The sequence below is a fragment of the Dermacentor andersoni genome, chromosome 4 (assembly GCF_023375885.2).
Source record: "Dermacentor andersoni chromosome 4, qqDerAnde1_hic_scaffold, whole genome shotgun sequence".
Taxonomy (NCBI): Eukaryota; Metazoa; Arthropoda; class Arachnida; order Ixodida; family Ixodidae; genus Dermacentor; species Dermacentor andersoni.
Genome location: NC_092817.1, coordinates 31,467,335 through 31,611,513, shown reverse-complemented (window position 1 = coordinate 31,611,513; position 144,179 = coordinate 31,467,335). Strand labels below are relative to the sequence as shown.

At 45.2% G+C, this 144,179-nt stretch overlaps 1 long non-coding RNA gene across 1 annotated transcript; it reads left to right on the top strand.

Moving 5' to 3' along the window:
* Window positions 1-45,245: 45,245 nt before the first annotated feature.
* LOC129386158 (uncharacterized) lies at window positions 45,246-117,966 on the top strand. The gene is made up of 5 exons (XR_008613618.1): window positions 45,246-45,476; window positions 85,661-85,759; window positions 108,384-108,524; window positions 110,540-110,686; window positions 117,719-117,966. It is a non-coding gene; the product is annotated as an uncharacterized lncRNA (long non-coding RNA).
* Window positions 117,967-144,179: the final 26,213 nt, after the last annotated feature.

Here is a 144,179-nt window from a genome sequence, read left to right as displayed (position 1 = left end):
GCACTAACCATTTGCTTTCCACGTGCCTCAATCGCCTTGTTGCCCCAGAGAGTATGGTGTGCGTTAAAGTCCCCACATATAATCCTCGGAGCTGGGCAGCGGCTGCAGAGGTCTCTTATAATTTCTCCCACCGAGACCTTCAGGCGAGAGCTCACATACATGGAGGCCACGCTGAGGCTTCGGTTTCCCTGCTGCACTTGTACAGCAGTGACTTCCAAAGCGCTGCTGCAAAAGCCTTGAACTGGTAGAACGCAATGTGGTATTTCACGTCTGACATATAGCATGGCGCTTCCGTTCGGAAATGTCGGAATACTTTGGTTTCCATGTGCAACATAACCAGCAATTTGCGCGTCACAAAACTGCTCTTTGTTATGACATTGGATTACAGCGCTCCTGCTCCCGTTCGTCCATCGACACGCCGGTACCCTTGAGAGAGCACTCTAAGGGCGCCTTTTGAGTGCTCCTGTTCACTCGCTGAAATGCGCCATTAGTGAAATCGACACTTTCCGTAAGGATAGTAGCGCTTGTGTAGAGTGTCACGAGAGAGACTCGGTCTGTTAAAGGGGGCACCCATATTTGTAACGCGAACGCGGCTCTACTTTTTTTGCCGGTTTTCGTTTTTCACCGGAATATCGCTGCTATCAACTTATCATACCACGCCAGACGTGCCTAAGCTATCTGAAATTTATTGAATGATGTAGTCCACCCTTATAGCAAAACGTTCGCGTCTAATCAGATTAAGCGCGCGGCGACAATGTATTTTCGAATGTACTCGAGTACGAGTCACGCATTAGTCTCGAGTGTAAGGGGATACGTGCACAAATATCCGACGGACTTCACCTCAGAGTTTAAATTCGACAACCGGCGACTGTGTTCACCACTGTACGGTCGCTAAGCGTACGCTATTGTACTTGGAATTATACAGCGAAATTACACAGCACAAAAGACTGAGAGGAAGAGAAACATGCAGGCTCAATTTTTGGTAACCTCGACCATATAAAGTCAAGACGCAATGGAGCCCAGGAACGCATAGGTGTAATTATCTGTCGTTTAAGTTCAAATGTTTAATGTTTCAAATTTATTCATGTGCTTTTAATAAAAATTCACCGTTGATATTTCAGCGCTTTGTACGCATTGTCTCCTTTTTCGTTATGTGAAATTTCGCCCTGTAGCTTCGTGTATAGATTACCAAAACGCCTAGCATACGGTTTTTCTAAAGCTAATGTAGTTTACAGTGCACTCCGGATAAACGAAACCCGCTTAAACGAAAATGCCCGATGAACGGAACAATGGCAGCTGCTTTGGTTGGCCGACCATCAGCACAGTTTTAACAAAGTTTGGTTAAAGGAACCCATCTTTGTGTGAATTCCGGCTAAACAGAACTTCAATTGAAACCACAACCTAGCTCATTGTCCTATGTAACAAGAAGGCCAACGAACATGTCAGATGGTGATGCTATAATTTTATATAAATAATGCTAAGGAAAAAAAATCCATTAGACAGTTGCGAGAAAGTTGATCCAAATCACAAATGTCGAGTTTGCAACTGTGTTAAAGTCAGGCTACCACTACTGCTTCGTTCGCATCGCCAGGAATAAGAGACCTCAGATGATGCCCTTATTACCTGCCCTGAGGAGACGATTGAAAATATTGTTACGGGGATGTTGGGAGGATAGAAGATTGTATTTACAATATATATACAGAATGAGTCAGAGTAGTTAAGATGGCTGACCGCCAACAACACGCAGCAAACAGCGTCCCGCGATCTTCTTGGAGCGCCGTATCGGCGCATGGTAGGCGAAGAATTGCCAGCGAAGTATGGCTTCAGCCGCGAAATGTGGACGACGTCAACAGGTGTCCGACTTGAGGATACATCAAACTGTAGCGTCGCAATCTCGTAATTTACGTCGTTAACTTGACGTAGGACTTCATAAGGCCCAGCTTCATAAGCTGAGAAGGTCGGGCATGTGCTTAAGGGCATTGCTGACGATGCGTTTAATCTACTCATGTGCAAAAGCTGCTCTACATTTGATGAAATCATTGAAGAGTGCCGACAATTCGAGCAGGCCAAAAGCCGACGCGTCTTGCAACCATTCGCCAGACTTCCCAATACTGCCGCAACGTCGACGTGTGAAGATCAACCCGCACAGCAGCCAGCGTCCCGCGAGCTTCTTCTTCCTCTCTTCTTTCATCTTTCCGTAACAATATAATCTATGAAGTTCGCGGTGAAGACCATGGTTCTTCAGATGAAGACATCGCTTTTACTGTTCCAGTGTGCGGTACTGCTTAGCACCTGATGGCAAGAGATGCAGTTCAAAGACCGTAGCGTTATTTTGAACGCCAGGACTGGGCATAATCAGAGAAATCTATGGCATGGGAACAGAACTTTGCGCAAAAGAAGCTACAATATCAGAAAACGAAAACAGTGATGCATGGCTTGGCACGGCTTGCGCCGAGTGCTTCATTCACTAAATATAGGAAGAACTAACGGTCCCATTTGTGCCTATCAGGGTTCCTATGTAGAACACCTTCTTCTACGCATATGTTATCATCTGTTTAGAGCGCAGCTCTTTAGAAGCCCCTTCCTGCAGCAAGCGTAGGCGTCGGCGTAATCGAGGGAACGAGCACAGCAAAAGATAAAAGAGCGAACGTGAAAGGCAGCGGGGGATGAAAGACGCGAGGTGGAAATCGGAGGAGGAGGGTGCAGCAGAACAATGTGGCGGAAAGTGGAGGAGAAGGGTATGGCGAAAGGGTGAGAGGGAAAAAAAGCGCAGTAAAGCGACGATAGCTACGAGATGGCGCCTGACTAGCGAACTTCTTCTGGGAGGTCTGTCGGCGGCGGCCGCTGTGAATCGCGGCCAGGCGTGACCCCCCGCGCGCTGGCCCTCGCGATCTTCAGATTACCGAGGCGTTCGCGCCGCCTTTCGTTCCATTTGCGACGTGCCGCACGAGACAGATTGCCCTCGCTAGCCACTATAACGCGAAATGAAAACACGTATAGAGCTGTGCCCAAATTTCGCATTGGGGAGTATCGTAATCATCGGTTATTATTGTTTTTTTGCCGAACTCACAAATGGAATGCGTTTCCGCAGTAGCCGCCTAGAAAAAGGGGTCGTCTGGTTAATGACTGCTAGTACATTACAACATGTTCGGCTACAGCACGCACGGTTTTCAAGCCTGTCAGAACGATAGCTCAATTGTATGCCGCTCTCATTTGCAGACTGATCGGGATACGCCCTCGTGGCAGCCTAATACCGAAAACGAGAACAAAAAAGAAAAGATTAAACCACGTTTCAGTTTACGCTTCGACTGGCATGGATGAAAAAAAAGAAGAAAAGAATGGAGCATGAAGATCGTGTTGCTACGGCTTCCTTCCATATCAATCAGCGCGGTCACGGTTAGCGCATTTGCTGCTCGGCACGCGGTTGTGCGTGGCCACCGCGTGCCACTTCAATTGCCGGCCCGGCCTCTCATGCGGAGCAGAAATATTGGAAAGCTAATCGCTGAAAATGAAGGAGGTGGTTTACGTGCACGCAACGGCATAATTTAGCGAAGTAAATATCCCGCTACGCGCAAAAACTCAGCCAAAACGTTGATCAGAGGCGCCCAGAAATTATACAGAAAACTAAAGCCGACAAAGCAGTAGACAAGAAAGGGCAATTTATATAATTCACCTAAAAACACTCCGTCGTGCTCCATACGTGTTTGCTTTGAAGTGTCGAGAAGCGTTCTTTATCCGCTTCTGGTCTTGTTTCGTAATGACTGTCCTTTTATCACTTTGATGGGGACAGAATATGCAATTGTAGACGTGTACCGTGCACCTAAGCAACTGTGGTAAGCCCTCACAATATCTATAGTTATTTGTGCTTTAAATATAGCACAGATTATCAGTTTCGTTTTCAGAGAAACAAAGTGCTCTAACAAGGAAATAGAAGAGGTCCAGTCGTCATGAGAACGGAATTTGTATTTCGTTTGAATTTTCTTTTATTTATTTATTTATTTATTTATTTATTTTTTATTTACCTTTTAGGACAGGCTTGGGTGATGCTTCACAACTTCCGACTTTGAACTCAATAGTAACATCATTTTTTTTTCTGTCTCTAACGCGATTCTTATTACAAGCTAAAAATATCTGCCCGTGCATCACTTACATGCGCTAAGAAAGATTAAATTCTAAAAAAAATTATATGACGTGACGTGCCTAAACCACGATGTTATTATAATGCTCTCTTATAGTGGCGGACTCCGGATTAATTTTGACCGTCTAGCATTTTTAAATTTGCAGACGATCGCAAATTTTTACGGACCGCGGGATCACAGTATCGTTGCATCACAAAAAGACGTTGCATTTCTGAGCCGCCTGTACCATAGCCAGTAAAACCGTACATCGCAATCTTTTTCGCATATATTAGTAAAGTCTGGAAATGCGAATATACCAGGAGACGTTGTTAGGCTCCGGAGATACTTTTAGTTTTTTTTCTCAGCTCCCGTGGGCCGGAATCCTTTTGCGTTCGACTGCACATCTACATCTAAGTATACGAGCGGTTTTGCATTTCGCTTCCATCAAAATGCGACTGCCACGACGGGTATCGAGCCGGCGACCTCGAGTACAACAGCGAAACGCCGCAGGCACTGCTGGGATACCGCTAAGGAAGGAAAAAAAAAATCAAAATTGAGAAAGTACTTAACGCACACGATTCATGAAGTGCTGCGATTTCCTAGTGTTTGGTTGCTTACCCACACGGAATCCAAATGACCGTACAGCCAACGCACTAAAGAGAGAAAGAGAGGGAACGGAAATTACGAAATTGAACGAAGCGCACTTTGCAAATCATATTTTTTCTTTAATTTGGGCTGTTACGTGCCAAAACCAGGATATGGTTATGAGGCATGCCATAATGAGTGATTCCGCAATAACTTTGACCACCGGAGGTTCTCTAACGGGCACCCAATGCACGGTACAGGGGTGTTTTTTTTTTTTTTTTTGACCCGCCGTGGTTGCTCAGTGGCTATGGTGTTGGGCTGCTGAGCACGAGGTCGCGGGATCGAATCCCGGCCACGGCGGCCGCATTTCGATGGGGGCGAAATGCGAAAACACCCGTGTACTTAGATTTAGGTGCACGTTAAAGAACCCCAGGCGGTCGAAATTTCCGGAGTCCTCCACTACGGCGTGCCTCATAATCAGAAAGTGGTTTTGGCACGTAAAACCCCATAATGTAGGGGTGTTTTTTGCATTTCGCCCCCATCGAAACGCGGCTGCTATGGGCGGAATTTCATTCCTCGCCGTAGCGCTTAGCAGCGCTACGCCAAACTACTGTACGCCACTAGGGTGGGTAAGCACAGCTTTATACTTCGTTTCTGATAACCACAAGGCTAACGAAGGTGCACCTTCCTGCTGGAGCTCGAGGTTTAATGATCTCGCAAGAATAACACAAAAAGCGACTCATAAATACATCCCAGCATCTTTTCTTTTTCTTTCACGTATTTGTTATAGGTATTGCCCAAATCCATGCCTTGGATACGGCTTCCTCTGAGTAACGGAATTGGATCTCGAAGAATTTGCTTTTGCTGCCGGAAGGAGCCGGAAACACGTCACGGCCGCCTCGTTAGGGTACCGGCGGAACCAAATCCGCACAGAATAACCGCAAGTATTGCTTACTCATGCTCACACTTTTATTAAAACACCAAGAGCGTATCTGATGACTTTTGTGTGCGTATTCAGAGTTTCAAGCAGGCTAGCCGTGCCTCATCGGCTACTTCTTAGGGTTGGTCGCAATAAGAGGCGAGGGAGAGTTTCGTGGCCAGAAGCCATGGCCCACAAAAACAGCTTCGTCGCTAGCTCGACGGTACCGAGTGCTTCGCCGCACGTCTTTGTACAAGCCGATAAGCTTCTTTCAAAATTTTCCCATTCTCTGCGTTTCTGGCCACGCGTATAATCCCACGCGTGCCTCCTTTTGTTGTCGCTGCAAGGAAGGGATTTGCTGCCCCTGCAGATCGGCCCATATGGTGCGTACAACGCTACTCTCGTCAGCTTTTGGCCTAAGCCATTTTATTTGTTCTCGGAGGTCGAAATGCGTTCCGTTGTTCATAATTTCTGCTCATGACGTTATAGTTTTATCCAACACGGAACAGCAGATTATCGGCGACATAAAGAATTAGTCTTCCTGGTAGTAATAATATACTTGATACAATTGAAACGGAAGTGAGAGTCTGAGATGAAGATTTTATATTTTAAACTCCTTCGTGCTGCTTGTGCGTCGACGGTTTGCGCAATGGATTGCCACTTCGTCTGGGGGACACTGTGTATTTAGACAAGAGTGCCTCTTTAGCCACGCGTGCCGGCACACAGCTAAGTGTCCGCAGAGATGATTTCCCAAAGCAAGCCCCTCTCATGCCTTCGACGTTTCTGGCGAGCTTGCCCGAAAGACTGCACAAGTGGTTGCACAAACACAGCGTAACGGTTGCAGGCGAGGGAATGTTAGACCTTGCGCCACAAAACATCCCATTCGTCATCACGGAAGTGTTAGAAGCTGGCGCGTCCGTACGCACCTGTCCAGCCTTAAACGTATATGACAGTAATGTGGATCAAAAGTGGCCGGAAAAGGGGGCCGAGTTTGTCCGAAGGAAATAAAATAAGCTGAGCGTGACTCAGGCTTCTCTGGCTCGCCAGGAATGCAGCGGGCTGCTTTCTACGGCGCAGCTGGGTAATGTGCGGACGAAGGAGGCTAAATTCAATTTTCCTTTTGGCCCGCGGCCACCGGACAGCTCGCTCTCTCACCTCGCTCAGTGAGAACACCCGTCCCTCCGTTGGCACTGGAAGATAAATTGAAGAGGTCCCACCACCACGGCCTCCCTACAGATGCGTCCAAATGTGTTCAACGTTTCTCATCCGGAATGTTTTCCCTACGTTGGGCGTCACGGACTGCTTTATATACTGGCGTTGCTCAGAGCTATCTCCCTGTTTATATTCGTCTCGCATCCGTGCCTGCACGTATGCCCGAAACAGCGTACCGAATTGCGGTTTCGCAGGCCTGTTCACTAGCATGCACTGAGGCAGCTCCATCAGGCCTTGAGGCCTTGAGGCAGCTCCATCACTGTAATACATGCCTATTGCTTTTTGTTACCTCGAGTTCGTGTTTATTAATGCGAAAGCACTACATGCCCCATTACTTGAAAATACGGCGTCGGCAGCGTCGTGATCGAGGGATGGTACCAGAAATGGTCGCGGGCGTGAAGAGCTAAAAAAAAAAAAGAACACCTCAAAAATGCTCGGATTGGCGTCGAATTTCTCAAGGAGGTTTTGTTTTCAAGAACCTCCCTGAGCGAGCGAGACGAGCACGCTTCCCCGGCGCCAAGGTGGCTCCAGGGTTCTGGCTGACTAAAGGTGGGCCTAGTGCGTGCGTTATTGGGCACGTGACGGCGCAGCCAACAGGGACGTGGAGGCGCCACGTTATGAGAGTACAAAATGAGCGCGCTGCTTCCCAATCGAACACATGAATCGAAAACACTTCACTAAAGGGACTATAATGATTTCGTATTCCCACATAAAAACTCTCATAAGTGTCCCTGTTTGTTTTTGTTTTTTTCCATCTGCGCCCACTACTGCGCGCCAGAATCAATGATAACAGAATAAGCGGTCATGTTACTCGCACTCCGAAGGACAACGATAGTCACTTATATCTTTCTTTTCGCGCTCGTTAAAAGAAGTATCGGTTGATCAGAATTGTTCCGTCGCCCTTCGCTACGCGGTCTTCGTTGTAAGTGAAATAAAAGCTCCGGAGCACAAGTCACCACAAATGTCTTTCTTGATCATTCAGCGAAGACAGTGAGGGCGACCGAGGGGCTCGCAGTTATTGCCAATTACAAACATTCAAGCCTACTGATTACGAAGCCAAGGAAAGCATGAGGGATGTTTACTCAGTTATTCGTTAAAATGTAGAAACAACAAGGAGAAGGTACGTGAAAGTGTACGAAAAAAAAAAAAACAGCCTTCCAGCTTGAGAATTTTGCGCATTACGTGCGCGGTGCTCTACCAATTCAGCCACGGTGGTGACTGTCCTTCTGCGATGTTCTTTATTTATTTTGTAATTGTTTATGCGTAGTAAACTAGCCAGCGCCAATCGTGGCCATTGATGTTGCTTCTACAAAGCACGCTTTTCCAATTCACGAGAAACAGCAGACACTGTGCAACTATACTGTCACAACGACGTACCGAAACGCATGCGTGTCCCAGCATCTGTACCTTTAACTCACCACAGCGGCAGTCGGTTGCAATTTGGCTGTGTCTGCGTTTTGCTTTATCGTTAGCAACTTCCATTCGTTCTTTCTTTTCTTTTTCTCTCTCTCTTTTCTTGTTTCTATTTTTCTGTTTAAGGTTTGACAGCTTCATGCATCGACCACAAACTGCTGAGCGCCAGTGCACGTGCCACGCGCATAACCGTAGAGCGTACTTGCGGCGCGTAATTGAGAAACGTGAAGGATACCACTGCGTAAGAGCGCAATTTTTCATTGTTTCGAAAAAGCAGCGCACCGCCTCTCCGTCTGTTGTAGTTTTTCAGGCGCCACTGCAACCGTCCGTGAGATCAATCGGGAGAATGATTTTATCGAATCCTCCAAGAATGTGGTTGCTTTCCTGTCCGCCGATAAGAAAAAAAGAAAAAAAAAAGCAATAAATTCCCAAAACGGCCTGTGCGCAAAAAATAAATACATAAAACGCTGAGAGAATTGTATTCTATATTTGGATTGCATGGAGGCGGCTGGCTTATAGATAACAGCTTTCGATTTTCCAAATAGATTATGTCGGTGTTCTGCGCGCTTTATATGTGCTGTATCTGCTGACATTTTCTGTTTTCGTTCTCTTCTTTATTGCTTTCCGTTGCTGGGAGGGCGTATGGCCATTCCGATAAAATGAATTGACTGCATTTTTGTAAGAAGTGATAAACGCGAATCAGCGGACATCGGGCATAATTAAGGAAGACTGCTTAATAACTTGACCGCAACGAAGCATAGTAGATATTTTATCAAAACAAATTGTTTGCGGTGGGAGACTTCAGTATGTGTGTTTTATTCGCTAATGTAAATATGAATATTTAATCGCTAAAGTACCTTCAGTAAGAAGCCTAAGTAGGTCCGGTGCAATTGAGGAAATACGGCCCTTGCCGTGCATTCTCCAAAATTCGTTAAATTGAAAACATTTTATTATTTTTTTTGTTATCTAGTCTATTCATTATTACTCATATACAGACTGAGGCCCATCGCCGGAAACAATTTGTTGTAGATTACGTCATCTGTGTCCCGTAACGCCTTTATAATTATTTATGCTTGATTAATATAAACGTTTTATTACTTATTAAATAGAAAATTCTGATAGCTTTTACATTCAACTGCAATGACGGAGTCCGCGTAAAAATGTAGCAAAAAAATAGAAATCACTTCACCTTGACTGTGCAGTGCTTTATTATCACTTACATTATTGTATTTCTTCCCTGTACCTTTTTCTATGAATTCTGGGCAGTCTTTTTATTCACAGTGATGAACGCCGTTGCTCTCGTAATATTAGCCGCATCTTTTTCAGCAGGAAAAGCGAACAATTTTTAGATGCTAGCGCCAACACGCGACCAGGCAAACACTGTAACTCCACCTTTGCTTTGCTTCTGCTTTGTACGCGCCTTGGTGTACCGTAACCATTATTGTCATTTATTCTTCGCACTTTCCCTTCTACCACCTACATCTTATTTTTGATGCATCCTTTATGACGGTTGTAATTTACTTGCCGGGCGTCTGTCTGATGATTTAAGGTCATGGCTGACCCTGCTTAGCAATCTGCATGCCCGTTACAACAATGAAGATTTTTCTTTCACTTGCCGTCCCTTATGTATGCCTCCGCTCAGCTTTATGTTGTCTTGCACCAAGCAATGGAGGGTATTCCAACTTCCACTCCTTTCCTTTTATTACATCCACGGGATGCACAGCCATAATTCCTATATAGACTTTGAAGTGTCCCCGGAATACTTACGATGTTATTTAGGTGAATTTAAGGCAGCATCTGTAATTTATTGCATATTGACGCGTGTACTTGTCTTTATCGGGCGAGATGTTTCACCATCTAACAAATGTTATCGCACAGGGCAGGACGCGAATGGTGTAGAACTTTGTGGAAGGCACGCGGGTCCCAACGATTAGTCTGGAACATTCGATGACTGCTGTATAAAAGCCGACGCGCTGGACCCGCTGATCAGATTTTCGGCGATCACCGACTGTGTTCGCCGCTCTCGCTGTGCTTTAAGTGTAGCCTATTTTGTGGGCACAGGTTCGCCCAATAAAAGCTAGTTTTGCCTTTCACAGTATTGCTACTGTGTTCTTTGACGTCACGACCACGTGACAATATCAGGCGCTTATCCTGTACATCCATGGCAAATACGAAAGAGCGCCAATCGGCCAACCGCAATATGTCGCCATTACCTGATTGTGTAATTTCCTTGCATTAAGGTAAATTCATGGAAGAAAATGAAATAAATCAATGAGCGGAAATACAGCGAAGAAATACAGTAATGTTGGCTACACTATAAATGTGATGACCTTGCGCATACATAGCCACATTAACAAGCCAACTCTGGCTAGCCGTTAAACTGCTAAACCGGACACTTCTAGGCTCGGAAACTAGTAGCTATATAGTGACAGAGCATACTTCTGTAATACAGAAGTTAAATCTACAAAATGTCCCAGGATCCCGCTTTTAGATTCCGGGTAGCACTGAGCAGCAGCGTTTGCGAAGTAACCACCCCACGTGGTGTCAGCGATTGGCTACAGTGCGCACTTCAAGCAACGCGCATCTGGTCGCGAGATTCTGGGCGGCACTGCGCAAGACCACCCCGCAAGTTTCAACCAAATACGCCCTTGAAGTTTGAAAAGCCTCCGTGGTGCGCACGAGCCGCCGCTGTAGGGGATCCATGCTTCAGCATCGTTTTTCATCGTTTCCACAGCGTTCTCGACTCGAAACGTACAAGCTACGCGCACCTGACCTATTTGATTTACAGAGCAGATAGGACACTCGACGCTTGGCTGCCGCATTCTATGCTACGCATGCATCTTCGGTCGTAAAAAAAAATTGGGAAGGAATGGTTTATGAACAAAACTGTGGCGCGGAGCTTGCACATTCGTATGGCAAATAAGAAAGATTTCAGATTCCATCGGTAGGTAAATTTTGCCTTTTCGTACTTTACAGATATTATAAAAAATCAAAATACACATAAGTTACTCAGTATTCGCGACGTGCCAAGTTAGAGTGAAGTTTTTTTTTTTATTGCTATTAGAATGCCATGGGAACTTCACGCACGCTTCAGTATGTCCGCAGATGTCCACCCTCTAACCTGCCAACTTAGGGTACTGGGTATGTACCACTGGGTATGTGCCCACGCAGACAAATTAGGCCCATGGGTATGTGAAACTGTTGCATGTGATGCAGGTATGTGATGCTACGTATGGGAACATTTTTGGCCAATAATTAATATGCGCCACTGGGTATGCAGGCAAGCATAACAGGAGGTCAACAGTGAAGAAGTTGGCATAAAAGCAACCGAATGTGGATAAAGATGGGAAATGAACAGAATGGGACCAAAGCGCGCACTGGATGAGTTTGGTATATTTTTTAAACGAAATGGCTTGCACACTTGCGCGGATATCCCTTGATGGACCAGTTATGTCCATTATGACTACTGTGACTAAGTCGAGGACATTTTCTGTATTTCTAAATTATACATAGTGAACGGAGAAATGAAGAAGATAGCGGCAACGACAAATTCACTAAATTCTTCACTTTTATCTGACTTCGTTCTATTTAGCTATTCAGAATTTATCAATATTGCTTCTTTTTATGCTCGTATAACCTTTTTATTATATCACGCGATTCTTGGCCAATCCCCCATAGCGTGCATGAACCGCTGTCGGAGGCGAAGAAAAGAAAGAAAGAAAGATAGAAAGAAAACAAGAAAGGAAGAAACAAACAAACAAACAAACAAACAAACAAACAAACAATGAATCAATCAATCAATCAATCAATCAAACAAGCAAACAAACAGATTGACATGGTTAGACAGAAGTAAATAATTTGGCAATTTTGCTTCAATGCTAATCGCGTTAACATCGACATAGATTGTGAGATGAATTCTGACAGAATTTTTTTGGAAGCTATTATATTATGAGTGTGTTATGACGCTAGGGCTAACGTACATTCAGAATGTACGATACCAGGCGCGACCGCATGGTATCTGGTAAGGTATCTGCCTCCTTCGCCATAATATTGGTGACCACATTCAAGAAATTTCGGATACTGTAGGTACGCCTTACTTGTAGCCAGAAGTTGATAACACTTGACAATCCGTGAAACGAACACCAGCATAAAAAGCAAAACAACCGCGCCTGACAATACTTCAAGATAACGCTGAACTGACAAGTACATATATTTGTCTCACTTTCGCAACAAAAAACATGTTCTCTCATCTTGAACGAATACTTCTCTTGTATGAACTGCACGACGGTACAATATGGCCGATCGGTAGAAAATTGCGAACGTTATAAGCGAAAGCTATGGACTCCATGTCACTTGAATATCAACCCCGTGATTATGATCTTGAAACACAATCCTTGCAGCGCGATCATCATGGACTTTGCGTCGCGGTAATCCTGCTGCTTGAAACAAGCGTCCCAGTCTGCTTCAGATGTAGCAACTGTATCCAGACGAATCCTGTTTTTCTGTATTTCGTGTTTGTCATTCCTTTATCCTGTGAGAAGGAAAACTACACCTGATGCGCCGTAAGCATTTAGGGAAGGGATCTTTTTCCAAATTTCTTCATTTTATATTTCGCTTAAAGAAGATCATGCAAGTGCCACGCTCTGTGGGAATCGTTGCATGCTAAGCTTCTTTGATGTACTATGCACACCTGTGTTAAGGCTTAATGGGTTCCCTTTATGTGATTAAGGGCCACTAAGCAAGCGCTTCGTGTTCAAATCCCTCCACGCTAACTCCACAGATATTCTTCGTATTTTATCTGCTCAGCTCTGCGAGATATCGCCCGCTAAGTCTACACGGCGAGATACCGAAGTGAAACGCGACGAAAGAAGCAAAGAAGCAAGGTCCAATAGCTACACTCTCGAGACTCTGATGGGATATTATATGTATCTTCCCACACACTTCTTTGATTTCACAGACATCAGGATCGACCAGTGTTAAAGAAACAGATTCAAACTCTCACGAGCACACATTTAATGCCCTGATGTCAGGATTGACCCACCAAGTCACGGCGTATGATTACAGGGTCTCCGGAATTAACCCAATTTACGAAACGACGAGACGCACAGCAAGGGCGGCGAGAGCAATCTGGGCAATCTCAAGATGTCTGTGACACCTTTTCGCCTAAGGACCTCCGTCTTGAGGCCGGAAATAAGCATTGACTTTACTGGACTGGACCACATGTGTGCGTGTGTGTTCATCGCCTTATCTTCACGGCTGTCTGTCATGTTATATTTCCGCGATATTCAGCAAGGGCGGCTCGACCAGTAAGCCTAAGCATGGGCGCTCGAGGTCTCCAATGAGGAGGCTCGAGCCGAAGTGGAAGTTTCGGTGGCGATGTCTGAGCTAGTTTTCCCAATTACAGTAGCACCTTGCGAGATTCCAAATTAGATTCTCTGTACAACGCTAAACTAACACATCAAAGTTACAGTCATATTCGGGGTAGGAGTTTTCATAGCGTCCTTCTCATATCAGGCAGGGCCACGTTTCTAAGTACTGAAGATACAGTAACGTGAACACTCCGTGTTATTCACGCTAAAATATAAACACCGAACGCAGAAAGGCGAGGTAGTTCTTGTAGCGCATTTTACACGATGCCGACATCGTCATTTGTTCTCGTGATTATGCCATCGCCACTTTGAACGAGCCGCCCCTGTTATCTGTTGGGACTTAATTTAACGCGGCGAGCTCTATGCGACACTGCTTCCACTTGTGCAATGTTGTTTCGTCAATGCCGCAACGACGCGAAGCAAAAGAAAGTAGATCAACGTCCCACACAGCAGAAACGAGGAAAGCTAACCTTTGTGTACGACTAGGGAATGCAGGGTGCAAACCACGCCAAAGTGGGGTGTGCATGAAAGGAACCTAATTAACGGGCGTAATTGTTCTCGTTGTACGCGAGACGTTATCACTGTGAGCAGTTGGGAAGTTGTGTACAGTTAAAGCTAGATAATGGGACCGCAGCTGTTAGGTGTGCGCTTGTAGCTCCTGTATTCGTATGTTACTTGGATGCCTTAATATCAACTAAACCACGAAATATTAATCAAATTCAACTTTACTTATGTTACCAACGAAAGCCGCCCAGGAAATATTATTAGATCACGTGCAGAGGCTGTCTCCGCGTCTCTTACGAAATGAAATGAGTAAATATGCAATACCCTTATCCTTAAGTCTTTATCGTACGTGGATAACAACTTTAGTAGCTTTTTTGAAGTGAGGTCCGCATCTTTCAGAGCTTACTCGAGATCAGCACCTAATATCTATACTTTTAGTCCAAATACTTGCTCTTCGTATTCCTAAGCAGTGTATATTATATAGTGTGAGCGCCAAGTGGGGACTCTTCACAAATGTAGATCATCATCATCATTATGATCGCCTTTCATCTTCGTCTTCACGTTTTCAAAATAAAGAATTCGTTCTACCTCCGTCTCCCAATAGCTGTAATTCGTCACGCTAGCATCCTGATCCAGTGTTAACATGATATTTGTTGATTAGACGAGCACGTTATATATTACCGTTAACATATCGTGATGTACTGGGGCATACAATATAAAAGGGAACACCGGATTTGAGTTCAAAGCCAGTAATTTTTCTCGTGTGCGCTTGTAATGAGGTAAAGTACCACGAGCACGATTCTTCAACAGGAGAGAGAGAGAGATAGCAAAGAGAGGAAAGGCAGGGAGGTCAACCAGACGAGCGTCCGGTTTGCTACCCTACACTGGGGGAAGGGAAAGGGGGAACAGAAAGAGGAAAGCGGGATAGAGGGAACACTGTCTGTGCACGCAGCAAAGTGCTTGGAAATCAGTCAAGTAAAAGCAAGTGCTCCGTCGATACGTTCATAGCTGGTGATGCACGTTGAAGGTACCAGTCAAGACCAAGGATCCGGTGGGCGTCCGCAGTACGTTGCAGTGCGTGACAGTATATTTTTAAGCTAAACCCCAGCCGTTCTGACTTCAGTGCGAATATAATGATGCGGGTGAGCCATGATGCTTACTCAAGAGTTGCAAGTACTGAATTGAGAGCATCTAGCACTTGCATTGCACTTCGCGCTGACGGAGTGTGCAGGTTATTTAAGAGTATTCGAAGGGTATTCATCACAGACCGGAGCATCATAACGACTTCAACAGGAGAATATAACAAATAGCAGTGAGCTAGGTTCTGACTCGCACATTTGTAGGAACAGCGGTTCGACTAGAGATAAGGCGTTCCCTTTTGTATTGGACGAGGGCGTACTTACCATACTATATGTCTAGCGTCAGACACCCACCGTCACAGCTTTGTTAAAGTGTCAGTTGTCAAACTTTCTCTCCAGGTTATTCCATCCGGCTATTACAGGCGCACCACATTTTCGATCAACAGCGCCAGTGAAAAGAGCAACGCTGGAACTTTGGCGCGCCAGAAAAGGCTGTGGCGCAGGCCCGTGCTTCCTGCTTTCTGGAAAAACGGTAGATGCAGCTTGCAGGCAGTTGGAAACCTGCTTATCAGCTGACGCTGCTTTCTGTGCACGCCTGGTGTGTCTGGCATTCTCATTGTCATGGTTATTCACTTATTTCAGAGTGCTTTCTTTTCTATATTGAGGGGATCGGAACCACTGTGTCTTTCGGAGGCGGCCTCGAGATCCTGTCATTGGCCCAACGAACGCTAGAGCCGACTCGCACAGGGTTGGTGCTTCCGTTTTCTGGATGGGTCTGCTACGTGAATAAAAGTTACCGTGTGCCTCCACCAGCTTCGTCTTGGGAACAAAGGGCGGTGTTTATTACGAGAAGCTTGCTCAGTGTTTCCGACAGGGTAGGTCGGATCCTGGGATTCGAGTAGGAGCGTCCCAACTTTTCTCTCGTTTTCCTCTTTGACTCTCTCTTTTTTGCCCAGAAGTTCGAAACTGTTTCTACGTCATTTAAAACTGTCATAGAATGAAGTCAATTTTGAGAGGCGCAAAACATCGGCAACAACGTAATCTGTAATGCATAGTGTCTATTTCCTATTTCTTTGACAACAATATTCATGCAACGCAACAACTATTCTAGAGCACCGCGTTTGAACAAACCGCCAAAATATGTCGCCACCTGGCAACGGTGCTGCCGCCGTCTGCGTCTCCGATATATTTTGGTATTTCGTAAACAGCTATACGCGTACGGAGAAGTTAGACCTTTTTTAATGTTTGTCTGTCAGCGAAAGAAATCTGCGGACCGCACAATTGGTACTTCACACAGCACGGTAGCTGGGTCGTTGTGTCTGTGGCGGAATCCCTGTGGCGAAAAACCAAGCAAGCCATGTTCGGGAAGGAGACCGTGCGGGAGAAGAACCCGGTTAAACCTGTTGTGGTTTCATATTTTCACAAGGTGGCCCACCACGTGAAGAAAGTGGCGAACCGACATGGCGTGCCTGTGGTGTTCCCGGCTCCAAAGAAGCGCGCCCAGCTGTGCTCACGGGTTTCGCGCGATGGAAATCCGAGCGGATGCAGGAAAAGTCATGCCAAGCAGTTTGTTAACTGCTGTACGGGGGTCGTGTACGAGATACCGGTGACCTGTGTAATGGCTTACATAAGCCAGACTGGACGCTGCATTAATAACCGGGCAGGGGATCATTGAGGGCTATTAGGGGAGGCGGGACAAATTTGGCTAATCATTGCGCCAACTGCACAGCGTGTAAACCGCTACTGAGTGATATAAGAATCCTAGGCAAAGATCGCGATAAGACTGCGCGTGAATTATTGGAACCCTTTTATATCAGGAAAAGGGAGATAAATGTGTGAGCGATACGTCTGTGAAGCTCTTCAGGGCAGAAATCGAGTTTCTTGAACGTCATTGTAGGTTTACTGATTTGGGTTGCCTTGTGACCACGTTTTTTCCATTGTTGTTATGCACTGCGCATGTCATCCTATCCGCATATATTTGCCGGCGTGGCTGCAAATAAAATAGATGTGAGTTAGCGCCTGTCCTGTTTCTTTCTTGGCTGCTGAGTGTGCCTTCCAGTGCGCTTATTTTCCGTCGAGGTGGGAACAATCAGTGTACAAGATGCAGTGAAGCGGGTTTGGTTCAATTTACTTAAAGTGAAATTTACCTTGCCCCCCGCGTAATGCAATAACTAAAAGAACAAAATACGCCTGTTTAATATACCATAGGAGTATAGAGAAAACTTTAGGAAACGCATTTTTACCCAAATGTTACCAGCCCCTATATACAACTTCCACTTTTTTGTAATCAAGCACCGAGACAACTAAATTTCGTTTTCCATTTGAAGGCTGCGTTAAAGCATCTTAAACGGTTCTTTCATGCAATATTCTGTGCCTTTACAAAATGATTTCTATCGAGAAATTCAAGTAGAAAATAACTTGGCTTCTTCATCTTTTTTGTGTTTTACAGCAACAGCTTTTATAAGCTCCAATCTGAGAGAAGGAAAAAAATAGAAAGATGAGAATAACTAATCGAGGATGTGTTAAGGTTCTAAGGCGCTTCGTGATTCACGGCACGATTACTGTAGCGTACTCTCCGAGCGTGTCGACGGAGATTCAATTTCGCTTGCTTTCACGTGGCCGTGCGGTACAACTACGAAACAAGCTCGAATCAAGCTTGGTAGCCGTCTGGCTAGAGTATTTTTCTGTTTGCTTTGAATGGATTCTGTCGCATTACCAGGGGAAATTTCGATTCGGGCATAATTGATTTTTTGCCCTTGCTTTTCCATACTAAGTGGTCAAAGCTCGGAGTCGAGCGAAAATTATACATACCGACTTAGACAATGAAGTTCGGGCACTGCGGGCATGTTCATGAGTCGTGGCTGCTCGGCGGCGAAGTGAGCAAGACGTGGATTTCACGCATACAGTGAGCGAGCGAGAGAGATAAAAAGAAGGCAGGGATATGTTAACCAGTCGAGAGTCTGGCTGCCTACTCTACGCTGGGGGAAGCGATAATGAGAATAGAATGGAGAGAGAAAAAGAGAGAGAGAGAGGAATGCGGGAAATGTGAGCGCATACGCGGGCAGCACTACGCAGTCAAAGGTGCTCCCACAATCCAGTCATTCTCAGGAAGTACGAGAGGGCCTTCACTGCTTTCGGTGTTAGTGATCGGTGGGTTCCAGCATTGTCTCTTTCGCCCAGAGGCCGATCACCTAGTCTTTTCAATGCGTTAGACATAGATTGTCCTTGCGTTTCAATTCGATGGCAGTGGCACAATAGGTAGTCAGTGTTCTCCTCGTAGTCACAGGCATCACACGTGAGACTGTCAGCCATTCCAATCAGTTTTACGCATGCAGTAATTCAGCATAAAACTGCTTCTTAAAGGCGGCGAATTGCTACTTGTGCTGCTCCCCAAGCGATAAGCAAGACTCATAACCCTGGAAGGAAAATTACGAAGTTCGGCAAAGAAAATAAAAGATCTGAAGTTGACAGATGTTATAATTTACACTCTCAAATGTAAAAAAAGAAAACAAAAAAAACGAGTGTAAATGCGTATATAACTCACACCCATACACATTTTTTTTTTGTGTGTAAGCGTATGAGTCATAGACAAATTCGCACTTTTTTCCCCTTTAAGTGTGTGAGTCACCTTTCAGTACGGGCGAAAGAAACGGCGGCCCGGCCGCTACCAGGCATCTCACAATGCTGTCCTGACGAGGAGCACTACCTTGCAGGCGTTCGAACGGCTATACTTGTCAGCTTGTTCAGTGAACTTTAACGTACCAGTGTCTGTCGGCATAAATAACTGAAGCGCCGAAATCTCTGGCGCCCTTCAAAATTCTATAGTATGCCGTGTAGGACCTCTAATAGCATCGCTCCAGCGTCACCGCGCTGCCCGTAAAGAGCATCGGCGCCGGCGCCAGCAAAATTACATGCCTTTCAGATTGGGATCCCTAATATTATGTTGCAATTTTTAATTGTCTTAGTTAGAACACGTGACACTCACTAGTGACGCACACGTGACACACCCACAAACACGTCACACACGCACACACACAAAATGCAACGACTGCTATCATACCGAGTAATAACAAACGAAAGGCGCTTGTGCTCTCTTATGAGAGCTGTGTTCATGATCGCGTTACTTGAAGTAAATCGTAGAGTATCTTCGCGTGACACGAACCTTCCCGAGAATGTCCACTAAGCCTCGGAACGCCCTATTTGTTCCAATGTGTTCTATTTTGACGTTTGCATGAAAGCGATCATACGTTATCCGAGTTATGTCAACGGCGGCAAGCGTGCGGGAACGTTGAAAATTAAATTAGCACTTATAGTTGTATAAAAAACTAAGCACAATGTGAGTTCAGGCACACCAGAGAATGCCCGGTCACAAGTTCGGGTTGTACCACGCACGACAGCTCTGATTTCGGAGAGCCTGTCTGCTCGTAGCAAACATTTGACACTGCACTCTACTACAACCAAATCGGAGAAAAAGGGCGCGGGAGCGCGCGGAGTTTAGCATGTCACGGCTCCTTTAAGCCCGTATTTTGCGTAATGTTCCGGCTTGACAACAAGGGAGCACACACTTTTTGATTTCGTAAAGCTGAAGTAGACATTATTGGCGTAATTTCTGAACAAAGACAACGAAAAGAGGAATCGTGGTCAAATTGGAAGCGCCCGTCTCCGCTTACCACCAGACGCATGTAAACATATGCCAGATCGCCTGCAGCGTTGCCGCAATGTTGGTGGGTCCACCGTGGAGGCAAAGGTGCGGGAGTGTGAAAACGAGCGCTGAAAAGAAGAGGGACGGCGGATGTTGTGCTATTTATATTAATTGAGGGGTTTTGCACGGCAACAGGGACGACTACGCCGCATAAAGTTCGCCTGCGGGTCTATATAGTTGCTATCACAATGAAAGCATCTTTGAAAGGAATACTTATACCTGCTGCTGCACACCCTGCTGAAATGTTCTCCGTGAAAGTTGACTTTTTCACTAACGGAGTCTGCTGTGAGAAGCCTGCTTCACACACTCGCGCACGTTTACGAATGATATTCCGTTTCTTTACTATATTTCTGCATCCGCTTAACAGAAAGCAGTGTCAAGATAACAATTAGCAATTATCTAACTCATTAAAAGTTGCCACTTTGAGAGGAATGTGTGTTTGAGAGAGAGAGAGAGAGAGCCCGCGTCCTCGCTTGGTCTCTGGTTCATGCACTATATTCTGAACACGTCAGTCATGCATGACAGCAGTCGATCATTGCTCAGTGGGAGCAGACGAGGAAAGGAAACTTCGTTTTAAAACTGTCACGCTGTTGAACTAAGCCCATCAGTCAACCATCAGCCTCATTAGCCAATGAGGATAGTTCAAGATCTGACCCGTAATTACCAGCGCGCAAGAGCGAAGCCAGTAGCTGCAAAGTGGTTAGAAAAGGGGAAAAATGGTTCGCTTTAATATTTCCATGTGCTGAAATATCTAAAGTGCTCGGTCTTTATGGTGTTATGGCGTAGCTTTCCTTCCAATGCGGCGACAACTCGCCGTGATTGTTGACGCGCTGTGGCATTCTTCTGCTGAACAAATAGTCGCAGTATCGATCCCATGCATTGGCGGTCGCATTTTCGATGAAGGCGCAATGCAAGAGCGCCCGTGTGATTATGGTACAGTCGTATCCTAATGAAGTCTAGGGCCTGCATTACGTAACGGTCCTATAAAGCTTCAATAAGGCTTCAGTTCCACACTAACCCAATTTCTAATCCTGATTCTTTGCTAATCATATTTTTTAATTCTAGACTAAAATTTCTCTCACAGCGTTCCTTCCCTGGTCTGAACGGCGCTCCGCCTGCATTTCCAGCTGTATTCGCCGGTCATGGGCGGGTTTATGATCAGGGGAAAGGGAAGGAATCGAGCTAAACAATTCCATCAAATCGGCCCAGGTAGACAAAGCTAACTCACAACACTGAATATAAATTTTGCCACAATCCAGATGTCCCTTTGTGAAATTCAAATAAATAAATAAATAAATAAATAATCACAGATGTCTACCACTTTTGAAAAGAGCCGCAGCATAGGCCGTTTTGTTAAAATAACAACTTAGGTGTCTTTACCAATGCCAAAATGAATTAAAACATTAGGAACAGCTACGCTCCACTCTAGGAAACAAGCGAGAAATTGCCTATAAGAATTCCGGTAGGCTCAACGCCACACCGAAAATTTGTCGTTATAGATAGCGAAACACTTGTTTCTAATGCCCGAAAAAAGAAAGCCTGCGTTAGCGAACGCCCAATCTCACTAGTATACATGAAAACCCTAAAGCAACTAACCGGGCCTGGTTTGTGTGTACACGGCTTCCGGTACATAAACGAGAAGAGCGAAGACGCAAACCTCCTGAGGGCAGCCACCAAGCGTGTTGTACATCTCGTCCACAGTGTTTTCCTGTACCGCTGAGTGTTACAACAGCTTCGCAGTCGGCCGACCTGGAGAAACCCGAACCTCTACAGAGTACTACTACTCTTTTCTTTCTATCCACACAGTTACCTTGGCGCAGGCTGTGGGCCGGTGCCGCCGTGCCTCGAATTTTTCTCCCGAAGCCCACGGGGCATTCCGTCCGTTGGCCGCCCGGAGGTTTGATGGTTCGGGAAGTATTTGATGTTCGCTTTTGGCTGCCATAGCGTTCCTTCCCCTCCTTCTGTTTGCTTTTGTGTCTTGTGTAACTCTCAGCCGTCCTTTCCTGACTTCTACGTTGCAGTCCCAGCCGCCTCGTGCGCTTTATGTGTTGTTGCCTTTGGGGGAGTCCTCGTTTGTGCTAGTCTTAGCCCATAGTCGAAAGCCGCTGAGGAAAACAATAACCGGGCAATCTTCAGGAGTGGGTTGGCAGAAAAGCCAGCGCAGGGGAAGGAGGTCGAAACGCTTTCTCGGTGTAGCTCTGGACCGAGGGGTCATTTGTTGCCTTCGTCTGTGGATGGTTGCTACCACCGACCGCCTGTCCTGTGGATATGTCTCTTCCTCCATTCCTTGGCGCTTGGCTCCTGCCCATTGTAGCAAAAGAAATTTACTTCCTTGCTTTCTTTTTTTTCTGTTCTGTTCGTAATCCTTTGCAGTCCTTTTTGTTGACTCAACGTTATTACGCTTGGCTACTCATGCTTCGCAGTTATTCTGCTCTGTCATCACCCGTATTTTGTCATCGTTTTCGCGTTATTCTTCCGCACTACTTTACAAGTCATCTGTTGACTTTTTGCAGGTGCCATCTTGTCCATGCGATTTATTGGGTTGGAGCACTGGCTCTCTTTTCCCGCTTTGATCCCCTACTTTTCTGCTTTCAACGATACAGCATTTTTATGTCTCATCGTTTTGATCGTTTTCTGTATAAAATGAAGGACGAATGAAGCAACTAACAATAGTTCTTTTGTTTACTCAGTACTCACACAAATGTTAAAGTACGTCAGTGGTAGTCCTCTCGTGACGTTCCTGGTCTCAGCGTTCACGTAAGATTAATTGTCGTCAGGATTTATTCGTTATTTGTATTCTAATTTCGCCTTGCAACTTATATTCGACTTCCACAAAATCAATTTAATTTTTGCCTGCCTCACAAAATGCTACTCGCATTACGCAACTGCCATCCGTGATCTGCCAATGCCTTAATGATGGCTTCATTGTAGCATGCAACGCTGACCACACTTCTGAGTGGCGGGCACCCGAACGCCAGCCAATGAGACAACGCTTTTACACGAAAGAACGGTTCTTTAGTGTGAGTCCTGATGTTCTTCGCTGACTCTAATGCCACCGATCGTCAATCGGAAAGGAAAGCTGAAACGTGCGCTGATCGTGCCCGGGCGCCTTATCTTTACCGTAGTGTCAGCTTTGTGCCTCGATGAAATCCAACTCTTCCTAAAGACAGCGTTGCCTATGATTTGGGCATTAAACGAAGCGTCGCTCATCTATGGATCGACCAACAGTGAATCCCCTTCAGTATGTAAATAAAATGCCAAAGCGTTAGCGACGACTTCTCGTGTCGAAGCCGTCAGAGGGAGAGGTCCCGCCAGAAGTGCGACCAGTTTTAGACCTGAGCTTGACATCAGATGTCAAGTCACAAGCCGCTACACGAGCTCCCTTGGGTTTCGACATGACGTCAAGTAAAGGCCCATCACTGAATCTCTCTCCTCTACCGTGCGTGTTGGTTCTGTCCAATGCGTTAGCATTAGGAGTGTCAAATTGGAAAAACGTGTATGTGTGCGAAGTGCGGCAAGCCAGTCACGTGGTATAGGTGTGTCTACATATATATATATATATATATATATATATATATATATATATATATATAGAACTTGAGTGGTGCTACAAGGTAAACAGAACAAGTATTTAATTTCGACAGTTTCGATCGGTGGACCGATCTTCATCAGGGTTTACAAAAAAATGGCAGTTCGGCCCTGGTAGTGAAGACACCAGACCGGGTGCCCGGTCGTTCTTACATACATCAAACCGAGAGGAACAGTTGTGACAGTGATTGATTTTCGGCGCCTTGGCAGATTTACAGCGGCCTTTGGCAGCTATGCAGGGCAAGAGGAAGGCGGAGTCACATGTATGTAGAGCAAGGAGGTCAGTGAGGAAAAAAAGGGAAAAAGAAAGAAAAAGGAAAAAAAAAAGCACACAGGAGGAGGGAGACGTGAGTCGGAGAGTGAGGGGGGCGGGAAGTAGCGGCAGCTAGGTTCCCGTGCACCCGAGGCAAGGAGGGAGAAAACGGTCGCTCCGCAGCACCAGTGCGTGGGCTGCCGTTGTAGCGGGAGAGAGGGCAAGTTGAATCGGGTGGCGGGGGGCACAATAGAGAAGGGGCCCAGAAGGAAGACAGAAGAGCGGCAACTTGTGGAAAGAAACACAGTGTCACAGTACACATATACAAGGCACGGCCCGTTCCGGCAACTCTGTGGTCCAGCTACGGGGCGAAAAAAAATATATAGTTCCAAAAAAGTATATATGCATGGGATTCGCAAAGCAAGTGCGCCCATGGGCTTAGATTTAGGGAGCCGAGTTAAATAGCCTCCTTGTGGTCCAATATTTGAACGTTTAACAGACAACTGCCATCAAGTCAGCACGTGCGTATTTCAAGAAGGGCAATAGGTCACTCAGAATGACCACTTCAGTGGCAGGGTCCAGGAAACTGAATTTATTGGTTTTACGCTCGCGCCCTTGAGGCGCATGCGGAGGGGTGAGCAAGCAGTAAATAGACAGCGTCTCAATTTTTAAGTACAGAACATGTATTCGCGTTTCCCATGCACTTTCACGGCATATCCCGGAGGCACGTCAGCCGCCCCGGACTCTCATTAATTCCTTTAGTGTACGTTCCAAATTTATGGATGAAAAAAGATTCTCTCTGCTCGCGTGCACGGGTGTGTTGGAAACCAGATTGCAAGAGCACAACGCTCACGCGTTCAAAGGAGTGATCTGGCAGCCGAACGTGCCTGGAGAAGGGTAAATTGGGGAGACTTTTCACATGCGCGCGGTGATTGTTAAACCGCAGGCGAAAAGGGGTCTCTGTTTGGCCGATATATTCCTGCCTACACACCTCGCATCGAATTTTGTACACGACGTTACTGGAATCACAGTCAAGATTTTCGGTAATTTTATATACGAAGGGCGAGTTCGATGCTTCAGCCGTGTCTGCTGTTGTCATGTGACGGCATACCTTGCAACGAGGTTATATATATATATATATATATATATAGTGTAACGGGCGACCAACCATCGTCATTTGCACTTTGGTTTTCGAAGAGGCAAGACCTGTGACGAGTGAGCTCCTGAACACTTCGCAATGTGTTGAACATGGTCTAAATCATGGACTCGGGACCTGATAGAGGAGCGACGTAATGCTAACGCATCTCTCTCGCATTTGCCGCTAAATCGTTGCTGAACATTTCTATTTATTATTTTTTTTTACTACGCTGAGTTATGAGTATAGGGGTACTTTTACAGGGCATCGGTGTTACTTGCAACATCATGTACGAACCCTCGGAAGCGAAAATAAAGCAAGAAAGAAAGTTCTCGTGGTTACGTGGGTTCGATCCAAGCATCTCACGGCTCTGAAGCTGCATGGGCTCAACCACTACATCTCAACCACATCCTTTTCTTTTTATTGCATCAAAATACTGTCACAAATATAGGGTGCGGGTTACATGCGCTACATTACATACCCCACAGAAGACGCACATTGTGCTGAAGAGCTCAAAGAAAAATGTTTTGACTATGCAATTTCTGAACTAAACTGTGGCTACCGCAGAAGCTTCGGCTGCTGAGTGCCTTAGAAGCAACGACACTGTGACAACATCGAAACCTTCAGACGCACAAAGCTATCTAGAGACGGCACGGGGATCGGGTTCATTCCAGTAAGAAAACGGGAGAAACAACCAAAGAAATATGTTCGCTTGAAAACGGCAAATAGGGCCAAAAATGAACTTAGTTTATTATAAGAAGGAGGTGTTCGAAGGTACACATTCCTTGCAGAGAGGATATTTAGGTAGAGTTTTGTTGTTTCGTCGCGTAATTCCGCGGAGAACGGAGCCCGACCACTGGCACCTTTGTAGCGTGCAGTATACAGATGACTATACGCACATGCCAACACGATACAATATGTGCTTTCTTGTGTGTTAGACCACTGAGTCATGTCCAGCGATGGCGTTATTAACGCCAAACAGAGGTCCACGGGCGAACTCGTGAAAAACCGCTTCAACGTAATAATCAAAGCATGGGCAAACAAACAAAAATTAAATTATGGGGTTTTACGTGCCAAAACTAGTTTCTGATTATGAGGCATGCCATAGGGGAGGACTCCGGAGATTTCGACCACATGGGACTCTTTAACATGCACCTAAATACAAGTACATGGGTGTTTTCGCATTTCGTCCCCATGGAAATGCGGTCGCTGTGGCCGGGATTCGATCCCGCGACCTCGTGCTCAGCAGCCCAAAAGGCAAACAAACACAAGCGTCCAGAAGCGGGAGGGACTAAGGGAACGGGATGAAAAGTACTAATCAGGCCATGCACTTGAGCACCTTTTCGGAAGAAAGACCTTGTCGAGTGACGTGACTCGCATTTGAAGAGATATATACTGCCTTATGGACTTGCTCACCAAGTTCGAAAAATGGTTAAAATGCGTCACATTAAGGGCAGCACTCGAAAATACAAAATTACCTTTGGTGGCTGAAATGAAGCCATGAAAGCAACAAATTATGATGATGATGACGACGACGACGATGATTCCTATTTATGACACGTACCCACCAATAGGGGATGGGCCAAGAAACCGATCAGGGCCAACAAGAGAAAGCAACACTCCTTATCGTTGTGTTCTCTCACCTAGCGATTAAAAAAATGATTTAGAACAAGTGTGTGCTTTCTACTATTATTTACATGTGTCACATCAAAAGAGGTGTAATATATAATTTTTTTTTGTTTATTTGATTTTACACGCTAATAGTACGCAGCTGCAGATTAAACTATGGATATCGTGGCGCATCATCTATCTTCTCTCATTTAGTTATCTCTAGATTATTTCGCGTGGCTGCCAGATCAGTGAGGCAGATTAATGTGCACCACAAATGTAGTAGACTGCTTCTCCCAATTGCTGAGCGTATTGGAAATAATTTATTACCTCTAACATTTTCTTAACAATGCTCAAGATTGTGTGAAACACCAGTGTCCCCCTAGAGTTACTTAAAATGTTGCCTAAAGAGATAACTGGCGTTGAGCCGCTTTTCTATGCGCGAGTATGCAGGGATGTGATGGCTTCGGATCGGCATCGTTCTCGGAGAGTCAGGATGCCTTGAAATCGCGCCGGGCTAGCACTCTTCCGTTGGAAGGGTTCCTTCTCTGCTAGAACTGCGTGTGAAATGCTGTTTTTTTTTCGTCATAATATTACACACCATGTTTTATTCAATCATGAGCACTTGCGCTGGGACGTATATTTATATCAAACGTAACATGTACCAGCGGGCCTCTCAACTCTGACGACTGATGGCAGTGTTAGCGCTCATTGTGCGACAGTTTGTCCTCTGTTTGACAACGTTTGACAACGTAAGCTGTTATGGGCTCAATCCCATAGCTGTTTTACTTGACGAAGTTGTCCTCCGTCGCCGCGGGTGTCCGTCGTAGCTGTCGCCAGAAATGAAAAAAAAAAGAACAGTTCCCGCCAGGATCGAACACAGTTCCTCTACACGGGCCCTCTGTCAATGCGCCACGCCAACGCTTGCTAGCTGCTGTGGAAACATGCCCTATAGAGGCGTCCTAGCGCGCGAGGAATCGCGCGATGTGAAATGCGCGGCCCGTAGCATCGAAACGTGCACACTTTTCATTGCAGTAGCATTTTATTGCACTAGGTGGCACGCCATGTAGAAATTTCATCCTATTGTGCCCCTTGTCACGCGATGTGAGGTGCGCACCGCGTAGCATCGATGCGTGTAAATGTTGCATCGTAGTTGCGTTGTATTCCAGCAGGTGTCGCGACATATACGAGTTGCATCGTATCGTGCCAAGTGTCAATGGGTGTGACATGTGCACAGCGTAATCGCGATACCTGTGTTTGCTCCTCGATGCATGTTATGGAGCCTCCTCGCAATGTAAGAACCGCTGCTGAAGAAGTGAATCGTTGAGCTACGCGCGTGGCTGCAGCCAAGTAATGTTGGGCTCAACAGCCCCGCTGCATGTTCTTCGCGATTTACTTTTCGAATCATAAAGCACACCTGAGTGTGTTTCAATAAATGTGTGGAAATTAAAACACTACTATTAGTATACTCAGTACTTGCAGTCACCGTCTTCAAACAGTTTACGACGGTTTCCTATGGAGCCGCTCCTCCAGCTTCCGCTGTGACTGTGCTGCATGAGCCGGGCAGACCAGTGATTTTTTTCGCTTTTCCTTGCTTTCTTATGCACTGCAGGTGAGTAAACTTTATTCAAATATTTGTATCTGCTAAATGAAAGCTTTTTGTGAAGATTTTATTTTAGGAAGCCTTTATCTGTGCCGCTATGATCGTGTCTAAGGCTAAGCCACGTTCGAGATAGAGCCTTGCCAATCCACATCACCTTATTCCCGTAGTGGCACAGTGCCTGAAAGAAACTGACATCGACGGTTGCGCCAAATTTTTCTTTAGTTTATTTTGTGAGAAAATCTGGGGTCTCCTCGATGCTCGCCTCTGAGTTCCTGCATACCTAAATCATACACACCCGTTCAAGCCGAAGTGCCCGCAAAAACTCTGCGGCCGTCACAATCCTTCTTGTATGTTTCGTCGTTGAGGTGTACATCTGCGTAGGAGTTGTCCCTGACTCAAGCATCTGACGGACCAGATAACTGCTAACTTCATAATTAAAACACCATCTGGAATGAATTTGCCCACTTACAGGGGCACAAAGAGAGAACAATAATTTAACAGCACAGAGTGGCGTTCAAGGGGAACCAATATTAAACATTACTTACGTAAACCTTCGTTCGGTGGTGTCACTGGGGGTTTTCTTGGTCATCAGATTGTGTAAGTTGAAGCGCAGCTGAAAAATTGACATTGAATTCCGGGTTTTAAGTGCCAAAAACATTATATGGCTATGATGCGCGCCGTAGTGGGGGACACCGGATTAATTTCGACCACCTAGGGTATTGTAACGCGTAGCCAATACACGACCCACGCGAATTTCCCCCGCCCCCCTAAAAAGAAAAATAAGAACACCCGTGCACCTGATTGACGTCGTCGTTGAGCTGCGGAGTCTGTTCTTTTCCTCTTTAAAACACTTTTGTGTCGCATGGAGCACGTAACAAAACTCGGCCTGTTCATGTAGGCTTCATGAAGGTGCGAACATTGCTTGAACAATAAATCACAATGTCCGGGTAACTAATCAGCAACATTTAGTAATTACAATATTTGAATTGATAATTTTATACCAGGAACTGAAATGGGGAAATTGAAACAATAGTAGTAAAGCCATGTATGCTTAGCAGAAATCTGAAGACCAGTACCGCTTTCGAGGTTGTCGTTTAGAACGTACGAAACATATATGCGTTGCAGATTACAGTTTTCTAGGAAACTTCTTGTTTTCCGAGGCAATCTTAATGGAACGCCAATGTATTTATTACCACATTTTGGGGATTAATATTTCGAAAAAGGCGCTCTACTCATATTATTTCTGCTACTCAAGAACGGCTTTCCTAATGGTCGACTTTAATTTCACTACAGTAACATGCGCCATAAGTGCACAATTGAAAAGGATAAGTAGTGCAACTTTTTGTCTAGCTACCTGGTCATTTAAATTTCTCATGCAGCTAATTCGGCCTTTCACAGAAACCCAACTGAAAAGGCGGAACAGCGCTATCTGTCAAGTGCAATTTAAAAGGCATCATCATCATCATAAGCAATAGCAGCAGCAGCAGCAGCCTTTTTTATGTCCACTGCGGGACGAAGGTCTCTCCCTTCAATCTCTAATTACCCCTGTCCTGCGCCAACCGATTCCAGCTGACGCCTGCGAATTTCATAATTTCATCGCCCCACCTAGTATTCTGCCGTCCTCGACTGCGCTTCCCTTCTCTGGCACCCATTCTGTAGCCCTAATGGTCAACCGGTTATCTAACCTACTAATTACATAACCTTCCCAGCTCCATTTTTTTCTCCTAATGTCAATTAGAATATCAGCTATCCCTGTTTACTCTCTGATCCACACCGCCCTCTTTCTGTCACTTAACGTTATGCCTAACATTCTTCGTTCCATCGCTCTTTGCGCGGTCCTTAACTTATTTTCGAGCTCCTTTGTCAGTCTCGAAGTTTCTGCCCCATATGCCATCACCGGTAGAATGCAATGGTTGTACACCTTTCTTTTAAATGATAATGGTAAGCTTCCAGTCAGGATCTCACAATGTCTGCCGAATTTGCTCCAACCCAGTTTTACTCTTCTGTAATTTTTTTTCTCGTTATCACGGTCCCCTGCGAGTAATTGACTTAGGTAAACGAACTCCTTCACACGCTCTAGAGACAGACTGCCGATCCTGAACTCTTGTTCCCTTGCCCAGCTATTGATCATTGTCTTTGTCTTGTGCATATTAATCTTCAAGCCCATTCTTATACTCTCTTTGTTAAGGTCCACAGTCATTTCTTGTAACTCTTCCCCAGCGTTACTGAACACGACAATGTCATCTACAAATCGAAGGTTGCTGAAATACTCGGCGTTGATCCTTACTCCTAAGCCTCCCCAGTTTAACAGCTTGAATATTTCTTCCACACAGTGAATAGCATTGCAGAGATTATGTCTCCTTCTCTAACCTCTGTCTTTATAGGTGTCTTCCTACTTTTTTTGTGGAGAATTAAGGTAGCTGTGGAATCTTTGTAGATACTTTCGAATATATTTACGTAAGCGTCCTGTACTCCTTGATTACGTAATGCCTCTGTGACTGCTGGTATCTCGATTGAATCAAATGCATTTTCGTAATCTGTGAAAGCCATACAGAAATGCTTACTGTACTCTGCGGATTTCTCGATTACCCGATTAATGACATGAATGTGATCCATTGTAGGGTATCCCTTCCTGAAGCCAGCCTGTTCCCTTGGTTGACTAAAGTCCCGTGTGGCGCTTATTCGGTTGGAGATTATTTTGGTGAATATTTTATGTAATACTGGGAGTAGGCTAATGGGCTTATACTTTTTCAATTCTTTAACGTCTCCCTTTTTGTAGATTAGTATAATATTTGCATTCTTCCAGCTTTCTGGGACACTTACAGTCGATAGATACTTCGTATATAGAGCCGCCAGTTTTCGAAGCATTATGTCTCCTCCATCTTTGATTAAATCGACTGTTATTCCATCTTCTCCTGCCGCTCTTCCTCCTTTCATGTCTTGCAAGGCCCTTTTGACCTCATCACTAGTTATAGGAGGAGTTTCTGTATCCTGTTCCTTACTGTTTCTAATGGAGGTATCGTGGCTGCTTTGAGTACTGTAAAGGTCAGTATAAAATTCTTCCGCTGCTTTTACTATATCTTTTAGATTGCTGATGATATTACCCTGCCTATCTTTCAGTGTATACATCTTGGTTTATCCGATGCCTAGTTTCCTTCTCTGTTTTCAGGCTGCGTCCATTTTTTACTGCTTCCACATTCTTTCTCACGTTATAATTTGGAATATCCCTTATTTTCTCCTTGTTGATTAGTTGTGACAGTTCCGCGAATTCTATCTGATCACTTGAAACATTGGTGGGACTAAATAAAAAAAAAGAAAAAAAGAAATCGCAGATGACGTATATGTCAGCCACATTTTAGGACACTGTGAGCATCTAGAAAGACCACCTCGCAAAGTTTCAGTCAATTTTCGCTTCCGGTTTTCCCGCAGCAAACGTTCACAAATTTCCGAAATATTTCGGAGATGACCAACCAACGTGCAATGTGACATCTTATTTCAGTAAGTACAAGTGTTTTTTGTAGTTTAAGGAAAATACTTTTCATTCTTCCACCAGCATCTACGCAAACTGCTCTCAGGTTCATAAGGTTTCTCCCCGACACTTTGCTTGTTTCTCAGGTGGCAAGCATTTGAACATGGAGCATTTCGATACAAGACGGGCACGCCGGAGACAGAGTGCCCGAATGAATCCTAAGGTGGATCGCAATCTATAAGAAAACCGCAAAGAGCAACACAGCAAGAATATTTCAATTAATACATGTAATAGTAGCGTAATTCAACATCACTATTACCATTGTTCTTTCGGAAAAGTTTACTTCATAGAGGAATAGAATCCAGTAAGTGCTAAAAGTGATGTATCTGCAGTGGGACTGTCATTTTGCAAAGTTGCACTTCTAAAGAACGTGATCCTTGTTGGAGGTCACATATTCGAGATAGCGACATTACCGGAGATCGACAAAAATGAGAACACTGGCAATTACCGACGGAAATCGTAAGGAAGTTATTCACCCTGGCACATGTTTTGATTGAGAAAACTCAAAGTTGAGAGCATGGCGTAGCACGACTTGTACAAAAGTGAAAGCCGCTAGAACCTTACCATAAACCCAAGTATTCCTGTCCGTAGGTGAAAGAATAAAAAAGCGTCTCCGCACCCTGGAACAACAATTAGTTTCAGAAGCAGAGCAATGTCTTTTACTTATCCTAATCGTTATTTCTTTCGGTACGTTTTTAATTGCTCATTTAGAGCAAAGCATTTAGAGCATGCTTTACAGCTCATGGCAATGCATACAATTTGGTGATGTCATGTATATGCACAGAAAAGTGCAACACGTATCAAGCAACATTTAGAAGTTCTGTACTTCTGGGGTAACAGTGGTACGAACACCTTCGGGAGAACTGGCGAAGGACGGGAACACCCCAGTAGCATGAATCGATTAACTAAATTAAAGAATGAGAAGTAAACGAGAGAAATCTTGAAATACGCATAACTAACAGTTTCATAATCAGCAGAAACTTGAGTTGGTTTAACATACTTAAAGAAAAAACAGTGGACTAAACGCGGACGAAAAAAAGAACAAGTACGACGGACAGACGCTAACTTCCAAGTTAGCGCCTTTCCGTCGTACATGTTCTTATTTTAGTCCTCGTCTTTGTAACGCTGTTCTTTCTTCAAGTATGTCTTATCAGATTGGTAGGGTTTGAAGATATCTGTCAGCCGGCATTATATCTTAATGGTTTAATTAGAAATCTTATATTGAGGGACATGTCCATTCTGGAGGATTGACCAAGAACACAGTGGCACATGCCCGGCAGCTAAATCAAGGACAATAACGTAATTCAAAGAATGCGGTAAATTTCATTGACCATTCCATTAACATAGAGATGTGATTTAGAGATGCCTGTGAAATGACATTCTATTTTCAGGTTTTATCTCGTACTCTTATTCTTTCACCAGCACCGTGCCCAGTGCTTTCAGTGCAGAGTTTTTTTTTTAACGCAGAGGTTAGCTGAACATACGTGTTCAGGATACAAGGTTGATATTAGCCGCTTCGTAGGCACCTTTTGTGTAAAAATCAAAAAATATGTTCGGGAAAACCATAGCAGCAGCAGCCACGCGGAGGAATATCTGGAAGGATCCGCAAAAAAAGCTTCGATTTAAAAAGAAAAGCTGCGTGTTATCGGGCACCAAATGATGCAAGCGTGATAGCCCACCGGAAACTAGCACAAAGTAGATCTATCACGCGGACAAACTGAATGCAACAAAAGGTAACAAAATGCAAAAGGCAGGAGAAAAAAGCAAGACAGGGGAATCACAACACATGTCAGCCACTACAAACCACACAGCCAACAAAATGAGAAGTAAAAGTGACGGTAGTGAGAAAAAAAACGTGGTACGTGACAATGTGCGTGAAAAGTCAAACGGATGTTAGCTGTCGAGATACAGCATCTTCTGGATGCTGTACGATGCCGAGATAGAAGACTCCGATTTTCACGTAGTACTTCAATCGCTTCAAGATTGATAAAAAGTTTCTTTTGAAGTTGCCATCTGTCTTTTCAACCGTATGATCCTCTTTTTGTGGAGGAAACTTCCTACGCACAGACGGAGAGCTACATGACAACCGCACATAACTTACACAAGCCTTTGTCATCAGCTCCAGTGAGCTAAGCGCGGAGCGGAGTCCAGTTCAGGCTCATTTACTGAGTCGGGCCTGACCGATTCTGAGACGGAAGTCAGCCACAATGCCGACCTTTCCGTGCCTTGATCCGCGCAGATGATGTTGATTGTGATCACTCTTCGTCTTCTGCTTGGCTTCTTCAACTCTTCTAGTTTCGGTCTTCTTCAAGACACACATACAAAGCCATTGGAAAAGCTGTCCGAAACAGGCATGGACGGTAATGCGATGAAGAGGGGTACAAGTTCACGACGAGAAAGTCTTTTCATAAACATAAATGTTATTTTTCACGCGAGTTGAACAAAAGAGCCTTCGAGAATTGATCCACTGTCCGACGCACAGAAGACAGCTCCCAAGCTCGCTTTCTCTTGGTGACTGACAAGACGAAATGGACGTGTAGACGCGCCCTGCGGCTGGTGTTTTTCAGGCACTCTGCCTTGCTTTTTATTTCGTCGGTGCGACACTACGCAGGATTAATTTTTTTTTTATTTCGAACTACTTCAATATCGCTTCTTTATTGTTTTTTTTTTTTTGAGCTTATATCAGCAACCTTTCAGCTGCTTCTCGCAGCGGCGACGTTATTTTCGTTCAGTGAACCGCCGAAAATTATGCTTTATAAGTGCTCTTATTTTCATGGCTTCTTGGAAGAATGCCTAAAAAGACGCGGCAGTTTTTCTCCGCATAAGGCCTAAAAGCGCTTGAGTAAGCTACAAGAGCTGAAGAACCAAATGCGGCCTGGACAAATACCCTGCATAATTAAGCCATGTCTTTGTTCAGAGCACTTCCCTCTCACTTGGAACCTGATTTGCCTCGTTTAGCCAGCAATGTTACCACATGTGTCGATAGAGTGGATTCACATTGTTCTTTTCCTAGTTGTCTCAATTGCATTACGTTCTCCGAAGCAACTCCCACAGCTGCCTGAAATTTAGATGCACCACAAGCACTGTTTGGAGCTATTTTCGCTGTCTTCACAGTAATTAATTAGTAATTAATTAGTAATTGATTAGTAATTAAATAATTAATTAATAATTTCGTTACTCTATCATTCTTTTATTCAACCCATTGCTCAAATTCATGTCTGTCTGTCTGTCTGTCTGTCTGTCTGTCTGTCTGTCTGTCTGTCTGTCTGTCTGTCTGTCTGTCTGTCTGTCTGTCTGTCTGTCTGTCTGTCTGTCTGTCGGCACAGTTAGAACTTCGTTCACCAAAGGACCTCAGCAGAAAAATTAGGCCCTAGTGGTGGGATCTCGAAGAAGTTCACCTCTTGATCCATTGATCCCCATTTTGGGTTGCGGGACAGACTGCGCCTGAACGGCAGCCACATTTCTAGGTAGGATCGCAGAAAAAGGAAGAAGAAAGGAAAAGAGCTTAACTCTATTCTAAGGGGATTCCCTTGAGCTTTCATGCGCGATGATTGGCCTCCCGTCCAGCTCTCTGGGATCAATTGCTGGCGTAAATCCCCGTGACCGAAAGTCTTTTGCGAGATTGGTAGTCATCGAACTAACGTAGGAACTAAGGAGCAAATAAACAATTTGGTTCTCGTTCTGTTCCTGTAAAGGCGCCCCTTCGTTTACTTTTTAAGCTGGGGCTCTTTCGTCAGAGTTCTTTTGAAAGTTCATCGTTGCGATATACCATGTTTCGATAGTAGCTAGCTGTGAAAACACCTAGTAGACAGACGGAACGGTCAGCTGCATAAGGAGATGCAGTTCACATAGAAATATTATTTGTGCCATTGCAGTCACAAATAAAATTAAAAGCCGGAAATAAAATTGAGCAACCTACTTAGCTTTTAATCTATATTTGTTTATTTCGGTATGAGTACGGTTCGACTGCATATGTGAATTCAGCTTCAAGAAACCTGGGCCCGTATCTGCAAAAGAAACCTTACTGAGGAATTGTTCGCGAGAGGGAATTCCGACCTATCATAATACCGGGGTCATTATGAGCGAAAGCTCTCAGTAAAAGGCGACGAGTTCTTAATAACGAAAAGCTTCGTAAATACGCTTCCTGATTCCCAAAAACTTTTACCTCAGTGAGAAGGCCTCACTGCTTCCTGACACGGACAGTTGAAATGCGGCGATGAAAATCCCCTGGTTCTGCCACTTACAGACTATTAAAATTTCCTCTACACTTATTCGTGGCAGTGATTCATTATCGCTGGTAGAGGGCTTTAAGCTCGTCTATGGTTGCCCTCGAGGCTTAATTGCGCCGTGCAGCTGGGGGAGGCGATGCATTTGCTTATCAATCGAGGCCCTACTCCACGTTTTAACCATGAGAACAAAGGCTGCGTTAGCGGGAACGTGCCAAGCCTTCGGTTCTACCGCCTTGGGAAGGAGATCTATATAGAAAACTGAGGTAGGTGTTAAAGTGGGGAACGCTTTTAGGGGCGTCTGGAAGGCTACTTAAGCAGATTATAAGTGTATGCTCGAATAACTACATCACCTGTTCAACGGCGTTCTTCTTGAGCTCGGCTCCGCTTGTTCCTCTCGTCCGCCTGAACGAAAGGTCCCTTATCAAAGTCGTATGAGACGGTGTCTCCGCATGGCTTTGGCCACATTAATGCGAACTCCTAATCCTGTATTGGCGCGGCTTAGTACCTAAACAATGGATATTACCTTGGCATCAGGCACGAGAAGTAGGTGTGTCGAAGAGGGAAGAGTTTGTGTGGATCTGTTTAACAAAAATGCAGAAGTTTCACAGGGAACATCAGCGGGACAGGAGAGGCCAAACACGTGAAACTAAGCGAGTATCTCCATCTTGGAAGACCAAATTTCCAGAAGGAGCATGATTGCAAGTGCTACACAGAGAATTTGCGTAGCACTTGCAATCTAGCTTTGCTTCTGGTTTGAAATTTTGGTTGCAAAACAGGTTTTCTGTTTCTTTCTCGCTCTCTCTCTTTCTGTCTCACGTGTCTTTTATACAGCATTCTTTTCTTTTTTCATGTTGTCGTTTGGCACTTCTCGGCCCCGTCCTACGACTACCATTTCAGCATTCATGAAAACATTAGCTTGCTACCCATGAAGTTGGCAAGCGACACTATTCTCAGGCATTTCTAATAAACAAAGAGCCATCTTAAGGAATAAATGAAAACCAAGTGCGAAAATACCAAACGCATTATTGAAAACGTGAGCCAATTTAGTCTCACAAAGGGTTATAATGAAAACCGGGAGAAAGACGCCGAGCAACGGATGAAACAATTTCTTTTTTATGATGTAGTTGCAGCACAAATTCGAGAGGCTTGTTGACAAATCCACAAGTCTCTTGACAATATACCTGAAACAAAACAGGCATTACATCTCTCTGCCATGTGCCTATATCGCCAGAACCGAACAAATAATTCCACATACGCACTCAGTCATACCGTTTGTAGCACCTTCTCTGTTTACTTCAAATGACAACCCGAGGCATATATATCCCTGTGATATTTGCTACTGGACTTCCTTCTGTCCATTCACCTACAGCAATTCCAGGCTTTCGCCATATTTCAATGCCGCGTTGGTGGTTAGAGAGAAGGATTGCAACGTAAATATAGACAAGGAAGAAAGGAATTCCAGAGAGAAACGGGAAATGGCGTTGAGGCATCAAGACATGTTGGATGCGTCGACGTAAGAAGTATTGATATGAAGCCATTATGCTACCCGATCATTTATTTAAACCACATTTTCTCTGGGGCCGTCCTGCAATGCGAGACTGATACATTCCTAGCCCGGGAGCCGGCTTTCGAGACAATGGGAAACGCAAGATTAAAAACACCGACGACGCTGAAGCCCTGAAATAGCATATCGGCTCGTTGTTGCGACAGGCTGGCTGTTTTGAATACGGGCTGTGGAGGCAATGAAATATTACCTACCTTAGGAAGCTTCTTTTAGCCTCACATGGTTGCGGTTTTATGTATAAAATGTATTGCTGTCATTGAATATGATTTACGTCGGCAGTGTCCTAGAAAATGGTGGAAATATTTCATGTTTACCTTTTAGCTATGCCTGAGAAATCTAATAACAAATTTTATTCATACAATTTTCTGTGCACTTTGTGAGGGCTATGATGTTTTTATAGCGAGGGATAGGCAGTAGCCGCACCCAAAGACACAATTACGGGGGCTATTATTTTAACGTTAACAAGAATGTTAAAAACCGCGTGTCACGTACAGCGCAGATCTGATTATTAATCTGAATCGCCCGAGAATGAAGACATTACTTTGGGCTAAAAATCATCATGCATATTAAGCTAATTAACAAAAAAATCACTGATCAACATTTAGCTGATTGCGTGAGGGCAAATAATGCAATACACGAATTGAAGCCAGTGATTTCAAAAGGTATCTCCACTTGGAATCAATTTTGTAACTAGCACTAGTTTTGAGATAAGTGCAGTAGAATTCGCGGTAAGTAGGCACTGTTGGTTGACTTACCTTTTTAACAAAGCTGCTTTTTAGGCATTGAAGAGCAAAATTTATTGGAACTCCAATGCATTTTGTAGCAAACTTTGGAAAGGCATATCTTGAAACGGCTGCCATTCTCTCAGTTCGTTTCAAATGGACATCACTTACGAAGTCATTTGCTACAATTCATTAATTGCAGTATCTCCTTTAGGTGAAAGGTTAATTAACAAAGAAAGTTTACCTATTGAAATACACATTTTGATTTCTCGTGCAAATCAGGTCGGCCTTTGAGATTAATCTAGCTCAGGAAGGAGAGTGGTGATAGATGCCGTGGGTGATTTTCTAAAGCTTTTTTTAACAAAAGATACAACTCCCGCTATGTTTTCACATGCTGTAAGAAGGTACAGCAATGAAAAAAAAATCAGTTACATGTACTTTGAAATATTATGAGTTTAAATGAGACAGGGGTGTGGTTTAATGAACACTGAACAAAATATAAAAATTAAGGGGTGGGTGAACATACGAAGTTTCGAATACGAATAGGATATTACACTCTGACTATTCGTATTCGAAAAAGAACTATTCGGCGTTTCCTAATATCAAAACTAAGGAAATATTTTGCAGAAGCCAGTTCTTAAAGTATGGTTACTCTTATCCATCTGCTAAACAAAGTATTGCAAATGACACCACACAGCCCGGTGGCATTATCAATGTTATGAAGCTTGATCCAACCGTTATTAACGACAGCGCTGCGGCAACATGAACCACTGCGGACGGCGGTGCTAGTTGAATTAATGACGCAAGCAAACTATAGTAGGTGGCGGCGCCAGGTGCGCTGATGACATTCCGATCATTATAAGCCGTTCTCGCCGTTTAGCGCCGCGTTGATACGCGTCGAACTGTTATCAGCCGTGATCAACTGTACTCCGGTGGTGGCTATATGTCGTGGCCGCGTGGGCCTTATCTTGAAAGCGGTCTGCGATGGGAACGCAGTGCGCCGAGGGCTGATAGCTTCGTATGCGCTGTGTTCTCGCCGCGTAGTTCGCGTTGAAGCGAGAGGCAGCACGAAGGTCAATTCCCTCGCTGCTGCGGGCCCTTCTTGAAAGCGATCGTCTTTCGTGACGGACGGACGGAGGGACGGACAGGTTGGCTCGTTGGGTAGGCATAGAACTGTTTACACATTTAAAATTTTCTAAGCAACGCAGAAAAAAAGTGGGTGTAATGCAAGGTTTATTTTCGGTTTCACGGCATAATCCTATACATGATAACCTGTAATTTTTTATTGTAGAATGTCATTCATTACTAAAGGCGGTCTAGTCATGTAGCAGTTGTATCTTTTACGCTAAGGCCAGGGACTTTTTTTGCAACGAGCCCTATTGCATGTGTCTGCGGCGCACAAGTCTCAGTTGCGTTTTTTTTTTTTGTCATTCTTTCACAAATCCATTTTTTCGGCAACCATTTATTTAGCATTTTTGGAAAGCTATTCACACTGCAGCATGTCATTCTTGGAAACCTTAATGTCGACTAGGCTTTACAGATGTTAACAGGTCATTCTTTTAGTTTCTGTAATGAAGATTGGTAATCTTTTGTTTAAAACAGATTTTCATTCTCCCTGATAGCTGACTTGTTTCACTAGTCAGTACCAGTGTGTTACTTAAGTGTATCAAAATAAATATTCTGCTGTAAAATATGCGTCTGAGTTTCACTATCAAAGTTTAGATTCGATACTTCGTATTCGTATTCAATTCTTATTCGAATAAGTTGATATTCACCCACGTCTAATTAAAATGACTACGACGACGCTCCTAAATAACGCTAAAATGCTGCCAAGATTGATAGAGAACGTACAGAAGTGCCAGAGTATTTCGTTTTTCAAACTTTAGACATGCCTGTTTACGTCCTTCATTAATTATGAATGTATTACAACAGGAACTATGACCAACAAAGAATTACGCACTGCGTGAGTACACGCATCTATATGTAATATTCCTGGCTGCTGGTCACTTGCTACTAGATGTTTCAGCATGAAAACTTGCATCCACGTTATTCACGCAATATTCTAATTTCCATTTGATTCACCACGTAAGCAAATCGTCCATCGTCAGAACAGGGGTGTATTTGATTTTAAGCATTGCGCAGGAGGCTAGCTATTAGTTATATACAGTCGAGATTACGAGCCGTAGTAGCTTCTAAAACAATGTTCTCTATTATGAATATACTAACAGCGCAAGAACGGATGAACACAAGCAAAACACACGAACATATTGTCAAGCAGCACTAATACGTACCCGTGTGTGCATGCATATATTGCTTGCTTTCGTCTGGTTTATTATATTCCTCGCACATTACCAACAAACACTAGTCCTAACGCTTTCAATCTGGTTTCAACTGTGCTACTTAGGAGAATGACTATGCTAATCTTAAGCTTAGAGCAGCTCAGGTTGGGTAGGTGACACTCCAACAGAGGATAAGTACGTAGCGTATGCATGAGTTGCATGCAATTGCTGTTTTAACGTGGCGACAACTGTAAACTCTTGACCACAATTGGCCACCAGATTTGATGGGCCGCCATTTCTGGGGTCAAATCTGGCTAAAAGCCACGGCGCAATTCCTTACTCCCTTTCCTTCTATTTCTTTTTTTCTTTCTTCTTTTCTTTTCCTTGGCGCTAACATGCACCGATATTGGCACGCGATTTGTTAAAACTCTTCAAATTAGTTTTATTTCAATACGCGCAGGAAGCCTGCACACAACTTGAAAGTATATTTGGTGTCTTTTCCAGCATGAAAAATGACGTGAGCACATAAAGTTTTCTTTGACGTGAGCACATAACATTAATTATTTACAATTGCAAGTCGCGCCAGACACACTAAAAAAAAGGAATTCTGGAACAAGGGGACGCGTGCTTGGTAGCGCTATCTCACGTCAAGAATGTGTCATGCACTCAGCCCTGTTCTTGCTCTTCACTTGCACTCAAAATGAGTGGTGTTTTCGGAAGTCTTCGTCAATAACGAATGTGCCTACTAAGCCGCCGAACTGTATCGCAACCATGTCGTGCTTAGCGCTCACATAGACGATATTTCTTTGGTGTTTGAGAGCAACGTATAGCGAAAAAAAAGTGATTACTTGCACTTCATCAACGATCACGGGCTACGGGGCTTGTCTCGCTGGTATGTCATCGTTTTGTATCCTGGTGTCACCCGATTTTCTAGGCAGTTAAAATACACCAATTTAGCTTGAGGCGGCAGATGCATTTATGCCACCTAAAAAAAAAAAAAAACTCAGATAGATCAGATAGCTTTTATTCACAGAAAGCAAAACGCATGGCCAGGACCACGTTAAGAATAGCTTATGTGAAAAGTACATCCCATCTGGGCCCACTCAGCCTCACGGCCCATACACAGGGACCTCCAACCCTGCCCTTGATGAAGATTTCAGCGTGGCAGAGATTCATGCTGCCCTACATAAGCTGAACAGCCGTTCGGCGCCAGGCCCAGATGGGGTTACGAATAAAACACTAAGAAATCTAGATGACCCCTCGGTGCAACAACTCACCGAATACATCAACAACTGCTGGCGCCAGGGATCAATTCCCCCGACATGGAAAACGGCCAAAGTAATTCTCATCCCGAAACCCGGTAAGCCATCTAGCCTCGCCAATCTCCGGCCCATATCGCTAACTTCATGTGTAGGCAAGGTCATGGAGCACGCACTCCTAACCCGTGTAAACACTCACCTCGAAGACACATGTGCTTACCCCCACTCGATAATTGGCTTTAGACAGCATCTTTCCACCCAAGACGCTATGCTCCAACTTCAGCATCAAATCCTAGATGGCAAATCCCGTCACACGAAGGCGATCTTGGGCCTCGACCTCGAGCGCGCCTTCGATAATATAAGGCACTCCACCATCCTCGAGCGCATCTCCTTGCTCAACCTTGGAGAACGCACTTATAACTATGTAAGGGACTTTCTATCCAATCGGAAGGCCTTCCTGTCGGTCGGAGACATTCGATCAGAGGAACTCTCCCTCGGCAGCACGGGCACACCGCAAGGCTCTGTCATTTCCCCAATACTGTTTAATCTGGTTATGCTCGGACTAGCACAAGAACTACAAAAACTCGACGGCATTGAACACACCATATACGCCGATGATATTACAATCTGGGCTGCAAAGGGCAGTGACGGCCAAATCGAAACTGCCCTACAAGACGCCATTGACGTCGTAGAAAATTATCTTGAAGGCACGGGACTCCGCTGTTCCCCCGAAAAGTCGGAGCTTCTCCTATACCGACCCACACTCCGTGGACGCCCCCCGCGGGGCTCCACGACTAAACGCCAATACGAGGAAATAGAGCTCAACCTGAGGGATGGCAGACCTATACCCGTGGTCCCTTGCATCCGCGTTCTTGGTATGACCATAGAAGCCAACGGAGCTAACTCTACGGCTATCTCAAAGATCCTTCGACAGACCGCCAATACATCCAGACTGCTGAAACGAGTGACCAACCGGCGAGGGGGTATGAAGGAAGACAGCCTCATCCGCCTTGTCCAATCTTTTATCGTCTGTCACATTACTTATGTTGCGCCCTTTCTCAACTGGTACAAAGCTGAAAAGACTAAACTGGACATCATCATTAGAGGAGCCTATAAGCAGGCCTTAGGACTACCCAACCACACCAGCACGGATCTTCTACTACAATTAGGTATCCACAACACGCTAGACGAGTTAATCGAGGCCCAACGTCGATCTCAACTAGAGCGGCTTACTCTCACGGAAACGGGCCGCAGCATTCTAAACAAGCTTAATATCACCTACCACCGTCAACATGGAGACAAACACCCAATACCACGCGAAATTCAGCAATGGATACACGCCGACCCTATTCCGAAAAACATGCACCCAGACTACAACAAAGAACGCAGGAAGGCACGAGCTACTTCCCTCATCAAAGCTTACGCCAACACAGCGGGTGTCACCTTCGTCGACGCAGCTGAGTACCAAGATGGACGGCGCTTTGCGGCGGTTACCACAGCAGGCGGCTTGCTCCGACATGCTGCCAGCATCATTACAAAAAATGCCGAGACGGCCGAGGAAGTGGCCATTGCCCTGGCCACTCTTGACCCATCCTGTCACACCATACTGAGCGATTCTCGCGCAGCAGTCAACAACTACATCAAAGGTCGTATTTCTCATCAATCACTCCGTATCTTACGACAAGCCCCGCATTCGTCTGAAAATCAAATCACCCTCGTCTGGATCCCAGCACACGCCGGCGTTGTCCACCCGCACCTCACCAACCTCAACGAGGTTACACACTCCGTAGCACGAGGACTAGTCAACCGTGCCGGAGACGGTGCAGGTGCACCCGCAGGGCGCGACCGCCTTACAAGATACAACGACCTTGTAAAGTCATTTTACCTCGCAAGAAGAACCTTCCCCACCCCTCACCGCAAGTTAAACAGGGCACAGGCAACCACCCTTCGCCTGCTACAGACGAATACATACCCCTCCCTCACACGCTATCACACTATATACCCCGACATCTACCCGAGCCAGACGTGCAAGGTCTGTAAAACTGAATCGGCAACACTCCCCCACATGCTATGGGAGTGCAAAGATCAATACCAAGAGCTTAATCCCGTGACCCTCTCGTCGAGATGGCACGCCGCCCTGCGCAGCTCCCATCTCGACGACCAACTCTGGGCGACCCAGCAGGCCTACGAAGCGGCGAAGAGGCAAGACCTCGACGTCCCATCGTGGGAGGCCTAGGCCCAGCCGACAGAACTGCTGGTGTTCATTAAAGTTTACTCTCTCTCTCTCTCTCAGATAGATCTAAAGGTCCTCCACTTTTAGGAGAGACACCTTATTAGTATTCAAGCCAATATAACTTAAGCCCTTCTTCATGGCCGTGTGTGCCTCATACTAGTTCGGATATATATTAATACCGAAAGATAGGTCTGTTGGTAGCCGTGACAAATTTAGGCTGCTTTGAGTGCCTGTATACTACTGGCCCGCTTCATTGGCCTATACTATACTGGGTGCGGACTCTGGATACAGTGTCATTGAAAAGGGACCAATGCCGGAGACAGTATAATTTGCGGCCACGTGGGTCACGTGGTGTTCTCCGCGTCTTCCCGTCTTCACTGGCAGGCATGTAATCGCTGTGGTGCAAAATTCTGTGCCGAATAAAATCAGTTGCATAGCATTTATTTACAAGCTTCACGATACCTTCGCTTCGCAGTTGGGGGTTGGATCTGCTTATTTCTTTTTTCGCATATTCTTCTTTCCCTCATAAAGAAATGAATAAGGACCAAGTATGTTGCGTTAAACTGTTCCACATTGACACCACATATTTGCGCTTACATATAGGGCGTTACATGTTCAAACCTAAGCAGAGCCATATAGAGGTGGATATTGGCAGTCAGCTATGGAAAACTCACAACTATGCACCGTAAGGGGACGTCTTTGTTGTTATTACTTTTTGATAGCATGTTTTGCCATACGGCGTATTATTTAAACAAATGATTGCAGTCCTTCCTCGTGAAGAAGTTCATTTCGTGTTCTAAGAAGAAACGAAACGCAACATGCGATCGAAATGGTTTCGATATGATGGTGTCATCTGGGCTGCTGAATTACCTCGGGAATCTACTACACAAAGCGTACTTAACAGCGGCTTCTCTTTTTTTATGATTGTTTTATAGCGTTCACGTAAACATCGAGGGGCACTTAGGGGTGGAGCAATTTTGGCGTCACTTTGCATGGTGAATCAAGGATTTCGCACCCAACTCGATGGCGCGCTCGCTCGCTCGCCCACTCACTCACTCACTCACTCACTCACTCACTCACTCACTCACTCACTCACTCACTCACTCACTCACTCACTCACTCACTCACTCATTGATTGGCTATGTATACGCAATTCTGTTGACGCGTACACAACCTCTTTCTTAGCCGCTCAGCACTATCATAAAAGCTACATATATATATATATATATATATATATATATATATATATATATATATATATATATATATATATATATGCCTATGAAGAAGAAACGCGAACGCAGCCCTGTCTGCTTACTCTTTTTCTCCGCAGGCGAGCAAGCAAAAGCGACGGCAGAAAAATACGGCGCGTCGGCATTCTCGCCAGTGTGCGCTGTCAGACTTGCTGCGCCAGCGAGGAACCATGATTGATGGCGGGGCCGCGTCGTCACGTGGACGCACAGGGATGCGCGGCGAGCATTTGTCATCGTGACGTTTATGGGCGCCGTCCCCCGCTATTGTCTTCATAAATCGCCCTCTCCCTTGCTGTGAGTCTCACGTATCCACTGCTTCGGTAAGTGATTTACGGGCAGCGAATATTCGTACGACTCAGCCCGCTCACATGAATGCCAGCTGGTGCATGTTTGCTCGGAGACGCTCTAGTTTTCACTTTGGTAGTGAAACAATTTTTTTGTTGTAAAGTTGCTGTTGGAGGTGTTAAGAGAGAGAGAACGAGAGGTATTTACGCATTTTTGACTAAGCCAATGATGTGCGGTTAGCTTTCCAGCTGAAGGGTAAGCATAGGTGCGTCTTAGAAAAGAAAGTATGGAAGAAATTAAGAAATAAGAGAGAAAAGGCTTGAGGGAGGAAGGAATCTGGCATTATAGTCTGACACAGTCACGTGATAATCACGGAAAATCAGAGCAGGAAGAATTGTGCGGCCGATTGCAGAAAATCCTGGAACATGCATCGAATTTCAGCGCACCTATTATCATTGCATGTTTCGCAGAAAGCGATTCTCAGATGTATCCTGAAGCAGCAAGCCTAAGTGATGCAAGCCTTTGTTTATAGTTGTCTTATCGGCGTACTTGGGGCTCGCCCGCACCCCATGTGGCTGGTCTGATTTAACGTGGCGTTGAGTGTATATATAGTTTTAGAACGCAAGGCGTGGTGTCGTCAGGTTTTCAAACCATGACTCATACGGCCATACCCAGTACGAATGAATAATCAAGAACTGCATAAAGGATGATCGCAGAAATTAAACTTCACTTGCAAACTACAAGCATTATTTAGAAAAGAAAAACTATAGGGTTTTACGTGCCAAAACCACTTTCTCATTATGAGGCACGCCGTAGTGAGGGACTCCGCAAATTTCGACCACCTGGGGTTCTTTAACGTGCACCTAAATCTAAGCACACGGGTGTTTTCTCATTTCGCCCTCATCGAAATCCGGCCGTCGTGGCCGGGATTCGATCCCGCGACCTCGTGCTCAGCAGCCCAACACCATAGCCACTGAGCAACCACGGCGGGTTATTATTTAGAAGCTAACTCGATATTATAATAACTGTTTTTTACATACGTACGCATTTATGTCTTCTTTTTTTTAGATGTAAAACGTTCGCGGTGCTCACTCGAGCCAAATCTTTTATCAAACGCTAAAGTTTTGCAGCGTGCGCTGTAAAACTAGTGGACACGCGCTGCAGTTTTTCGTGATACGCACTAAAATTTGCGTAGCCTACTGCATCTGTAGATCTAGTACGCTAGAAGAACTGCTTTTCCGTGTACTGATTTTCTCGATAACTAGAAATTGACGCGTTCTGCGAAGTATGGCGTTGGATTAGTTGGCTGGAATCGTTGTTAAGGTGTGGCATAAAAAGCAAGAATGGAAAAGAGAAGTTACTCGTGATTATTAAACCCGGAAGCTTAGCAATATCCCACTCACCACAGGTGATGTAATTTCACTGACATTGTAACTTCACTCAATAAAAAGAATGCCGTTGTGGATGGCTCTGGATTATTTTTTTTTTCCACCTGCGGACTCAACGCGCACCTAAAGCAGGATGCAGGCGTCTTTGCCTTCCACGCCGATGCCAATACGGTCATCGCGGCGTGGAATCGAAGCAGCCGACGTCGTGCTCAGCATCGCAACGCCATAGACGTTTGAGACACGTGCAGTGGCGCGCAAAATCTTAATGAATTGTTGACCAGTACTTGTAAACTTTATGCGCGTTGACTGTCACAATTTCTTGTGTTCGAATGATAGAGGGGCATTTGCACCGCCGTCATCGGCGCAGTCGTGCTAGCCTGCTACCCACAGAGCATGGGCGGCCCGCACTTGCATGGAGGGTATGATTGAAGGACTCCAGACATGCTCAGTGTGTATTTTACTGCAAAAAAAAATAAAGCGACGAATTCAAGTGGGTTACGGTCTCCTCAATCGGCTCTGCCGGAGCCAATGCATCGTTCTGGCTTCCGCTGCTGGCTGTGTGCGCACGCGCATCAGCGTTACTGTTGACGAGCTGTGCGCTGTACCACACCGTGATACAAACACTGTCTCGAACGGAACCAACCGTAAACGTGAATTCCAATAAAGTGCAGTTGAAAGTCCAGCGTCTGTCCATGTTTAACGCCTTTTGCTTGTGTGCGCGTCCCTTTGCGTTTCGCTGGTACCCCCTTTTTCAAGTCCAACTGTAAACGCCGAGATAAATCTTTGTCATCGTTTTCGGCGAGTGCTTACCAACACCGATGGTTTCCCGTCGGTCTCATCTCGTGCACCGTCGACGAGCGATGCCTGCAACGTCACTGGCGGCGTTCCTCGTCATAGCGGCGCAGGGTGGCGGTATCGCCTCGCCAGCGTTAAAGCTTTTAAAGCAAAAGCTTTACTGGCCGCGAATTTGCGATTTCGCTGTGGCGGTGCTCCGAGGAGGCACATGACATCACAACGCGCGCCTCACCGCAGATCTTTCTCTCTCTCTCGCTCCCTAGTCGCTACTGCGCATGCGCCACTAGTAGCACTGACACACTGTGGTTCCGCCGCTGCGCAGCGCCGCGCCTTTCTGACCACCGTTTGGTATGACGTCACACCGCGTTCCTCGAAGTTGCGCTCGCATCTGCTCGCTTCGCCAGCTGCGTCGCATGTTTGATAACATGTCGGAGGATTGAAAAGGAGAGCTCGCGTGCGCCGCAACCACAGTTGAGGCGGCGGTATGGACGGCGACAATTCTGATAAGCAGGAGGAGGCCTGGAATCGACATCGGAACGAGATGAAGAGGAAACGAATCGCCCAGGAACAGATGAACAGCGCGCCGAACGACTGGCTAAACTCCGCAACATAGCTAGGCAACCAGACTAACCTGGACTTGAAATCAATATTAACCAAGGCTAACCATGCTATGCCTTAGTTTTCGCTACGTATATCCTGGCATAGCCGAGCTAAGCGACTGCCAATTTTCCCATAGGCTTTCGGGTACAACTGTCAATCTTCTGAATGTCACATCGTCATCGCACTACACGCAAATCAAAATATCTTTTTTTTCCCACGTAGCATGGCGTATGAACCTACGGCATTGAATGTATTGAATTTTATTGCCCCCCCCCCCCAAAAAATTAAAAAAAAGTGTAGTCCTCTCATGGGACGGTTTGTATTTTGATAGATAACCTGCGTGAAAAAAAATGAAATTGAGGAGCAATGATAAATAGTTTATGCGCAATGAGCAGTGTAGAAATAAAGAAAAACAAATAAATAAACTCGCCTTGCTGATTGCCATAAAATCCATATGCACAGACAAGCCCAGGTCAATAGGTAAGTTGTGTAGCTACAGAGTCTATTTTGCTTTGCTGCCTTCTTTTTGCGCATTGACTCTTACCAGGAAACACGTTTAATTTCTCAGTGATAACCCAACGATTACTCGTAACGTTTAGTACACTCACAGTGCACGCTGCTACTTACAAAATAGCAGAACGGCGGTGATTCAGCTGTGACCCAGAGGCAATATTCGTACTTCCGCGTGTTCACCAATGTTTAAAGACAAAGAGCCCTGTCACTGGCAACCCTTTAAAGCACATCGATGCTACTTCTTCCCATCCATGCATCAACATTCAACGCGCAACAACAGTGTATGCTTTGAGCAATCATTCATAAGTAAGTCTGCGAGAACGCAAGAGTAATTTATAATGATTCGCTATTCGGTCATATATAGGGCAGGGACATGAATTGCATGAGCCATTAATGACACCAAAGTACTTCTGATTCGCTCTTTCGTGACATCCTTTTCCTCTGTCACTCTTTTATCCTTACTGCTTATTCTCTCCGTCCAATCAAAGGTAGAGTCATAGTAGAAAATATGACGCCGATAGTCAAACAATTGCAGTAAAAGCAAACGGCAGCTGAATCCAGCTACAACTGAGTCTGCATTGCTTAAGCTTGCCCGGTGAGCGCGCGCTGGCTCGCCACGGGTAAACAAATGTTCTGTGATGTCGTCATGGCAACAATAATTTGCGGTTGGTGGTTTAACGGGGAAATTGTAATTGCCCGCTTGGCATTGAGGCCAGGGCTGTTGCGGAGAGCTCGAAAAGGCACAGAGAACCAAAAGCGCTAAGCTGACATAGGAAAGAGACTTGTCTCTAATTTATTGACGAAAAGCTCTGCAGTTAATCGATGCGTATGCGCCGGCGTATCCCGCCAACTCTGTTTCCGTTTGCGTTGCACGTTGTGAATAAAAAGCCGATTTTCTGCAGGCGTATTGAGTGCGCTGCATTCTCGATTTCTTTTTTTCTTTTTCTCGTTGTTCTGTCTCTCCGGCTAATGGATATTTGAGACCGCGCTGTAATCACACAAACCCCCACACGTACGCGTACCCAAGCGTACACGTACACATACATAAACGCACACACATCCATTCAAAGTAGAGAAAATAGAGCGAAAGAAAGCATAGCTGAAATTAAGTGCTATGGATTATTTTAATCCTAGAAATTGTCAGGTAAAGGGAAACGAAACTAGACGAAAATGTATGTTTTCGCCGGTATAGGGAGCGAGCCTACATCTTCCGCATTACGCGTGCGGTGCGCCATCAATTGTGCTATCGCGGCAACCGTCCTGTCGCCCGCTTTCTTGGTTGTTCGTCTGCAACATGACCCATGGGAGTGTTAGCCAGCGCCGCTCGCGGTGGTGGCCGCAGACCTGGAACGCCCTTTCAACCACACGCATCCCGTAGTGTCTAATCTATGGAATCAGGCAGGTTTTCTCTTGCTGTTACCTTTTTTTTTCTTCACTGGAACATTAGCTCTCGAATTTCCCGGCTTCCCTTCGACTCTTCGTGTTCTTTTCACCACGTGGCCACTTTGACTGTTGCCTTTTACTGCCCGCCAATTTCTTTCTCCGAGATCGCTTGTTTTACCTTCTGCCACTATAAATTCTTCTTTTTTTTTGTTTGTTCACGGGCGATTCCTCCTTCCTCCTTTGCTCGCAAGTAGCACGTGCCAAAAATCAATATCATTTTCTGTCTTGTTTATAACTCCTTTTTTCTTCGTGCTTGTTTGGCTCTCTTTAATTGTACCTGTTTGTTATCTTCTGTCTTCATTTATTTGATTCTTTCAGTGAAATCGTTCACCGCACATACTCAATGGTCAGAACCGGGCGAAGCGGATTCCAATGTCTCGTGAAGAAAGGAAAATTTCCGCAGAGTCTGTAATCTTAGAATGTCTGAGTAAAGAAACGCGATAAAAGTGAATGCTATGGAGTAAACGAAAGAAGGAATAGTAAACGCAACGCGAAGTGATGGGAATGAAATAGGAGCTGGATGAAGCGAGACGGGAAATCACAGGCTTTCCAAATTACAACGCTGCCGAACCACACCTTTATCCCGCCAGACCCCGTCAGATATGTTATTTGAATATGAAGAACCGTCAGCAGGTGACATACTTTTCATGCTTACGCATGGGGGCGGTGTCGATGCGCTGGCTTTACAGGCACCAAGTGGAGCGACGTCTTGTTACGCCACACCATGTTTCTTGCATGTTCATGCGTCAGCTGCTTTCCTTTTATTATGTCAGCTTTTGCTGAAACTTGCACTGAAAGCAGGAATAAGAACATGTAGAAAACACATAAGTAAGTACGTTTTCTGCATGTTCATTATACGCCATAGTGCCTTGAATGATCCAGTTAACGTGCAAGTACAACGAACAGGGTTACGGCTGAGAATTAGGAGGTGCGTAATTTTAAAGTGGCGCTTCCTTTGCTCACCTTCTCGGCTTTGGAGCGGCGACTGCTGCTGCCTGTGGCTGGGTCAATCCGTATCTCGGCATATATGTATATATATATATATATATATATATATATATATATATATATATATATATATATATATATATATATATATATATATCACGATGGCTTAGATCGACCCATATATCTTTAGAAAAACAAAATACTTTGAAGATAACACACTTTATTTACCGTAATCACTTCAGTTCAATTGTAAATGCTTCAAAAAAGAACTAACGAGGTCAGCTTAAAATGTTATGACCTGTTGCGACAATTATGCATGTACAGATATTCGCAACTTAACAGCCGCGTTCGAAAAATTTTGTCGCAGAATTTGAGAAATAAAAGAGGGATCTGCTACGTGAATCTATGCGCTAACTATACACTGTTGCGTTTTTCACGTTTGGCGCAGTCACAGGTAACTGTGCAGCAGACAGCAGGTCGTTTATCAGGCACGTGCACAGGGGATAGACAGAAGAAGAAAAGAAATAAGAACTCCGCAGGCATGGCAAATGGTTCAGGATTGCAAACTTCCTCTAAGCTCAATAAAACTGTCTTTAATGTGCTTAGCATTGTTTCTTCGTTGCTTTGTTTTCATACACTTGCATGGATCAATTCAGGAAATCCGCCTCAGGATTAAAACTTTGTAAAGAAGCCTGTAGAAGGGTCACGAAGATGTTTCAATGCAATTGAGATTAACCTTGCGTAAACTGTCAATGCTTCATTAAAACCTCTCTGCTCGGCCATCGAAATTCTGCTTTATGCGATATCCTTTGTCGAGAATAATGGAATATGCAGATCACTGACACCCACAGCGCAGCACTTCACGTCAGGAAAAAGAAATCTATGGCAAGTTCTTTACTGGGAATAATCTCAAGGCATGAAAGGTTGAAGCCCTCTGGAGTTTCTTTTTCTTTCCCACTTCAAGAGTTAAGCTGAGGCCACTTGCCAAATCCACCAAAGCCTAACATTTCTATTCGGTTATTCAGAGTGTCTCTTATACATCGTAAATAACATTTCGAATTTAAAATTTCAATTTGGCACCGTATACTTAGATAAATATAAGCTGGGAGGTTTTATATTAAAAGCGAACTATGCGACATATATAAAAACACAAACGTCTTACGGCCGCTGTTATGATCATTTAAATATTGTGAGCGCTTATAGCGCGCCTCATCGTTTTCATCTGTATTGGTTAAAACACGTTGGCGGGCTAGTTGGTTAGAATCCATGGTAGTGTGTATAAGCGCGACTGGACGAGGACGAAGAAAGAAACAGATACACAGACACAGTGCTTCTGTGTATCTGTTTCTTTCTTCGTCCTCGTCCAGTTGCGCTTATACACACTACCATGGTTTCATCTGTATGTAATCATCATGAACCCAGACCGTCTTCTTCTCGGCGGGTACTATCTGGGGCATTGCCTAATAAAAGCGTTCGGTCTGCTCCCGTCCTTTAAGGTGGTGGAGGTTTTCCTCGATCCCAGTGCTGTACCAGCTTCCCATCCTCTCTGCAGCTGCGCTCAGGCCGCAGGTTACGCCCGCCTACGAGCGAAATGCTGGACTCCAGCGGCTCTACTTCTATTAAGCCTTAAGTTCCAGCGATTCCAAGCGAGCCACTTTGGAGTGTCAGTAGCGGTCAGCGTGAACCCCAGGTCTTCGTAGGACTCCGTGGTGATGATAATTAGGACTGGATCAACAACAACAGAGTCAGCGACTATAATAAGTGGGACGACCATCAAAACTTAGTAAACGTCGCATTTTACCTCACCCACTTCGCAAAAACACGGTTCCTCAACCACGAACAGGAAATCGTCAATTGGACCGCATTTATATACGCAGAAGATCCGAATATAGCACTAGTGCTAGCAGATCTGATACCGCCAAAAAGAACCTCGCCGGCCGCCTGCGAACAAGCAGGCGGGTCGTACACTTCGTACATTGAAGACGTCTTGGCGCTTTGCAGACGTTCCAGTAGCAAAATGACGGAAGCAGACCGCATTCGACACATTTTAAAGGGAATCAGCGACGTCGCATTAGCCCCTGGTGGTTGAAAATCTCACTTCAGTTAGTGACATCACCACTGCATGCCAGCGATTTGACGGGCTTCTACTCCATTCGGTTACCGCGTCCCTACGACATTGCGCATCTTCCCGCTGGAGCTGATCTACCTGATCTACGGGTTCTGATGCGCACCATCATGCGTGAAGAGCTTCACAGTCAAGATGAGACGTTCCCGCCTGTAGTCTCTCCTTATGAGCTTCTTCAGGACTCCGTCAGATCATCAGGGAAGAAGTAGCGTCACTTTCACGTGCACGAGATACGCTCTGTCCACCAGTATCTTATCCGGTTAACCTCCCTCCCCTTCCCATCCTGTTTATTACATATCTCTCTTGCTCTCTGTCCACCAGCCCGTCCCATCCCCACGTACGTTGATGTCGCCTAAAAATAAAAGTGAGCTGCTTTATGATTTGAGCTTCCTTTAACTTTGCTCAGAAAGTATATCAGAAAGAACAGACGCTGCCTAGAAACGGAAAAACTGTTTTCAAAGAACTGTGTGTAAAAGCGGAAAAACAATTCTCCTAATTTGCCTGCACATTTGCCTTCTCCTGCAGACATCACTATAAAAAGTTGCTATGACCGCCTCTTAAAGCTAGCATGCTTGCGTTATATCGAACTGTGAAGGCAGAAGCGTTGTTGAGTCTATTAAGCCGCTAGCCAGCTGTAAACATTATCGCTGAAGAAACGTCAATTTTGTATTTATTAAAGAAAAGTGCTATCAAAATGAAAGTCGTCACTTCTGCACAAAATCAATCGCATGTTTCTAGACATTCGCCAAAGAATATATGGACTACTTTCGGTTCTCTTAAAAGATTTCAGCCACCCGTGACTATCAAGATTGACCAGGTTCAACGACATCACCAACCATTACAAGATGCAAAGATGCACTTATCCACCACCCCATCCACAACTCACTAGATCGCAAGATTTACAGTGGCGACACCTACAAAGCAAATCTTACAAGAGCCCGATACTAATGCACGCTATTTATCCAGACATATACACAACAGATAGATGCAAAGTGTGTGGCACCAGAGCCACGCTACAACACACGCTATGGGATTGCCAGGCACTAATACAGGACAATGCAAGCGCAGCCTCCATCGACAGCCGCCGCGCGCAATGGCAAGCCGCGCTGCTCAGCTCGGACCTGGAAGACCAACTCTGGGCAGTCCAGCGGGCCAAGGAAGCCGCCGAGAGGCAAGAACTCTTGGCCGTAATCTCGGAGGGTGCCCAAGCCCACTAACTCGCCGTACGCGAATCATTCTGATTCGAAATAAAGTTTTCTCACTCACTCACTCACTCACTCACTCACTCACTCACTCACTCACTCACTCACTCACTCACTCACTCACTCACTCACTCACTCACTCACTCACTCACTCACTCACTCACTCACTCACTCACTCACTCACTCGTGACTATCGACACCTCTGGACTGCATATCTCCGGTTTAGAGAAGGGTCGGTTGCTTTGTGATGCGGAGTCTTGTGGAAACCAGAGATATGGCGCAGTAGCTCATTAGCATCGTCTCGGCTCATCACGTTCGACCTACACTCATTATCACGTCCATACTGCGTCCGTCGTGATTGTGCATTGCCTAGAACACCTAAAGCGGGCACTTACGTCATTTTCTAATACGAGGCATTCAAACTTCTGCGGATAAGCGGTTGCGGTACAGACGATCAAGTTCCCACAGAAAGCAAAGGCTACTGCAACTGTTCACCAGGCGATAAGTTTGACCGCTGTGGCGCAAACTCCAATAGCGTCATGCGAACCTTTGTGCAAACAGTGATGGCGGAGAAGTTCGACCTGATGGCCTGAAGGCTAGGGTTCGTAATAACTCACGAAGATTATCGGAGCTCTGCCAACGCGATTACTCGCCGCAATGGCACGGTGCCGTAATCGGCTTTGCACAGAGAAAGGAACTTCCGATCACGGTTCCCGCTTAGTCTGCTGCCGGCCAGAGCACCTGACGTCTCTGACGTAAGTCGAATGCCCTGTGTTCCGAAGGGTATTATGCGAGAGTCCCTTTAAGGTCAAACGATTACAAGGAAAGCAGGTTCGTTCTTCTATCCTGGTTCTCATTTCGCAGCTACAGTCTTGAGTACTGCGATGCTTACGATAAAAAAATTTAATTATACTATAAAGCTCAGGCTTAACTGCGGCATATTTTTAGAGGTACACAAGACGACTAACTGCGCATGGCTATGAAAGTGCGGAGAGAAACAGGTTGGCTAAAGAACACAGTGCGTGCAATTCGTCATTCTGATGAATAACCATAGGTTTCTCTTTTTAATGTCACCAAGCAATGAACAGCAGCCTTCCAATAATCGTGAAAAGTATATATCAACGTGTTCAGTTGATGTAATAACTTTTTCAGCCTCAATTTGGTGGATTAAAATGAGTTTGAAAGCAGGCTAAGTATCACTTTGTGAGCGGCTGAATGAAATAGAATGGATGTAACTTTGAGAAAAGAACATGCTTGTACGGCATTAGAAGACAAATGCGGTAAGCTGACATCATATAGAAAACCAGCGTTGCCCAGGGGGCGCGCGTGAAGAACAACCCTCAACGTCATCCATGAGAAAGCGCCGTAACATGGAAAGCGCCGTTCAATTTCGTTTTCCTTTCACTTTAATTTTCTCCTCCTGCAAATGCTTCCACCGTGAACTTCTCTCTGCCTGGTAATTTACAACCGATTCTTCCTTCCAGACAGGTACAGATGGATGATCATTGGCTTCCACAGTTGAATAAAATTCTTGTGTACTATCTTCTGTATACACTTTCAATCAGTGCTATGGCCATCTATGGAAGAGCATAACGATTTTATCCTTGTGGTTTAGAAAGCGATAGTAAGTTACATGAAATACTAGCAGCCACATTGTCGTTTCCTTCGTCTTTTACGTCGTTTAACTTGCTGATTTCTGTACTTTTGTCATGCAGATAGAAGTTACGTGTCTTGATTTGCAAACCTCACCAACGATGGTTGCTTTACATATTTTCGCACTGTGTTTTGGTCTCGTGCAAAAGAAGCAGATGTTCTCGAACGTAAGCTTTTGCTTCTCGTCTTCATGTGTTATTGATCGGCGGCAGTCTTCAGTGAAGTGATTGTTTTGATTACAAAAGCAACATCACTTTGCGATGGAGCTCTGAAAAGCAGTAGTCTTGCTCGCGAGGTGTAACCTATCAACCCATTTTCTTTGAGCCGTTTCTTCCCTGTTTTCGAAAGAATGCAGTAATTTTCCGCACCTTAAAGAAATCATATAATGCTGTAAGTGACTCTACACATGACACCCGTTGTTTATTTCTGCGGCAGGTTGTTCAAAGCGACCTGCATGGTATATCTTGCATTCTTTCCTGATAAAATCGGCACTCAGAGAACAGTTCTTGTGGCGTACAAAGTTTTAAATTGGCATCAGCATTGGAGCGTACGAATATACTTCGTACGCTTTCGTGTGAACTTCTACGATCTGGCACAGTTCCGGCAAATCTTTGACGTATCTTATATTTTTGACTGTTTCTGACTTGATCAGTGCATTTATGTTGGTTTCCTTCAAATGCTCTTCATTGCCAAATTCTTCCTTCCAAAGCTTCACAGCTGTCTGGTCATTCTTATCGAAGTTGTAGCGCATCATAAAGTTCAGCTGCATTCCGATCAAGGACGGAGATTAGGTTGTCGGACTTTTGACTGTTTGGTAAATTGTGTCGAAGATAAATTGCGCTTTCAAACTGTGTTCGAATTATTTGCGACATCAGCTAGTTGCCGTCAAGCCTCAAGATCTGCAGTCTTGGCAGCTTCACGTAACTGTCACGATTCAGAGACTGATTTACTGACGAGGCAACAAATCCACACCGCCGTAAAAACAGCTGCTTCACGCAGGCCCCAAGTATGCTAACACACAAGTTGTTCAACGTATCAACTGAAGTAGTGGGCGTATACGTCAACCACACCGTGTGGAAGCAAGACCTGAACTTTCTTGCAAAGTCCTTTCAGATGCACTTTTATACGAAGTTATCTTTATTTGTTGTATTTTTTTTCTTTTCCTTTGAAGGCATATTCATTAGTTTGAATAAGCCTATATCAGTTTGTCTGTCGGGCTAGAATGAACCTTCACGATACACAAATGAGATGAAATCAGTTTATATGCCACCATGTTCAGCAAATACAGATGGAAGTACTGCAGACAAAAGCTACCTGTGCAGCTTGACTAGCCGAAAGAATACTTCAAATACATTTTGTCAGCAAGAAATACAGCACACACAAGCTTTTTCAAACAAGAAGACTCAGTACAAATATAAAATGCCGGCCGACGCTATCATTGTGTAAATCTAATAATCAAGCTATTAGAAAGACTATAATCATCCCATCCCGTCCCCCCCCCCCCTCTTTTTCTCACGCCTTTCTTTTTGTCCACGCTATTCTTTCCGTCTTTACTTCCCCTTTCCCTTCCCCTAGTGCAGGATAGCAAACCGGAGGCTTTAACTCTGGTTAACCTTCCTGCCTTTCTCTCCTTTGCATCTCTCTCTCTCTCTCTATTAATCAAGGTTGATGTGTTTATTTAACGTAAAGTGGTATACTTACAGATCGAAATAGCAAGGTCGGTAATATGTTAAGAAGCAAAAGCAGCGCGATACACAGATATTGTTTACTGAAATTCGTATATTGTGTCTATTCCGGCGTTAGCGTAATTTAGACTGAAACGCGTTGCGCTTGAGATAAAGTCAGTGACGCATTACACTTGCATGTCCAAAATGCCAAGTTTTGGGGCCCTAAAGAACGGCTACTCCCAAGAGATGCGCGAACGCTATAGAATCCGAGTAATCCTACCCACAGTCGAGAAGCACGCTATAGCACTACTCACAGCAGGCTGAACCGGGTTCACTGAGTACTATCTTTTGTAAGCACCCGAAGTCGGAGCAGATAAAGCAAATTTATCCGAAGGACAATAATAGAAAGCCACTTAATGAAAGGAAGTTGCAGATGCTTTAAACGCTGGAAAATAATGTTTATTTCTTGGTTTTGCTTTTTGTGAAACTTCTTGTATGAGTGCTGCCTAAGGTTAGAAGAATCCGAAGTTTAAGTCACCACTGCCAAGTAGACTACTGAGAAGGTGGCAACGGCTTAGAAGTTCTCACGACATTTCAGTAAAAAAAAAATCGCGTGGAACAAAATTAGACATTCGCGGTTATGGTTAGAACAGTGCTTATGAGAACCCCAATCAAGGACGGCTCAGTGTCACCAGGTTGTACGGCGAGTCCTTCACCCCCTGTGGCAGAAGAAAGTTATGCTGAGGGCATGCCTCTGTTTCATTATTGCGCAATGAATTAATGCAATCTGGCTCTTACTGGCAAAGCACAAATGTTAAATGTTATCACATCGTGTGATAGAAGGCTGGTACTAAAGAGGCAGCAGGAAGGAACAGCGAATGATACCCAAGACGAATGTGGGTATATTGAAACAGTCCCACGACTGCTACAACTGCTACTGCGTCCTATGTTGTCAGACACCGTCCTTGAGTCCGGAGAAGATGAGCTCCCTTTTCGGGACGCCGGCCTGGACGGTAGTGAGGAAGCGGATCCTCAATAGGGCCTGATTGAATACAACCGGTCTTCGCGACCTGAGCTGTGCTGGGTGTCAAGCGGGGAGAGGGGGGGGGGGGGAGGAGGAAGCAATGCCAGAATCCAGTGCAACTGCCGATGCCCAAGGAACGGATGACATATAACGCCAGAGAATTTGTTTATCTGTGGTGTCAGTGGGGGGGAAGTGGCCAAAATAGACACAATTTCTCAAAATGTTGGTCGTTAGGGGGCGTGCGTAATACTGTCACGTCGTAGTGATAATGAGGTACGCAGTAACAAAATTGTGAATAATGAAACTAGCTTTTTATTCGTCGAACTTGTGCTACAGGAAAACTAATAACAGTCGAGCCCAACCATAACGGCGAGCACAGTCGGCGTTCGCCGATAAGAGCACAGTCAGCGATCACCGAAAATTTGGTCTGCGAGTCAAGCGCGTAGGCTATTGTACACGACTCGTCGAAAGTTCTGGGGTAATCGCTGGAGCCCGCGTGCTTTCCAGAAATTACTACACAACTGGTGTCGCATATGCAATCGGATTATTCAAGCTTCGGCGATAACGTACACAACAGCTAGAATCAACGATAGCGTTCGAGTAAGTTCCATACCATGCACGCGCGTCTTGCGCTGAGTGATAACTTTATGTTATTAGAGGGTGAAATGCAGCACCCGAGAAGAGTATAAATGAGTACACGTATTAATAGAATTAGCTTTTTTACGGAACCTTACGTTTGTGGGAGAGCGGTCTTAACTGGGATTACACGCTGAAGCTGCTAGCACATGCTAGTGATCAAAACGTTGAAGGCGTTAACCTGGTTGATAGGCTAGTAGGCAGGTGTTTGGTGGGAGCTGAAAGAATGATACCATCGTTCATCGGCATGTTTATTAACTTTTCCAGGCGCTGAACGTGCCAAGTCAACAAACCTGTGAGGGAAGCCTGAGACCAAAATTTGCTTGTGGCTTCTTAGTAGTAACCGTCGTGCCTGCGATATTGCTGGGAGAAAATTACTCTCTCCCTCTCCCCTCGCTTCGCTTGCCATCCATATGTAACTCGTTTAACTGGAAGCATGGACGTCAAAGCAGGAACGCCTATGTCTAGCCTACGATAAGTTGGTCGGTTACAACAAGTCCAGACTAGTATTTCTTTTATTTACTAAGGAATACCTTACAGACCTTTAGGAAGGCATTGGGTATAAACGGTTACATAAACGCAAAACAAGCCTTATTTAAAAAAAAAGCCAAAAAAGGCCATCAACGTAATGAAATCACTATTCGTGCAATGCAATAGCACGCAACGTCAAACACTCATTGCAAGAATTTGATTAAAATGAAAGCTAGAAACAGGAAGAAATACACGCGCAATGATACGTGTTAATATTACAGGAAGCTCATAGCATCACAAGCAAAGCATGCAAACGCGAGCGAAGGCACATCAACTGGTGAATCACCCCAATGTAAATTGAAAAAAAAAAAGAACACGGCAGGCAACAACTGAGTTTGTCATCGACGATAGGCTGCAATTTCACAAATTATGAAAAGTTTGTGAATTCACACCAGGTAGTGCCACCATCGGCGAAGAAGCTACCTACATATACGCATAAAAATTCAATAAATAGTAGCAGTCTGTAAGCCTGCCGAATATTGCAGGTATATCGAGAGTAGATAACGTTTGACCACAAGGAGTCAGAGAAATAAAAATTTCCCCCCCCCCCCCCTCCCTCACTCAACGAATCAAAAAAAGATAAGTCTGATCGGTGATGAAGAAAAAATCCGGCTCCATTCCACTCTGTGAGAGTGGATGTACATCGAAGCTGGTGTGGACGTTAGACGACGTCACATAAGAACCGTCATCACAAGAGGCGTACTTCACGCGCTCACGCATGCGTGCGCAAGGGCAGCATACATCCGCATTCTTCTAGGCTGTCCGCCAAGCGCAAGTGCCTTATCGAACTAAATTAATTTTTAAACGTCAATTGCTTCAGAAAACGCGTAAAGCATGAATTACGCATAAGCTGCAGACATGATAGCTTCGGATTGTTTTTCGAAACAGGAACGTGTTACGCGGGAAGTGAAAGACAAAGCCCTTTACCATCTACCGTTCGAGGTATGTGTGAGTGGCCGCTGCCGCAATGCGGTGGTACCGTTAGCACAGCATACATCCGCGTTCTTGTAGGTCCTCCGCCTAACGCAAGTGCGTTATTGAACTAATTGAACTTATCAAAGAAAATGCGTCAGAAAATTAGCAGGGTACGACTTACACACAACCTGCAAACACAATAGCATCGGATTTAAATTCGAGTTATTAGGAAACATAATTTTGTTACGACGAAACTGAAACGCAAAACCTTCGAGCTTTGTCTACGGGCCCTCCGGCTGGCCCAAGTGCGTTAGTGAACGAAGTGAATTTCTCAAACTAAAATGTGTCAGAGAATTCGTAAAGTACGACACACACACACAACCTACAGACATTATAGCATCTTATTGTAATGCAAATATACGAGAAAACATAATTCTGTTATGCGGAGACTCAAACACAATCCCCTTTTCCAGCTGCTGTTCTTTTTTTTTTTTTTTGGTGAGCGCGCCGCAAGAAATCCCGACCAGCTAGAGGCTAATTAACAGCTTCGCTGTAAAACGGGAACTCCAAATGCGACTGACTGCATCGTAATGACGATTGCAGAGAGAGAACTGCAGGGAACAGGATCGACAAATAGTAGGAGAAACGGGAATCCATAAAAACGTGCCAGATGAATGGCGTCACTTGTGTTATGCGTCCCCAGACGACCGTCAGTCGTGTCATGTTCCCGTCACGAGAGATTCCGGACAGGGAGTCGTATGCGAATGGCGCTTGCATCTCGCACTTTACTGCTGCTTTTGCTTTGTCCGTGTGACCATCGTAGACAACGTCCCGAAAATTCCGGCCGAAAACTGATCGAACTGCTCTCGTGGAAAAGCACGCTTCCAGACTTCCCCCTGTCAGGAGAGGAGGGTCGGCGGCATTGCAGCTTGCGTTTGCGTGCGCTTTCACGCCCCATGATGCCTTATGGAAAGTTGTGACGGCGGATATAAAGTGCGACGTGTGTGTGCGTTTCGATGTGACATTCACGTGGACGTTTTCCTTAGATTTTGCTTTCTTTTTTTAGATGTAGCCGACAGGTACGAGGCGTTTTACTGCGAAAAGAGAATTATGTTCAGGTCGGGCGCAAATCGCGTACCCCTCTCTAGGCACTTTCTGTTGAACCGCTCACCGTCCTAATGGGTGTTGCAGAGACGTAGCAGTACAAGCGAGAATGACGGGCCAAATTATCAAAGTCACGTGCTATGTTAGAGCAGGGGTGGCGAATCGCCCGTAAAGAGGCTTACATGCACGCCATGGATGAAAAGAGTAAAAGAAGAAAAGAAAGAAACAGAGAGGACCACTGACAGGAAAGACATGTGTGCCCCTCACAAGAGCGGTATAGGTAGCCGGACCGAGGAATGGAACAATATATCCTGCCTCGATCGCCAGGCTAAACTCGCCTGCAGCTATAGACGGCACGCCACCACAGTGGAACACGATGACGGCGTAACAATGTCGATAGGCGACGACGGCAAGACGACGACGATGCATGCAGGACAACGTATACACACTGCGTACGCAGGATTGATTCCTGGGGAAAGTTTAATAGTTGCGTTTGCTTTTATGCTTTTTTTCACGTTGGCTTCAGGGACTAAGGAAGGGCGATAATGATGAGAAATATGGTTATTATTATCGTCATGGGCACGAATCTGGTTAACCTCTCTCTCTATCTCTCTCTCTTTCATCCTCATGTTCTATTTAGCTGTCACCGTGTAGCGTTCCGTGCCAAGTGAGGCCGACAGTACGATATACTTATGCGGCAAGCGGAAAGAACACGAGTACCGGGAAGTTAGGCGTGTAAGCGGCGTTGAGCATCTCGGGCACTGCAATACTACAAAGATCTGGACAAGAATAGTAGTTAAAGCGGAAGATAAGTAGTTAAAGCCACAGTGTCACTGGTGAGAAGCGGCTCCTTTTATCTGCAAACATTTCCTCTCGCGTAGAACAAATCGAAGGGGTCGCAGAGAACCGGCCGCTAGTGTCCTTAATTTTCCACACGGAGCGCGACCGGAACGGGCAAGGCGCACCACGCTTGTTCGTCGAAGCGTAAAAGTGTTTCACGCTCGCCAAGGCGCTCTGCGCTACTGGGGAGATTGCAAAGTTTTTAACGGCTTCATCGCTGCTCGGCCAAGTTGTGAGTTGTGGCACGAACAGCGTTTGTGCGAAAGTGGCGAAAATTCCGTACCGGAAACTTGGGAATTAATGAGCGCCTTAGTTTCGCCGAGTGAGGCGTTGGGAAGGAATTCCCAGATTCTCGCGAACGGCGCCCAGAAAATAAATTAATAGGAATATCCCCCACCGCAGGTTTGCGGACGCCGAACGAGGACCCCCAACTTCCCGGTCGCGCGGCTGATCGATATCAGCGCCATAGGTATTACGTTTCTGCATGAAAGCATTGCAGTAGAAATGGCGCGGAATTCACGATTTGAGCGGCTTGAAATAATTAATCGCAAGTTTCGATATATGAGCAGGTAAATTTATATTCATGAAGAAAGTAAATGCGCAAGAGTAAGAATATAAATAAATAAATAATACAGACAGAAGCTCGTGGGCGTCCATACAGAATCACAATCAAATATTTAGCGAAACTGTTTTGTTCGAGCACTTGCATTCGGAATTTCAGCCGCCTGTAATGAGAACCCACACTTTAAAAGCGTTGTACGCATTTTACTCAACCTTTGCAAACGTTGCCCGCGTACAACGTTATCGAGCACTTGCTTAAGAAATTTCTACCAGAGGCAGACTTCACCCTCGTACTATTAACTTCGCGTGCATATTTCAACACGTTGAACATTCGGCACACGTCCCAATTTTCCGAAAGTACGCCATTTCAATCTTTTTGTTTCTGCCTGGGCAGTGGCATGACCTTGTAGGCATTTGAGATAACGCCTCTGTGCAGGCAACGGAACGAGCGTCTTTTTTTTTTTTTTTTTTTTTTTTTTATTGCGATAAAGGCTTGCCCTTAAGGCATAATTCTTGGAGCGTATATGTGTATTATATGTGTGCTGTGAGGCCTGTGTTGTGTATGAATTGAAGCAGTGTTTTGTAGAATCTGTTGTCATGTATCCAGCGGTCATAGCTGGTTGAACGAGCGTCTAGCACTTTTCGTTTGACCCCTAAATAACTTACATAGTTGAAAACATTCTTGCGCATCCTCGCAAACGCTCCCCCATTCGGTCTAACTATAAACTGTGTGGACTTACCTGCTTATCGCAGGACACAGACTAAACCCGCACATAACGTTTTCTAGCATTTCAGTCGCCCTAACAGCTTCACTGTACAAAGAAAATAATTACGAATGTAGTGGAAGCACTAAAATCTTAATACTTACTGGCTTTATTCAGCACAAGTGTTCCTTTACAAGGAACCATGTAAAGGCACAGTACTCGGTGTTCAAGAGGTTGATCAGTATAACATTAACGCGACAGCGTTACGAGCACCATATTGCAGAAGATCCAGCGCTGGTGTCTGGCATCCAGCGTCCGGTAGTCAAAGGCGGACGTCGCATCGGTAAAAATAATGTCGCAGCAAATTCCGAATCACGCAAACCCAACCTCTCTTCTGCCACGAAAGCTGCTCATACTTTGTCTTTCATTCTTTATAAAGCTATTCCTCGGAATATTGAGAACCGCAGCCCACAAACAAATGTAATGAAAAAAAAAGAACACCGACAGCGCATATCTTTTATATTAGCTCTTCTCAGACTGAAATAGTAAAAGTGCGAAACATTAACAGGATATCGAGCCACGCAAGAGGCCGCGTTTCTACTAGTAAGCTTGCCTTCGTGCATAGCGTTCGCCGCCAGCGTTTCCGGGTGAACGATACAGTTACATAAGTCGCAGTTGCCGGGAAGCATGAAAAGCACTCAGGGGTCTTTCAATGCTATCCCGTTTCCCTCTTAAAGGCGAAGCTTAAGCGTCCTCCAAACTTTCTGTTTTTTGTTATGAGCAACCTGTCCTTCGGGCGAAGAAAACGTTGTGTAGCAGACGAGGAAGAGGACGAGAAACTACCACAGGGATGTTTTCTCACTCGTGGAGGAATTCATAGTTGTTGGAAGCTGATTCACTAAAATTCTTCAGACGTTATTTTTGTCCATTTCCTCCTGACACTTTCAGGCCACAGGCCAATCGTGTAAGGGAATGAAAACTTTTATGTTTCAGGCGCACAGAATGCACTCGTACCAAGACTAAAACTACGTACTAAACCCATGATACGATTATGAGGCATGTATAGCGGTGAAGTGCAGAATTATTTTGACCTAATTTTGACCTCCTGGAGTTCTTTAACGTGCACCTAACGAAACATACACGAGTATTTCCGCATCGATCACCAGATGAGCCACTATTGCTTGACAATGCAATAACGCTCGTCTGCCATGCATTGTGTGCAGGTTGAAGAAACCCCGGTGGTGTACATTAATCCGGAGCCGTCCGCCATGACATAACTCATAGCTTCATAAGCCACTGTGTGTAGTTTTCATAATGTAGTTTCATTTTTATCTGCGTTGCTATGGATACATTTGCACTTGCACAGCTGCCCATATGCCTGTGCACATGGTAACTCCTGTAGAGTCGTGAGCAAAAGTAACGGACCCCTGCGCGTGCGTGTCGAAATTCAGGCCAGCTCCGCCTGGCGCGAGGCCACTCAAGCCAGTGTAAAGTCAATAGTGGTGCAATGCGCATGCACATTTCTATATTATTCGTCGAAACGGCATTCGCACATGCTTACTGCGCCAGAATTGACGTTACACGAGCTTGAGCGGCGTGGTGCCAGATGACGCTAGCCCACTTTTCTGCATATATAATGTACTCTCAAGGGTCCGTTACAGCTGCTCATGACTCTGCGTGCAGATTTTTGTGGCAAAATATGCAAAACCTGCGTATATGCATGGCCATTTGCATTTAAGGCGGTCGCATCGACTGTGGTCGACAACATACGCATCCGAGCATCTGCGGTGGTCGATGAAATTCGTCATAGGTAACTCGCGAAGTTGACTTCAAGGGTGTATGTTGCTGAGGTGCAATGCCTTCCTGCACATCGATAGACACGCACGTTAAAGTAAACTAGCAACGTAATGATAGTAAAGCGAATGCGTTTAAATACGTATATGGAAGCTCAGGCAGCTAGTGGCAAGCCACAACGTGGAAGAGTTTTCGCACTCAATGCACGTAATCTCGCTGTGAAGAATATGCCTAAGAACCTCCACAGCACAGGCGTGGGTGTGGGCCCAAAAGCTTTAGGGAAACTGAGCAAACGCAAAAAAAAAAGGAAAAAAAAAACACAGAGAGGAAAAACGGAATCTAGAGCATCGCCAAGGTGGCCGCTTCTAACACTCGGTTTCCACCCCTTTTATCTATTGCCGCGGGGAGAGGTGCGACATCAAACAAAGATTGCTGATGCAATCACGCCTGCACCGCTTGATCTCTCGACGAGGAAACGCTTCTGCATTTCAGCACCATGCTGCGGGAACGTGCGCGGTTCGGTGGCTCGTCGGGTGGATTAGGGGCGAGCCGTGCGTGTACCGCGGCGTGTCTTGAATGCGCAAGTAGGAAGCTTCTCTCTTCAAGGTACTTGGCTGTCTCGCAACGAAGAGAGAAAAATATGGATTTCCGACGGAGGCTATGGTGGAACATGGGACGTGCATCGCCTAAGAGGAGACCTCCATCGCTGGCGCGGTTCGCAATGGCAACGTGTGCCATTCCCACGCTACTGCATTCATTTGGCTGCGAGTCCTGTTTTATGTTTATTTATTTATTTATTTATTTATTTATTTATTTATTTATTTATTTATTTATTTATTTATTTATTTAGCTTGTCAGTTTCATCATTCCACCTAGCAACACAGCCAAAGCAACTTCCAAGAAATATAAAGCGGCGCGTTGGTGGATAACACACATTTGCCTTCGGGAGCCGCGCCTCACTTGGCCAAACACAAACAGCAAAATATGCTGGCATCGAGATACAATCGCGGAAAGGATGCGGCCGTACTCTTGCAGCAGGAGCCTCCTGTGCCGTGGGATTTGCAGGCAGCTCAGCATGACTTTGGCCACTGATGCACTAGTAAGACTCTGGAAGCTCGAGCTCCCCGTGAAGGCAGCAGCGAACTGCGCGTTGATATTGTGCTTGCTTCTTCGCAATAGGATATTCGCTCGTTTTCTTAGGATTGCTCTTTCTTTTCGCATTAGTCGTTTCTTTCTCATTTTCGTCGACGTCATCGACGTCATCATAATCATTACCATCGAGAACGCCCTCACTGCGAAGTATTTTTTTTTTCTTTTCTCTGCTCTGCGGTAGCCGTTGCGGCTGGTTGTCTACGGTGCTCTTTTGCTGAAATTGAGGCTGCGCATTCGATTCCCAGCCACGGTAGATGCGTGGCAATCCAAGAACTCTCGTGTTGAGGGATTGGTGCGTACGTTAAAAAAAAGAAAATAAAAAGAAAACAACAGGTCCAAACTTTTGCGCAACTATTCCCTCTCCATCTCCTACGGAGTCTTTCACAGCCCTTGTAGCCAGCCGGTATTTACACTGGCTAACCTCCCTGTCTTTCCTTCCTTTTGTCTCTCTCTCTCTCTTAAGAAAGGCTGCTAATCGAAACAACAAAACCTCACTTCTTTTTCTTTGTTCTTTATTTTTTTAATGCCATATATTATAATGTCAGACGTATGGTTGTGTATTTCAGTCTGTGTATTTCAGAGTGTATTTCGCAGTCTGTGTATTTCAGAGTGTTTCGGGATTGATCACGACGGGAAGTGGAGGTCCAACACTTTACCATCTCTTTGTTTTCACAGTTCGTTCAATATTTAGCTATGGGGCTGGTTTCCTTTCTGCTGTGTCTTTCTCGATTAATTTGCAGAAATTGTACCAGCGGTTGCATGAACCGCACTGCATTGACTGAATTAAGAAACGGTCTGCACATCATGTACGTCGCCCTGGATAACGCTGGCTCGGTTTGCAGTGTGTTCAAAGGGGCTGGTTGGTTCATCATTGGAATAAAACAGAAACAGCGTGAGGCAGGACGAGCGAGTAAAAAGCACAAGACCGAGCGCTCTGTCCTGTGCTCTTTACTCGCTCGCCCTGCGTCGCGCTGTTTCTGTTTTATTCCCCTGGCTCTGTTGTTAACATGTTGGTTTGTTGCCGTTTCAATTTAGTACCCTATGGAGAAATCTTGAAACATATTTCCGCATTTATCTTCTTTTTTCTTTAGAACGTCGCCAATAGGTGCTTAGGTACCAGCAGCGTACAGCGCGTCGTGCCCCGTATGTTTCCTGCGTCTCTGTCTTGTCTTCAGAAGGTGACAGCGGCTACGGCACTTGCTGCTCTTCGTATCCCGATACCGGTTGCCGCCCTGGTTACGGCACTCCGAGACCCTGAGCGCGCGTTCTCATTTTTAAACTCCGAGAACAGAAGCTTGTCAAGGACAAAGGCAACCTATAGGCACATCTCATCTATCAGCCTTCCACAGAACTGCCCAACTGTGGAATTTGTGCCGGAAAGATATACCGCGCAGGAAACTTGCACAGTTGGACTTTGCTGCTCGATAATATTCGCATTAACATATACGCTCGTTCGCTCGAGATGGCCGCGAAGCTTGCAGCTTGGAGCTCAGATAATTTTCTTGGAAACATTCGTTGAAGTTCCTCGAAACAATTTAGCAATCTCTTTTTGGTTGAAATGAGAATCACAACCTTTGATGCTACCAAAACTTACGACGCAGTTCCATAGTACTGGTTCCCGGTTATAATAATAATAATAATAATAATAATAATAATAATAATAATAATAATAATAATAATAATAATAATAATAATAATAATAATGATGATGATGATGATGATGATGATGATGATGATGATGATGATGATGATGATGATGATGATGATGATGATGATGATGATGATGATGATGATGGGCAAAGCTCTGTGCCTGCATCTTCTATGACCACAGAAATCATGTACTGAAGATGTGTCTCGTATTCTTATGATATTGCGCATATTCGCTATAAGACCGAACCTCGGGTGAAAAATGTTCACCTTGTAAAGACGATAGCTGTATTAAAAACCAGTTCTCAATTAATACAAAGTGAAACGATCCCACGGTAGTGTCTTAGTGCGCTTATCTAAAATAAAACGAAAAGAAGACGACCGGCTTGCCGCAAAAAGCTTCGCTTGAATAATTTTTTGGCATGCTAATTCATGTCTCCCACAGCGAAATTAAAGTGCTCATTAGGGAATTATCGTTCGGAAAGCAGTTATACTTCGGGGCACATTTCTTGCAGCGCAGTTGTCTTTTCTGCAGAAATTACCGGTCTGCAAGTGGTAATTCCCGCCCAAATACATGGGCGTGCTAGAACTCTGATTTCATTGATTCTTGTGGGGCTCATAGAGGCCTGAATTCAGCACTCTTGACGCCGCCATTTATGTTTTTAAAAAAATGGGATGCTCGTCTCCTTGAACTTCGGAACAAAAATAATATGAAGCTTTTTCAGGCGAATTTGCAAGAGTCGAGCGCACAAACATGTGAACTTATACCGTTCTTGCTGTAATATTTTTCATATATTTCTATCAATAGCTGTAGGTACATAGTCGGAATAGTCCATGTCAAGTATACGCAAGTAAATCTCTTTTAGCTTTTCTAAACTAACCAGCAAAAAAAATGATAGAAGATAGAGAGAGAGAGAGAGAACAACTTTAGTGAAAATGCCTGCAGAGTCGGTTAGGCTCCCTCCACGCAGGGAGGACAAGCTTTTACCGCGACGCGGCCACTACGTCAATCTCGTGCATTGTGCTCCTCGAGGTCTTGGTTCCTCGCTACTTCCGCGGATCCGAGAGGGCCGCCGCCCCCTTCCTCGGGGTGCTGCCCCCCTTCTCCTCGGTTTCGCGTGGTCGCTGCCTCTCTAGAGCTGCCGAGACCTGCTGGACGGCCTTGAGTTGTGTATCTTGGTCATAGCTCCTCGTTGCAGCCTCTAGCTGCGGCGGGATCGTCGTCTTCTCGCTGGCTTCTCGTGGATTTATACTACAGTCCCAAAGGATGCGAGCCGCGGTGGCTCTCTCCTTAGAGCACAGTCTACACACGTCACTCGCGTACACGCTCGGACACACGTGCTTAGCTAGCACCGGGGTGAGCAGGGACCCCGTCTGTAATTGCCTGTATAACACTGCCTCCTTCCGGGTAAGCCCCGGGTGAGGTGGCGGCATAGTCTGTCTGTTAAGTCTGTACCACTTCACGATCTCGTTGAAGGTGGTCATCTTGTCCTTGGCACTGCACCGCGACCAACACTCCGAGTCGGCCGTGCTTGCAGCTGCGCGGTTGGTTAGTCCTCGCGCGGCCGAGTTGGCCGTCTCGTTGTGGTTCACGTTCCCGCGTTCCGACACGTCACTGCCCATGTGGGCGTCTCTCTGAAACGAGAACCGGAAGAAAGATACTGCGGGACCTTGGCCTCGAGCCGAGGGAAGGCGAGCAGCAGAAAGACGTATCTATACCGGATAGCATCAACAGAAAGCTCAGGGTCTGCCCGATCCCGAGGAACGTGAACCCCGAGCATAACAAGGAGAGGAGGTTGGCGAGGGCCAGGGCTCTCGTGGACCTCCACGCCAGAGAAGAAGGCGCCATCTACGTGGACGCGGCGGAGTACCGAGGGAGCAGCGACGCATACGCGGTGGTGGCTGTCGGGGCATCGACGGGTGCAACGAAGACCGCGGCGAGCGTCCGGACTCGAGAGGCGCACCGGGCGGAGGAGGTGGCCATCGCCTTGGCCGTCTCCGACCCCGGATAGAAGATATAAACGAATAAAACCTAGCGCTCTTTGTTGCCAAGTCCCTCCGCTTCCTTTTTGGGGGGGGGGTTGTGTTCGAGTCATAAACCCCGTACGATGTCACTCAAGAAATGTATCTCGTTACGATAACAAAAGACATTGCACAAACAATCTCTTGTCGCAAAACAAAGGCAGCTGCACTTTCTTTTGATGAAACAGAAAAAAGAAAGAAAATGTTGCACGCTTCGTTCATTAAAGGTAGGATGAAGTTACGCTGATGCCTTAATGTAGCATTTTAGCAATACTGTTTTAGAAAGCCAAGAAGATACGGGCATGTTTCTTTTTCCCGAAGTGGGTAGCAAGGAAAATACAAGTAAGTCTATCGCCACTGATTCAAAAAAATTCAAGGCACTTCCAGGCTTGACCGTAGGAGAAAAATAAAGTTGAGTTTATTATGTTTGACCGTAAGGGAGAAGTGCAGCCACGAGAAATTACCTGAGATCAAGAGGTTTTAATTGGGTGGCCGTTCCTTTGCGTGGCATGAACGTTGCACGGTGTCTATTGAACACTCAAATTTCTTTTTCCCCAAACTGGACACCGAGTAAAATTGAAACAAACACGCACACTTGTGGAAACCGCAGAAACCTCAAGAAACGTCGACTAGCAGAATGTGGCATGATTCAAAAGGGTAGCTCGCGATAACCTTGTGCCCGAAGCCGGTGAGGCCAGTCGTGCGAAGAGCGTGCCCTTTCACGCACGTTGCTCGCCATGTACGTGCTCGTCTCTCTTTCTCTCTATCTCCCCCTTCCACCCTTTTTCTCTTATTATCCCCCTTAACCCTTCCCCCACGTGCAGGGTAGCCAACCAGAACTACGTCTGGTTAACCTCCCTGTCTTTCTCTGTATTCTTCTCTCTCTCTCTGTCTATCTATCTATCTATCTATCTATCTATCTATCTATCTATCTATCTATCTATCTATCTATCTATCTATCTATCTATCTATCTATCTATCTATCTATCTATCTATCTATCTATGTCTCTCTCTCTCTCTCTCCTGCTCGCCTTCATGCCCGAAAGGGTATTGATTCGTCTACGTTCCGCTTGAGAGCCGCGGACGTGCTGACGCGCGGAGCGGTCAACCACGGGGTGATTGCGCCGTTCCCTCCCTTGGGCAGCGACTCCCGCTCTTTACATAAAATATATAGCTCCGAGGAATAGGCAAAACATCTCCGTTCTGGAGGTGGTAGGACCGCTGTTGAAAACCCTCTGCCCTCAGCAGATAATAAACGCTTTGATTCTCAGGGCTTGGCTTCGGCATTTGCGCTGACACTGGTTGTAAGTGGACCATTTGCAAAAAAGAAAAAGAAAAATATTCTACGCATCCACGAGAAAGGTATTTACCCACCAAAGGTACTATCTTGAACGTTCTGCCATCGTCTAATAAACGTAATGAGGCGTCGTAGATTGGAACCAATGCGCGTGTTCGTTTTTATTTCTTTTACGTTGAGACAACTTAAGTGACGGTGGTGAATTAATGAATGAATTAATACATTATCACTATTGAGAGGAACCCCTACCATAGGGAGCCCTCTGTCCAGGATTCCGCTGACGAACTTTTCCCGGCACTTCTGGATGCATTTCACCAGGTAGCACTGGTCGAACGGCATCTTGGCGGTAATGAGCCAGTCCGGTGCAGGGAGACCCGTAGTGAAAAGCGCTCGTTCTATAGACCGCGTTGTTGCTGTCTCGTGAAACGCAAGTAACTAATCCCAACTCAGTTGACCCGGAAGCGTGCAAATATCGGCGATAGGGATAGTGGTATAAGCTTTGTATTCCGGCTTTTTTTTTTTTTTGCAATGTGGACGTTGCATGGAAGAGGGCGCACATATCTACAAGTGTCCTATTGGCGCAGGGGCTACAATGTCCTCACTCTCTTCTGCATTACTTCTCACGCCAACATTTCTTGTATCAATTGTATGGATGCTCCAGGCGCATTCTTGAAGTCGATGTCGCTGTGATGTTCCGCTTAAAGTGCAAGGGCAATAACATCGTCACCACACGCCGTATGCTGTATGTGCGAGTGAAAGCGTGCGAGGTTGAGCCGACGATGGTGGCTCAATCTCGCGCGCGCCTCGGGGGAAAGCGGGGAGGAAGCGCGCCGTCTTCCGTCGCGCTCACGGCACCGGGGGCAGATGTTCTACTCCGGCTGAGGCTGCGCGGCCTTATCTTGAAAGCCATCTGCGATGCGGACACAGTGCACCGATTGCTGATAGCTTCATGCGCTCTGTGTTATCGCCGATTAGTTCCCATTGAAGCGAGAGGAAGCACGGAGGTCAATTCAATCGCTGCTGCTGCCGTGATTTCTCCATGCAGCGTTTTGACAGCCAGTGTGCGCGGTCATCGAGTGAGATGTGTACACATATGGTTGTGCGTGCGTGACACTATGCTTGTTAACTTATTTAGTAAGCGATTGCTTACAAGTTTGTACGGCCGATAAAGCTATTATTCTCACTTCATATAGCTCTCTAATAATTTCCCATTAGTTATATTAGTTCTGTATTAGCTATATTAGCTCTATTCTCTAGAGCTAATTCTAGAATTCAAGAGCTATATTACCTCTAATAATTTGCAGTTCAAACTGCGACTTTTCTTTTTGCGGCAAAACCATTTATATGGACTTCCTCTTGCTTATGTAGCAACTGGTCTGTTGGGAAAAAATAGCTTTACCATGTCGCCGTGACAGAATATTATTGTTAATACCACAACAGCATCAGACTGCACATTGAAAGGTGCTAGCCTCATAATGGGTCATACGAGGCTGCGTTAAAAGAGCCCCAGCGTCGTGCTATCGCTGTTATAGTCATCATCGGTGATTTTCTCTAGTGTCGGTACTGTTTGTCGCTGTCGTATCCACCACCATGGCTATGTCTTCACGTTTAAATTTCCTTTACCAATTTCACTCTAGCGCTCAAATACAAACCTTCGTGTGAATATTTAGGTCACTTTGACAGAAATAAGCAGGAATTCTTAAAACTGATGATGCATCTGTGGTTGACCAGAGTTTACTTTTCCCATCAGGGTGCTAAAGAACAGCAAACAGTGATACCTGACGTCAAATAGTTGGGTAACGTGCACATGACTCTTATACATTGCATTATCTTTTTTCTGTTCGCTCTTTTTTAGCGTAAAGTCTATGTCCTGGCACTCATCAGCTTTTGTCTTCTGATATATGTCTTATAAAGTGTCACATTCTTTTTTTTCTTGTTCTTTCCTCTATGAATAAACGCTATGCATTTGACTAAGCCAACTGAGCAACCTGTGCAGTGACCGTGTGGAACCACTGAAGCGACTTGCGTGTTTTAAAAGTTGTAGTTAGTCGCTGCCCCTATATAAACAGTTTTTTGTTCTAGCTGCACCAACCTTTTTAGAAAGTGCCTGTTTAAAACGCTTGATCTGAGTTACTCGATGAGACGGCCATTGCTTCTACAACAAATCTAAGTACTTGATTAAATAATTAGTCTCGAAAATTTCAGAACTTTGAAAATTAATGTCTTGAAACTGGTGCAGTTCTAAGAATTCGGTCAGGGTGGATATGCCTTGCGAACTCACTAGCTACCATTCATAGAATAAATTAGAATTACCTGAGAATTACCTGAAAATTAAGAATTACCTGAAAATTTAATTGGCGTAATTATTCTAATTTATCAACTAAGCACTTTTATTTCTCGTTGAAGTAATGGACACCTCATCGAGTAATTTAGATCAAGGGTTAGAACTGTGCTATGCATCACAGGCAACTTTTTTTTTACTTTGGTGCAGCTTAACAAAAGCACGCTGTATAGTCTCCTTGACGCTATCACATCTCACGAAAACTACATTTCGGAAAACTTAATGCTAAAGATTGCACTCCCTCCACATCTACATTTCTTAAGCACACATATGGGTGACCTCAGCAAATTCCGTGCGCTTCATCCCTGCTAGTGAATACGGCCGTTAGAAGCACGGAACTGTGGAGAGGGAAACAAGTCGCTTTGACTAATGAGAATCGCGGTGGGCTCATTACATGCTCCTACTTAGGCATGCAGCACGTCCATATGAATGCGCATATTAGAGGAAACGCAAAGCAGGTTGAGATGTAACCTGGATTACCGTACATATGCATGCAGCATTCCTGTGCCAGGGACAGTGGCTCTGCGACGAGGTAAAGCATTTTCCATAAGGACAAATTTCCATAAGGACATTTCTGATCCCCCTCAGCTGTCCTGTGGCTAAGACCAACGCCGATTGATCTGTATAATGAAATCCTGAGCAATAGCGCGTTCTTATTTGAGATACAAGAGCCCATACGAAATTGGCTTGCGCACATCTCTCTAAGAAAGTTCGCTAGTAAGTTAACCTCAGGAAACCGGCGCGGTTAGGACGGCGAGTATACGTTCGTTGCAGGGCGAATTTGTTAGGATGAAAAGTACTTAAACTTGAGTAGCATTTCAAATTTTGAACGTGGGGACCCGGGACTCAGCGACGTGTATATAGACATGCGGAGGCGGGTCGCGGTGCGCGTCCTCCCTCTCCCTTCCTCCCTACCCCACCCAAAAAAATTTCTATACAGGCTACTTGGCATAAAACGATGTGCGACAGCGCCCCCTCTCGCCGGTGAAGTCGATGGTACTAGCGTTCAGTATGACCCCACGGTGGTGGTAATGGTGGCACTGTGGGGAAGGGGAGCGTTCTCGCATTCTTCCCTTGAAACTGCTAGCACTTTGAGACCTTGTAGTTTAAACGCGACACCTTTTGTCGAAGACGCAGACGCTTTTCTTTTGTCCACCCCCCTCCCTCCCCAAAAATAAAATAGACGTTGTCTTTCATCGACGTCAATTAGACGTCGAATCGCCTTCCACTTTTTTCTTGTACTCGATCGGGTGGTCGGTCTCTCGGTCTTTATTGCGATCATAACCAGTGGCATATCCAGAAATTTTGTTCGGGGGTGGCTCACGTTGCAGCTCGGCCTCCTCCTTATATCAAATCATTAATAGGGATCAAATGATTAACAGGGATCAAATACATTAATAATAACTGCATTGCCATTGCCAAAGATGCTGCAAACCAGTTACTGAACGCTACGCACTGTCAATAAAAGTAAAATATGTACTTTTTTCGCTAAAGAATATACTCATATGTCCCAAAAATTGTGCCCGAAATAACTGATATCAATGCTTCTATGTTTTTTGTCTATTGAACGGTAGGAATGTGCCTGGAGTGTCCATATAATTGCTATCGCAAAATTATAATAAGAGTATCCAGCAACTGTAGCGTCCTGTGGCCCATTACTTTCCGCAAAAGAAGTCACAAAATCAAACTTTCACCATGCGATTATTCGCTGCGCCGAAACGACGTCTTTCTTTCTTTTTGTGGGGTCGGGGCACTGAAAAGAAGAAAAAAACGCGAAGGAAAGCGTGTTGGCCACAATCGAATTCCTAATTTGGGCGCCTAATGTGGCTACCCAAGGAATATCGAAGAAAACGTGAGACGCTCGGTCCACAGAGAACCATAGGCCTACTGCTCGGTATCCTACATCGGCGAGACAAGACATTGTGGAGAGGTTGCGCTCAAGCGAACGCGTTGCAATCCGTCGAGTCCTCACAGTGATGGCGGCGAGCGACCATTGTTTCTTTTTCTCGTCTGCTAGACAGAAAGCATCCAAAACTCTGCCAAGAGAAAATCCCCTCGGCCAGAGAAAAACGAACGCGCACCGAAGTACGCCACGTGGTGGTCGGGACAACACGAGAAAAACGCATGTGCTCTGGCAGGCTCTGGCAGCCCGCAGGTAGCGTAGGGTAGCGGGCTACCTACGGGGTAGCCGTAACGAGAACATGAAAATAGAAGAGGCTCTATGTGTCCTTGCGAATTAAAGTAAAAGTAGAAAAATAAGTGAGAGCGTAGTTACGTTTGCTGGCTTTAGTAACTTGACCCCCACCTTATGTAACCTCGTGCTCATCGACCTGGTTCATACCGTTCCGCAATCCGTCCATGTGTCGATCTATACAGACGATGTATGCATTTGGTCATCAGGAGCGACGCGCCCCCAGGTGCGCGCCAGACTTCAAAAAGCGGCCACACTAACATCAGGTTATCTTCGAGCACGAGGTCTGGAGGTGTCCTCCGAGAAGTGCTCTATGGTCGCTTTCACGCGCAAAGCAATGAGACCGTACGTTGTCAGAATTAATGGACAGCCTATTGCCCTACGAGAAGACTCACCGCTTTCTAGGAGTGATAATAGATCGAGACCTCTCCTGGAGTCCTCATGTCTCCTACCTAAAAAGGAAACTAGTCATGATAACCCACGTGCTCAGATGTCTTGCAGGAGAGTCATGGGGTGCGTCTGTGAGTGCAATGCTCCATCTCTATAACGCACTGTTCCTGAGTCTCCTACGCTATTTCCTCAGGCTCCTGAGTCTCTTACCGCTCCTACGCTGGGACCGGTAAGAACAACATCCGTGCCCTCCAGTCTGTGCAAGCTCAAGCTCTGCGAATTTGTCTTGACCTTCCCTGGTGTGCATACACGGCAGCAATAAGAGCAATCGCGCATGACCACCCCATCGATACGTATATTCAAGTCGACACTTTAAGGATGCACATCAGGCACTTCGCCCGACTTCCATTGCATCATTTCGCCTCCCTTCCTGCCGCTCGACCTTGTTCAGCGTTTAGAAGAATTATTGCCCCCAACAATAGAACTTTACCGTTTAACATACCGTCTGCAACACGACCATTTCTACCGCTGTGGTACCTGTATCCACTCCAGGCCCTTCTTGTCATTCCCGGCATCAAAAAGTTAACGGAGATGTCATCTTTCGCCCTCAAACCAACCGTGCTTTCACTCCTACATGAGAAGCACAAAGAACGCATCCACGTTTACATGGACAGTTCTGTCTCCTCTAAAAGTTCAGATGGAGCACTGGTAATCCCCGCAAAAATCTGTCACCATCAAGTTCAAGACGTCTCACATTACATCATCGACGACCGCAGAGCTCGCAGCTATTCGTGCTGCTCTGGAGTTTAGTAGCCGCAAATCATCGCATTCGGGGTCCATCTTATGTGACTCCAAGGCACCCCTCCAGTGTCTGCTGTCCCCTTTCAACCAGGGACCTAATGTGCAATTAGTCGCAGACACCAAACTACTCCACCACCACACAATCGACAGAGGGCACAACATCATCTACCATTGTATACCGGGTCACTGCGGAATTTCGGGAAATCACAGTGTGGATGACGCTCCTCGATCGGCCCACGATGGTGCCCATATTATACCAATACCACTGTCAAGAACAGATGCAGCCACAAGTCTTCGCTCCCTCCGGAATCATAGAATCTGTGAAACACAAGTGAATTCACGAACGCACGTCTCCACAGATTGGATCCACGTCTGCAACTCCGTCTTCCACCAGGGTTGCCACGAGCGGAAGCAACCCTTCTGTGCCACCTGTGGCTCGGCGTGGCACTCACGAACTCCTATTCCGTTCACATTGGAATGGCCGACATCCCTACTTGCGACAACTGCGACTGCGAGGAGACGATCGCGCACCTCTTCTGTGACTGTTCCCGTTACTATGTGCCAAGAAAATCGCTCCTGACCGCGCTCGAAAAACTGGATCATCGCCCCTTCACAGAAGAAAAAGTTCTAGGACACTTAAAAATTGTAACAGTGGAAACACATGCATCCACAAAGTAACAAGGACTAGACACAAGCGCTGTCCTCCTTGTTACTTTGTGGATACATGTGTTTGTGCTGTTACAATTTTGAAGTCAAGTATGCACCAACTCCCCCAGAAACAAGTTTTAATGAAGTACCTTTCTAGGACACTGGTCCGGAAGGATTTCGGCACTCAAGGCTTTAAGGGCTTTGTTGAAGTTTTTAAGCGCTTGTGCATTGTGCGACCGTCTTTGAATGTTGTAGCGCGTAGCATCGTGTTACTGTGTGAATTTTTGTCAGTTTTATTTTTCTTCTTTCTCCTTTTATTCTCTTTAGCCCTTTCCTCAGCAGAGGGTAGCCAGCCGGTACTTACACTGGCTAAGCTCCCTGTCAAACCTCACCTTCTGCCTCTCCCTCTCTCTCTTAACATGGATGCTTTGGCGCAGGTGAAAAAAATGTTGATATTCTTTTCTGTGACATGACGGCACAAATGAACAACCACAACGCTTCGTGTCATCGTAACTCGCTGCCTGCTTTGTCAACTTCCCCGATAGTATGTTGATTTGGCTTGTCTCTTTATATCGTCCGATGTACAACTTTAGAAAAGTCAATGCACGTTTGGCGTCAAATGCTCATAACAACATTAAACCCACATCATTACAGAATTGAAAATCTAAAGCACAACTTTGGAAATGTCAGTGCACCTTTCGCATAAAAAGTTTATGAGAATTTTATGCCCATAAAGTTTCGGAATTAAAATCTATGCGCTCCGTATAATCCGCGGCCTCCGCAAGATGCCGCGACGAGCCCGCTTGCCATCAAAGCGCCCTTGAAACATTGTGCTCGGACGGGGTGCCTTGCATTATGTGACTCCACGGGTGCATGGGCGTTGCGACGAAATCCAGCGCGAGTTCGCAATGTTCGCGCCGAAATGTCTTTTCGACCGTGAAAAACAAATTCTAGACAAAATACAGAATGATTTCCGGCGCCGGGGGTTGTTTTGGTCGGCGGTGCATGACAGCACGAAAAAATTTCGGGGGGGGGGGGACTTATAGGGCTTCAGCCCTCCCCCCGGCTACGCCCCTGATCATAATCGAAGTAACAATGGCGAAAACCTTACAAAATGCAATCTCAGAGTTAGAACTGTCGACAGGGACCTCATAATCATTTTGTAGATATAAATTAATAGCAGCAGGAGCAGGAGTGCGACATTTCAGCGAACAGTTGCAGAGAAAGTACAAAGACTTAAATAGTTTAGCAGTAAAAAGTAAAGTAAGTGCAGGTAAATTATTCAATCAGTACTGCTAAAGATAAAAGCGACGCAATCACGAACATAGTACAAAATTAAGTGCACGAGCAGACACATTCCGAAATTTAAATCACCACTGTATGAAAAGTCAACCTTCCGAAAAAGCTTGTATAATAAATAAACATAAAGCATGAAAATTGACAATATGGTCACATAGGGAATTAAAGAGGCTTTCGACACTTCTTGAAAACAATAAAAAATCGTAGCCAATCTGTAAACGTGGTTCTTGTGAACATACGAGACAAATATAATCGCACTGCATGCTCAAGAGAACTTACAATCCGTTTGTGAGAATTGGCAGTTTCGCCCGAAGGGCAAAATACTGGCGACTCCAATAGCAAGGCCTATCGTTGCGCTTTAAGGAAGGAAGGAAGGAAAAAGTAGAGAAGGAAAGGCAGGGAGGTTAACCAGTTTAGCGTAACCGGCTTGCTACCCTACACATGGGAGAGGGATGGGGGCGATGAAAGATGGGGAAGGGGGAGAGAGAGAGAGAGAGCACATAGCACAGCACACAAACATCGTCCGGTAGAGTCCATCAATCTGGCATTGTACGTGATAACACTGTCAGAGCCGCTTGTCCAATCCCGTCTCTTTCAAAAACTGAAGCAGTCCCTTCGTCGCCTTCACCTGCGATGTCTTCTGTCGGCGGCATGTGAAAATCGTGTCGAGGGACAATGGTCTAGTGTCAAGGTGCGCGAGAACGGATGCCAGGGACTGTCGCTGAACATTATATTCAGGACAGTCGCACAGAATGTGTTGCAGCGTCTCCTCGCAAAGACAGGCATTGCAGAGAGCGTTGTCGGCCATTCCAATGCGGAATGAGTAAGATTTCGTGAAAGCCACCCCTAACCATAAGCGATAAAGCAGAGTCGCCTCGCTTCGGCGGAGTCCAGTTGGCATATAGAGATGCATCAAAGAGGGCAGGTGGTATTGACGGTTGCTCTGGTTGGTCTGGCTGTTTGGTGTGCACCATGAAGAGAGCGTCATCTCCTGTGCAAGCACTCGAAGTCTGCTAGCTGCGTCGGATCGTGAAAGCGGTATGGCCTCTTCTTGTGCGTCTTCAAGAGCTGCCCGAGCGGCATTATCGGCGTCTTCGTTTCCAGTGACGCCGCAGTGACTTGGCAGCCACTGAAACGTCACGTGGTGTCCTTTCTCCTGTGATGTATGGAGTAGGCATCTAATATCGAATACGAGCTGTTCAAATGGCCCGCGACGCAGAGCTGATAGTATAGATTGTAGGGCTGCCTTTGAGTCGCTGAAGATGGACCATTGTCGAGGTGGCTCCCGACTGACGAAACGGAGTGCAGCGCGAAGAGCAGCTAGTTCAGCAGATGTCGACGTTGTCGGGTGGTCAGTCCTGAAGCTGATGGTAATAGCTTTTGCTGGGACAACCACAGCACCGGACGAACACTGGGTGTTTGTGGAACCATCAGTATAAATGTGTTCACTGTCCGCGTACCTCTCGTGCAGAAGAAGCAGAGACAGTTGTTTGAGGACAGGCGACGACAGTTCAGACTTTTTTCCGATTCCTGGTACACTGAGATGTACTGTGGGGCTGATAAGACACCAAGGGGGTATCGATGGTTTAGATGCAGCGGTGAAGCCCGAGGGAAGTTTGTCGTTGTACTTGTTGATAGTTTTAGAGAATGATGATTGGTGCCTGTCTGAAGGTAGTGCTGCAAGGTGGTGATAGGGGGCACGTGCAAAATGTCTGATGTGCGTTCTCAGGGCTTCCACCGTAATGTGAGTTCGCATTGGATGGTCCCGAGCAATCGCAAGAGTCGCCTCTGTTGACGTACATCTGGGCAAACCAAGGCAGACTCTGAGTGCTTGAGCTTGTACTGCCTGCAGAACACGAATATTTGTCTTGCAGGTGTTGTTCAGTACAGGTAGACTGTATCTTAAAAAACCGAGAAAGAGAGCTCTGTAGAGTTTAAGCATTGCGTCTACTGACATCCCCCACGTCTTCCCTGTCAAGTATTTGAACAACTGGGAAGTAGCTGTCAGGCGCCGTTTCATGTAGGCCACGTGTGGGCTCCAACAGAGGTCTCGGTCAATAATGACGCCAAGGAATCTGTGGTTTCGGACATAGGAAATGGTCCGCCCATTGATTGAGATGACATAAGGCGTCATCGGTTTCCGAGTAAATGCGACTAGTGCGCATTTTTCAGGTGAAATGCTGAGACCCTGTTTACACAAGTAGTTCGCTGTCAAAGTGGCCGCTCTTTGAAGTCGCGCACGTATCTGAGGACGTGTGACTGCCGAAGTCCAGACACAGATGTCGTCAGCGTATGTTGAAATCTTGATGGTAGTTGGCAAGCATTCAGCAAGTCCAACAAGAGCGAGGTTGAATAGCGTCGGGCTGAGAGCACCGCCTTGAGGAACGCCCCTGCTGGTATAGCGTCGCGTAGTTGGGCCATCGTCAGTTAACACATAGAATGATCTTGCAGACAGGTAACTTGCAATCCACAAGAAAACTCGACCACCTAGGCCAACCGTCGCAAGAGCGTCGAGAATGGCCTCATGTAATACGTTATCATATGCCCCTTTCACATCTAAGAATAAAGCTGCAGATAAACGCTTACGGGACCTTTCGTGCTGGACATATGAAACGAGATCAACTACACTGTCGATGGAAGAGCGGTCACGTCGGAAACCAGCCATGGAAAGCGGATAAATCTTGTAAAATTCAAGGTACCATTCCAGGCGGCCAAGGATCATCCGTTCCATTATCTTTCCTACACAGCTGGCCAGTGCTATTGGGCGGTAAGAGGTGAGTTCTAATGGGGATTTGCCCTGCTTTAAGAGTGGCACCAGGCGGCTTACTTTCCATTCGTCAGGAACATTTCCCTCCTGCCATGAGGAGTTGTAAAGGCTCAACAATTCTATCCGTGCGGACTCTCCGAGATAGCACAAGGCCCGGTATGATATACCATCTGGACCCGGAGATGATGAGCGCCTGCAGAGAGCTAGTGCCGCTTCGAGCTCCTCCATTGTAAAAGGAAGGTCCATGCGGCAATCACGGGAATGGGGGACGTCAGCTCGGGCTGGAGGATCTGGACGAGTCGCTTGGTCTGCGATCCGCGCACAAAAGTCTTCTGCGACATCGATGTCTTGCCGCCCTTGGAAAAGCGCTAGCGCCTTGAATGGAAAACGCCGTTCCGGAAGGCAACGCAGACCTTGCACCGTTTTCCAAATGTGAGACAGTGGCTTGCGAGGGTCGAGTGTCTGGCAAAACGTTGCCCACCGTTCCGACGCTAATCTATCCATACGACGCTGAATCTTCTTTTGCATCCTCCTGGCTGCCCTAAGGTCATGGATTGATTTTGTACGTCGATATCGACGTTCCGCCCGGCGACGAAGCGCTCGAAGTCGCTCTAATTCTATGTCGAAGTCATTTCGCGTGGAAGAGATCGTCATCATGCGAGTGGCGTTTTGCATCGTCATTTTAATCGTTTGCTCTAACCCAGAGGGTAGGCCCTCGCGGCAGGCATCTTCCATCTCAGATTTGAAGTTGGCCCATTGAATCGTCCGAATGGTATTCCGTGAGCCTGATGTAGACGACAAGCCTTTGATGTTCAGATAGGTGGGAATGTGGTCACTCCCATGTGTCTCAATGTCTGGAAACCACTTCACACATCTGGCGAGAGAGTTGGAGACGAAAGCAAGGTCGAGGCAGCTGCCGTATGTCACGCCTCGAAGAAAGGTGGGGCTACCATCGTTCAGGAGAGTAAGGCCATAGTTGTGGGCGATACTTGCCAATCTTCGTCCTCTTGCATTTGTCCTTGTACTTCCCCATGCTGGATGGTGCGCATTGAAATCTCCTATGATGACCCATGGGGCGGGACAAACACTCAAGATATCCTCAAATCTTTTGGTATTGAAATTGCTGGAAGGCGATATATACACGCCTATGAGAGTAAACAAGAGTTTGTTCTTTTTAACTGTGATGCATATATATTGATTGTCGTCGTGGGGCGCAATTGGTTGCAAAACATAGGTGAGTTCACGACGAACAAAAACGACGATTTTGCTGCATGCACCGTTTGTTGATGACATGATAAACTCGTATCCTGACAGTCTTATTGGTTTCGACAAGTTGGGCTCACAAATGACGATGAGTGGAAACCCATTGGTGTAGACAAACTGACGAAAATCTGAAATTCGTGATTTTAGCCCTCTGGCGTTCCACTGGATGACGGACGCTGCTTTGACTTCTTTCCGGAAGGATGGGGTATGAGTAGCCATCTTTCTAGTTGAGGGATGCAAGCACTGGGCTTAAGGCGTCCAACACTTTAAGTGCGCTTCGAGCAGATGGTGTCCTCATGTCCACTAAAAGCGCTCGAATGGCCTCCATGAGAGAACGTAGCACCGAGATGACTTGACGGTCTGTTTTGGGTGAATCATCCATGGCCGGAGAAGGATCAGGTGGGGCCCCGACCTTCTGAGGTTCTTTCGCAAGGGAGCGGCTCGGTAGCGTAGGCCATTCCTCTAAAGATAGAGTCTTTTCTGCTTCCTTCGTGGAAGTGGTGGGCCCTTTCGCGGCGCGGCTAACTGGCACCGCAGAGGAGTGGGTACTGTCACTTCGCGCATGCGTCTTCTTCGAAGACGTACGATGGTGCCGACGTCGACGCCGACGCCGGACTACTTTGGCAGCCTCCCTGTGGGCCGAATTGTCTCTGGCCATTTGCTTGAGAACCGCGCGTTCCCTCTTGATGCGGGGACAGTCTTTCGACGAGGCCGCGTGAGGGCCGCTACAGTTGGCACACTTCAGGACCGTGGCCCCGCAGGTCTGTTCTGCATGAGGTTCAGCGCAACGGGGACACAGTAGCGAGTTGGGACACACGCCCTTGACGTGTCCTAGCCTGAAACACTGATGGCATTGAAGCGGCTTCTGGATGAATGGTCGAACCGGATGTCGAAAATGTCCGACTTTAACGTGGGATGGGATACAATCCCCCTTGAATATTACTTTTACGCAGCGCGTATTCCCAAGGCGGCGCACTTGCGTAATGATCGTGCCTTCGTATGCCGGCTTGATGAGGCTAGGTAAGTCATCATTAGGAATGGCTATGTCGATGTCGTAAATCACACCGGCTATGGATGTGTCGTCGATCGGGATAAAGGGGCGCATTTTGATTCCGCCTAGCTCCGTGATCGCTTGAAGTTTTCCAAGCGCAGTCGCGTTGAACACATCTATGGCGAGTATATTCTTGCGTGGATTTATTCTTATATCTTTAATTTGATCCGGCACCGCACGTTCCAGAAAAATGGATAGGGCTTGCCTGTTCAGCAATCGTAGGTTGCTTGATGGCTCTTCCGGCATATAGATGATGACGTGTGGCCAGCGCGCAGGCCTTAACTTCATAGTCGTTGTGCTCGCAGGAGTTGACGGCGCTGCGTTGACGATTTTTCTTCTCGCCCTCTTACTCCGGACGGGTATGAAGCCGTCGTCGGATGAGTCGTCCGACATGGAGTACAGCTCGGTGTCTTCGGTGTCACTGGGGGAGCCAACTCGCTTCCTTGCGGTTGACGGCTGTGATGACGTCTGGCCAGGCGGGCCTCTAGCATGCTCCGCGTCCATGGCTGCAAGACGGGGAGGCGAGGCACCTCGAAAGCCGAAGATTTTACCAAAAATTCACAGAGCACAGAAACAAGTGTTCTGCCAAGAAGACACTTCGTCGTTGCGCTTTAAGTTCTGAATATGTACGGGGCCTCATGGCGACGCCAATGTCGAAGTGAGAAGAAAAAAAGCTCGAGACATAATGCTTACAGCGGTGGACTTTTGCACTAGGGGACCTAAGTTAGGTACCACCGTTGGGCACGTAATCCTGGTCTCTTTTTTATAGGTGTGAGCTATCCAGCAGCACCCAACAGCAACCGCGACGGTCAGAAAAGTGTTCTGTAAGAAAGTTTCACGCTAACATACCACTGCCGAAGATGCTCCTGCTGAGATCGAGGAATGAATGAATAACTTTATTTCGCAGGATTAAAACCCTGCAGCATCTGCGGGGATGGGAGGCGACAGAGAACTAGCTGCGTGCTCAAGCGGCTACCCGACAGAAGTCCCCCTGATTTCAATGAAGGTAACGCCCTTCGCTTTTTACTTTCTTTTTAAAAGAAGTTTTCAATTCACATATGAGTGCATCCTGCGAGAGTACTGTACTTGCAATTTTTCTCATGCAAACCAGCGAACGTAGCCCAAAAAGTCAGTCTGGTCGGTCATGTAGCTTTGATTTGAACGTTGCACGAATTCTTTCACCTTTCTACAATCTATAAATAAGAGCCAGATAGTGATTTGGTCGAGGCACGTGCCTTTTAATTTACTTTCTTCAATGGCAGCGTGCAAAACTAAGCACAAATAATGCAACAGTCATATTTATATACCGCACATCGCGCCTCTAGCTGTCGCTAGCCAGGCATACAGGCAAGTTATTTTTTTCTATAAGGCGAAGTTTTATTGCGATAGCAATTGTAGAGCCGCTCGAGGTGCATTCATGCCGTCGCCGTTGGCGTTGGCGTTGTCGTGCGCTCGCTATCGAACGTGCATGCACGACACACGTGCGGAGGGTTACAGGCGGTCACTGGAGACTCCTAGTGGCGTTTGACTAGAAAAGAGTTTTAGGACGCTTAAGCTTCGCTTTTAAGAGTGAAACGCGATAGCATTCAAAGATCCATGACTGCTTCTCACGCTTCTCGGCAACTGCAGCTTATGTAACCGTGATGTTTACCGAGAAACGCTGTGCACAAAGGCGAGTATTCTGGGGCGCGCCGCTCCTACTAAGACAAACCTCGAACGGCAGCTGGAAAACGGGCTTAATGTTTGAGTTTCCACGTAATAGAATCATATTTTCTCGAGTATTCAAATTACAATCCGAGGCTATAATGTGTGGAGGTTTTGTTTAAGTCGTGCATTGCGAATTTCACGACGCATTTTACTTTGAGAAATTCAGTTAATTCAGTAACGCCTATGCGCCAATCAGAGGGCGTGCGTGGATCGGGAAGCGTGGTTCGAGATGATACGGACAACGTCGTCGCCGCCGCCGCCGCTGCCACCGGATTTTCTGCGACGCGGGGCCCTTAACGCTGTCGCGTTAAAATGGCGAACCGAAGCGACGCACCATCAACGCTAGGGTCACTCGCCTCGGTGGCAGAGCAAGGGCAGCGTTCTGCCTTCCGCTGCTGACATGACCCTTGCGCCCACGTGCGCTATAAGCACGCTGATGTTCCCATTGAGCTGCTGCGTGTATAAACCTTACCTAGAATTTCGCTGGGTACTGACATACTGACTAACGCCGTTGGTTTCCTATCGGTCTCGTCTCGTACATCATCGAGTTGCGGCGCCTGCAGCACTACTGGCGGCACTCCTATTCACGCCAGTGTTGTGAACCTCTTTTCCGACGTTTCTGCCATTTACGGAGCGACGCGGCCCCCTCCATTCCTTGCCACAACACCATGCATATGGCGCTCGCCTGCGCGCATCCGTTAAAGCTGAGGTTGCCGCGAAGGCCGACAAGCAGTCGGGGATCGTTGAACGCTATCGCATTCCACTCTTAAAGGCAAAGATTAAGCGTCCTCCACATTTTTGTTTGTGCGACAGCACTATAGGTGAATGCATCCGACTGACTAATAATGTCGGCAGATCCCGAGGTCAAAGTAGACAGAGCCCTGGCAGCTAAAAGGCGTTGTCAACGCTGGCGTGATAAGGGGCGCCACCACTGGTCTTGCAGGTGTCGCACCTCGATGGTGCACTTTAAAACGCTCTGTTAGACTACACTTCCTTCGGGATCAGGCTTGATTTCGAAGGCAGTGCAGTCAAAGACGCTAGAAAGAGACGCTAGAAAGAGGCATGCCGGATACAAAAAAGTGGCGGTAACTTACCACGGTGTTAAAAAAGTGTGTTCATGGTGTAATGGTCAGAGCACTGGACTACTGTGCCGGAATACCGAAGATTGATCTCACCAGCGGTCAGGCATTTCTTTATGACAGTATAGGCGGGCTTCACCCACTTAGGAGGCGTCTAACCGAAAACTCGAGGTGCCCTGAACCTACGCGACTGAGTCAAAATGCGCACGAAATGGTGAATTTGAAAGAGATACGACCCGTCACTTTAATAAATGAAAGTGCGCGAAATCAAACCTAATGCACACTCTCACAGGCATCAAAATGTTACGATAATCACATTCTAAATTTGCTATCCTATACTAATAGAGTCGGTGGTGCTAAGCTCTGGCCTAGGTTTAGGATTATTGAATACCCTCGGCGAGTTTCTGAAGTTCTTAGTTATTAGGCATGTTTTTCCAATAACTTGCTTTTGTACAAACATTAAAATATCATCGGAACGCCGTGAAAGCGCTTCGGTGGTTCTCGCAATCCGCCGATCTGTGGGAATGCCTCTAATTGAAACGCGCCTCGTGTTCTTTTCTTTTTTACTTTTTTTCCTTTTTTATATCTCTCTCGCTCTCTCTCGTTGTCCTCTTTCCATCCCACATTTTCCCCATCCCAGTGCAGGGTAGCAAACCGGAAACTCGCATCTGGTTAGCATGCCCACCCTTGTTCTTCCCCTCTCTCTCTTCCTCTCTATCTACCTGCGGTTGCTTCTCAGTAATGAAGCCTTTGGGTATCAGGCAGTCTTATATAAACAGGTCTGTGTGCTTCGGTGATAGCTAAGAAGTCACAAGTTGATTTCGTGTTTCGATATGAAGAACAGATGTGCGATCGTTGGTGCTATGATACATTAACAGACATGGTACCGTGCTGTATAAGTCCGCTTGCTGGAGCTAGCAATCTGAAGCGCGGCCGACGTTTGCCTGCCATTTCTGATTGTGGCTCATAAATTCCACTCATTTGTTTATCACCATACTGGTATAATGCAAACCGATGACAGTATTCGGTGACAGTGACCGATTGTGATTGTGTGTCTATGCTCCTTCCTTTCCTTATCTCTACTTTGCTACCACTTTACCTCCTCCTCCCCTCTCTCCCCAGCGTAGGGTAGCCAACCGGATCTTTTTCTCTGGTTAACCTCCCTGCCTTTCCCCTTTCCTCTCTCTCTCTCTCTCTTTGGGATACCTTCCACGATGACGCGACTTTTCCATAGCTCAATGATATCTGGAAGATGACGAAGAAGAACCGGGAAGTCCGCAAAGAATCACGTGTCTATGATTAGTTGCAAATTCCATTCGGGCCAGCAGATCTCTTGGTGTTCAGTTTCAAAATGAGGTTCAGAACTTTTTCCAGAGTAATGTTGACCTATTGCATCATGAATGAACGATAGAGAGGCTGAGTTATCTCTAGTGGAGACCAACTAAAATTATATATTGAAAGCGCTGGAAATACTAGAAGGGTCATTAATGATGCTATTATTGCTTGTAAAAGAAGTAGAGGATGTTTCACCAGGTGAGATCGAGCTCCAGTATTCCTGAAGGTTAGATTTCAGCATTAGATGAAAGGTGAGTTCCATAAAATAAATCTGTTGTCGCAGCTGGTTTTGTGACGCAGTTTTTCGTCTTCTTCCGTAAATAGAGCATGACATGGCGAATTATTTGAATGGTATAAACGCCTTAACCTTGCAACGCGGCATGATGAATGCACTGTCACGATTAATCTAAGTTTTTTGCGTTTCTTTTTTTCTTCTTTTTGCCGGCGCGAAACGATCAGTACAGGACCTAAAAGTGCGCTCACATTTAGGTGCAAGGTGCAAACGTCACCTGACATACTCAGCGTGAGAAAGGAGTGAAGTCCATTTGCTAGCTCACCAATAACCGAAACATCGTGGGTCTGGAAAGGTACAAAAAGTAAAACGCTGGTTCTGAACTGGATGGTTGAGAGACACGAAGACAGCGTTATGATCGGAAATAGTGTCTATAAGTTTCACAGTTGTAAACTGATCCCGCTACTACGACACCAATAAATACCAAGTCACAAATGGCGTGGAGCCGCGTGTGAGTACGAACAGTTTGTTTTCAAGCGACGATGAGAAGTTCCGCATATCTCGATCATAAGTAGCAGCATTACGATTTTATAAGCACATAGAAGGCCAACGAAAACCAGGACCGTCGAAGTCATCTAATGAGTGGTCACCTATGAGGACGAAATTGAAAATGGTGAGATTGTGTTCCTGTATAAACCACTCAAAAGATCGTAACAGTTCGGGCGAACTTTTCGGGAGGACAGCATAGAGTACGCAAACATTCTCTCTTTAGCACCCCTCTGCAAACACGTTCGCAGTGCAAGGCAGTCGATTGTGCGGCAGCAGAGCCTCGCTCATTCTCGTCGCGTCCTTCCTTGCTTTGAATTCCGGGCGGGCTTGTAAACATAGCCGCTCGGTGACATCAGCGCGGGTTCATTACAGGTTCCACACCGCCGAAAAGCCCTGTCTGTCACACACACCAGTATTGAACACGGCACACCCACCCAGCCAACCCTCGTGCGTGGCGCTAGCTCTAATTACGGCGAAGTGGGAAACTCGTCAACTGGCGCGGTCATCGCTTCGAAGTCGAAGCACGTGGACTTGCGGGCCGCGCCTTGCTTTAGACGAGCGCCCCCTTTTAGGAAATATACGGAGTGACATGCGCTAACTTCGAGGAGATGCAACGATGACGAGGCAGTGTAAAATGATGAGTGGTGAGTGACTCAGCAGTTATGGTTTTCTCCTGCTAAGAATAGGGTAGCGGGTGTTTGTTTGTCGTCCGTGTCAGTCAAATTCTGATTGGGGGCGGTATTTATTTATTTATTTTATTTTCAATACTGCCAGTCTCTTTATCGAGACCATAGCAGGTGGGCATATTGTTACAATGTAAGCGTTGATACAACATTTTTCATAGAACATGTGTTACAAAGTACAATAAACTAGATACGCTACATGTAGCTACACAGTACAGTCTGGAAAAATACAATATGCAAAAGAAAGACATCGTTTCATGCGGATAATTAGTGAAGTCAACTATAACGATAAAACTGATGCTATAAATACAATAAATTGGCATTAAATACAATCTTGTGAAATATAAATGCAACGCAACCATTTACAACCTAACAGTGTATAACTTAATACAACCTAACATAACATAACATAATATAGAGATCTAAACAATGTAAAAAGCAAATTTGCATAAGACTAAAATATTTCTAGCAGTTATTCCTTACTCTTTTCTATCGTGTTACTAAAAATTTATAGCGAGTCTATATCAGCTGTTGCGGAGTCGAGGTGGTTCCAATCCCTAACAGCAGTAGGGAAAAACGAGTCTCTAAATGTGTCCGTTTTACAAGGGTACTCTACTAAAGAGAGAGAAAACAAGGATAGGAAAGGCAGGGAGGTCAACCAGAACATCCGGCATCCGGTTTTCTACCCTACACTGGGGGTGGGGGAAAGGGGAATAGAAAGAGGAAGAAAGGGAGAGAGTAAGCACTGAGTACGTGTGGGAGGGACACCATACACAAGGACACTATAAACGGTCTCTTAAGCCGGTGCAGTTCAAGTACTGCACTACTGCACGAATCGCTTTTCGAGCCAGTGACGGGTGTGGCCATGGTCAGAGTATCTTTGACTCGTTCAACGGTCTCGAGTCCAGTCGGCGTAAAGTTGCCCGCAGACAGAGGCGTTGGACATCGTAGCGAGGGCAGGTACACAATAGGTGCTCGGTGGTCTCCTCGCACCCACAGGAGTCGCACATCGGGCTCTCGGCCATTCCCATACGGTAGGAGTATGCGTCCGTGAACGCCACTCCCAGCCACAAGCGACACAACAAGGTTGTTTCGCAGCGTGAAAGGCTAGATGGCAGTTGTAGCCATAGCGTGGGGTCCAGTTTACGTAATCTGCAATTGAAGGCAGTTGAAATCCAGAGATCTTGTGACTTCTTGGGTGCAAGTAGGCGAAGTTCCCTGGCAGCGTCCGACCTCGCCAAAGGTGTTGGACGCGTCTTGGTATCTTCGTGGGCACACCGGGCAGCCTTATCAGCTAGGTTGTTGCCGACGATGCCACAGTGAGCAGGGATCCATTGAAATATAATGTGGTGTCCTCTTTCCAGAGCATGGTGGTGCACTTCCCTGATGTCAGATATCATCTGCTCGTAAGTTCTGTGACATAATGCAGACTTGATGCTGTGAAGGGCTGCCTTGGAGTCACAAAATACGACCCATTTCTCTGTTGGCTCTTCGGTGATGTACATCATAGCGGCATGGAGAGCTGCAAGTTCTGCCGATGTAGATGTAGTCGCGTGAATGACGATTTCAATTTAACTGTAACATTCTTGGCTGGAACGATGAATCCGGCAGTTGAGCTGGTAGGTGAGGTCGAACCATCGGTATATATATGAATGTGGTCATGATACGTCTGGTGCAGTAATAGAAGCGTAAGTTGCTTCAGAGCGGGCGCTGGAAGATTGGACTTTCTTGTAATTCCAGGAATGGCAAAATTCACTTGAGGCTGTCGCAGGCACCACAGGGGAGAGGAAGGCTTCGCCGCCGGTATAAAAGATGCCGGTATGCACTCTTGATGAGCGCTAATCACTTGTGAAAAGGTTGCTTTAGGTCTCTCGGCTGGTAGAGCGGCCAAATGATGGTCGGGAATATCCTTGACAGATGGCAAATATGCGCCCTGAGAGAGTCGACAACTACATGTGTCTGGATTATAGGATCTCCCGCGATGGCGATTGTTGCTGCTGTTGAGGTGCACCGAGGCAGCCCTAAACACGTGCGTAGGGCTTGACCTTGTATGCTCTCCAAGGCGAAAAGTTCGTCTTGCATGCATTTGACAACACTGGTAGGCTGTAACGTAGGAGTCCGAGAAACAAAACCCTGTACAGCTGCAACATAGAATGGAAAAGAATAGAATAGAAAAGTAATGCGCACTTTTCAGTAGACGCACTGAGGCCTTGTTCTCGGAGATAAGACGCCGTCATGGTTGCCGCCCGCTGAAGCCTGGCTCTTAGCTGAGGGCGAGTCCCCGCAGAGGCCCAGATGCAAATGTCGTCGGCATATATTGAGACATGACCTGTATGCAGTAGGTAATCCGCTAGTCCTACCAGGACGAGGTTGAACAAAATAGGGCTCAACACTCCACCCTGCGGCACACCACGGCAGATGTGATGGCCTGAAGTTTGGCCGTCTTCGGTATGTAAGAAAAAACGCCTCTCAGTCAAATAGTCCCGAATCCATTTATATATCCGGCCACCAACTCCAACAGCCTCAAGCGAGTTCAGTATGGCCTCATGGGCGACGTTGTCGTATGCTCCATTTATATCTAGAAAAAGTGCCGCAGATAGGCGCTTGAGGCTTTCTTGATTTCGGACCCATGTTACGATGTCAATGACGTTGTCGATGGACGAGCGACCTCGACGAAAGTCAGTCATGGCGTCCGGATAGATGTTGAATCGTTCTAGGTACCATTCCAAGTGAGCAAGAATAATTATTTCCATCACTTTGCCGACGCAGCTCGAAAGCGCAATCGGACGATATGATGAGAGCTCAGGCAGATACTTTCCAGGTTTCAGAATGGGGATCACGCGGCTTGATTTCCATTTTTTAGGAACGACGCCGTTCTGCCAAGACTCATTGTAGTAGTTGAGCAGCTCATCACGTGCGTCATGTCCAAGGTGGCATAGGGCAGCATACGTGATGCCATCAGGTCCTGGTGACGAAGAACGCCTGCAGGTCGCCAACGCAGCATCGAGCTCTTCGAGTGAAAATAGCACGTTCATTTCTAGTACACGTGCCTCAGGGATGTCATGCAATGCTGCGTCAGTAATGAGGGCCACGGACCCAGCAACCCGTGCACAGAACTCTTCAGCCACTTGAAGTTTCGAGCGGAGTTGGTAGAGGGCCAGAGCAGCGAAGGGCTTCCTTTGATGCGGAGATGAGCGAAGACCCCTAACCGTTCTCCATATGTGCGAGAGCGATTTTCGGAGATCAAGCGAGTGACAGAAACTTTTCCATCGCTTATCTTCCAACTTATCCATGCGACGCTGGACTTTCTTTTGTATGCGTCGTGAAGCCCTCAGATCCAAGACGGGCTTCGTGCGCCGATACCTCCTCTCCGCCTGTCGGCGTGCCGCACGCAGGCTCTCCAGTTCCATGTCCAAGTCTGTTCGCCTTGCTGACCTTGTAAGCGAGCAGATGGATGTTTTCAATGCCTCTGCGATTGCTTCTTCGATAGTCTGTGGAAGGCCTTCCCGACATGTTACATTATTATTTTATTATTTATTATTAATATTATTTAATAAATATTATTATTATTATTATTATTATTATTATTATTATTATTATTATTATTATTATTATTTTATTATTTATTATTTATACGTTTTATTATGCTTATGGCGTGAAATACGGGATGTAGAGAAAGTAATGTATTTCGAAGAACTTATGTTAAAGCGGTTGTGCAACAGGTTGTGTATGAATTCTAGCCGAGCTTGCTTTGCTCTGTTTAACAGTGTGTCTATTCCGGATGAAGCCAGGAGTTCTGTGGGCGAGTCAGTGGTTTTGTACTTGTGAATAAACTGTATTGCTTTCCTTTGAACTTTTTCCACTTCGGCTATGTTTGTCTTTGTGTGAGGAAACCAAACCGTGTTGGCGTATTCTAGTACTGGCCGCACAAAGGTTTTATAGCATAGCAGTTTGATATGACTGGGAGCAGATTTCAGGGACCTTTTAAGGAAGAAAAGCTTACGGGTGGCTGTTGAAGTGATGTTGGCAATGTGCTTGTTCCACTTCAAGTCAGATGCTAGAGTTACTCCTAGACACTTGTGTTGCTGAACATTAGTTAGGGGTGTACCATTGAGAAAGTAGGTGAATCCTGACTTAATCTTCTTTGTTGTTACTGCCATTGTCACCTATTTCTTGATGTTAATAGACATTTGCCATTGTTCACACCAGGCATTTATCTCGCTAAGGCATCTGTTCAAAGTAAGGTGATCTTCATAACTTATTATTTCTTTATATATAATGCAATCATGTGCAAAAAGCTTTATGCTGCATGCTATGTTATTGACGATATCATTGATGTAAATTAAAAATAGTAAGGGCCCCAAGACCGAGCCCTGGGGAACGTCACATGTGACAGGAACTGTATCAGATGATGCTTCATCATGGAAAACGAACTGTGAACGCTGTGATAAAAAATCCCTAGTCCAGGCTGTAATGCTTCCATTTCCAATAATTGACTCCAATTTCGCAATTAGCTTGCTGTGACAAACACAGTCGAATGCGTTGCTGAAATCTAGAAAAATTATATCTGTTTGACCGCGGTTGTCAATAGTCTGTGCTAGGTCATGTATAACTTCAGTCAACTGTGTTACTGTTGACATCCCGTGCCGAAATCCATGCTGATTGGCTGTTAGTATGCCATTCGCTTCAAAATATGTTGTTAGGTGTTTTAAAATTATGTGCTCTAGTATCTTGCATGATGTGCTAGTTTGTGATATCGGTCTGTAGTTGGAAGGAGAGTTTGTGTCACCTGATTTATGGATTGGTATTATCTTTGCTTTTTTCCAGTCATCTGGCACACGTCCGGTTGAAAGTGATATGCGATAGATAATGCCAAGATACCTGCTGCACCATTCTGCGTATCACTTTAAGAATTCGTTCGGGACGTCGTCAGGGTCACTAGATGTTTTCGTGTCTAATCCGAGTAGAAGGTTAAAGATTCCTGAGTCAGTTATGTTTCGTGAGTCGATGGTGAAACCTGTAGGAATTATTGGGGGGACAAATCCGTTATCTGCAGTAAATACCGATTAGAAGTACTTGTATGCATTAGCTTCAGCAACTTTTTCATCATGGGGTCGTTCTGGCGTGATTACTTTGCGTGTACGGAAGTGATTCCAAAATCTGTGTGGATTACCTTTTACGAAGTTAGGCAGGGTAGTATTAAAATGTTCTTTTCTGGAGTGGCTTAGTCTGATTTTAAGATCTGCCTTGGCGGTAATCAACTTTGATGTCTGGAGTGATTGATTTTTAGTCTTCTTCAAAGACCGGCGTAACCTTTTCACTTCTCGTTTGGCATGAATTACCTCACGCGTTATCCATGGATTGTATTTCCGTGATTTTCTTGTTTTTAACGGTATAAATTGTTCAGTGCAGTCATGTATTACTGTCTTAAACTTAATCAAGAGGGCATTTGCGTCTGCCGAAGGATTGCAAGCCATTTCCGCAAAATCCGTGAATTCATGTGCCATGTACGTCAAAACATTGGCGTCGTCTGATTTCGCAAAGTCGATAACGGTGCTTTCCAAAGACCTGTTTTGTATGCTAAACGACAGAGGTAGGTGACATATTGGAATATCGTGGTCGGATATGCCTTCAATAATACTAGTATGTATTTTCTTTACAAAGAAGTGATCAGAGAGTAGTATTAGATCGAGTATGTTACTTGCAGTACCATGTGAGCGTGTTGGTTGATCAACTGCTTGTTGTATGTTGAAGTTGAGCATTAAATCAATTAGCGCTTCTGAAGTACGTGATGAGTATTGCATTTTCTTCCAGTTAATTTCTGGAAGGTTAAAGTCTCCCATGATGATAATTCCTAGGCTGTTAGCGTGGCACTGCAGAAACTCATGTGCGTTCTTTATGAAGCTTTCGTCCGAGTCAGGACTTCGGTAAACGCATCCTACAATTATGGCAGTGTTGTTGCAGGTAATTCTGCCGAACACGGCCTCAGCATCCCTCACATTTGGCAACGGTTCGTATGGGACGGATTTCTTTATTAGCAGTGCCACGCCACCACCACGTGTCTGTCTGTCTTTTCGAATGGCGGAGTAATCGGGAGGCACAAATTCGTGATTTAAGACAGCCGAGGGAAGCCACGTTTCAGTTATCGCTACTATGTCAGGATTATGTTCAAAGAGTAGATTTTCAAGCGCCTCAGTCTTAGTTAAAATGCTTCTCGCGTTTACATTCAATAACGTTAGTTCTTTGACTGCGCTTGGCTTCGCGTGATTGGACGCTTTGCTCCTACGTTTTCTTAAAGTAAAACTCTCTCCCCCTTGTCCTCGTCCCAAGTGAAAACTTGGTAATTAATGTAAAGCTTGTCTAAAGGCAAAGAAACCCTGTCATGGTTTTCTCGGTTTTCCTTGGCGCTATTCCACAGCAGTTTCCTGATTTCTCGAGCTCTTTTACAGAAGTCTACCCCGATAGACAAATCTGTGTTTTTTAGCTTGCGCCCCTTTCCTAATATTATAGATTTCTGTCTAGAATCTAGAAGCCTAAAGATTACTGGTCTTGTTTTGTTATGCACTGGTTTACCGAGACGATGAATTCGCTCTATGACAATAGGCTGCAAGCCAAGCGTGTCCTGGATAATGGTCTTATTTAAAGTTTGTTCTAGCTTTTCACTGTTTTCGCCTTCTATTTCCGTCAGGCCGTATACTATTAGGCTTGACCGTCTACTCTGGTTTTCCAAGTCGTGCATTCGTTTTTCCATTTTCCTTGCACTCTCATGAATGTCTTGTATTTGGCTTACGCATGAGGTTATCGTCGACTCCAGGCATGACAGAGCGTCTAGTTTTTTATCTATACTGGCAAGCCGTCCTTCTTTAATTTCCTTGATATCGGCTGCAACTTTCTTCAACTGCTTTACGATTTGCGCTACATCAGGGCCTGGATTGCTCTCAATGTCTCCCGCTAACAAAAGCAGCTCTTTTAACCACATCACTACGTTCGCAAGCATACAACAAAGCTGCGGGCACGGCAGCAACAGCAAGAACGGATCACTAGAACGGATACAGTAGTCGTGTTGTCTTCTTACCTGCACGATGAAAACAAACGGACTAATGACCGTGATTCCGCCGGTGCCAGCGTGCCCAGTGGGCGCGATGCGAGGAGGCAGGCTACTTATAGGCGCGCTGCGAAGCGGCACTGGCTGCTGGTGACGTAGTTCGTCACACGTGGGCCTAGTCGCGGATGGGGGCAAACAGTGCCAAGGTGATGAACACGTTATCTTCGCCCCGTGAAACGCGACGAAGCTTGTGTCACTTGCTTCCCTGGACGATGCCGCCGGTAGAATGCGTATGCCATCCAGGGATACGAAAAGACCGATGGAGAGCTGCACGATGAAAACAAACGGATTAGTGACCGTCATTCCGCCGGTGCCACCGTGCAGAATTACTCGTGCATACTCTTATATACATTTCCAGTCTTGCACAAACATGCTTCTAAAGCGCTTCCTTTAAAGAAAGAAATCCGTATTTAAACAACTAAACCGTAAACAGAAAATATGAAGGGCATTTTTACAGTCATATATATATATATATATATATATATATATATATATATATATATATATATATATATATATATGTGTGTGTGTGTGTGTGTGTGTGTGTGTGTGTGTGTGTGTGTGTGTGTGTGTGTGTGTGTGTGCGTGGGTGCGTGTGTGTGCGTGCGTGTGCGTGTGCGTGTGTGTGTGTGTGTGTGTGTGTGTGTGTGTGATAGTAGCACTGCAGGCGAAAGTTGTCAAGACTCTAATATAATGCATGTAGGACCGCGGCACCGCCGTAGCGGCCATATGCCTCGTTTAAACATCATTGTGAAGGGACAGGCATTCTAAAAATACAGCGACCAAGGGCCAATTAAGCAGCATTCTACGTAATTCCGAGAGCGACACTGTAAAATTTATTTTTGCGCGGCGCCGCTTTTTAAAAGGGTAAGATAAACTTAAGATAAACAGTGAATAGATTTAAACTGGTGAAGCATTCTTTCAAAACTCTATTTTGGAAATTTGGTTGACATGAAGTTGATTATTAGATGAGAAAATGAAGATTTAACGTTGATTTTTTTATTTTCTTTAATTTCGTACCGAAACCCCGTCACTGATTAAAGGTAGGTTCTTGTGCTTATAGGCCATTGTGAACGCAGTAAATGTTCTGAGAACGCTATGTTCAATTACTGGAACAATTAGGATATAAAGTATAGTTCAACTTTGGCGAGCAAAATTACCTAAAGGCCCGAGCAGGCAACGTCATCACCTACGACGTCACACGGTGATGGTGCGGGAACTTGAAGCCAGTGTCGCTACCCACCTTTCGTTATCCTTTTTTCTTTTCTTTCTTTCTTTTTCTCCTTCTGTCTTTTCTGGCTTATCAAGCTCCTCTCACGCTAAGTGTGGCGTTTTTGGTATTACAAAATGCCAGTTTATTACTGGAGTGAATTTTACTTTATTTATTTAGTGTTCAACACACTTAAGGGCGTTCTAACACAGCAGTGAAAACTCATAATGACGTCAGCTATCACGCAAAGAAAAGCATCAACCTCTCCCTAGCTGCCGTGCTCACTGGCTCCCAGAAAGCTCGGCGCAATTTTCTACCTTTCTTGAAAAGTGCCACAATTTGATTTGTCTCCTCTTCGTGGATGCAAGTAGCGGTCACGGAATCATTCTCAAACAGTAACCAAAAAACTCCATACGACTGCCGGAAAAGTGGAAGAACATTTCATGTCGGTAAAGAGAGGTAAGCGCAGTTAGCGCAACTAAAGTGCCCAGGTACTCACAATAGCGAGCTTTTGAGCTGCGGCTCGTGAAGAAATGAGAGCAAAGGTTAGCCAGACAGGAACTCGCAGAAAGCCGTCAAACGAGGCATTTCAGCTAGCCCAGCATGAAGCTACGGCAATCTGCGATTCGTCCTGGCGCATGCTGCTCGTAATGGGCTCCGAATCTTAGCATATATACGTAGCAGTGCTAGCTACGGACGAGCACCCATTAGGAGACGTCTCACTTGGCTAGTCCTAGTGTCACGAGCTAGACAGGTTCGGTCCGTCGTCATCCACGAATGCGGAAGGCGGCGTCGTCACGCCTCTACAAGCGGAAGAGGAGGGACCGCAAGAATCCCGATCCTGTGCCGGACGCCGGTCGCGATATATACATTACTCTATATTTTTTTTCTTTTTCTGTCTCTTCACGTGCGTTTCCAGCTATGAAATCACGAGGGGGCTATTTGTCACCGGCTAATGGCTTCTCTGCCGGGGCCGGACTTGCCGCCGCTTAGAAGCGGGCAGAGTTTTTCTTGCTCTTTGATTTTTTGAATGCTTAGGCGCCACGGACGGGTGAGAGACGGGCGGGCATGACGGCGATTGCTTAAAAGCTGTAATTAGGCGCCTCCATATATGCTTCGCCGCTTTGCGGATGGCACGTTCGGGATCTCAGGGTCTCCAAGGAGTCGGGATTGCCTCTAAAGATCTGCATCTGCGGTGGTTATCGGCACATCTGCAAGTAAGGCACCGTGAAAGGGAACGAACGGGGGTTACTTCGGCTAGGCGCTCATTTAAGGGTAACCGAAGTAGGCACCTGGGTGCAGGAAGATGAAGCAATCTTTTATTGGTGAAACGACCTATTTCTGGCTGACTCGAGGCAAGTGAAAAAGCAAAGCTTTCGATAACCACCGCAGAGAGAAACTGAGAAAAAGACATGAACTTTCCTGTAGCGGGAATGAGCGTGCAAAATGAAAGGGGGGGGGGGAGGGGGTAATCTCATTTCTTAGGCCTCAGTACTTGCAATACTCCCGTCCAAAAACGATAATTTCGTTTAGTTCCACTCGGTTCTTTCGTCGTCCAAGCTAAGTGGCCGCCAATTTCAGGTCTCCCTTTGCGGTTGCAGCGACAAAAGCAGTATCCAAAGTAGGTACGTTCTTCTTCTGGTTTCTACATAGTTATTTCTTCCACAAATGTGAAAGCGCACCCTCCTTAGTTCTGTAATTGTGATAAATTGGCATGCATTACCCTCGTCAGCCTGTCTCGGGACGTATTGCGCCTTGCGGTCTTGAAGACAATTTCCAGCCGCGAGGAGAAAGTATTTCCTTCCGTATCGTGGCAACTTTTGTCCTGCTGTGTGCTTGCGCAGGCGCTACACTTATTCACCTTTTCTATTTGGCAACTAGCTTGCTTTAGTTTTTTAATACAGCTTTTGGCCAAAGCTCTAGAATGTATAGGGGGACAGAAAAAAGACGGAAGGCTTCACTTGCTTTTCAGTACGTTCCTACGAAACATCTTATTCACAATGCTGTCGAAAAAAATCTTGATTTCCTGTGGCTTTCTTTGCGCCCCGGGAACGTTCTTCTTGCCTTCCGATCATGAGAAATACACAAGTGTCTGTTATAAACCTTAGGAGCTTTTTAAACTCATAAGCATAAGTCAATAAATAAATTCAAAATATTTATTTTAATTCGTGTTAGGATGAATGAAGGAATAGGAGCAATTATCGCTTAAATTCAACATCAAGCTTCATGTTTATAAACAGTCAATCGTGGCAGCACATAGAATGGAAGAAGGCAGACAATTATTTTCTTGTTCGCTGTTCGCAACGCTGAATAAAAACGTTTGCGAAGTTAGCGTTGGAATGCTGGCAACGTGCGTTATCCTTGCCTCCCGAGAATGTACAAGCCTCTGCTGTTCAATAAAAGTTTGCTGGTACTGAATGTGAAATCAACGCCGCCTTATCAGTATGATGCGATGCTTTACCGGTTACTTTATATATCTTCCGTGGCAGATAAATCGATGTCAGATCTTAATAGAACCAGAGTAATTGCTATTATATTTCATCGGGCAACGCTGTTGGTGCGCTAAGTATTAACAGAAGAATGCGAAATCAACGCCGCCTTATCATTATGATGTGATGCTTTAGCGGTTTGCCTATATATCTTCCGTGACAGATAAATCGATGTCAGATATTAATAGAACCAGAGTAATTGCTATTAGACTTCATCAGGCAACGTTGTTGGTTCGCTCCACTAAGTATTAACAGAACAGACAAATTGGCCAGCGTAAATGAATATTTCATTGGAAAACAACATAATTAATTCACACTTATGTATAATATTAACGTACAATAAAGTGTGAACAAAGAGCATCGACGTCATCATACATGGAGAACCTTTATTTGTGGTTTACGAACTCTACTAGGAAGCTTATAATACGAGCAGCGAACAGCACATACCAAAAATTTCCCTCGTGGTTCTAGTTTCGTAAATGTTACTCATTTAAAACTGTATAAACTGCAACGGGCTTGTTTAAGTTTGGTATTTTACGTATTACGTAAAATTTATTATATAGATATGCACATATATAATATACAAGTAAGTATTTACGTGGTATTTTCCCATTAGTTCACTTTTTATTTTGTCTGATTATGAAGACTGTGACCGTTCATTAGGTTAAGTAGGTCTGATAGCGCACAATTTATCACATTCAGTAAAGCTATTGGAGCATGTAAAACGTATTTGTTAGGGCACTAGACGCCGCAGGCGTCTAGTGCCCTAACAAACACGTTCTTAGTTATTGCGCTGCGTGGTCCATTAGTTACGCCGTTTATTAAACTTTCTGTTGTATGATAACAATAAGCTATAACCCGCAAGTCTTCAGACAGAGGATATCTAATTGATTTTAATGATATCTAAGGATTCTAATCGCGCAGAACACTATCAGCCATCAAGTTTAACTGCTTTCTTCCATGCAGACACAGAACTCCAGAATGAAGTCTTCCGAGCATATTGTTTAGCACAAGCACGGAACGAAGCAAAACACAAATCTGTCTGTGCCTACGGAGGAAAGTCTGTATCGTGTATTTTGTCAGAAATGCTGCTCATAGTACATAATTTCACCTACATTACGCATTATTGTTGGTTCTTTTCATTAATAAGGCCTTGGTATGGTTTGCTGCTATGCACCTTCCATGACGCACCTTACGATATTTCTAGCCCTTCTCACTTCGTTTGCGCTCCTGTAAAGCGTGCTTCTCTGTTAGTAAAAACTAAGTGTGGGAAAGACCAATTCGTGGCTTATTCTCGGGCACAGGTAGGCCTTTCACTGCTCATTAACTCTGTCTCTTGGAGAGAACAGTTAAATATCTTAGTGCACTGTGACAAACCATATGTATGATTTTTCAGAAACTTAAAGTTATTTGAGAGGATACAAAAAAACATGAACTTCTTCACCCCTTTGAGTGTCTGCATAGCGTACAGTACAGCTTTGTCTACCTTTTAGATCTATGTCTCCGTTCATCATCATAATCATCAGCCTTTTCTTTCATGTGCACTGTAGGACGAACGACTCTCCCAGCGATCTACAATTACTCCTTTCTTGCGCCAGCTGATTCCAACTGGCCCCTGCAATTTTCCTAATTTCATCACCTCACCTAATTTTCTGCCGTCCTCGACTGGGCCTCCCTTCCCTTGGCACCCATTTTGTAACTCTAATGGTCCACCGGTTGTCTGCCCTACGCATTACATGGCCTGACGAGCTCCATTTTTTTTTCTGTTAATGTCGACTAGAATATTGTCTATCCCCGATTGTTCTCTGATCCATACCACTCTCTTTATGTCTCTTAACGTTATGCCTATCATTCTTCGTTCCATCGTTCTTTGGGCGCTCTTTAACTTCTCGAGCTTTGTTAACCTCCAAATTTCTGTCCCTTATTTTAGCGCCGGTATAATGCATTGATTGTACGCTTTTCTTTTCAACGTCAGTGTTAAGCTTTCAGTCAGGATTCCGTAATGCGTGCCGTATGTACTCCGACGTCCTTTTATTCTTCTGTAAATTTTCTTATCATGACCAGGCTTGCCTGTTAAGTAATTGACCTAGATAAACGCACTCCTGTACAGAATCTAGAGGCTGACTGTCGATCATGAATTCTTGTTTCCTTGCATATGTCGTGGTAAATCTGGACGATTCGAAATATAGCAGCGCGACATCTTGAGTCAAAACCGAAGAACCGACGAGGACAAAGGCTGTCTTTAAACTGGGAATCTTTATTGCAAACGAAAGAATACATACACGTCACGAAATGCAGACAAACAAAGAACCAATCAGTAAGATGAGCAGCACAGCTTATGATAGCCGGTGTAGCGAAACGGCTAGGGCGCTCCGTAGTTTAACACGAAGCCACGGGTTCTGTTCCCTACTGCGCTGGTTGCATTCCAGTAGAGGCCTGATGCTAAGGCGTTCGTGCATGCATACAGAGCATCGGGGGGTAGGTTAAACGATTCCGGGTGTTCAAAATTAATCCGAAGCTCTTCACTACGGCACCTCCAATAGTCAGTGTGGTGCATCGGGGACGTCCCCATCAATCATCCAACGTGTAAGACATCTGTCAGACATTAAACATAAAAAAGAGGTTTCAAACAGTTTAGCCTTTCTCTTTGTTTCCTTGGCATTTGAAAAGGTATCCATGTCTGTCTTACTCCATTTTGATTTTTTTTTAAATTTCGCCTCCTCATACGGAGCAACTTGTCTTCACTTTCCGTAACACGACGCGCAGCGTTCTCTCGTTTCTCATTCTCGGCGTTTCTAATACGAGCGGTATCATAGCGCCATCTGTGAGGCTGGGGCCATACTACCGTCTTCATGCCGCCGGCACCATCGGCCGCGTGATTTACAGCCGGCTACGACCTTCAAACATTTTCCTATGGTAGCGAACCAATTCGTAATGACAGAACTTGTATCGGCTCGCGAGAAAAACGCTAACGAAAAAGCTAAGCAGATTGACCGTTTCTACTGCATGACATGAGCTAGAGCTCATGTCGGCTTTGGTTGTAGAAATGAAACTCCTAGGCCTATGTTAATTTGTGATTCTTTCTTTTTTCATAGAAAAAGAGCTCATTGGAGCGCCCACTGTCTCAAAATAAATAAATAAATAAATAAATAAATAAATAAATCTACTTCAATAAAGAATGAACGTGATTCCATTCTCTTCGGTGTTGTAGCTAACATCTTTGTTCTAACGAATAATTGCTTATGTATTCACAACACTGACGTTCTGATGTTCTCTCTGTGCGTGTGCGTGTCTGTATGTGTGTGTCGCAGTCTTCCAATTTGCCAATCTGGTTTTGAGTCTGTCTGTCTGTCGACGAAGATGAAGGAATACATCAGTCTCTCTTTATCATTGTACTGTAATCATATTGTCGTCGTTCAATCATGATTATGTCGCCCTTGTCATGACGTCATCGACAGGCAGTCGTTACCAGGCCTACATTTTCAGACCATCGTCGTAATCGTGCAATCATCGACACTGAAGCTTTGTCACCAGACTCTCGTCATACTGTCATCGTCACGCCACTGTCATCACACACTCGTCGTCGTCGCGTTGCCTTCATACCGTCGTCATGCCATCGTCATCACTGCATTGTCGTCATAGTCGCCAATCTTTCGTTGTTATGCCATTGTCGGGACGCCGTCGTGGTTGTTCCATCGTCATCATTCTAACTTCCACAACTGACTTTCGTCCTGCCGTCATCGTTATACCACTGTCACCAAGCCATCGTCATCAAGCTGTCGTTTCGCCATCATCAGGACTTCAGTGTCCTGATCCCTTTCTTGTCATGACGTCGCCGTCATACCAAATTCATCGATCCATCGAAGGCTTTCGTTGTTCGTCATTCTATCGTAATCATGCTGCCGTCATTCAATCGCGATGATCCTGTCGTTCTCATGCCATCGTCGTCATTGCTTCGTCACACAGACGTTATCACGTATCCGCTGTCATACCGTCGTCCTCATGCTTTCTTGGTCGTGCAACCGTCGTCATTCCCGCTTCTTCAAACGCTCGTCGCCTTACCCTCGTTTTCACGTCACTTTGTCATACAGTCGTCTTTATCTCATTGTCCTCATGTCGTCCTCACCGCGTTGCCGTAGCTAGTCGTCATAACAACATCGTCATAATTTAAGAATCGATATCTCATCGTCGTCATGGCGTCGTCGTTATGCGCCTTAGTCGTTCGATCAGTATCATTAGGACTTCATCATTCCATCGCGACTGCGTCGGTGTCATACAGTAGTCAACGTGCCTCCATGCTCTTGGGCGAACTTGGTAAGCGAGTGCCATAGCAAAGTGGGACAGCATAGGTGTATGTGGCATACACCCGAATCCACGAAAGTCTCAGAATTACCACTACACGTATTAAATGAACGTCACTTCAAGAATACGGTCTGCCGCTACATTGTACGAACATTAGTCGCATTATCGTCGACAGTCATCGCGACATGAGTTCTTCCGTTATTTTTTTAATGTTGCCTTGTAGTATGTTTCTGTCCCTCCCCTCTTCATGTACTGTATGTGCCTTGATGGGAACCATAAATAAATAATGGTTTCATTAAAGAACTTAAAATGTATCAGTAATAAATTACCGCCCCTCCACTTTTTAGCAACGTGCGGTTCGTTTTGCAGATTTATGATAGTGCGTCTAGCGTAACCGGGTGCAAAGTTTATCATGCTAGCTTTCTTATGGAATCGTGCATGCAAATCTTATTTTTCTTTCAAATATACTTGGCAAAAATACATTTTCATTCTGGTCGAGTTAGTGCCCTGTCTTCCGCCCTTCCGCCGTTAGTTCCTCTTGATGAACGTGCACCAAATTAAAAAACTTTCATCTTTGCATCGCAGTTTCCTACTTGTTTCCGCTGTAAGTCCAACATTACTTGCTTCCACGGCAACTACTTTTTCGCTGATGTTTAATGAAGAGGAATCTGAAAAACGGAATGCAGTGTAACTTAATAACTGTGGTCCTGTAAAAACCTACGCGAAACCACTAGCAGAAAGCGTGCAGCGCATTAGTGTCATTTCACGCTGCCATTGCTGCACTTTCGGCTCTCCATTCCAGCAGTGTAAATCAAGAAATCCGACAGTCGATATGGAAGCCGCGATGTTCTAACAATGTCGGCTGTGAAAGTAAAAACAAAGACCCATGACGTGGTACTCAGGGGCGGAGCCTCAATGGTGCAAGGCCTCCTCTATAGCAAAGGAACAAAGCAGTGTACGTTGCGCAACGTGGTTTCCTATGGTGCCGAGGACAAATGGTTATGCGAAACGACAATGAGAATGGCATCTTCAAATAAGCTAACCGCAAGGCCTTTCGGTATTATTATCCTTTTTTTCCTTACGTTGCCAACCTGGTCACACACACACAGCGCCTTCACTTCAACCAACACGCCTAACTATCCACCCTAACGTTGCTAATGCTCAGTCTTTATTGCAAATAGACTTGACTGTAAACATCTAATTAGCATATATACGCAGGACAAGAATCCTCTTGTGCAAATTTGTACCTGAAGGTGATAAGAGAGCAGCTACACATATTGCAGCTTCCCGCCGTGAAAAGCGGATGAAACTTGCTGAATCCAAAGAGACAACTTTTTCAATTTAATGTTTCTTTGATTTATAGCCGTAACGAGCATGAGCTGACTGACCGTGAATTATACAAAGGCGGAAATACATTTCATGCGTGATCCCGTTCTGTAGGCTCAGAAGTAAACAATAAACTCACAATAAAGTTTCTTGTTCGAGAGGCAAACCTGAATACTAAAATTAATGTGACTGCGGAGTTTTAGAAACTCGCCATATGAATATAGGTTAGCATATTTTTTCTTTAGGAAATATATAGATGGCGGGTCTAAGTACTGTTTTATAATCCCCGGGGTCATCTCGTAGCTTCTATAGTTTGCAATCGAGCGACTTCGCGAGTGTTCTGCTAGACTGGTGAATGCGTTCGCTGTAAGTAGTGCAATGTGTTTGTCTACTAGGTCTGGATGTTCTTTGATCTTGTTTTCCTTTTCGTGTTGAGCTAATTTGAGCTAATACACCAGCACAATTAGCCGAATACATTGTATTCGTGTTCCTCTGAGCAACAAAACAGCTCTAACTTAGCTTAACCAGCTTTAATTATTTGTTTGAAACATAGGACAGATGATCTGTTTCCGCCTCCTCAATTTGCATTCAGTGCTTCCACTTCGCAAAATTATGGCATTCGACATTGGCTTCCATTATGCCACGGGAGCCGTCGCTGGTGGTGAAATTTGAACCCCATCTATAGCAAAACAACCTTTTCTTTAGTTTTACAGCTACAGTTTTTCTGTAACTTGATCCGACCAATGCGCTGAACCAAAATTGGCAAATATAAACGTGGGTAATCTTCTAGTTGTGAAAGTTTTCGATTGGAGAACAAAACGTCTGCACCACTTCATTTTGTTATGAAATCCATAAAGGACGCGTAAAGATCGAAACGATTTCCTTGTGCTCGCATGTCCTGGGCTATTCGCGGTCTTATTCTGTCGTCCGCGTCTCTTAACTCATTTAACAGCGGATTTTACAGTAAGATATTCAAAATTTTCCTGGCGATGGTATTCCGTGTGTCATGGGAGCAATTTCCCCCGAGGAAAAGCAGAGGTGAAGTTTAATAAAGGACGCGTAGTGTTTAAACACAGCGCAATGCGCGCTATATGGGACCGCTATGAGCCAAAGGAAATCGTCGCGAATGTCGTGAAACTGCAGTCAAGTGTATGCTCTCTACGGTCACTGAACAAGCTATCTAATGGAAATTTTAGTTTATTGATCAAAGAAATCAATGGCCTAGAGACGACTTTCGTCTAATCATGCAAGCAATTACTTCATTTTATACTCTGTCATGGGGCAGCCAACAAATACCGGAAGCCTCTCATTCGGTTGTAGTCGCCTTTAAAAAAAAAAGTTAACCGTGCATTCATAAGCATCTTTTCAGATTTTATGTTTCTTAGGCGGAATTTTGTTTGTTTGTATGTCTGTTTGTTTGTTTGCAACGCGTTGAGTAAATAAATGGACAGTGCTGAGGCAACAAATATTGTGGCGTTGCTGCACTGTGTACGTAACGCTCAATTGAAATCACATTAGTCTCTTTCACTTGTCTGTGTCTTCACCCGAGGCGACCTTTTATTCGCGATCTTCTTTTACGGGCTTTCTCTCTCTTTTTTTTTTCATTGTTTCAGACAAATCCGCGGCGACAAGCGACTTTCGCCGACGGCTCAGGAAGCAATTCAGAACTTCAGGCGACATTTGAGAAACTGGTAATCCCACGGCAGAGCGTTGGGTGGAAGGAAGCAAGCCGCAACGGCGCAACAATAACAGTGGTGAGAAGCGTACGCCTGAAAGGAAATGTGACGCTGCGTAGTTCAGTATGTGCGATGTACACGAGCCACGAATTCTGTGCGGCTTATTTAGTCTGTCCCGAATATGCTGGGGCTCACATTCTTTCGCGGAGTTGCCTGCTCAGTACGAATTGGATTTGAGTAAACTTTATTTGTGCCTGCAGTTGCTACAGATTAGTCTCTTCAGCAAGAAAGTTGTGATGTTCGCGAGTAAGGTCTCTGCACTGGGCTTCACGCTCCGGCCATACCTCGTGAATATAGCTGCGTTTCTTCAATATAGTTGTGACAACATGTGATGTGCTTTTTAACGCGTCTATACTAAAAAGAAAACTGCTAGCCATTGCTGTTACGAACCCACGAATGAAACTACACATTTTGGAGGATGAGCAGATCGAGAACAAGGTGAAAGCGGGAGCCAACGTTTCGACAAGTGGACTTGTCTTCTTCAAGGCGACATATGCTTTCATCGCCACAGTGTATATAGGTGGGGTTCTTCTATAGGTGGGCGTAAGGCAGGGTGGTGCGGAAACGAGCGAAGGTGTGTTAGCGGCGAGGGTGTACAATTGAGAATAAAGCAGTGCTGCGCACAAGGCCAGTGACACGGTCGTCTGTCAATCACGTGTCAACGGCCGTGTGTCAGCCGGCGTGGCAACAGCATGCACAGCACCCCTCTATTACCTGTTTCGCTGGTGGTCGTGGGCTATCGTGTCTCTGAAAGAGATAATAGAAGGAGTGGCAGAAACCGGGGCTCGGGAAAAATAAATAAAAGGAAATACTGAAATGGGATAGATAAATAAATAAATAAAAAAGTACACTAAGCAACCAAACCAAGTGGTGTTGCCTATAGCTTGAAATTTAGCATAGCGAATAGATTCTAAAGCTCCCTTTGAAACGTTTATGCTTATTGCCTGCAACGTCCTGAACGTATGGATAAGGAATGATTTTCTGTATTTTCTTTCTCGTGCAGCAGGGAAATTTTGCTGTAAGATGTAGAGCTTAAGTTCATCAAAGTTAGCGGGTGACAGAGTGACGGAGACGACCCAAGAGCAACGCACAACAACGTTTATTTCAGTGACAGCAAACTATATATATAGGCTGCTTGCCTATGACGTAACACAGAAGAACGAATCATGTTTGACACGTGTTAGCACAGCACTTCATATCAGAAACGTTTATGCCTATTGCCTGCAACGTCCTGAACGTATGGATAAGGAATGATTTTCTGTATTTTCTTTCTCATTCAGCAGAGAAATTTGGCTGTAAGATGTAGAGTTTAAGTTCATCAAAAATATGACCTGGTTGGTTGAAATGCTCGGCGACGGCTTTGGGAAGCTTTTAAGCTCTGTCTGCGCGATGCCCGTTTAATCTGACGTTCATTGATTGTCTATATATTGTTTCTTACAGAACGAGGATTCAAACATATAAATCACATCCAGACTTATACAAGTAATGCTAGATTTGACTTCACTTGTATAACTATTTGCGATGCTTTACAAATATAGCTTTACTTGTATAAGTTCGGATGTGGTATACATACATATATATATATATATATATACATATATATATATATATATATATATATATATATATATATATATATATATATGTATATATATATATATATATATATATATATATATATATATATATATATATATATATATATATATGTATATATATCTGTTGGACTCCGTGAATTTAAAATATTGCTTTTGGAGAAGCAATCCAATGCACAATGATAGCGCAGACAATATGCCTGGCATTATCCTTTTCGGGAGCCAAAGGGCCCGCCAGTTGATACATTGAGCCCAATATTTTACTTTTTACTCCCCCCCTTGGCGGCGACATTTCTCGAGAACCAAAAAGGGCAAGATCATCCAAGAAAGCACAGTTAAACTTACTCGACAAAAAAGAGATAGTGCCTAAAGAAAGCTAGAAAATGACGATGAAATTTTGGTGTTTATTCCCGATACCAAACTTTTCATATATTTTAGGAGCAAGGTTTGTCAGCCCAACATGACATCATGCTCGGCGAGCTGGTCGACGGTCTTCAATTTACCTGAAGTGCAACGGCGTGCTTCTCAGAGACTTCACGTGTGCATGTGACGTACTTCACTTGAATCATCTTGATGGTGGTTTTGGTATGTAAAACCCGATAATTAATCTTTTCCCTTGGTTAATATTAGTTTTGCATCCAAGTCAGTACTTACCATTCACAACATCATTTCATGCTGGAAATTTAAAGACAGATCTGTATAACATGTACAACTGTTGTGACACGGAAACTTAGAATCCAAGTGAGTAACAGACAAACAGCGGGCTACACCAATAAGCAGAAAAGAACTAGAATGAAGGCAATGCAAATTCATTGCATAATGAATGCAGGTAACGTGAATAATTGAAGAAACCTTAGCTTTGACGCAGATATCGCGAAGTCCACGTGTCAAGTGTAACATAACGGAGTTCGCATCGCTTCCTTCAGCGACTTCCTTCTTTTGTTTTTCTTCAATTGCGTCTCTTTGTTCGCTTTATTAACCACACTGCTCGCCACGTCGTATAGCCTGGTTCTCTCACCTGTAGCCCATTCGACCTCCTGCTGGGAGAGCGTCGGCTGCGCGCCCTTACAGATGCAACACGTAGCTAATTCTCTTGTCTTAGAGGCAGCGATATTTCCTCATTTTCATCGCTTTCTGAGCCAGTCCCACAATGGGGTTCTCTTCCACTCCACCTCACACTGGAACGGCCTTTGTTCGCCTCATTGTGTCTGCCGTTGCATCGTTCCTGCCTCCAGCGTCAAACAACTGCAGCTTTCGGAGCCTCTCTGTGTAAGGTGAGCTGCCGCGCAGTACAATGAAAAATGCAGAGGCGCAAACAATACAGCTGTGTGGTGCAATTTATTTATATCAACTGGCTTGTCGGCCAAGCTGTATAATTAAACCCACACCGACCGTCTTCTTTCATGGAACCAGGAAACGCAGACACAATGTTGAAAAAAAGCATAAGCCGCCTCCGTTATAAAGGTAATAAACCTTTATATAGATACCTGTTACCCATGGAATGGTTACGCGATTGGGTACGAATCAGTTACTAATTAAAACTAAAGTTCAAGTTCAAGTTCTTGTATTAATCACATGAAGATAAGTACTATGGGTATGACAGAAAGGTGGGGCCCTATAACTCTCGTGGGAGTTGTGAAGGGGGCTTCTATGTTATATGCTGTTATATAAACAGCAGAGCGCGTGGGCATGTGTGAGACAGTAGAAATATGGTACTTACTCGTTGAGCAAGTAACGCAAGCATAAGATAGCGAAGGTTAGTTTTGTAGCTGATAAATGGCTGTTGTGCTGTTAGATCTGTTCGTAAATTATTCCAAAGCTGCAATGCGGCATGCGAGAATGTTAATGATTCATAATTAGTGCGAGATTTTGCAACGCTTGGCGTTTTCGATGTGAATGTTCATAATGGGTATGTGGTATATTGATAATTAATTTTTACGGAAGGACATAGTATAATTTTGTGCATGATTGTGGAAAGCAAAACAAGAACGAGGCAATGAATGCAATGTTTCACGGGTAGTGTATTAAATAATGAGTACGCGAATGCGATTGAGTTCGATTTTTTCTAGCAAGAGAACAGCTCGATGCGCTGTATTTTATGCTGCAATAATTGGCAATAATGTGGTAGGATACGTGAGTCAGTATATTGTAATAGCATACGTGATATGAGTATGTATAAACTTTACGCTTTCACGCGTAAAACAATGAAACCGTACGTTATCAGAATTAATGGACAGCCAATTGCCTACGAGAAGACGCACCGCTTTCTAGGAGTGATAATCGATCGAGACCTTTCCTGGAGTACTCATGTCTCCTACCTAAAAAGGAAATTAGTCATGATAACCCACTTGCTCAGATTTCTTGCGGGAAAGTCATGGGGTGCGTCTGTGAGTGCGATGCTCCAACTTTACAACGCACTGTTCCTTGGTCTCCTGCGCTATAGCTTACCTGTACTGGGTGGGACCGGCAAGACCAACCTCCGTGCCCTCCAATCTGTACAAGCTCAAGCTCTGCGAATTTGCCTTGGTCTTCCCAGATGTGCGTCCACGGCAGCAACAATAGCCATCGCGCATGACCACCCCATCAACACGTATCTTCAAGTCGACACCTTAAGGATGCATATCAGGCACTTCGCCCGACTTCCATCGCATCATCTCGCCTCCCTTCCTGCCGCTCGACCTCGTTCAGCGTTTAGCAAGATTATTGCCGCCAACCATGGAACTTTACCGTTGAACTTCACGCCTGCAGCACGACCATCTCAACCGCTGTGGTGCCTCCATCCACTCCAGGCTCTTCTTGTTATTCCCGGTATTAAAAGGAAAACGGAGATGTCAACTTTCGCCCTCAAACAAACCGTGCTTTCAATGCTACATGAACAGCACAGAGGACGCATCCACGTTTACACAGACGGTTCTGTATCATCTAATAGTTCAGCTGGAGCAGTGGTGATTCCCGCAGAGTGCGTTACCCTCAAGTTCAAGACATCTCACATTACATCATCGACGGCTGCAGAACTCGCAGCTATCCGTGCTGCTCTGGAGTTTATTGTTCACAAATCATCACATTCATGGTCCATCTTTTGTGACTCAAAGGCAGCTCTTCAGTGTCTGATGTCCCCTTTCAACCATGGACCAAATGAGCAACTAGTCGCAGACATCCGACTACTCCACCATCACGCAATCAACAAGGGACACAACATCATCTACCAGTGGATACCGGGTCACTGTGGAATTTCAGGAAATGACAGTGCGGATGACGCTGCCCGATCGGCTCATGATGGTGCCCAGATTACACCCATACCTCTGTCAAGAACAGATGCAGCCACAAGTCTTCGCTCCCTCGCCCGCGAGCTTACACAGAATCTGTGGAACACCAGTGCATTCACGAATGCACGTCTCCACAAATTGGATCCACGTCTGCAACTCCGCCTACCACCAGGGTTGCCACGAGCGGAAGCAACACTTCTGTGCCGCCTGTGGCTCGGCGTGGCATTCACAAACTCCTATTCATTCCGCATTGGAATGGCCGACAGCCCTACTTGTGACACCTGCGGCTGCGAGGAGACGATTGAACACCTCCTTTGTGACTGTCCCCGTTACGCAGTGCGAAGAAAAGTGCTCGTGACCGCTCTCGCAAAACTGGACAATCGCCCCTTTACAGAGGAAAAAGCTCTAGGACACTGGTCCAGACGGGCTTCGGCACTCAAGGCCTTAAGGGCTTTGTTGAAGTTTTTAAGGACATGCCAATTGTGTGACCGCCTCTGAACGTTGTAGCGCGTAGTTTCGCGTTACTGTGTCAATTTTCTTTTTTTTTCAATTTTTTTCCTCTTCTTCTTCTTTCTCCTTTTATTCCCTTTACCCCTTTCCCCAGCACAGGGTAGCCAGCCGGGACTTACACTGGCTAACCTCCCTGTCTTTCCTCTCCTTTGTCTCTCTCTCTCTCTATAAAACTGACACAAATAGTACGGAGTGTGTTCAGAGGAAAAATTTAACGTATTTTATAGAGTATTGGGATTTTCTTATAGTTGGTTAATGTAGTTTCATGGATATGTTTATGCCACATTAGTTTACTCTCGAGCTAGACCCCTAAATGTTGCATCTCGTTAACCCTTTGTAAAGGAGAGTTGTTGAAGTTTAACGATTTAGTGTTTATTAGTCGGTTGTATTTTTCAGTGAAAATTATATAGTTACTTTTCTTTGTGTTTGCCAGAAGACAGTTAGATTGAAGCCAGTTAGTTTTATCAGGACATCACTGCCTTTTTTGTAAAGATCTGTTTCCGTACCAGCTGTCAGAAAAATATTGGTATCGTCTGCGTATAAAATGCAGTCTTCTGAGAGATAGTAGGGCAAATCATCGATGTATGCCTGCATTATATGCGAACAAGGCAAATTACTAGTAAGTAGGAGCGTTTAGGAGGTGTTGTTCTTGCTGTAGTTCGCCAAGTTTTCCTAAGGTGCTGGATGCAGCTGTAATGGCCTCGAGGTCAATCAGCAATGCGCACGAGGGTTTTCAAAGAAATGACGTTGAAAGCCATCACATCGTTCCCTAAACCTTTGCGCAAAGAGATTAAAAGCACGCCTAACCAAGGGCCAATAATTGCTTGCTCAAGCAGGTGATGTTCGCCCGGTGGCTTAAAATGCATGCGAGGTCTGACAGAATGTCGTGTCGCTCTCGTAGGGGCAGGAGAAAGCAGGCCTAATCAAATAACCTGCGCGTGCTTGTTTCGTCCTTGTGGCTGTGTGACTCTGCAGGAGAGCGTAGATATTGGCTAGGTGATTGACCGAGCTAGACCAAGCTTTTTTTTTAAAGAAAACACCATTCTGAATGCGATGGGGGCAGTTGTCCGGGCGCAGGGCGATGCTTTTCTTCGGACATAAACGCTTTCCTCCACCGGGCGCTGACGTTTTCTTCGTGTTGTCAGCGTGCAATCGAGTCATCGTGGGGCACCCTCTCGGACCACCACGAACCACGGTTATCCATCTCTAACTGTTGCCGTAGGAAGCTGGATACTTCGATCGAGCCTTCAACAACTCGTGAACCAGGAAAGCCTCTGTCTGAAAATTTGAAGACAGCAACTCCTTTTGCCGAAACAACGGCTAGAAAAAATTAAATTATGATGTTTACGTGCCGAAACCACCATCGGATTATGAGGCACACCGTAGTGAAGGACGCCGAAATAATTTCGACCACCTGGGGTTCTTTAACGTGCACCTAAATCTAAGTAGACGGGTGTCTTCGCATTTCGCCCCCATCGAAATGCCACCGCCGTGGCCGGGATTCAATCCCGCGACCTCGTGCTTAGCAGCCCAACACGATGAAACAATACTGGCTCATGTATTTACTTCAGTACTCTAAGCGCCCGAAGGTGTCACATAGATTCATGTGTTTGTTTTGTTTAACCCACCGAAAGTTTCAAACGGGGCTTTCGTGAAGGCGACCGCATCAGTAAGTGCAGCAACCGCGAAACTTGGGGGGAGATGATTCCAGTCATTGCTGGGCGTGGTGTTGGGATGGCATGTGGGAACTTCGATTTTGAATTCCTGGTCGCTGCGAAAATAAACCTAGGCATAAGGAAGATGAAGCTGTCCATTCTTGTGAATCTTTACTGCGCCCATAAAGGTCGCGACATTTATAATGTGTCAATTCATAATGAACTTCGTTTTTGTGACACTTGTGATACTTTGTGTATCTGTACTGTAGTGCTAGCCTGCTTGTGACATTTACAATACGTCATTCTATAATAATTGTGTTTTGCCTTTGTCAGTTTGCGCGTTATATCTCCGTGTTAAGTGAAAAAAGAGTAGCTCACACTATTTGTTGGTGCCAACAGCACCTTACTTCATCCTGTCCGGAAAGCAGCGGCTTAGCAAAATAAATGTCGAGAAATAAGCCACGCGAGACCACATATGATGTGATTCAAAAGTATGTAGACCAAGTTTTGATTTCATAGAAGGCATAACGGCCTTCACGTGATTAAACTTATACAACAAAACGGGCACCACGGTTTTGTGCGCTTTCGAGAGCATGCGATGAGGCTAAATCCCAGATAATACTGCTTTACTCAGATATACATCCCTTGTTGATGATGTGCAATCATTGACTGGAAACTGAACGTCCCAGTAAAGGACATCCAAGAGGGCCAAATAATCGTGTGAGCTAGCGCCAGCGCAACGGCGCAGTAACGTTGACTGAATGATTTGAATTTGATGTGTTTGTTGCGATACTGAAACTTTTGGCAGCAAACGTACCGCCAGCCTCTCCAAAACGTTAGCTTTGCTAACACTCCGTGTCTATTTCACCATATGTTCTGGCTGTGCCCCTACCAAAGGGGTTCTGATCTCAACAGTGAGGAGGACTGGAGTCGCCGCATATCCAGCGAAGTCCTCCAAGATCAATTCCTGGCCGTCCGGAGAGCTCACGACATCGGGAAAGCTTTTGGCCTACCGGCGCCTGTGGGCGGAGCCACCGGCTTAGCTTGGAGACTTTTGCCCTCGGGCCCCAGTTTCCCTGGACCAAACTAAAGTTCTTGTCATGCCATGCCATTGCTAAATAAAGAACATTTGCCTGCCGGATCTGAATCAGTAATTGAACAGATTAACATGTTTCGAGGCTCACCCGAAGATAATAATTAGAAAAAAAGAAAGCACGGAAGTGACATGCCTTAGTAGCACAACGAAACATACTTAGCTGGAGCAGTCGCCAAATTAGGTAGCCGAGATTAAAGCACGTTCTACTTGATACGCTTGTCGCTCCAAACACCAAGCACATTGTTATGTGATTCCTGAGCACAGGTAATTCTTTCGGCTTAATTCTTTCTCCGACGTGGCTCGTGTATTCGGAAGTCCAAACCATCTTAAAAGGTTCCAAATTTGACTCTGTTATCACTAAATATTGTGGGATGAAAGGAGAGCTGCCCCTTTATTTCGCAAACGGTCCTTCGAGAAGAGTTTAAAGTCAACGCATACGTAACGATAACCACTTACAACGCCCGTGTTTTCCAACTTTCACAATATTGTTGCAATTTCACTGTGCATGGTGCAGATTGTCCAAAGTTACAAGTTATGCATGCCTAAAGAACGTCGATTCAATATTGAAGTTCTTGACGAATATTATCTTTAAAAATACTGTTCTATATCTGCAAACGAACTTTTTTAAAAATGGTACTAGTTCGAGACCTTCTAGGACCTCTGGAAATGTGAGACCATATGCGGAAGTAAATCCACCGCACGTAACATTCAGTTTCATCACCGCTACCTCCAATTTTTGCGAGCATTGTGTTCCGCTCTGCCATTATTCTTGAAACCAGATGGTTTCGTAATGCGAAGCGCCGGTGTTTTGCGACCGTAACTACTGTTTTTTTTTACCAATATCAAGAAGGGTTGTTTTTCGAGCTATGTCTTGGGAATACTGCTGCTCAAGGAACAGCGAGTCGAAAGGAGGCAGACGTTACTTTATAATTACAGAGAGTGGGAACGGGTCAGATGACAACCATGGCTCCAAGATCTTAAAAATGTTGAGGCCACCTGTGCACAATTTCAAACCGAAATCGAAGCGAACGCGAAAAGAAACCATGCCTGCCATTTCACCACCACTGTTATGTTTTTCTTTCTTTTTCAGGGCAGCCTTATGCATTCGTATGTGCAAGAAAATTATTCGCTCATGCGATGGCATTTACCGGATCACCGTCTCGAATTCTTACTAGATTTTTTTTGCTAAATACTGCGCACCGTGGCGCATCCGTACTTTTCAGCCGGCGTGTCTAAGATATAAAATAAAGCTTTTTGTGTGCGTGTGTGGAATTGTTCATCTGCATACTTTTGCTCAACGCTGTACATTTGTGCATGCTTGATCAACACTTACCTTATTCGGCGGAATGACGAAATACATTCCTATTACCCTTTATATACGAAAAATGGGCATTGTAAAACAGAAGAGAGTGACGCTTTGTTGCTTCTAGTCGTATTCCTAGAAACATTGTCTTGTCTTGTCGTATTTTTTGGCCGTGTTTTGTCGCATTCTTCCCTGTTGCATTGTATTTTGCGACAATCTAGGGGCCAATATTCAATTCCTTGTCTATAGTATATCGGTGTGCTGGTTCTGAGCGACAAATTTGATCTCGGCAATTATTTCATTGCGCTTATTTAGGCGAGAGACGAGAGCGAAAAGAAAGATGCCTGCAATTACTTTGTTACCTCGTTTGCTGCGTTTCGATCCCTCGTGTCCTTCGGACAATATATTTTTGCGTTTCTTTGTGTTGTACAAATAAAAAACAATCTTCTCTTGCACCGAAGAAAAGAGCAACTTACACAATAGTGCCGCAGTTCTCAAACAGAAATAAGATCATGCGCGAATATGAATGTTCCATATCTTGGTAGTTGCTACTTTTCTTTTTGTAACAATCCGTCGTTTTCCCTGTATAAACGTATCAGCGAAAGAAACTTTCAAATTTTGGAAACACATAAATCACTTGATCGCATTGCGCCTGTTGTGTATTGCAAGAACTTAAGCTTTGAATCCAGCTAAGCACCGGAAACAACGACATTTGTAAGAGCAACGAACAGGTTACTCGACGCAGCACGGCTTTGATTCCTTTTATTTGGCGCAAAACGGTATCTCACGCCTATCTCTGAGCTGAGCCCTTCTTTTTGTCTCATTTCGTTTAACTTCGCGCGATAGGCTGGTGTTTGTTTGTCTAAGAAATTGGTGTATAACTGTGCACGCGGCTACAAAATATGTAGTGTCAGAAGACGTAATGCGGGGAACATAATTACGCCTCCCGAACCTGCAGCTTAGGCTCCCGGGGACCAATGCATTGACTACGTGTGGCCGGAAGATCATTTCCGTCCCCCATAGCAGCAAGATGTCAGGCGTGGCAGTGGATGGCCGGGACTCTCGCGACGTTCTGCAGCCTCGATGCATTCGGGGCAGCGTATTAAGAGTTTCGGTCACGTCGGGGACACCGCATAGAGCCTCGTGAGCGGCGCCCCGGGGTCGGATATCCTCAGAGCTGTACATTTGTGTCCGCCACCGGAAGCCCTGACAGTGACGCGTTCATTTATCCATCAAGATCGCCTGAAGGCAGACAGCTCTTGCGCCATGCGATTCTGGCGGCTGCTCTGAATGCAGTACACAGTCGGGGACTAGTATGTGCGCTTGAAGTTCGCGTTATACCTTCGGGCCGAGGAAGGAGAGAGTTACGTTGTGCTTTTATAGTTTTGAGCAACGCCTATATATTTAGTTGCAAGCAGTGACGTCACTTTGACGTCATTTTCATCTCAGGACGAAAGATATCGAGCTTGAGAAATCTGCGGAGTATCGCCTAACTTTGGAGATCCACTGTATGTATTCGACGACGCTGCTTTCTGATCTATGGGCGAGTGAGGAAATGCTCAGATAAATATTTATACATGTATTATTTAAAAAGAAATGGGTGTGAATGAGCAACGCCAGAATCCCCGGGTCCTTGAATTAACGGTAAGCTGCAAAAGAAGCGATATCAGAAGCCACAACACGGAGAACATAATTATACCCGAGCCATGCCTACACAAATGTATTACATAATTTAACACTTTTCAAACGCGCGAATACTCTCATTTGGCCACGACTGGGCCGTTTCGAATGTCATTTATTGTGTTTAATGGTACGAGTTTAATTCTGATGATAACACAAGTATGTTGTGTTTCATACAATCACCTTCTGTTATAATACAATTGCGCTTAATTACAAGCGTGATTTCTGTTCATCTCGGTCGTGTGCGGGCTTATGTTCTGGCTCTCCATTCTCTGGAATAATTGCGCCGGAAATGATTCCACAAGATTTATTGCAGTAGTTTACGAGCGCGTAGTACTGCCGCAACAAAGAATGCTGATTTTATGACCAGCCTCCCAAACACATTCAATGTAAAAGTCTGAGTTACAAATCACAGAGCTCATAATACTGCCAGAAAAAAAAAACTGGTACCAATAAATATGTCGTTCGACGGAAGCGCACACACTTTTGTCTGCATTTGTTTCATTTGGCCGCATAAAATTATAACCACGCGAAACGCCGTTTCAATCAAACTCCCGTGAATGGGCTGAAAAATCGACGCAAACACAGTGATGACCGCTTTTGCACTTCTGGACCTAATAGGTTCAATACAAATAGACCTCGGAGTGAAGCGGCGAGAACCTCGGAGAATAGATAAAAAAATAAGCAAGATGGTCGTATGTCTCGTGACGCTATAGTGGGACGAACGGGAGGAAAGTTGAAAAGGCGCAGCAGAACCCCTGGCGATCCAATTAAATGTCAAGATAACCTGCGCGGAAGCGGGCAGGAGGAGCAGACCGCTTGCTTAATTAGTTTGCCGATAGCAAATACACCTCAAGCAATGCAATATAACCCGCAAGAATATGCAAGGTAAATATACTTGGTAGCGAAGCTTCCGTAGAAGAACATGCGTTCAAAACATGGCGGTTCATCAGCGTTTCATGGGGCTTAGCGACATCTGTGTGACGAGGAAACACTTCCGGCAGAAGAAAAAAATAATGTGGCGCCATATCCGTCAAAAACAGAAGTGACGTCATTTTGTTCTCGAAGGCGTGAAATTTGTTTTGGTGCCCTGCCTTTAGAGCTGTCTATTCAATCGCCCCGCCATTCGACTTGACGGGCGTTTTGAGCTTAGAGCGCGGGAAGCGTTACACTGAAAGGCCAGCCGTACGGGTGTCGAAATCGTGCCCCTGCATAGAACATACTTTCTTTGAAGGCCGATGAAAGCTTTAGGTGTAGATTGCTGGTCCTATCGTTGGACGCCAAGCCCGTCGGCCAGCGCAGACGCACGAAAACATCTAAAGTAAACTATTATCTGGGGGTCGTAGCTCACTATCTTTGACTGTACACATTAAGAAACGATGAAGCCGCCGGCGTCGCCAAATTCAGACAAACGTCGACAAGCAAAACAGTATAAGGTGTGAGGGGGCGTATTGTAACATGTGAACTTTACGAGCGCCCCTTTCTACGAACTTCAAGAGCTGCATTGCATTGCAAGTTATAGCGGCGTGGGCGCTCTTACGCGTTGAAAGAGGGTATATACTGATAATAATAAAATAGAATGGAGTTGTCTTTTCTTTACTCGTGACACGTAAACAAAATTGATTAGGAATTTTATTTTCGCTGAATGAATCTAACTGTCTCGCTTTAATTAAACAACGCTGATTTTATTTGTCAATGTTTGTTCCCTCCAAGCATAGGGTGTGTTCCAATTCTGGCCAGCATCGGAGACAGATTACGTAGACTGCTTAGGAGACAGCCGAGACAGCTTCGAGACCATGTAATGGAACGCGTTTCTAGCCGTCTGTGAGGCGTACGGAAGACGCCTCTGCGACTTGACGCCACCTCGCGGAAATAAGAAAAGGTGGAGAAAAGCATGCGTTATTTCTGTATTTTAAGTATTTGAAGTATTTGAAGTATTTGCGCCTGCAAATCTATGAAAAACACAATGTAGCTTACATTAAGGGTGTACGATAGTGTGTCTACGTTTTCTTGTGCGCAGACAACGTTCCTGTCGGCTTTCCAAGCGTCCTGCTCAGCCGCCATCTTGTTTGGACAGGAATGTACCCTGCATCATTTTTTACTTCGATACTGCCTTCGCGAAGCTGTCTACTTTGACGTCTTCATGAGAATTGGAATGAGACTTAGAATGGACCAACAGAATGGCGAACATTGGAACACAATCAAAGGCACGCTTCGAACACTGCTCCTATTACCACCCTTGCTGATCTCAGTGACAATTTGTTCTGGACCGCTTTTCGCCCGAAGCTTCGCGACCTATTTGGATCGACCTTGGAATATGCTTTTGAGGATATTTTAGCAGCTTGTGTTTGGAAGCACTTATATTGGACTCGTGTGGCAGTAGGGAAATTTAAGAAAGAAGAAAAGTGCGGTCTGCAGAGCTCTGCTTCAATTCTTCTGTGTACGCGCCGTAATCCACACGTTTTCTTTTTCTTGAAGACGCTGCATTTTATATGAAGAGTTGTTTTCTTCACGGGACACACAAGGGCAGAATGTTGCTGTTGCTTGCATACCTAACAAGTTTCGTTGTACGTGGAGCTCCAATACATGCCCACATGTTTAGGACCGTGTCTGTTCCTGTACTTCAATGTTTTTTTTTTAAGTTCTGGATTCAACACAAGCACAGCTGTGCGTCACTTTGGACGCATTAAGCTCTAAAGCTCTAATGTTTGCAACACTCTGTAGAGTTTTATTCGCATATACAAAATTGATGAAAGACTATACAGGGATACAGGCCTATAAATTTTTTTTATTTCTCTACATGCAGTCTTCAGAGCGTAAACAGTTGACGCGTTTCACTGCTACGACTCCTCCGTGAAAGCGATCTTTGGCATGCACCCACATATATGATCACAAAGCACTCTTACACACAACACTGTACGAAACTCCTTATGCAGAAAGCCAACAGGCCCGAAGCCAAGGAAAGGAGGGTGGAAATGGACTTCGTTTCACTGCTACTTTATACTGTCCAATAAATACAGGATGAATAGATTTCACCGACCGATTGTGAGATGACATACGCGAGTCAGTCCAAATGACTTGGCGAAGTGATCTCTGAAACCACAACAATGCCTCGAACAAGCCGTGACAAACCCCCATTGGTCAGGTCAACGTCACGGATGGTCGCGCTTATTGTGGCTCTCTCTGTCATGGGCCCAGTCAAGGCAAGCTGTGAGGTGTTTGCTTTTTGAACAGGAACGCCTCGATAATCTCCCTAGTCTCTTGATCCATGTTTCTGGATATCACTTACCCCAGGCCGCGGCCTGTGGTAGATGATTATGCCGAAAAGTTATCCGTTTCGACGGAGGCTTTTGTCTTCCGATTGTATTATGGGTATATATGTATTAACCATGTGCAATAAAGATTCAGTTGTTAGTTGTCCTTCTGTTGCCTTGCGCGCTCTCTCGCGCTTTACCTAAAGTCATGCAGTACCAACTAGCCCACCGGTCGCTTATTTATTTTTGAGACATAACACAGTCAAAAAACGAAGAACAGAGGAGAGACGTGGCACACACAATCAGTGGACGTTCTCTCTTCTGTTCTTCGTCTTTTTATTGATCTATATCTCAAGGAAATGCACCAACTGACTCAGATCGCAACTCCTCTGCTCTTCTTTATGTTCTTACCGCGCTCTGGGGACCAAATTTTCACTATCCTTAGTTTGAAAAATGGCGGTTGTTGTTCTAGGTGAACGTGTACCTTCTTCACTGGAAATGGATATTATTGGTAAGTAAACGACTGAATTTATTGCCTTAAGTTAGCCGCAGATTGACTACGCACTACTGTAACCACGTCCAAACGCACACTGCGCAACCTCGTAGCAGGGCTCTTGCCCAGGATTCTATGTAGTGTGTAGTTCACCATGCAATGTTGGTAGCTGTCGAACGTACTCGCCGCAAGATTGAAAATTTCAGCTTGATTTTCAAGGTAAAAGGAACCGTTCATGAACATAGTTTGAAGCTAAAAGTGAAATGAATGTTTGACTGACACGGCCTGACTTGACATGATTGATTGATTGATTGATTGATTGATTGATTGATTGATTGATTGATTGATTGATTGATTGATTGATTGATTGATTGATTGATTGAACTGGCAAGCTTATTGTAATCTGGAGCATTCTGGATTAAACGAGATGCCATAAAAAAGACTGCGAACACAGTCTTCTGAAACCTGTGGCAAAGAATATTTCCAAAACAGTATGTTGACCTGAATGTTGGGGCCCGTAAATAGGCAATGCTCGCAAGTATAGCACTCTCAACGCAAACGGAAGAACGAATAACGCGGTGAAAGCACCGGTTCGGCCGGAAGGAGCCCCGAATCTCGAGGGAACCGCGCGGAGGATTGCCGTTTCTCGTCGATAAGATCAAGGGGGCACTCGGCTTTGGAAAAAGAAAAAATATTTTCGACTGTGCTAGCGTCCTGTCACTCTTATCACTCTTACGGCCTATTCGACAGCTTGGTATGGCATAGAAGTGGCCCTGACGATCAGAGACCTGAAAGCATGGAGGAGCGCGGAACATGTCTTTTTTCGATTCGTATCAACGAGCTGGAAAGCGGCAGGCTTTCGCTCACTCGACTTGCAGCGTGTTCGATATACGATAGCCACACTGGAAGAAAGAAGGCACACGTGCACGAAGGCCTCAAATTTTCCTTCCTTACATGAGGTTCTTCTTGGGGAACTATTCTTTACGCAGATGCTAATTTTATAGTCGCGTCTAGTTTTCTCTAAGAGCTCTGCGACTACGCTGGTAGTAATATTGACTTAATAAATTGGGACGTGTAAACTACGTTAAACGTCTTAGCCATCATGAGCCGCGACTCGCAAAGTTTGCCAAAGAAAGGAACAGAAAAGAGTGACGATAAAATGGGCATAGTGGTGTATGTTATTCTGGGAGAAAAGCAATGTTTGCGTGTGTGTTTTTTTTTTGTTTACTTTTTCCGTGGAAGGAAATTTAGTTGAAAGAAAGCCAGCAGGCTCCGAGTGAAGCTGGAACTTAGGGCAATAAATAAAAGATGTTGACATCCCTCTCGAGTAGCGACGGCAAGAAAGCGACGCTGCTAGGACAACGGCCATGTTTAACGGCCTAATGCTGCCGTTTACACAGAGACGTAGGTGACGCGGAAGAATAAGGCGATGCAAGAGTAGCCAACTTCATCGCCGAAAACTTTTCGTTAATGACCGCGAGACCTTGCGGGAGAAGTTGCTAGGAATATGTGCGAACTCAGCCTCGCATTTGAGGTCACGGCAGCACAAAGCTCCTAGCTTGGATTTATTTTTGTGTTTACAGACTCAATTATGTTTGCACACGTGCTGACTGTGAGTGGTTAGATATAATATCACTTCAGTAAAACATAATGCTTCCAGAGCAATGATCTCTAATGGCGCATTCCTCTGCAGACCAAGCAACATTTCTTGCCCCTGCTGACGACTTGCCATCAAACAGTGGTGACGTTGCTCATGATTCCCAATATCGCAACCACTACCACATTCGCCGCTTTCCTTGCGGATCTTTACAACGCCGTTGTTTTATGTCGCGATTATTCTTCATTGAGCTTGCAACGGCGGAACAATGAAAAGCGTGGTTGAGGGACGAGGGAAAGCGGGTCGACTTCCGTCTTTTATTTGTGGAAGCTATGACAGTCATTTATTGCCCCCGTTCTTGGCGGCCTGGCTTCCCACACTGCTTGCCACGTCGGGACGCCTCGTCTTCGTGGATTCCCTATGTTTGAGTCTGAATTCTTTCCCAAGTTGCCAGAGGTCTCGTTCTTGCTTTTCCCCCTCTTATTTTCTTATACATATCCCCTGATGGACGTGCACAACGCTGCTGTTTTGCTTTTTTTCTATATTCTTCTCCTGGGTCATGATCCTTGTCACTTATCTACAATTCGACTAGTGTCTTTTAGGTGCTAACTTCCGCCTTTCACATTGCCTTCCATCTTTCCTGGCAGCGCGATTTTTTTCCGTTGTTTATTTTTGCTGTCTTTATTTGTTTTTGTGCTAAATATTTGCCTGCTACTTTTTATCTAGCTCTTTTGCAGCCTTTCTTTCTCAGCCCATTGGGTTGGAACATGCAAGATCTCAGGTGCTTTCTTCACCATCTGATCAGCCGGGGTGGCTTAGTGGCTACGGTGTTGAGCTGCTAAGCACGAGGTCGCAGCAGCAGTACTTCGATGGGGGCGAAATGCAAAACGCCCGTATTCCGTGCATTGGGGGCAGGTTAATTGCAAGGTGCAGGTCAAGGGTCACTTTTTCATTTAGGCCCAGCTTATATTCTTCCTCTATGACGAGGGCGTAAAAGACACGGGGCATCTAAAAACATTCAAGAATGAAAACTTACACGTAAGATGCACCTTCAGATGTTCCGCTGTTCTATGTAGCAAATTTTACCTCCTGCTATAGTTCGCTGCTCTAACCTAATGTCTGTACGGTCAATCGAATTTCCCGTAATGTTTATAGAGCGAGACATAAAGGAGAAGTGAGGGGAGGAATAGCAGAATGTGAAAGTGAGGTCACTACAGAACGCAAGCCGCGATAGGGCTATCCAGAAAGCATCCCAGCAATAGTCATGGGACCCCAATCGCAGGTTTTAGGAAATCGATATCCAAACCAGACGGCCGTGCTGGCGAGGTAATGGCGACAGGCTAAAAATTCGCTGCGTTTTCGTGTGCGCAGAGCTGATCAGCGCGTCGCAGCTCATTAGTGAAAAGACCAATGGTTCGCTCTCGTGCGCACGATTGGTCAAGGCACGTGGGAGGGTTACGGTCGCAGCTGGTGTATACACACGGCGCGATTTTCCGACTTGGCGAATGCGGGGAGCCATCGCTTGGCCGTGCGGAAAGCCGCTAATGTGGCTACAGCACCGGTTTCCTGTGCAGTAATCTGGGGCAGCCTATTAGCACAGGCAGGTGCAGAGAGAGAGAGAGAGAGAGAGAAGGGAAGAAGGAAAGGCAGGGAGGTTAACCAGACTGAGTCCAATTTGCTACCCTGCACGTGGCTAATCAATTCGCCGCAAGTGTATTGAAGTGCCGGTTTGTTCTTCGCGTATAAACGATTTCCTATGAGTTATTTCCTATGGGTAGTGCTCCCACGTTGAAAACGCTGGTCTGTGTGCATATTGGCGGAAAACTGAAATGGCTCTGGATGCGAAATGCATGCACGTCTATCTTAGGGCGAATGAACGTTTCATGGGGCCAGTGACGAATACTAAATAAGGCTGAGCAGGTTCGATCACGCGAACGGTATACTCCGAATATTTCCTTTGAAAGAAAAAAAACACAGCAAGACAGGAAATGTGATTCATAATGGTAACAGCGTGAACAAGACGATGACGGAGTGAACGGATGCAGGACGAGTGCTGTGTGAGTTGGCTTTCGTTATACAACTGGAACAAATTCTATCAAAAACTTAACGTTTTGAAGCTTACCTTGTCCCCAAACAATTATTGCTATCTAACTTGCGTATGAATGTTGTTCCTTTAAAGATGCGCGCTCGATACTTTCCTGCCAAGAAAGCTGTGTGACGTTGACACACGCGTGCCATTCGTAACCTGGAAGGTCACGGCGCTGCGTTAAAGAACAGAATGGCAGGAAAGGGGAATGACCATTGTTGTATAAGTTAAAGCACCTAATGGTGTTAACTTCTCTCGAAAGCTAGGACGTAGGAAGCTTGTTCAACATCAAAAACGCCTGAAATGACTCACTGCGCCATTTCTCCTAGACATTAAAGGCGCCTACGATAATTTAGCACATATGCTTTACTCCCCCTCCCTTCCCTCTCTCTCTATCTTTCTGTTCCCTCTTTCCTGTCCCCCAGAGTAGGGTAGCCAACCAGACACATTTCTATTTACCATCACTGCCTTCTCTCTTTATTCCCCCCCCCCCCCCCCCCGCCTTATGCCTTTATAGAGGCTCTGATTGAATGCGGAATCGGTGGCCACACTTTTCAGTGGCCAGGCAATTATTTTACCGAAAGGCATTTCTTCGTGGTGACCGAGGATGGCGCCAAGACTCACCGCGAAACATTTCGTGGAGTACAGCAAGGTGGGGTGTTGAGCGCGGCACTATTCAACCTAGTGCTCGTTGGCCTAGTCAGATGCTTGCACAACTCAGTTCAAGTATCCGTCTAGACTGAGACATCTGCATCTAGACCTCTGTTGTAACACGAGTGCAGGTACGAGTCAGGCTACAGAAGGTGCTGACATCTCTGCACTTGCGTAAACAAAACTTAGAGCTGTCTTCAGAGAAATGCTGCCTTGTTATATCCACTCGGAAGGCAGTGGGGGCCTTTTTTTTTTTTTTTTATTAAATATATTTAGGGAGAGGTTGGTGCCTATGTGTGGCGCCGGCTACTCCTCTTCTCTTACATGATAGTTATCGTCGGAAAGTTGCCAACAATCACCAAACCGAACAAATAAACACATGAACGAACATTCCCGTACTAAGTCTCAGTACTGCAATATAAATTTATTTATTTTACTTATTTATTTAGTACATACTGCAGACCTTTCGGTCCAAGCAGAGGGGCAATAGAACGTATACAAACAAAAGAGAACAAATTAAGAACAAACAAATACAAAGTTATACAAATTTTAGTCACACTGTGTCCGTAAACAGGCAAGGGGAATAAATGTTCGCACAACACAAGAGTTCACATGTCATAAATACTAACAAAACAGACAACACATGAGGCACACACAGCATAAATGTTCACAAAACCAAGATGTTCACACAGAAGATGTTGGGCACTTGAATGCCGCACTCTAAATGTAACAAATGCAAATGCTACATGAACACGAAGACAAAATTAACATGTAATTAAGGGTGCCTGTTAACAACAACAATGCTAGCAATAACTATTGTTTGACTTAGTATCTTTGTGATATTTTGGATTCCTTCAAAAATTGTACTAATGCATGCGCGGTGATGGTTTGAAGTTTTTCTGTTGGCCTTGCACCTAAAATTTTTCTTAAGGATAGTGGCCGTCGATCCAAGCCATGTAGTTTTTTCGAGAGGTTCTTGCGGGGAGCATCGTGATTATTACAGTGTAGAAGAAGGTGTTCTATGTCTTCTTCGGCCTCTTCACATGAGCATGTATCACTGTTAGTTTTTCTTATCCTATACAGGAAGCTTTTAGTATAGGCAGTGCCTAGTCGAAGCCTATGAACTGTTGTTACAACAGATCGACTAATTTCAAACGGAATATTGAATTCTATTCCAGCATCTATATTGTATAATTGAGAGTTCTGCGCATGATATATGAACCAACTTTCCTTGGAGAATCTACCGCATTCTTTTTTCAACAGACATCGGAACCTACAGAGTAAGGCCAAAGCAATGGAACCTTACTCTGTAAGTTCCAATGGGCAAGCAATTGCGAAAACGGAAACGCCACTTTTTAGGGGTAACTATCGACCGCGACTTATCATGGATGCCGCACGTTTCATACCTAAAAAGGAGGTTAGTGACAATAATACCCCTTCTCAAACTTCTCGGTGGAAAGTAATGGCACACATCGGTGTGGTCAATGCTGGAGCTTTATAACGCCTTGTTCCTCGGTTTCGCAATATACAGCCTCCCTGTGCTAGGCAACACCTGTAAAACAAACCTGCTTGTACTCTAGGGACTATTAATTCAAGCCCTAAGCACGTGTCCCGGTCTTCCGAAGTGTGCGTCTACAGCGGCAACGATTCCCATAGCACGAGATCACCCAATATCAACCTACTTAGCCACTGACGCTCTCAGGGCGCATATTCGGCACGTTGTCCGTCTACCTTCTCACCATCTTAGTGCTTTACCTGCAGAAAGTCCACACACAACTTTCAGTCGTATGATTGTTGCCAATCGTACCTCGTTGCCATCGAACCTGCAGCAAAACCATCCTCACATTTATGGTTACTGCACAAACTTGAAATACACTTCACCAACCCAAAAATTACGAAGAAAGTTAACATGCCGTCATTTGCCCTTGAACAGGCCACATTAGGACTTTTACATGAGGTGAACAGTGGCCGTGTATATGTTTATTACATTGATGGCTCAGTCACAACTACAATTTCAGCTGCCGCTGTGGTGATTCCAGCAAGATCCGCCAAAATACCGCTTACAACGTCACCTGTATCATCAATGACAGCTACTGAACTGGTAGCCCTCCGTGCGGCTCTTCATTTCATTGAGGAAGAACCACCTCATGCATGGTCACCCTTGTCAACCTCCTGTGATTCCAAGGCAGCCCTCCAGAGTGTACTCTCAGCACTGAACCATGGATCACATGAGCAGTTTGTCGCAGAGATCAGAGAGGCCCACCGTCGCGTAGTTGGCGAAGGACACATAATATATCAATGGTTGCCTAGTCACTGTTGCATACGTGGCCATGATCGAGCGGACGCAGCTTCCGGATCTACCCCTGACGGCTTCAACGGCATTATCATTCCTCTTTCGAGAGTCCACGATGTGAAAGAATTTTCCGCGCTTGCGCGTGACTTAACATTAATGCAATGGAATTCAACCGGCTTCACAAGTGCACGCCTTCTTTCTTATTGAAATGAATATTAGGAGAGGTTGGCCCCTTTATGGCGGCACCAGCTGCTCCCTGTCACTTAGCAAAGGAAACAAGTTTGCGTAAGAAGGGAGAATAATTGCACAAAATATGGCACTCAATAGTACACCACATGAATAAAAACTATACAGTCTAACAGTACATGAATCGCATAGTTTTGTGCATGAGTTCAGTACGCAATGGCATATATAGACGGATATTTTGAATAGGCAAACACACAACACATGTTATTGCACTGAAAGCACAGAACACAATCGCGCACTGCGTAGAAATTATGATCACCCCATAAATCAATCTTTAACCTAGAACAACACCCATATCAATCATTTAGCTTATTACGATCAACTTAAACTTAATATTTCCCCGAAATGTTTGTGTCCTCGAAAAAGTTCTTCAAAGCAAGAATTGCTCTTTTCTGACGGCGCGCAGTTGGCCATGGACCAAGTATCTTTTTTAGAGTGACTGGTCTTCTGTCTAAAAGCAACAAATTTGCTTGCAATACCCTTCGTTGTGGTCGTATTTAGTGCACTCGAGCAGGAGATGATACGCATCTTCGTCTGGATGGCCACAAGAGCACTGCGGACTAGAGGCACATTTTATCCCGTGTAAAAAGTGTCTCGCAAATGCAGTACCAAGCCCCAGGTGGGGCACCAATGTTTCAAATTTTCTGTGTTCCCTTAGATTTTCCGTCATTGATAGGTTTATACATGGGTCTATAAAATATAACTCCGAGTTCTTAGATTGCTGATCAAACCACGTAGTTCTGCTGAGACGACAAGAAATCATTCTCAGTATCAGACGGACTTCACTACGCAATAGGGGAACACTGGTTGTCTCTGCGTTATTGTGCGCCCGATTCGCAGCTGCGTCAGTTGCAGTATTACCAGGAATATTGCACTGCCCAGGTATGCCCTGAAATGCAATTACGTGGTTCATTGTGCTTGTTCTTGTATGTTCTTTGAACGTCTCATACAAAAGCGAAGTGTTCAAAGAATGTTTCTTATTGATCATTAGTAATGTGAGAGCGGCTTGTGGATCACTAAAAATAACCCATTTTTGCGAATGCGTTTCTGATGTTATGAAAAGCAACGCACACAGGATTGCAAACAGTTCTGCCATGGTGGAAGATGTCTCTCGGGACGATTTAAATGTTTGATCTAGCGCTACATGTGGAATGACGAATGCTGAAGTCGATGAATTTTTATGGCACGAACTGTCTGTATAGACGTGGATGTACTGGGGATATAATGAGTAAATTTGGAAGAGTGCCAGTTCCTGTGCGGCTACCATGAAAACGTCTCTCTTAGATATAATCCCGTTGACCGACAATTCTATTTTAGCCCTTGTTAACATCCAAGGAGGGTAACTAACATCCACTTTGCATAATTCAAATCTTGATAATAATTTTTTATGTTCTTGAACAACGTCATGAATTTGCTTTTGTTTCGTTCGGCAAGCGCGAGGTTTAATGGATGCTTCTCGTGTTGGGTTAAAATGTGATAAATACGTCGGCATGTTTCAACCGTTCGTATGACTGGAAATCCTGGAAATGGAAATACCATGACGCCTTCATACCCTGGGCCCTAATACGCAGCTCCGTACTCCACCCGACCTTCCACGACGTGACTGCACCCTTCTAGTCCATCTACGGCCAAACTACCAACACCAACTAGGCCAAACTGAAGTTCTCCTGAGGCTTGGAGTAGCATTTTCGAATGCGTACTTCTTTCTTATCGGAATGGCCGACAGCCCACCTTGTGACTTCTGAGGGTGCAACGAAACAATCGCGCACGGTCTTTGTGAGTGCCCTCGTTTCGACCCGCAAAGAGCAGCCCTCTCTGCCATCCTAGACTAACTGGACAAGCGCCCAATAACGGAAAACAACATCCTTGGAAACTGGCCTACGCGAACAGCAGCGCGAGCCGCTATGAAGGCGCTGCCACGTTATTTAAGAGACGCCGGGTATTGTGATAAATTGTGACTGTACATCATGTGATGTAGGATGGGGACACTGACACTGTGTAACTCTAGGAACCCTTTCGCGGACTACATGACAGTACCCAGAGAAACAGTTCTGTAGTGCGTGTGCGTTTATGTGTATCGTCTCCTTTCTTCACCTTTTTTTTTCTTTCTCTCTCTCGCACCTCCCCCTGTACAGGGTAGCCAACCGGAGATAATTCCTTGTTAATCTTCATGTCTTTCCATTGCCTCTTTCTCTCTCTCTCTCTCTCACGCGACATTTTTCAAATGAAACTTGCTTTCACAAAGACCGCAGCAATGTCCCGTTCTATTATGGACACTGAAACTCTACTTGAGTAGACTCGACTAAAAAAAAAATTAATAACTTACGCGAATGCAAAATGTCCTTAAGTGCACATTGGTTTATAAATTATGGTCTATCGTCATCGTAAAATCATAGGGAGGGTGGAGCTTGACAAGTCTATTTATACTGAAGGTTGCTTTTTGACGTTGTGGTTTATTCAGCGCGCTGAGAGACGCGTACGACTTTGCTTACGTTCAATGCGGTTACGAACGCGTAGCAGAGAGAGAGAGAGAAAGACAGAGAGAGAGAAATTAAAGAGAGGAAAAAACAGGGAGGTTAACCATGACGCACGTCCGGTTTGCTACCCTGCAATGGGGGACGAGGTATACGGACGAAAAGAGAGATAGAGCAGATAGAGGAAGCACAGTTGCTCGCACATTTGATGGTTCGCACCGAGTCTACACACGGTTGCCAAGACCTGTCGATTCAGGTACTTCAACATCGCTTTCGTGGCTTTCTGTGCCGTCGACGCGTACGGCCATGTTCCAAGGATCTTCATTTTCGAAAATGGTCTAGAGTCCAGCTGGTTAAATACTGTCCGGAGAGCTTCCCGCTAGGCGTCGTGCTGGGGAAAGATACAAAGGATGTGTTCAATCGTTTCTTTGGTTCCACAAGAGTCGCACATGGGCATATCCCCATTGCAATGCGGAACGAGCAGGCCTTCGTAAATGTCACCCCAAGCCAGAGGCGGCACAAGACTGTCGCCTCAGAGCGGTAAACTTTTGATGGCTCTTGCAGCTTTAAGGACAGGCATGCAGCCTAAGTTCTTCGCGCAGGAAATGTTCACGCTGGCATGGTGTTTTCGCCTGTGTAAGCACACTCCACCTTCCATAACTACACTAGCTGCTGCAGGTGTCAGAAAGTGCTTTTGTCCAAGTAATTTTCTTTCGACTTTAAGAACACTTACAAAATATATATTAACAAACCATGTAATTTTAGAAATGCGTGGTTAGTATTGATAATGCTCACAAAAGAAAGTTCTAAATACGCACCGTCGAATTAACTTTACGGCGATACGGGGCACGCACTCAAGGTGCACGCAATCTATTCGGTTCTCAGCTCTGCATACGGAGCTGTCAGCTTAAAAAATGAAGCGAGAGAAAAACGCTCTGCGCACGTGTATCAACCCTTTATTTTCTCTTGTATTCGGAGCCTGTTCAACATTCCACGTGCATGCGCCCTCTCTGCTCGTGAGTGGCCAGAAACAATCTCTTCCGCCTCTTCGTAGGGGCTTTGATATCCCGAATAGGCCGTCTTTCAACGGCACTTCTTTCAAGCCAGACACGAAGCACAGTACGCAGCGGAAGCCTGTTTGAAAACAGCTGATGAGTTTAGCCTCAGCCCAAGTGAAAAAAGGGCAAGGAGGCAAAAAGCCGACAACATTAATTGCAATTTATACCAACATGGGCTCTTTCGAGCAGCGTCTTTCGAGAAGGCCTTTTTTACACGCTAAGCTCATACGCTAAGCTGATAAGCACCCAACAGCGTAATTTCATCGCGCTTACAATAGATCATATTTCTCCGGGGAGGACAGGGAAACGTATTCGCCCTTATAAAAAAAAAGCTGTACACCAAAGCAGCACAACCACATTTACGGCTCGCCAAGCACGTGGGCCTCGTCAACCACCTCATAATTCTCATATCTGATTAAAACCAACGGCGGCGGCACCAACTTCCTTTCATTCTTTTATTTTTTTCTACAACACCGTGTGTTGTATACTATCGTCTACCTGTGCTCCAACAATATTGGTTTATCATTTCGTATATAAAGTTTACATTAGCTCCTTTTGTGCGCAGCGCTGGGCAACTGTTTGCACGCCGCCCAGTGTTTGCGGAACATGCCGTAAGGAGGAGCTCAGTGCTTGCTTTGGCGAAATGAATCCCGGCACTGGTTGTCCTTTATCTTTTCCTCGAGGCTGCCTTGTTCTTCTCTCTACCAATGCCAGGTACAGAACGCGACTCTCTTTCCTCTTCTAAACCAGGCACAATGCCGGGAAGTATCAGTCTGGGAAAGAGGCGAGAGTCCCTACAAAAAGGCCACCCTTCCTAAACACTCCTTTGGACCTACGCCCACGCGCTCAATATCCCACGCTTTATACCTACGTCATCGACACGCATGTTTGCGTTGTATGCTGTGGTAGCGGGGAAAATAGAGAGTGTGTCCCTTCGTGTAAACAGTAGCCGATTGGCTGGGAAAGAAGGCGGGCATGTTATCGCGTCTTGAAAAAGAGTAGAGTGGTGTGTGCTCGTCGCACGAAGAAAGGCGCCACGAAAACCCAGCACGTGTGCTGGGTCGTCTACATCCATAATGGAGACACCTTATTCCTATTTTAATGCTCGTAGCAGCTTAACCCTGTAATAAAGATCGTCACTTCCTTATTTACTTAATATACGCCAGGGTTTGTCATTATCCCGATAAAAATTTATCCCCGAAGTAGAATTGGTGAAATTGCGTTGCGTTGAATATTGACGAAGTTGTTCCTCGACTTGTGGGCGATCCAGCAAAGCACGGCTGATACTTAGCGTGCATATTTAATTAGTATTCTGGCATTCATAGTAGGTTAGGTTAGGAGCCGCCACTTATGAATCAGTGGCCAAATTCCCAAAGCTTTTCTTTTGTAAGTATTTTCTGCCATTGGCCAGCCGCCTCCACTAATATTATGTCTAGCGTCGGGATTGGCTCAAAATTTTTCTTAAGAACAATTCTAGCGAAAGAGCTTTTTGTGAATACAGGCGCAGTTTCTACCTAATTGGACTTCTTCTTAACGTGTCATGTAGAAAAGCTTGTTCTGCGACTGCATTCAAACGTGTATTGTGCGTATTTCAAGACTAATTAGGCGGTTACAATAAACGTGATCAGTCAAGTAATTTTACCGTTTACTGGAAGTGCGCTACTCCACTTTTCATGCTGCAGGTGTTCGCATTCACAACTCAATATGAAATCTAAATGGCTCGTACCGAATGAATCTGATCGCGAATCAGGTGCTAACAAAAGCGCTGACTAATGAACTGAGATCTTTCTTTTTCTTTATTTCAGTTGACGAATCTTCATTTGCGGATGCGTATCTTGTAGTAACCAGCGCTTAAACGCGGGCCGCTCACGAATGCTAGGTTGCATGTTAACGAAGTTGCATGTTAACAATGTTGCATGCTAAAGGTTGCATGTTAACTATGCAGGATGAGTAGCAAAACACGCGCAGACAAGATTTCGCGTCGTCGAAGCTGTTCACTCATTGAAGTTTGCCATTTGCAACTTAACAGCCGCCTCTTTCACTGCCGCTACAAGCAAACAGGAGTTTTCAAACGCATCTGTTTCTTTAGCTTCCTTTCGAAGTCAGAGACCAAACGAACATCTTCCTCGGTTGCCTGTCGAAAGCTTTCACTGTACTTGTTCTTTACTTAAAAACTAAAGAGTATGGGGTTTTACGCATCGAAACCACGATCTGATTATGAAGCACGCCGTATTGGGGGACTCTGGATTAACTTTGACCACCTAGGTTTCTTTGACGTACGTGCACCCAAATCTAAGTACACGGGTGTTTCTGCATTTCACCCCAATCGAAATGCAGCCGTCGTGGCCAGGATCTCGTCCCGCGATGTAAATGTTCTTAAGAATCACTTTAACGAAGTAACCATATCATAAGAAGCCAACATACAAAGACGCCGAGGACAACACAGGACACATCACTTGTACTTACCAATTGAATTAAAGAAGTGATAAATTAATGCAAATAGAAGTGGATGAAAAAAATACTTGCCGAACGTGGGGAACGATCCCACGTCTTCGCATTACGCCTGCGATGCTCTCCAATTGAGCTACCGCAGCGCTATTCTCATAGAAACTTTCTGGGATATTAATATCCTTGGGTATTTATATAGGGTCTCGAATCCGGCAACATTGATGCCTTCAGATAGCATGTGTGGGTTTATTGACCGGTTGCCTTCACCCAAAAAGATCACGTACTCTTGACGTCTGCGGCGGAAAGGATGCTACACATCCGCCGCCAAGGTTTGTGAGTGGTGGCGCTGGCTAACACTCCCAGGGTTAGTTCTACTATAACACATAAATACCGCAGAAAGTGGATGGGAGAATAGCGCCGCGGTAGCTCAATTGGTAGAGCATCGTGCGCGTAATGCGAAGACGTGGGATCGTCCCCCACGTGTGGCAAGCTGTTTTTTCATCCACTTCCATTTGCATTTATTTATCATTTCTTTAATTAATTTAGTAAGTACAAGTAATGTCCCCTGTATTGTCCTTGGTGTCTTTGTATTTTGGCTTCTGACGATATGATTAATAAAAATCGGGCCCCTCCGTTAACCCCAGTTCTTCTCGTTTAACGCAGTAAGTACTTTCTGAATTTTCGTCATGGGCTATGGACTCTGAACAGGGAGTCACAAGTCATTCGCGCCCGCGTTAAGGGCTCGCTCAAGAATGGCTTCCAACTAATCGCGACAGCCAACGAGATCGCAGTCAGCAAACTGGCCAACGACAAGCGGTTCGATCCGTACGAGAGAAGCGAGACGCCTTTGTAAACACGGCTTTCCCCTTTTGCGCTTTTTGTCCAAGGGAAGACTGACAGCAGAGACGTCAGCTACGAGCAAGGCTGGATGTTGAAATGCACTCTCTTTGTTCACTGCTATGGTGTCGTGCATTCAGAAAAGAGGCTATTACGCGGGACATCAGTTTCCTTTGTTTGCTGTGTTGCACGTCTGTTCAATCTTATGTGCCTATACATTAAGCCTGGAGTAGAAATTCGTTCAGGAGTGCCTTGTTTTCTGTCTTTTGTGTGTGTGTGTGTGTTTGTGTGTGCGTGCGCGCGCGCGCGTTTCCCTTACCACTTGACATAAGATGTATACAGCTGCGACAGCAATATCATTGCGGCTGGATTCTCCTTTTCGGCGCATTACACACATGAAGAAATCGTGAATTTGGGCGTAGACATATCGCCTGCAAAGTCAGCACAAATTGCAAGATTGAGATATATATATATATGAAGAGGAAAGGCAGGGAGATTAACCAGATATTAGTCTCCGGTTTGCTACCCTACACTGGGCTTGGGAGATAGGAGTTAGAAAGAGGACACAGAGGAAATTGTTAAAAAGAATGCACATGCAAAGTTCAGCTTGCGCGCCCACTGTTTCAGCGGCTTAATCAAATTCTAAAATCGGAGATGATCATAGGGGGTTACTTCACGGATTTCACCCGCTTACGCATCTCAAGAACGCTGGTGGGCTTTCCGAAAGGGCTAACTGGGATTTTGTCTGTTCTGAGTAGACCACAGAAAAAACGATAAGTGAAACCTTATTAGAAGTATAGCGAAACATTGGAGAACCATCCATCTGTGGGGACAGCATAGTGTCACGCCGTAGTGGCCGGTGCGCTGGAAGGTAAAACTGATACGTCGCAGAGGAATAGACGCAGTTTATTGGGCGAACTTCCGCCCTCAAAGACAGGGAAAAGAAACTCTGTGGCGGTGGAAACAGCAAATTTGAACGCCGTGTGTCGAATCCGAGGTCGTGCACTCACACTTTCATTATTTATAACATGCCTCAAGAACCTCGAAGGATGCGCGTGAAGCTTTTTCTAACGGGCCCACCTATCGAATGTTTCAAGACACATCAGTAATCAGACGTCATTGGTGCATCGTTGCGTGTTATAACAGAAACTCGATAACAATGCTATGCCGAAGGCGGGTGGTCAAAAAGTGGGAGCCCACGTGGCAGTATAGACAGGTGTACCTGCAATCTTCAAATGTACTCTCCATACTTGTTAATGAGACGTACGCATTAGAAGGCATGTGCCACACTAATCATCACACTAGACATGTTTTCTATATAATGCGACGTTATGTTCACGTTATGCGTTTTAGTGCAATAGAAAAAATATATACACGTCGTACCACGTTACTGTTTTGTTGCGATTATTACAATTATTACTATGGCGGCAGAAATTATAAATGCTGTCGAGGTGAATTTTCACCGTCGCCGTCACCGTGAGGTTCCGCACGGAGAAGGGATGCGTGCGACACCTGCATCAATTAGCTGGTTGGCGTTGGCACGTAAGAAGTATGCATGATGAAAGTGACTGCCTACTGAACTGATATACTCCGTTGAAAAAGTGCGTTTATTTTCTTCCTTTAGAGAACTGCTTGCCTTAGTGCTGATACTGTGCAGTGTTTACTTTGAGCTTGCACGCACGGATGTTGCTTCTTATTGTGGGATGGAGGCACTCCATGTAGCAGCAATTTTCTTAAAGAAACAGATCACATGAGTACACACCAGTTTCCATTAGGCCACAGACGCAGAAATGGAACGTGGGAATGATTGTCATATCGCAAAGCAACAAAAAATATGAAAGAAAGAACGTGCCAGCCTCCTCCGTCGTTCTGTCATGGAAACTAGCGCCTTGAGACGCTATGTGACAGTGCACCGCTTTCTGGATCCGCGCAGGCCGTAACGGAGAAGGTTGCAACATTTGCCAACGCTTGTCCCACGTGTTTCTATTCTTGATGTCGCCGTCGCATTCGCATAAGCGTTACACTGACTCCTAATTGATTAACGCCTTTAAGGGAGGCTACGTGGCTGAATCAGGAGGAATTAATACAAAAATGGCGTCGTTACCTCATATAGAATGGGCATGGAAAAACAGCAACCATGCAGGCCCCTGACACGTCTTTTCGATTCTTGGTGCAGATACTGATTATCGTTGCCGCATGAAATGAATCATCCGGTGCTGCCTCTGTACAGCTGTTGCAATTCGCACTGGCGGAGACCGCCAGCACAAGTTGCCAGGCGTCACTCACTACTGGATGGCCAACTTCAGTTCCCTGCATCGCGCCGTTTCCTGGAGCACCACCTCGAGCTCACTTGGAAATAGCCATGGGCATCCACAGATGCATCCCGGCGCGCTTTATAAGCAGCTGGCAGTGCTTGTGCGCGTTCAGTGCGCATGGAAAAACAGCAACGATGCAGGCCTCTGACACGCCTTTTCGATTCTTGATTCAGGTGGGTTAAGCTACTCAACTTTTGTGTAAAAAAATAATAATGCTTTTTTTTGCTCTCATTTCCATGCCCACAAGTGTTACTTTTGCCTTGCTTGCGAGTGAAATCATGTGTCGAAAATGTTGCTACCATGTGGTGATGTAGAGCTAAATCCGGGCCCTAATCCCGCTAAAGACGACACTGGGAAACAATATAATGAGTGGTTGTCACTGCTAAAGGTACTGCATGCCAAAGTTGATGCGAAACAGGAGGAAGTCATGAATTCTCTTAATTAGGTCAGGGATGCACAAACTGCGCTCGAGGAACAGATTGCCGAACTTGACAATAGGCTATCCACAGTTGAAAACACTATCAGGCCGTCTGAAGGTAAAATATACGAAAGCCTCGTCCATCAGGTTACTAATCTGAACCGCCACCTCGACGACATTGAAGACCGATCACGCAGAGAAAACCTAGCCTTTCATGGTATCCTTGAGAGTCCTTCATAAACATGGGCGCAATCAGAGCAGAAAATATGCGCAGCCCTTGACAATGCACTAAACCTTAATCTGAGCAGTAGCGATGACCGCATATCTCGCACGCATCGATGGGAAAAATTTGTTTCTGGAAAATATCGGTCAGTTATTGTCAAGTTTCTATCTTCCAAATTTAGAGATAGTATGCTTTCATCATGCAGCAAACTGAAAACTGTTAGAATATTCGTCACTGAAGATTTCTGCCGGACAACCAGAAACCTGCGCAAAAAGTTCTTTGATTACGGTAAAGCCAGTGGTCAGCAGGTCTCCGTGCGATACAATAAACTGTACATTGATAAGAAATCCTACGTTTACGCTCCATCTACTGACAGTGTCTGTGAACTTCGTTAGAACCATGTCTAGAGTACAGACGAAAGCACGTCGAGCTCTTCGCTTGCCGGTACTGGCACATCGGTGTCCTAACTAACAATGCGCAGCACAGTGCACCCTACACAGGTTTGTCTTTGTTATTCACTAACATTAGGATTATGCTAAATAAGCGTGACGCTTTATCTTCTTTTGTTGACGCATGCCTGGCTGACGTCGTTGTGCTCACGGAAACCTAGCTGTGCGCAAAAATTGTGGATGATGAACTGTTTACCTGTGACAAAAGATACGCCATTTACCGCTATAATCGAGATGTCAGGTCTGGTGGCGGGGTACTGATTGCTGTGGGGGACAAACTTGTTTCCAGCTTGGTTCTTCTCAATACATCATTGGAGCTCATTTGTGTTAGTATCCGGGTAAATCATCAGAATATGATACTTTGTGCTTGTTACCGCCCCCCAAATGCAACTTCAGGTTTTTTTGTGGACATTTGCACGACGCACTAAGCAACATACTATTACGTTTTCCCCGTGCTTCCTCATTACTCTTATGTGATTTCAATTTCCCTAGCGTAAATCGGCTCAGCACTTGCCCCGTTGTTACTTAATCATCACCCGAAAGCGCAGCCTTCTTGAGGTTACGTCTACATCTTAAACCCATACAGCTCGTTTCACATCCAACTAGAATTGGCCCGACACGAGCTAACACACTCGATTTAGTTCTTACAACTGTGCCAGATATTGTTGAGTCACTCAGTCTGTTTCCTGGCCTAAGCGACCACTCTTTCATTCATTTTTTTATAGCAACCCCTGTCGCACAGAAAACATGTGTCCCTAAAACAATACGCAACTATACGAAAGCAGATTATACCTCAATTAATGGAGAACATGAATTGTTTTTGGACGATTCTATGCCTGTTTTTTTTATCGTACTATTGAACATAACTGGAAGCTTTTAAAAGCAAACTGGTATCACTGAATAATAAGTACCAATACACATAATTGACGAAAAACATCGCTCGCCTTGGTTTACCACAAAATTAAAAAGGCTACTAAACAAGAAGAAAAGACAATTTCGTCTAGCAAAGCGAGCAAGAAGTCCCGCACGTTGGCGCCACTATAGTGATAGCCTTAAAACTTATCGCACCGCTATCAGAGAGGCCAGGTAGGTTGTCTGTAATGATACACTCCCCTCTCTTTTGACCTCCAACCCATCAAGGTTCTGGAATAGCGGTAAACCCAGAAATAAAGAGCGTGATATCTCTAACAAATTTTGATGACGAAGCCATACGCAGAGAATATTGTTGCCATGTGTTAAATGAAGTGTTCGCGAAATCATTTTCACAGCGCCCTGCTTTTGCACTACCACCACTTCACGATTAAGACTTTGTTACCATAATTCCTGTAACGATTGATTTTTCAGGCATTGCCAAGGTGATTCGCGGATTGAAATTGTCATCCAACTGTGGAGTTGATAACTTCAAATCAAAGATTCTAAAATATGCTGAAGCGTACTCCTCCACCTTTCTAGCGCAGCTTTTTACACAGTCTCTATAGTGCTCTGAAATTCCAGGCGATTGGAAATCGGGGAAGGTGGTTCCTGTTTTTAAATCTGGTAACCCTCAGTCACCTCTCAATTACGGACCTATTTCTTTAACAAGCATCCCCTGTAAACTTCTCGAACACGTCCTCTATTCTCATCTTGTGTCATTTTTCGAAAACAACTATTTTTTCGCGAATCTCAGCACGGCTTTCGTAAGTACTATTCCTGCGATACGCAGCTTTTATCGTTTACCATTTGCATAGCATCAGTTTTAGACACAGGCTCAGTTGTTGACAGCGTCTTTCTACACTTTGCCGAAACATTTGATAATGTAACCCACCAATTACTTCCTTACAAATGCAGCATTCTAAATGTTGACCCTAATATCTTAAAACGGGTTAACTGTTTTTTGACTAATCGCTAACAATACGTAACCATCAACGACTGTGACTCGAATTTTTGTAAAGTAAATTCAGGCGTACCGCAAAGGCCCGTTTTGGGCCCCCTGCTTTTCCTGATACATATAAATGACCTTCCTGACGCAGTTACTTCGAATATAAAAACGTTGGCTGACGAGTGTGTTGTTTACCGTGAAATAACTAACGAATCTGACTAGTCTGTCCTCCAGTCTGACTTAGGCAGTATTTCTAACTGGTGTAGCAAATTGCTCATGACTCCCAATACCAATAAATGTAAGAGTACGACATTCTGTTGCCATTCTAAGCCTGCTGAATTCGTTGCTTATAAAATTGATGGCACATTACTACAGCACGTAACCTCCTATAAGTAACTTGGTGTGCGCATAACGAGTGACCTCTCATGGCATACTCACGTTAATTATATCATTAACAACGCTAATCATGCACTAGGATACCTACGCTGCAATTTTTCTGAAGCACCAAGCCATTAAAATTATTACTATATCAAACGCAGGTTAGATCTAAACTCGAGTATGCGTCTGCTGTCTGGGACCCGGGCTTACGTAACGTTGCAGACGCAATAGAATCTGTTCGGAATCGTTCAGCTCGCTTTATTTTATAAAACTATTCCCCTACTGCCAGTGTTTCACTGATGAAATCTTATCTTGGGCTTCCTATTTTGCTCTTAAGAAGAAAAATATCGCCCCTTTGTCTCCTCCATATAATTTTGCTCTTGAACCAGTCATTGAAACGCGAACTTTTATCGCAACCATCGTATTTGTCATCCCGCACTGATCACCACTATAACGTCGCCATTCCTTTTTTTCCATACTAACCTATCTCAGGATTCATTTATACCCAATAGATCAGAATAGAACCACCTTCCGAGCACCATCGCCAGCATCGAAGTTGCTCAGTAATTCAAGGCCGCCGTCGTCGAACACTTCTCAGATTAACCTGGGCTGCTATTCGTTAATTCCGTTTCCTATTATACATGTGCAGTAGTGTTGCTTACGATATTGTCATTGAAGGCCTGTATTATTTAGCTCACTTAGAATAACCTGCTTAGTTAATTATTAGTTTTCTATCTTATTTCATTTATAACAATGTTTTTTTTTCTGTCATTACAACTGTGTAAACACAGTTCATCCATCACCTCTGTAATGCCTTTTGGGTTCTGAGTGTATTCCAATAAATAAATAAATAAATAAATAAATAAATAAATAAATAAATAAATAAATATATACCTTCCACTGTCCACGAGTTGCTTATTAGAATTACAGCGTTAACGGAATATAAGAACGAACAATTCATCCGTAAATAGGTTACTGAAGAAATGCAAGGACGTGGATTCGAACAGAGGAACTTCACATGTGAGACAGACACCTGTATCCACTGTGCCAGAAAGGAGCCCCATACAGCGCAGTTCTTCGAATATTGGTAGTATCTATGCGTATAATTTTTTCAAAAAATTTCTGTAAAATCAAACCTTGCATTAGATGAAATATGTTCGTTATGCTCTTTAAAGCTCCAAGGACAGTTTTCAGCAGTAATGAACGGGCTAGTAGGTGTGCAGACACCTTTCGTAAGGTTCTTTTTTTTTATTGTGATATGATTTTTGCCGCACACAGCCTTATTACGGGGTTTTTTTGAATAACATAGAGGCTGAATGGGACATAGTGAAGGTGAAGAGTGCAACGCTGAAAAACACTCTTTCAAAAACCTTATGGGTCCTAACTGCTCAGTGTATACTGGCAAAGTGCTTGCGTAACATTGATTCCCACAATGCGTGGGGCCTGCGTAATCTTTACGAAACAATAATGTGAATTTTATTGAACTCACA